At 36.4% G+C, this 144,179-nt stretch overlaps 1 protein-coding gene across 1 annotated transcript; it reads left to right on the top strand.

Moving 5' to 3' along the window:
- Positions 1–81,681: 81,681 nt before the first annotated feature.
- OPRM1 (opioid receptor mu 1) lies at positions 81,682–129,031 on the top strand. Its single transcript, XM_057310934.1, is given in 6 exon segments — positions 81,682–81,717; positions 81,719–81,821; positions 81,923–82,358; positions 124,608–124,960; positions 125,679–126,199; positions 128,987–129,031. Coding segments are annotated over 6 exon segments (1,494 nt in total).
- The last annotated feature ends 15,148 nt before the right edge of the window (positions 129,032–144,179 follow it).

Here is a 144,179-nt window from a genome sequence, read left to right as displayed (position 1 = left end):
AGTTAACATATATGTGAAAGGTATTACTATTTTCTAAAAGCACCATTTTAGAACAGTTTATTACAACCTAGTGAAATGTACATAGTTAAATATATATTTTATTTTGCTGCCTACATTTGTGTAGGAATACTTAGCTTCAATTCAGTCCTTGCTACAATGTATAATCTTGTAAAGTAGCATTTACTTCCACTTAGTCAATGGAGCTAGAATTTCTGAAATTTTTGATTGTATAATCTTCCATTTTGGCTCTATGCAAGTAGGAAAAAAACAGAAACTTTTATTCAACCCAGCAATATCCACAAATATCCACAAGAATCATAAAAAATGTACATAAGCAAATCTCTAAGCCTCAATCTGCCTTTCACCTTCCTGAGAATGACTTTTGTTTCGTTCAGAGTGCTAGACCGGAAAACATAACCTTGAATATATTCAATGTGATATCTCTCCTACTTTCAAATGAATTGTGAGCATTTTCAGTTGCCTCTTCCTGAGCCATTTTACATTTCTACGATTAATCATCTAAGCTGAGCACGATTGGCCCCACCCTCAGCTTTGATACAAAGTTCTGATTGGCCTGAAATTATCCCACTGTTACCAGATAAGGATCTGACACATAACAGAGACCTAAGGCAATCAGTGAATGACAATCCCCCTGACCTGTGGCAACTGAGAAGGAGTATGCACTCTCCCCACCTTAATTAGAGTGAAGCTCAGGACTTTTATTCAAAAGTTTATATTCTTCTGGAATCAAACAGTGTTCAGGTATAAAGCAAGGAACCACTGTAGACATTTTGCTAACATCATGGAAGCTAGGATGAGGATGATGTCAATACAGAGATGAGATCATGGCCCAGAAAATTGCAAAAAACTGGAACAACAGGGTTGTTCAAACTGAGTCTCAAGCTTTCCCAGAGAATTACATTATCGCACAAATTCCCATTCATGTTCCAAACATTTGAACTATTAGTTTTCTATTACTGCAACTGAAAACATTCTAACTGATGTAGACTATTAAGAGTTAGGCACAAAGAACTGTGCTAAGAGCAAGGGGGTGGAGGGGGGTGGAGCAGGGAGGGGCTTAACCCCTGTACTCAAAAGCCCAGAGACCACTAGGGAAAATAATATATTAAAACAATTCTTGCAATGGATCCGTCTTGTACCTAAGAACACTTCCTAAAATGCACCTAAGTTTGTTGTTGAGTTTGCCTTGATCTTAGAAAACTCACAAATAAAGTTTTTCAACCACAGAATGGATAGTGAACAGAATGAAGTAGAAGAAACACTGTAGTATCATTGTGACTTTTATTTAATAAGCAGGAGATAAGGGAAGGGAAGAGATAAATGCTTTCAGCTAAGGAGTTGATCATTCATTCATTCATTCATTCAATAAGATGCTGAAAGCAGACACATACAGCTTCCAAATAAATGTAAAATTGCTGCAAATGATAGTTTTATTGGGTAGATAAAAGAACACTTAGCCTACTCATTGAGGTGATGGAATACTTCCCAAGAAAGTGTCAGGTGAACTGGGATCTATGGAATGCACATAGCAGAACTCATCTAGCAAAGACCTGTAGCATGTTTGAGTGTTGTACCATCATTTTGCCAGAACCTTGAGGTCTGCTTACACATACATGTGTGTGTGCATTAACATGCACAAAAAAATTGTGAAGTTTTACCAAAAAATCATGCTTATTAAATTAAATTTAGATGTTCATGTGTTTTGAATTTAAGAAAACACTGCAATCTCAGTCTTCAAAGTCTCAGTCGCTGAAACTAGGTCGCTTGTGGCTGTCCCCAAACCATTATTCCTAAACCATAATTTGACCACATTTGGCTAATATTAGAATATGACAGGCTCAATATTCATATGCACATGTCTATGTGTAATGACATTTTGAGATAATTGTTGATGTTCTTTTTCAGGTCCCAATGAGACTGGGCTTGAATTATACCTTTAAGGTTTCCTTTCCAAATTACAACTTTTCACATATAGAGAGTCCCCAAAGCAGAAGCAATATAAAAGGAAATAAATTCATTCATTCCTCAAACCTTTAGAGAATAATTACCATCTCTTAATAAAGAAATTTTTCTCATTATAAAAGTAGTACATTTACATTGTAAGAATTTTAAAAATATAGAGAGCACACAAGAATATACACGCCATCCATAATTCTACCATCCAGAGATTTCAACAGTCATATTTTGCTTATTTATTAATATTTGGTTGATAAATTTCCAGTTTCTGCACCCGTCTATCTACCCGATCGTGTTGTGCGTACTATTTTGCAAACCACTTCTCTCCCACTCTCCTTGTAACTAAATATTCTTCCACAACATTAAAAAAGTCCATATGAATTAAATTATATATCCCAAATTGAAAACAACCACTAAAAAATATACTATGAGGCCATATCATTATTGTTTTGGGTTTTTTAGATGAATAAAACATTTTATTTTATCACCTAACTTAAAAACAGTATTTGGACTTAAATGTATGTCATTGAATTGCAAATTCAAAGAAGCAGCTTCAACTCTGATACACATGTATTTTATATGTGGTGACCAGGAAGTAGTAGTTGCCACTATTTTATGCTGTTAATACCAGTTCCTGTGTTAATGTTGACCTCTGCTTGTCTTTCCTTGGAAACCATCAGAGAGTTTACACTGACTAGAAATGAGGAAAATAAAGCCATAAGAATATCACTTGAAAAAGTGTCATCCTTAGGAGAACCAGCACGGATTCAACATGTCACACTGCCGATACCACTGCTGAAAACACTGCAGACTTCACTGCTATCCTACACCTGTGTCTGGGAACCAATGAAAAAGAACAACTTAAAAGTTATTCTTCAAGAAAGGACACAGACTTTTCAATAAATTATGTCAAGAATCCATTGATTATGACATTCCATGAATACTGGTAAGAAAATAGCAAAATCCAAATAATTCAAAACTCAAACACCAAATTATTACTGAAGTTTCTTAGCAAAGTTACATTTAAAATTTGTATTAAATTTTGGGGTGCCTGGGTGGCACAGTCGTTAAGCGTCTGCCTTCAGCTCAGGGCGTGATCCCAGCGTTCTGGGATCGAGTCCCACATCAGGCTCCTCCACTGGGAGCCTGCTTCTTCCTCTCCCACTCCCTCTGCTTGTGTTCCCTCTCTCGCTGTCTGTCTCTCTGTCATATAAATAAATAAAATCTTTAAAAAAAATTTTTTTTTATTAAATTTTATCTTCTCTATTCACTGCTGTAAGCCACAGAGACAGTGCTTGGCACCTAGTAAGCACTCAATAACCATTTATTGATTAAGGCTAAAAATGAATTTGGAGTTTTTTCCAGAACCTCTCCTATCTATGGCTCTGAAGATATTAATATTTTAGGAAAAATTCTTGATTACTTCACAGACTTCTTTTTTTTTCTCTATCCTTTATTTTTTTCCTTCAAACACTATGCCTGTGGGACTAGAAGCAATACACTTGAAAGCCATCAATAATCAAAGTACAGGTTTCCATACAAACCCAAAACAAAATGCTTTCATATTTTTTTCTTATGCAGAGATACAACAACAGATCCAAATTTACTTAAAAGGATAAATGCTGTTCCAATGATTATATGTTCATTTTATGTGCAAAATATATAATGAGAATTCAAAGTCTCACTTGTTTTCAGCTGCGAACTTATTTTAAGTTTTGGAATTTCTATTTTTTTTTTTTTCTTAACTATCCCAATTGCTACAGTCGTAAAAAAGTGTTTTGTTGGGGCACTTGGGTGGCTCAGTCAGTTAAGCATCTGCCTTCGGCTCAGGTCATGATCCCAGGATCCTGGGATCGAGCCCCGTGTCAGGCTCCTGTTTGTTCAGTGGGGAGCCTGCTTCTCCCTCTGCTGCTCCCCCTTCTTGTGCTTTCTCTCTGAAATAAATAAACAAAATCTTTTTTAAAAAGTGTTTTGTTATTTTTATTATTGTATTTGTTATTATTACATGATTACTTAAGAATTATATTTGGTTATCTTTAAATGCTTAATTGATATGTGTCAAATTCATCTATCGAGCAATAACCAAAAGTAAACAACATCAATTAACAAATAATATTTTAAATCCTATTTTATGACATTTATATTTGTGCTACCAAGTAACATACATATGTACAAAGGAAATGCTAGAACATTTTCATTAAAAATGACAGTTGCTTATCAAGAATTATAAAATTATCACCAGAACTTTCTGGAATCAGTCTCACTCCAGTTTGTGTCTTGGTCTATTTATTGTGTTTAAAACTGAGCTTCTGTTTTTATACCCTTGGAAAATATTTGTATGTAGAAATCAATACTTTAAATTCTCCTGGAGCACCTGTTTAAAAAGGCTTTCTCCTTGCAGTAGAATAAGCAGTAAAGTTCTGCTGGATGAATATTGAGTACCAGGAGCCGAAGAGAGCCTGTGGGTGAGTTCAGAAACAGGGTCACTCTTAGAATACTCCAGAACTATTTGTCTCTGTGGGAGGTGGTAATAAATCAAAGACACAAATAACTAATTAGAAATGGGACTGTGAATCCTGACTCACATTACCATGAATAATCAGTAATCTTTATATTTTACTTCATTTTTTTTTTTTTTTTGCCTATTATATTTCTGACAGGGTTATTTTTGAAAAATAGCATGGAAGGTTGAATTGAAAGATTTACAAGGAATGGCTTAGGAAGCTAAAGACACCCTTGATAAAAGACAAGCAAGTTGTCACAATTGCTACCTACCCAAACACCAAAATGGATATGTTATACATAACCTCAAAAAAATTTAACCAAACATTTAATAGTTTCTTAGAGCTACTTATAGAAAAATAAGACCTGCCCCTCTACAGATAATTCAGAGTAATCATACCCAGTCTTCTCACCCTTCCCTGAGTATGTCCTTCACATTCTAACATCTCGCCGATGCTTAAGATATTTTATCTGTCTGGGGGCGCCTGGGTGGCTCAGTCGTTAAGCGTCTGCCTTCAGCTCAGGGCGTGATTCCAGAGTCCTGGGATCAAGCCCCGCATTGGGCTCCTCCACTAGGATCCTGCTTCTCCCTCACCCACTCCCCCTGCCTGTGTTCCCTCTCTCGCTGTCTCTCTCTCTCTGTCAAATAAATAAATAAAATCTTTAAAAAATATATTTTATCTGTCTGGAAAATCCTTTCGTGTGTAGTCTAAAGAAACACAGCACACATGGACTTCACTGGAAGCCCACTCCCCCAGTCAGAAGTATTCTCTTCTCTCTCCCTTGGTGATTCGTGTCCTGTTTTGTTGTTCTCATTGTTTTTAAATTCCTATATAAAAGCATTGACCCCAACCCACCTTAAATAAGCCTTCTTTCTAAGCACCTACTGGCCACTGATTTCGATCCTATGAAATTCAATAAAATTATTCCCTGAACACTAAAACTGGCAGTAAGATGAGAAAATGTGAAGAAAGCTCAGGCTCCATGTAGATTAGGGAATCATGGGAGAAGGGATGCAGCGTCTTCTTAGGTTTTAAGCAACATTGGATTAAACTTTAAATCAAGCAGAAAGAGGAGATCACATAGTAATTTCAAATATATTGGAGCACAACTTCTTTATATACAAATATAAATACCTATTAGGTTAGTCTTCATGAAAAGCGGAAGACTGCTGATGTTGACTAATCTGCAGAGGAACACAAATTTAGACAACAGTTCTTGATTTTGATTCCAAAGTCCCTCTGGGAATCTAATGAAATTAAAATAAGTCTATACATGTACAAACTCTCTCTTTCTCTCTTTCACCATCTCTGTTTCTGTCTCCTTCTCTCTCTCTCTCAACACACACACACACACACACACACACACACACACACACACACCTTATCCTATAATTTCAGACAATTTACAGTCACTAAATCCCGGCCAAAACCCAGTTTTAGGCAGTGCCTTTAAACATCATGAGCCACCATGTAAAGACCACAGAGTCTCCCACTTGTTTTCTTACTCATTATTAGAAAATGACTTTGTATAATAGTGTGGTAATATCGAAAAACATTTATGAGGGTAGAGGGATTACGTGTATATAACCAAATATGACAAACAACATTTTTTAACTGACGATTCAAGAAAATAGACATTATATTCCAAAGCAAGGCGCAGAATTTATGGTAAATGTTTGGACATCTAGTTTTGAGACACAGATCTCTCACACTCCTTGAAGGTATAAAGGAATCAGGGATTAGAGATCAGAGGAGGATTTTGAAGAGCATTTCATTTTAGAGAGCTGCAGGTGTGGGATGCTTCCTTAAGTTAATGAAAGGGCTTCGCTAAGGTCATTTAGAGCTTATTATCACTCCTTTGCAATTTAGGGGTAACGTGGAGGAAGTACTCATTCTAATTTGTGCGGAAAATCTAAAAGGGTGGTTAACCATTTTAATGTTAGAATACAATAGTTGTTGTTGCAATGGACATCCAGTACTCCTAGTTCTTGTTGAGCTAATGCATAAATATTTTCTACAGATAAAACGTGAGCCACATGCAAAAAAGGGCTTGTCTTGAGACTTTTCCAACAAGACCACATCGAGAAGCAAACAGACTCCTGTAATAAGAAGCTGGAGTTTCACCTGATGCTCAGGAGTTGAGGAAGGAGGACATGATCAACAGAAAAAGAGACACATTCAGCCTCACCAAAGAAATTGCAAGGTGAGAGATATCCAACATTGGGAGAGACTCCAAAAGTCTCACAAAAACATTCATGAAAGTCAGTTTTGAACACCCGCCATATTTAAGGAGTGTCGATGTTAGAGTGCCATCAAAGCATGAGTCTCTTAGAATTCTCCCCTCCCCTTGCCTGTCTCTCTACCCACATGCTCCAACTCTGAAAGAGTCAGGTTTCTCAATAACAAAATCTTATTAAGTAACAACAAAGAAAAATAATTTTTAAGTTATAATAATAGTTATTTTATAAATAACTATTTGTAGTTATTTAACTAACTTAGTTATATTAAGCTATACTATTTTATAAATAACTATAATAATAGTTATTTTAGTTAGAAACTTCGTTTCAAAATTCCTGACTATATTACGAAAATAATACACCAAAGGGGTGCCTGGGTGGCTCAGTGGGTTAAGCAGCTGCCTTCAGCTCATGTCATGATCTCAGCGTCCTCAGATTAAGCCCCACATCAGGCGCCCTGTTCAGCCAGGAGTCTGCTCTGCCCCCCACCCCACTTCTGGGCTCTCACGCTCTCTCTCTCAAATAAACAAAGTAAAATCATTAAAAAAAAAATACGTCATGATCATTTGCAGTATAATCCAGAACTGCAAGAATAATTCAACATTTTTAAAAATCTAGCAAAGTAATATACCTCACCAATGAAAAAAGGAAGAAAAATTAAAATAGTCCTCTTATTAGGAGTCAAAATGTATTTAATGAAAATTAATACCTGTTTATGAATAAAAGCTAGAAACTAGAAATATAAGGGAGGTTATTTAACTTGATAAAACCTATAAAATCCCTTCAGAAAACATTTTGCTTATAGAAAGACTATAAAAGGTCAGAAACAAGAATAGGTTTCCGGGGTGCCTGGGTGGCTCAGTCGTTAAGCGTCTGCCTTCGGCTCAGGGTGTGATCCCGGCGTTCTGGGATCGAGTCCTACATCGGGCTCCTCCGCTGGGAGCCTGCTTCTTTCTCTCCCACTCCCCCTGCTTGTGTTCCCTCTCTCGCTGTCTGTCTCTCTGTCACATAAATAAATAAAATCTTTAAAAAAGAATAGGTTACCTCCCCATACACTTCACCTCAGAACAGAAGGTTCTGGCCAATGCGATAAGAGGGCAGGAAAAAATACCTAAGGACTGAAGATCTATTCATGTGCTCAGTAGGTCATTATTTATGTATTAAACCCAAGATAATCAAAAGAAATTACAATGAGGTTATAATCAGAGTCAGAAGTTTGCTATATGTATCAATGTGCAAAATCAAGAGCGTTCTCTATATTGTCAGCATTAAATGATGGTTACTTTTATGTATCAACTTGCCCAGGCTATACTATCCAAATATTTAATCAAACACTAATCTAGGTACTGCTGTGAAGATATTTTGTAAATCTGGTTAACATCCACGTTCAAGTAAAGGTTTCAAGTAAAGATTACCCTCAATAATATGGTGGGTCTCATTCAATCAGTTGAAGACTCTAAGAGAAGAAGCTGAGGTTTCCCTCCAAAGAAATTTTACCTCAGGACAGCAGCATTAACACCTGCCTGAGTTTCTAGCTTGCTGGCCTTCCCTATGGATTTCAGGCTTCCCAGCTTCCACAAGCATGTAAGCCAATCTCAAATAAATAAGTAAATGAGTAAGTAAATAAATAAATTCTGTTCATTCTGTTTCTCTAGAACACTTTGACTAATACAGCAAATGAGATAGAAAATGTGATACATTTTACAATGATAAGAAAATCTGTATTTTTATCTAGGAACTAACGTTATAAAAATGAGTAAGGTCGACATGAAGAAAAATTTAAACTCTCCCAAAAGACATAAAAGAAGTGATATAACATGTCAATGGGTGGGATTTCTTAATATTTTAAATGTTATTTCTTCTTAATTAATTTGTCAATGCAATTACAACTTTAATCTCAGCCAGAATTTTAGGGAAATGTGAAAAATTCATTCTAAAATGAATTTGAAAGAATAAAAGTTACAAATAGCTAAGAAAAATTTGAAAAATAATAATATGGAAAAGCCATCCGACCAGATATGAACACATATTAGAAAGCCACTGGTGTCCAATCTATACAGTTCTTGTATAAGAAATGACAAATAGGTCAACAGAATCAGGCGGGATCCCTAAACGGTCATATGAATGTGATGAAACATGGTTAGGGCATCACAAGGGAGAGCAGAAAGAACAGGTTATACATTAGATAATCGTGGGGAGAGTGGTTCAGCATAAGAAGAAAAGAATCAGAAGATTTACTGTAACATAATCTATGCAAATATAAAACATTTTAAAGGAAATTTTAGAAGCTTGTTTTGGGAGATGGAGCTGGGAAAGCATTTCTTAGACAACACTCCAAAAGCCTAATTTCCGGGGCTAATTTAAATTTATGAATAGCATGTTTAGTTAACACAGCAAGGCATTTTAGTAAGTGACTTTTATAACTTAACCCCACATAAAAATAAAAGTTGATAGAATTGTATGCAATTAATCTGTAAAAGTAGAATTAAAACTTCTGTTTTTGAAATTTGAGGACCTAAATGATCCTCAAAGCCCGGCGGTGAGCTGAGATTCAGAAATCAATGCTTTGGTGCTCAGGAACCTTCTGGATCTCACCAAACCCCTTATCCAATTTTATCCATTCTTGGGAATGACTCCGATATGACTCCCTTTCCCCTTGTCAGGACAAGTTCTAGGTGTGGAAGTAGAGGTCACATATTCTGTTTTAAATCCCTCCTCAATTTTCTAAACCTTCTCAGATGTGATGTTTCAATTAAACTGGGCCAACACAGGAGTCGACTGGGGAAATGTTCACAGGTCCTCAGAGAAGTAGCCACATATCAGCATAAAAAGAATTAGACTGATGATCAGACGACTCAGGTTCCAGAGCCATCTCTTCCATTTACCAGCCTTGTGACCTTAGAGAAGACACTCGAAGGGGTCTACATATGGGTAAGAATATGATGAATTGCTTCCAGGGTCCCTAAATAGTCCGGAGAACTATTATTCTACCATTATCCGGTGACTCCAATGTGGGAATTATAAATCATGGAAGCCCAAAGTGGAGAGTGTTTGGAAGTGTGCCCTAGGGACTTCCTCAAACTGCAATACAGGGTTAATCACCTCCTCCCTCTATAACAATAGCTAGCCCTATCCTCCACACAGGAGGAAAGTTTCTGTATCTTTTAGGGTTCTTTGGTTGTAGACAACAGGAAAAAAAATGGCTAAATGAAGCAACATAATAAAAAGAACTAATTAGAAACAAAGGCGGTAGTCATAGAGTTATGGGATTTCTTTTCCTTTGGTGCCCACGGTTCTTGGTCACACTGCTTCGAAGAATGAAGAGGTAAACCAGAAAAAGAGTGGTGGACAGCAAAGCATAGTTTATTGAGTGATAGTAGAGTTTATTGAGCAATAGAACAAAGCCCCCCAGAGAGGGAGGAAACCCGAGAAGGCTGCTACCAAAGTTTCTAAGTCTATGGATTTTTATGGGCTTGTTGGCAGGCTGTTTTAATCTGATTAACCCTTCATGCGCCTGTCACCCACTCAGGTTTTTGTCATCTCCCTAGCACCTGGGAAAGGGGGGGGGGTTCCATCCAGGGTGCTGTAAAATCCTTTTAAGGGTGGTTTCCCTCTTGTCCCTTTCTTCCAACTATCCTTTATTAATAGATTTGACAAAACAGCTGGTAAACCAGTCTTCTCAACGGACAGTAACCAGACAATATCTTGGGACAGTGAGAACAGAGACGAAGAGAGAAGGTCCCACAACACCAGATGAAGAATTCTGCACCAACTGCTTCCTCGCCTGGTTTCTCCCCTACTGGAAAGAGACGCTGATTGGCCTAGCAAAGGTGCACACTTACCCCTCTGGGCCAGGGGAGATCATGGCATCTTGACTGAAATGCTGGACCAGGCTGCTGACAAAAATAGAGGAAGTTCCTTTCCGCGAAAGGGAATCAGAACACAGCTACCAGGCAGAGGAATGCATGCTGGGCAAGCAAAAACAGCACATCTCACAACAATCAACAGAGCCCTCTGATCATAGGGACTATCACCCTCTGAACCTTTGCTCATACTGGAAGCCACTTACTGTCAGACCTAAAGAAACAGTGGGAATCATGGCTGCTCTGAGGCTCATCCTCGTCTGAAATGATCGTTTAGTCGTTTGGACTCTTCATTGTTCTTATTTTTATTTGTCTCTCTTTAAATAAAGAATCTAGGCATATACGTACTTTTTTTTTTTTTTTATGAATGACTCAAAGAAATGGTAATATGTTTAAAAAGCTTGCCTTTAGTTCCGGAATCGAGCCCCACATCGGGCCCCTCCGCTGGGAGCCTGCTTCTTCCTCTCCCACTCCCCTGCTGTGTTCCCTCTCTCGCTGGCTGTCTCTCTGTCACATAAATAAATAAAAAATCTTTTAAATAAATAAATAAATAAATTAATTAATTAATTAATAGCTTACCTTTTTCCCAGGGAAATTCAGTCTCGGTGATTTATTATCCACGGTTTTAAATAGATAGAGAATAAGAGGTTTACCTAAAAGAAAGAAAGTCATCATGGTCATGGTCGTAACAAGTAGAAAATCCCTCATAGATGTGACTCTGTTTTCTTGTGACAAAATCCTTTTCCAGAATTGAAGACCTGCCATACTGGCAAGAAACGTGATTGGAAGGATACAGAGCTATTCTGCCATTGCAATGAGAAAAGATCTGGAGGCTGCATAAGACAATTGTGCAAACTGTGCCCTAATGTGTCTCCTCTCAAATATGTACTTGGCTTTGCTGTAATAACTTGAAATTTGATTATAAGAATTACTGGATATTACACGCTGGGTTTTATTCCTGTGGTTTCTTGGGGACTTAATTCCCATTTAATTTGGGCTACTTGATTACTTTTTTTAAAATGGGACCAAAATGTGGCCATGGGATGAAGAAGATTTCATCCCATGGTCTTATCCACTGGTAAACTCTGCATCCACTTGACCCCACTGAGAATGCTGCCCGGGAAACCCCCAACCTATATCTGCTCTTCGTTCCTATGGTACTGGTGGTTTTCTTTGAAGAAGTCCATTTCACTCATACTTGAGAAATAAGGGGAAGCCCAGCCCCAGAACAGACTGTTACTGATAACCGCTATCGAAGAGCTGCTTGTACCCATGGAGGTACATCCCCACCGACCGAATCCTCTTCCTAATTTTCACACCAGTCTATGCCATTGTTAGCAATGAAGACAAAGAGGAATTAGAAAAAAATATCTAGCTTAATTAAATAGAGGATTTGAAAGTTGATTTTTCATGTGTTAATATGAAGATTCTATCTGGAGTTTAAATCTGGTCTGATTTTTAAAATACATAAGGACACATGAATAAAATATCTTATAAACACTGAGTCTTTTTGAAAGCAAATTCTACTAGCTCTGTGATCTTTGGTATATCATTTAAATGTCTTTTAGCCTGGGTTTTAACTGTAAACTACCTACCTTACCCATCTCAGAGGTCAAGTTGAAATAATGAATGTGAAAATACTAAAGCCAAAGTAAGTAAAACGGAATTATTTCTGTGATGCTAGCCTGACGTAATATAAATAACACAGACATTGTAGTTAGTAGATCTTGGTCCAGTTTAAGACTCTGTACTTAATTTTGTACTTATTTTGGTAGTTTTGATTGCAAAAACTAGCCATAAATACTACAGAAATCATTAACACAGGTTTATAGTCAGACAGAGTTTCAAGCATGGATTCTGCCACCTCATAACATTTTTTATTAGACAAGTACTTTTTCCTCTTCAAGAGTCAGTTTTCTCTCTAATGAGAATAATGTTCCCGACCAACAGAAATATTAAACTTAACCCATATACCCAAAAAAAGGAAAGAGGAAATCATAGCTGAGACATGGAAGCAAACTAAGTGTCTGTCAATAAAGGAATGGATGAAAAAGATTGGGTGTATATACGATAGAATATTACTCAGCCATAAAAAAGAATGAAATCCTGCCATTTGCAACAACATGGATAAACCTAGAGGATATTATGCTAAATGAAATAAAAAAAGACAAATACTGTGTAATTTCACTTGGATGTGGAATCTAAAACAAAACAAAACAAAAAACAAAACACCAAACCAAACGGAAACAGATTCACAGATACAGAAAATAACTATTGGTTACCAGAGTGGCAGTTGGGGGACAGGAGAAATAGATGAAGGTGATTAAGAAATAAAAACTTCCAGTTATAAAATAAATAAGTCATGGGGATATAATGGACAACATAGGGAATATAGTCAATAATGTGGTAATAACTCTCTGGTGACAGATGGTAACTAGACTTATCATAGGGATTATTTCATAATGTATAAAATACTGAGTTGCTGTGATGTGAACCTGAAACTGATAGGACACCGTATGTCAATTAAACTTCAATTTTTATGTTTTTAAAGACTTTATTTATTTGTCAGAGAGAGAAAGAGCACAAGCAGGGGGAGCGGCAGGCAGAGGGAGAAGCAGGCTCCCCGCTGAGCATGGAGCCCGATGCGGGGCTCGACCCCAGGACCCTGGGATCATGTCCTGAGCTGAAGGCAGACGCTTAACTGACCGAGCCACCCAGGCATCCCTATACTTCATTTTTTTTTTAAATAGAAGAAAGTAAAAAGGAAGAAGAAGGTAAAGCAGTGTCAGATGCAGAAGGAGCTGATAAAATTTACAAGGTGGAGAGAAAGTACACAAAAAGGTAACAGTGACTACACGTTCTAAAAAACAAAAAATAAGCAGGTGCTTTAAATGCGCATGAGAATTTTGCTCAGCATTAAAAACAAAAACAAAAGCCTCACATCTAGACAAGCTATAAAGGCGACTTTAGAAATCGAAACCAGTAAACACCATGACATTTTGCAAGGACATCAAAATGGGTCAGTATATTTTATCACCACATAGTCGGAAATAAGCCACAAGAAAATGTGTGGATGAGATGTTCCGCAGCCTACGCGACCGGCAAGATCAAGTATAAACATGTCGACGTGCTGTATTCCCAGGATCACATGCCTTTTTTTCACAGGAAGTTTCCAGTGGGCTTTTCTTGAGGCTCAGATAACATGTACTTAACCAGTTTCTAAGCTTTAGATTCCGTAACAGAGCCTGGAGATGGCACAAGAAAGCACAAGAAAAGCAAACTTTTGAAATTAAAGCCACCTGCAGTGAAATAACTGAAGTGCTTTCTCTGGTAGCTATGTTAAAATATTTATGGGGCAAGTATTTCAGAACAAAGCTGAGTAATATATGTGAGGTGCGTTCTGTGGAAAATATTTCATTTTAACTTGTCCTTTTTTTTCGAAGAAGAATTGAAGCCATAAGTCATATTCGATCCAAGTTATAAATAAATCAGCTCTGCACATTTGAGTGGAAAAGATGTATAATTTTTAAAAATAAAGCTAGACCGTATGCTAATGACAGTGGTGATGATATAGCGAGGTTATAGGAAGGACACAAATGAGGAAGTGCCCGGGTCCAGCCCCACATCCGGGCATCACGGAAACCAGAGCGTATTTGTGAAGAATCCAGGGCAATCTAGAGATGTCAGGCACGGAGGCGCATATTTTCACGCCCATGCCCACCACCAGCGTGGCTCCGTTACTGCTGGGTATTTGCTTATTTCTGACTTGTTATCACTGTCTTCTAGTACTATTCTCTTTTCTTCATCTTGACTTTTGTTTGACCCATAAATGTCCTCCCTGTGATTTTGCCTTGCCGGATAGAGCCCATGAGGCCCCGCTCTATCTCAAGGCCTCCTTCCGTCTTCAATTTCTACACCAGCAACTCTGTTTCCCAATTCACCTCCCCAGGAGAGGTGATGTGATTTTTCCTGCTCACCTTCTCACATCGGTCCACGGCGCAGATGTCTAGCTGGTCCGCAGGTCCTATGCCCACATTTTGCCCAGTCAGCTGCTAACAGGAATGTCACATGGCCTTCACAGCAGGGAATTTGGATGAGAAAGTTTCGCTTACAAGGATCATGCCCTGGTACATAATAAGAGCTCTCTCAAAGAGGATGGAAGTCTGAGTGAGTCATTTAGCATCCTGAAGCTTTCCGTGCTAATCTCACAAGATTCTTGTGGTCATCATACAAGATAATTTATGTGAAAGCCATTTGAAATTTCTAAAGTAAGTAATATATGTGATATGAATGTGCATAAATTTAATTTTTTAATCATTTAGCTCTGTGTAGTAATGATTCGCTTGTGGTCAGTCCTCAGTGATAAGGTGCTTGCCAAAGATTCTCTCAAATATGCCAATAGTCTGAGGTTAGAATTTCTTAACTTAATTCAGCTGAGACAGAAATTTCTGTGATTCTCTTCAGTACGTACTGAACTACATTTAGCTGCGGTCCTTCGCTGAACACTGCCTAGATTGAGGAGTACCCCACAGAATGCCTTTCCACAAAAGGATTAAAATCTTGTCTTGAAAATATCTTTCTAGGGTTCCAATAATCACTTATCAATTGTTGACTTCCAAAAGACACCAACTAAGGCCCTATCCTCAAGGTCTGACCATTTCAAAGGGCTGAAAAATGAAGCACAGGATGCTTTAAAATATAAAAATCAGTAACTATTGTGGGGTGTGTGTGTGTGTGTGTGAGAGAGAGAGAGAGAGAGAGAGAAAGTGTTCAGCCAAGGATACAGTCCCCCTCACTTCCCTTACCACACTCACTTCTGACAACAAAAGCAAGTCTGGAAGATTCCCATAGTTACCCTCATTTCCAATAATTCTCCAGAAGGATTCACAGAGCTCACTGAAAGCTTATGTTTACAGTGATGGTTTCTTATGGGGAAAGGAGGCAAATTAAAATCATCCAAGGGAAAGAATACATAGGGCAGAGTCCAGGACAGGTACCAAATACAGAGCTTCTGTTGTCCTCGTTCCATGAGCAAGGACATAGTACTCTCCCAGCATGACAATGTGATTGGAGTACTGTCAACCAGGGAAGCCCGCCTGATCATTGCTGTCAGGAGTTGGATCACAAACGCCGGGCACTCGATCTTCAGTTGCCACGCTCCCCCACCCAAAGAGCAGGCTGATATCTTCAGTTTCCAGTTCCTATTGGAGGCAAAACTAACACCATGTAACCCAAAGTTCCCATCATAAGACCACGTCATTAGATTGCTAGCAGTCAAAGTCTCCAGTCCAACAAAGACACTCCTAACAGGCAGGAAATTGTAAGGACTTCGAAGTTGCTTCTCAACAGAGAGGGCAAAAGCCAGACCTCTCCTTGAGGAAGATTAATTCTTCACTACATAAGTGTAATAAGTGAGATTTAACTCAATCAGAATTATAATAAAAGGACCCTTAGACAAGTGAGGGATGCATAGTGAGACTAGGACAGAATCACATGAAATTGATATGATGTATACAAAAGTACAAATATCAGCTAACATAATCTAAGAAAGGCCAACAAGGCAGGTCCTTCTGTTTGCAATCTGTCTTCCCATATATTTGTTTAGACTTTTTTTAAGGTATCATTTATATACCATAAAATTCACCCATTTTAATTATACAATTCAATAATCTTTACTAAACTTTTCTGAGCTGTGAAAACATCTTTACAATCCAGTTTTAGACCATTTCCATCACCCAAGAAAGATCCACTGTGCCAACTGTCAATCAATCCCTAGTCTTAATCCCAGCCCTAGAAAATCTCAGACCTGCTTTTTGTCTCTATAGATTTGACTGGACTGGATGTTGCATATCAAAAGTATCTTACAAAAGGAGGCTTTGCCATTGGACATCTTAACATAATGGGGTTTTTTCAATATTCATTCGTATTGTAGCATCAATCGGTGCTTTATTCCTTTTTATTGCTGAGTTTTATTCTACTGTACGAATACTCCACATTTTGCTTGTTTACTAGTGGATGGCCCTTGGGATTGTTTTCACTCCTTGCAGTTATGAATAATACTGTTATCATAGACAAGTCTTTACGTGGGCAGCTATGTACGGTACAACTATCAGGTTTTATGGTAAGTTTATGTCTAACTTTTTAAAGAAATGGTTAAGCTGTTTTCCAAAGCAGTTTTAACAGGTTATGGTCCCACCTTCTACACATCCTTGCCAACATTTATTATCGCCTGCCTCTTTCATTAAAGCCATTCTAGTGAGTAAGAAGTGACTTGTTTATTTTTCAAACTAGCTGGTGAAGGGCCATTATTATTAAGGTGTGCATCCAAGAAAATAATAAATTCAGTTAGAGACGTTCTGCCTCAGGCTTTACTCTAGAGGAGAGACCTCTCTCTGCTTATTCTTTTCATTTAAACCTTCCCTATCTTAGACCTGTTACTGACGGTTATGAATGGAGAATATAATATGCATTATTACTGCTCTTCGGACGACTGGCTAGTCTATTTATCTTCCTGGTAGCAAATACAATGTTATTTCTCTGTGAAATTGGCAATATTTACTAAAACAGATCTTAACAAAAGTGGAATGGGTAAAATACAAACAGGAATTATGGCAGGGTAGACGTAACTGAGAAACTTACACTGTGTTTAGATAAATGATCAAAAGACTTTATCATATAATGCAGAACAAATTGTAACCACTTCGTCATTTGACTGACTGGCTGCCCTGCGGATTAAACCCAAATTTATAACAACAATATTCCAGACACGATTATGTTACGTCCCACTTGCAAAAACGAACATGCCCAATAAACAGAAAAGTGCCAAGTGAGAAAAACACCAGGAAAAGGAAAAAGAATACAAAAAGGGAAGGTAGGAAAGAGATAAAATGATTATAATGTCATATTTATAGATCACGAACAAGCACTTAAATAGTTCATGTCATACAATTCAATATGTAAAATACTACCAGGGTGATACGCTTGGTAGCGAGGGGAGGGCTATTGCAGGCATGACCTTTCGGGGACTAGAGCGGCTGTGCGCAGCTATTGCTCAGGAGCCCCTGGGCCTTGGCTCCATTCTTCCCCCAACATGATGACATTGCCTTAATGATGCTAAGTGCAGAGCAAGCACCAGGACAGCCAACTATTTGTAAACATGAGGTCAATTCGGTGGTTTTCGACTGCATGCTGTCTCTTCCCCCGGGGCGTAGTGGGCAACGTCTGGAGTCATTTTTGGCTGTCACAACATCTGATGGGGTAAGGGCAAGCATGTTGCTAAACATCCTGCAATTCCCAGGACAGCCCCCCACAGCAAGAATATTCCAGTCCAAAGTCAGCAGCCCTGCCTCGAGGGGAAGCACACAGATTCCTTGTATAAATTCTGCCTGAGTCATAGTGTATGGTCCAAAACTAAAGGGCTGTGGGGCACAAAGAATCGCCCTTTTACTGAAATTGCTGGCAGTTTCACCAGCCACTGCATATATTTTTGGATCCCTAGGCCCTGCATAGTCACATTACTTTCCATCACATTTTTGTAGTCCTGGTGAGTTAAATCCTAGACATAATCGAATGTCCTCATGGGTGGAGAACAGTGAGTGTTGGTGTATGTGTGGGTGGCCTCTTCCTGACAATCAGCAGCACACCTAAAACACTGAACTATCATAAAAAATTAAAATCCACAGATGGTCTCAGAGATATTTTACATAAGTGTTTCCAGATCCTTCCTTCTTGCCTTTTCCGCAAAATTGTTTCAACAAGAGTAAAACAAACTACTTTGAGTTTTATCTCTCTGTCTCCTCACTTCTTTCAAACTTATATAATAATAATACTAACACGTCTTAAAATGCTGGTTTCAGGGAGGAAGAGGAAAAATAAAAGACACTAAAAACATAAACTGGATAAACAGCCCCGGCAAAAGTCTCTAAATAGAATATAAAAATTTATTATACAAGGAATGATTCTATTCACAGTATCGTATAACACCATTTTATGATCATTGTGAACTTCCACAAATTATTTTATATTTTTTGCTAATCCCATTTGGCAAGTCAGAGAAAGGCTCACTTTCCATTATGCAAATTAACTATTATGATTTTTAGACTCTCAGTCAGTCCATCAAGCTTCATGTAATAATGCACATGTTAGACCCATTCTGTCACAGTGGCTTTATTTTTAATAATTGCCATTTTCCTCACCCAAAACTGGGCAATGGTGTACAACATACCCCAGATTTGTCCTTCCTTGACAGGCGAGGAAAGAGAAGGGGGGCATTTATCCTGCAGTTCTTGTCAATCATTGGCCGAGGACTCTCCCAGGAGCCTTATGTCCTCAGCTCTTCCAGCCTTCCCCACAGGCAGAGGGGACTCCTTCTGCAGATACTGAGACGTGAGTTCTCAGGAGTTCTTAGGAGATCAGGACAGGGCATGTAGAGTAACTCCCAAATAACTCACCCAAATGTAGGGATGCTAAGAGAAAATGTGGATAGAGTGTAAAGGCATTCACTATTTCTTCAACTTACTTGCAGTGCTAGCTGTATTTCCTTTTCCTAAACAATAACTAATATTATATTACTTTTAGCAAAGTTATAAACCTACCCACTAAGTAAAAACAGCAGTGATGTAACTCCCCCTAATCAAGAGAGGTGAACTTGGGAGAGACAAGAGATAAGACAATTGCACTTTCCTCATCTTGCTTATCATGGAGAAAACAGAAGAAGATGATTTACCAAGATTTCTAAACATATTTGTTATCTACACTTATTACTCTTTCTTTAAAGAAAAGTGAATAGATGCCATTGGTTTTATGTTTTCTACCATGACTTCCAACCCTGCTACATTGAATGCTTTCTCATCCATTGACTACCTCTTGGGAAGATTCTATAACTTTCTGGTCACTTTTAGTTATTGAAGTCTAATCTAATTTCAATCACCAAGAACATAAACACAGTTGAAATCTTAGCTCTTCCTTTCTTACTCCTTGTTCACTTTCGAGAATAGATTTGAGTTATAACCCATGTTCTTGGAATGATGGAGGAAGATGGGATCTGTTCTTTTCTCCTGCTTTCCTTTTTTTCTGTTTAGAACTTTTTAGAGGAAGACATGCAAAAGGATAGATAGTGGCAGCGAGGTTCATCTAATATAGTTACCTGAATGCCACTGCTAGGCAGTAGACCCTGGTCTTGCTGTGGTTTGAGCTCATTCTCTGGCTGCGGATGACCTCCGTGATGGGGACAGTCCCACCTGTGGTGGTAAGTTTTTCTTAGGGCGGTGTTCACCTAGTGTTCACCCAGTCGTCTTCTGTCACCGATGCTCCATTCAGAGATAGCGACAAAGACTTCTGTCAGCTAGGACAGTGGTTCATGCCTATAATTACTTCTCTGGAAGGGACAAAACCTTGCTAGGCTTATTAGTCACCTGGGTGCATACCCTGTCATTGAATCTCTAGGTCTCATCTCATGGAACCACAGGAACTATGCACATCCTGTTTTGGACCCCTCCCGAGAACATAGAGAATTGAGATGGTTTGGGGAACTGGTTGACCCCCATCTTCTTTCCATAGTACACCACGGTCCCTTCTCACAGCATTATCACAGGCTACTACAAGAAGCCTCCCACATTTAAAATCACAAGACCATAAATGGTTTACATATGTCCCTAAATTCTAGGGAAACATCGTCAGGCTCATCCAAGCACTTGCATGCTCCCTTTTACTCCAAGGAAAACACCGGGGTGGCTGTGTAGATTCTGAAAATAAACAAATATCCAGCTTGGATGGAGATGCAAGCGTTCCTTCATTGTCAGCACCATTAATATCTAGCACCAATTTCCTTGGAGCTCCTCTCACTTCTTTAGAGACGACACAGTCTCTTGCTGTGAGCACCACTTCTCAATGTCTCTGATGATAGTGGACCTAGACTCCTCCCCCTAGTCCCCTCTCTCTACAGTCTAAGGATGAGGCATTCATTGTAGACTATTTCTACAGCCTCTTGCGAAGTTGGAAGAGAAGGATTTGCCCTCAATAGTTCTGTCTTTGGAATCTGGAGCAGAGTTTCTCAAACTTGGATGTGCATATATATCGTTTGGGAGTGTTGTTAAAATACAGATCCTGATCCGTTAAATCTGGGCTGAGGCTTCATATTCTGCATTTCTGACAAGCTGCTAGGTATGCTGATGTTGATGACTCACAACCCACACTTTGCATAGCAAGGGAAAGTACTTAGCACCTTTGGTCCCCAGCTGTGTATGCTCTAGTTCTGAATTCCAAGGGGAGATGAAGAAGGGAGGTGTATACACAAGGCAGGGAAGGACACTTTGGTTTTCTATTTAAAGTCCTTTTGTATAAATTAGAAATTTTTTGGTTTTACTTTTATAATTTTTAAAAAACACTGAAAGGTAAAGAATGCAAAAGCATAAAAATAATTTTAGAAATCATTGCCATACTTACTGGAAGGAGAATGAGTAATTATTTTTATTTTTATTTTTATGTGGTGTCTTCAATTCTGTTTTTCTGAATACAGGTCAAGAGATATGCACATCAGCTGTGGCTGAAAGCAGTTTGTGCCTTTTTCACTTAAGATATCTTTGCTTGCCAAAAATCTGTTCATGGAAAAGAAATTTCAAATGCATCGTTAGACTTTGGGGGTTGTACTATCTGACTACGTCAAATTACTTTTGGATCTTTATTTGTTAAAGACAGAAGTATAACCAGTCCACACACACCTTCAGAATATAATATTAAGAACACTAAAACTCCCACAGCCCTTCTGCCAAATAAACACTTACAATATTAGAAGAACTTCCCTAATGGGTTATTTAACCTAAGAAAAGACATCGATGCCCCAACTCTGTCAGTGCTTTGATCCGTGTTCCTGATATTCCCCATATTAACCCGTCAGGATTTTCATTCCTATCTCTTTTCCCATATGTGATTCCCCTAATACAAGGCTTTTTAAATTTGTTCTTTATGCATTTTTCCCTTTCCTCCATATTCACTGTCTAAGATGTGCTGCCGAGGATTCATGCACACAGACTTTAGCCCGATTTTTTTCTGACTTCTGATTCAGATTGGCCGAGGTTCCCTGTACACTCAGCGCCATCTCTGGTCATGAGCTGGAACTGCAAGCCAGAAAAATCCCTGCGTCATACTTGAACCCAGGGTGCTCCTGTAAGGAGGTTTGCATTTTTATTGCTGTATCTGCTGAAGATTCTGCTTAAGAATTTGGCAATAGTTTGCTGCCACACTCTCTAATCTTAGCGTAATCAGTGCCAAACTAATGCCTTTATAACCTTCTCACACCCCTGAACAAGTGGAAAGTTTTTACTGAGAACCGATTAATGTGTTTGAGGCAAGACTACATATGGTGCCAGGTGAAGACCTGAGATAACGTTTTCTTTGTCAAATATCCTCAATTATTGGGATGTTTTAGATATACTCATTTTGCAGAGTTTCAATGGATACTTACTTATGTAAATAATTGCCTCCAATTTTACTTTATTTTGTGTGTTTCAGGCACACTTTCTATATTTATAGATTTTAATTTTGTCTTATATCACGTTCAGTCTTTTTTCCACTCTTTTTCAAGGTTTGGGGTGTTTTGTTTTGTTTTGTTTTGTTTTGTTTTGTTTTTGGCATCCTCTGGGACAAAACTTGTGTGGCTAAACCATGTCTAAACATTCGAAAAATAGGCACTCCATTTTTCTATAATTAGATCAAGTGTAAACCAAATTGTGCTATTTGTAAATAATATTTAATATGTGAACAAAATGTTATCTTTTTCTATTCATCAAAATATTTTTGCTAAACTCAGGCATTTTTGTTTAAATTAAAGAGAGTCACACGTGTTCTTCTCGTTATAGTTATTTCCCTCATGTTCTGAAATCTCTAGAAGGAAAGAATGAACGCTGTAATCATAAAGAAGCAAAGTATTAATCTCTGCTCTTCTGGCTCAAAAAGGACGTTACTGAAAACCGCTGGCCAAAATAAGGAAGCATAAAATTCTGAACACTGAAAATGCCTCTGTGCTTAAATAAAGTACAAGAGAGCATGAGAGAATTTGAAAATGTAAAAATGGTTAACTATACTAAATGACTGAATGACATCGGTTATGTAGTTACATAAAAAGAATGCACTTAAAATTTGTGCATCACAGTGGAAATATGCAAAAATTAAATATTTCTTTAAAAGTTTTGTTGAGGGGCACCTGGGTGGCTCAGTCAGTTAAGGGACCAACTCTTGATTTCAGCTCAGGTCATGATCTCGGGGTCGTGAGATCAAGCCACGTCTAGCTCCGGCCCTGGGTGTGTAGCCTACCCAAGATTCTCTCTCTCCTTCTGCCCCTCTTCCACTGCTCATGCTCTGTCTCTCTCTTAAAAACAACAACAACAATAACAGCAACAAAACCCCCAACACCAAAACCAAAAAACCTAGTTTTGTTGACTCTGAATCTGATTTACCTTCATGACTCTTATCTGGCTCCTCCATTTCAGTCTAGACCACTCAAGGATAAAGATCTTCACATTTTGTCATTCCAGCAGAAAGCAAATTGCACTGTTACTCAAGATTCACTTTTGATGGTGACCGGCAAAATAATCCGAGATCTCCCTCCATTTAGGTACAATATCTTAAGCTTCCAGCTTTCAGAGTGGTTGGTTTTTCCTACAGAGCAAAACTTTCCATGCAAAAGCCAATTTACCATTTCAGAAATATGAAAGTCAAGACAGCAATAATGTTATTCTTCTGTATTGAATTACTTCTATGGGGAGAAATCCTGCCGTATGGGAATTTGTTCAAGTCTGAACTGTGGGATTTGTTTGCAGCCTGTTTCCAAGCACAGATAACTTTTGCGTACGAAGGGTCAGACCTAGGCACAAATGACAACGTTTGGTCTTTATTTTTTCATTTGATAAAACGTTTGAGCACCAATTTTGCTCTAGGCACTGTGCTACAGAATGGGTTACAGTGAGAGATGGACAGAGTCCAAACATGTAAGGGGCTCATACAGGAATACACATTATTATATGTGCATTATATATAAAACATGCATGTAAAATACATACATGTGTATAGATACATACACACACATAAATTACTGTATAATAAAACAGTGTATAGAAATTATGTAAATTTTGTAGTCATATCATTCAAAGGAGAGCCCACTATCCCATAACCTGGCTATATGGTAGGCTGACACCTTATAGTTGCCTCCCTTACGTACCTGGTTTCTCAAGTTTCTTATATCTGTTAAGCGTTATGGGATTTACGTCAGAGAGTTAGTTACTAAAATGTAGGATGCTGTAGCACTTGTTTCTGTTGTTAGATTATAACTTGCTTGCCTTGGGATCTGTATCTTCAGGGTCCTGCTGGGTAGGATAGCTTCATTTCCAAGCGAAGATGTTATTATTCAACATAACAAATCTTAATTTTTTGCCATTTAAAAAAATTTGAATTTTAAGGGGTGCCTGGGTGGCTCAGTCAGTTAAAAGTTTGCCTTAGGCTCAGGTAATGATCTCAAGGTCCTGGGATCAAGCCCCACATCAGGCTCCCAGGGAAAACTGAATGGGAAGAAATAAGAAAGGGAGACAAACCATGAGAGTCTCTTAACTGTAGGAAATAAACTGAGGGTTGCTGGAGGGGATGTGGGTGGGGGTATGGGTTAACTGGGTGATGGGCACTAAGGAGGGCACGTGATGTGATGAGTGTTATATGCAACTAATGAATAACTGAACTTTACATCTGAAACTAATGATGTACTTACTCTATGTTGGCTAATTGAATTTAAATTCAAAAAATAGAAAAAAATTAAATTAAAAAAATAAAATCTTTAAAAATTAAAAATAAAAACATCATAAACAAAATAGTAACAAATTACTTATTTGCTACTTAAATCATAGATAAATAAGTAATATCTCAAATATATTAAGTGCTTCTAATATAAGAAAGGACTGATGGCCCTGTAAAGACCAGCTACAGAAAATAATTGATAATTCATAGAAATAAGAACTGCAAATGGCTTTAACCATGTGAATAAGTATTCAACCTCAGTCATAATAAGAGAATATGCAAATTAAAACTATACCAAGAGAGCATTTTCTACATATTAACTTGGAACAAAATCAGAAAACATACTCTGTTGGCAAAACTGTGGGAAAAGAAGCAATTTCATTTATCTTTAGGGAGAATGAAACATGGAGCAATTGCTACTGAAAAAAATTTGGAAATTGCTAGCAAAATTACATAGCATTTATATTTTGACCCAGCAATCTCAGTTCCTAGAATCTATCTCACAGATATACTGGCAAAGAAAAAAAAAAAAAAAAAGCTTCTGCATAAGACTGCATTGCAGGAATATTTGTTAGAGCAATTTAAACCTACATCACATACATCAGTAGGAAGCTGATTGAATTAAATGATACTTCCACACAATGGATTACCATACAGAGAAATATCTCTAAATACTACTAGGGATCAATCTTAGGGAAATATTTTTCAGAGAAAAAAAGCAAGGTGAAGAAAAGTTGATATATATGAGTATTATTATATAATTATATAATATGCTATCATTTATCTCTTTAAAAACCCTAATGTAATTTTATATATGTGTATGCTTAATATTAAAAAAGAAAAGAAAGAAACATTTTAAAAACAGATACCTATATAAGTGGAGGAGGAATTAATTACAAGCAAGTAGAGGTGAATGCTAGATTTCTTTAAATATTGCTTGTTTCAGGCTCCAGGGTGGCTCAGTAGGTTGGGCATCTGCCTTCAGCTCAGGTCATGATCCCAGGGTCCTGGGATGGAGCCTTGCATCGGGGGTCCCTGCTTACTGGGGAAACTGCTCCTCCCTCTGCCTCTGCAGCTTCCCCTTCTCCTGCTCTCTCTCTCATTCTCTTTCTCTAAAATAAGTAAATAAAATCTTTAAAAAAGATTGAACTGAATACGGTAAGTCTCAGAGAGCCAACCAACTAGCAACACAGACAAGAGAGGTAAAAACACTGAAGAACATAGAAGGAAATCAGCAAAACCCTGATAGTTGAAAATTCCCCTGGACAGATAACCTAATTTCTTCCACAGTTAGGTTGCAAGGGGAAAAAAGCTGGAGGCAGAACCTATAGGTCATAGGCACATGAACGATTTGCACAGTTTGGACTTTAACCCAGATTCAAATAGCAAACTATAAAACATTTAAAAATTAGAAAATTTCTAAAAATGGTAACACGTGAACCAACTGGAAATTGAACACTTACTGGATATATTATAGAATTAAGAATTTTTGGGTAATTCTTTTCGATAATGTTATTGTGATTTAGTTAAAAAGAGTTTTCTTTAAGAGATGAATACTGAACAATTTACAGAAGTAATGGCTAATGTAATTGTTTCAAAATAATACAGGAGGAACAGGTATATCTGAAACATATTGACCCTGGATTAGTAGTTGAAGTTGAGTAATGGTTACATGGGGTTTCATTATACTCTTCAGTCTACATTTAAAAAAATAAAATAAAATAAGTTAGAACAATATGCCTGATAATCTTGAAGGACAAATGGAACTTAAATTAGAGGTTAAAGGAAAGTGGTTAATGGTTGAGGAATAAAAGTGTAAAAGTGTAAGTAAGCACAATTCAGGAAACAATTCATTTGTGTGGTTGTTGCTTTAAAGAGCAGAGAGAATACAAGGTTAATGGTGGGCAGAGGTTGGATCTTCAAGGATTCTGTACCCTATGAAAAAAGCTGTACTTTATTGCAAGGGGAGTGGAGAGCCATTGAAAATTGTTAAGCAGGAGAGAACATAACTGGAATTGGGTTTAGAAAGCTCAGATTGCATGGTGCACTGGGTGTTATACGCAACTAATGAATCATCGAACTTTACATCGGAAACCGGGGATGTACTGTATGGTGACTACCATAATATAATAAAAAATCATTAAAAAAAAAGTAAAAATTAAAAAAAAAAATTGAGCTACCCTATGACCCAGCCATTGCACTACTGGGTATTTACCCCAAAGGTACAGACGTAGTGAAGAGAAGGTCCATATGCACCCCAATGTTCATAGCAGCATTGTCCACAATAGCTAAATTGTGGAAGGAGCCGAGATACCCTTCAACAGATGACTGGATTAAGAAGTGGTGGTCCATATATACAATGGAATATTACTCAGCTATCAGAAAGAACAAATTCTCAACATTTGCTGCAACATGGACAGCACTGGAGGAGATAATGCTAAGTGAAATAAGTCAAGCAGAGAAAGACAATTATCATATGATTTCTCTCATCTATGGAACATAAGAACTAGGATGATCGGTAGGGGAAGAAAGGGATAAAGAAAGGGGGGGTAATCAGAAGGGGGAATGAAGCATGAGAGACTATGGACTATGAGAAACAAACTGAGGGCCTCAGAGGGGAGGGGGGTGGGGGAATGGGATAGACCGGTGATGGGTAGTAAGGAGGGCACGTATTGCATGGTGCACTGGGTGTTATACACAACTAATGAATCATCGAACTTTACATCGGAAACCGGGGATGTACTGTATGGTGACTAACATAATATAATAAAAAAACATTAAAAAAAAAAAAAAAGAAAGAAAGCTCAGGTAGCAACTGCGAGAACTGCCTGGAGTGAGGACAGACAGTGGCAGAGCAGGCTGTTAAAGTAATTCAGGAAAAAACATTAATGAAGATAAAATTGGCAGGACTTAGTGATTGGATATAAGAGATCAGAAATAAAAAGTCTAGGATGACTCTCAGATATTTGGTTTTGTTACCTGTGTGAGTGGGGATTTAATTAAATTAAAAATAAAATAGAATGAATTATTTAGGCTCTTGGAGGCTCTTGATGCATCTTGAGCTAATAAAATACCTGGGTATTACAAAACAAGAGCTATAAATCACAACTAAGAGGTCATCCTGACAACAGTGTTCACTTAATGGGGAAATCAACAGTCACAGATCGTGGTTCTTGAATCACGTGGATGATTCTTTATGTGATGGCAAACAGACATTTAAATGTTCTGAGCCCTAGTCTTGCAATTTTGACAGAGCAGATAACAATATGCCTCTCAATTATTTAGTAAAGAGACATGAAAAATTTTTAAGCTCTGGATTAACAAAATGACGTTTCTATTTCACCCAAGTAGATAGATAGAGAGGATTAAGGGTACATGTACCTTGATGAGCACCAAGTAGTGTATAGAACTGTTGAATCATTGTGCACCTGAAACTAATATAAAAAATGACATTTGTAACTGATGGCCACTTAGCAGTGTTGCCATTTAAGTACAAAGTGAATTCTACTGATTTACTATAATCTTCTGAATTGCTCTCTCTAACAGGTCATGTTTTCAATAGCTGTCTTCTGGTCTGTCCTATGGCTTAGTGTGAGAATATATTTTAAATATTAAAATTGTGATTCTAGAAGTTAAAAGTGATAGGTAAAACAGCAGAGCAGCATAGGTTCCTAAAAGGGTCTATAGCAATACGATTAGTTCCACTGTTGGGTCACTAACTTTGATAGCTCCAGAAATAGGAGAAGGGGAAGTCTACAAGATATGTGTTGAATCTACATTCAGATATTTAAAAGTTAGAGAAACAGTTCTCTGCTCCCTGGAAATTATTTGCTATGGACACACACTCACACACACATCCCACTCATAGGGAGTGATGTGAAATTATGACAAATATTTGGCTATTTTCATTTTATATAACTGTTTATTTAAATATGTAAAACGTACCGCTGAAACACTTACCCAGAAAATTTTAAGCATCAGAAAACTATTCACTAAAATTAAAAACATATGATTACAATATTTTTCAAGCTTTAAATAAAAACCTTAAGCCATTGTCTGAATTTTCTCCTTTTACAGAGGAAGGTCTGAAATTGTTTATACTGATAAGATTCTAAGAACTAAGAACAAAGAATATTTATTAAAATATGGTTGAATACTATCTTCTAGACTCAGCAAAAGATGTTCAAGTAGCCCTGGCTATCTGATAAGTGACATTTTTGTCTTGCAATCAGGATAATAGTAGCAATTACAATATAACAAGTAATATTCTGGGTTCTATGATGGTGAGAAGATAAACCTCGATTTCTGAAACTTTCTATTCTTTGACATAATTATGTATGAATTTCCCACTCTCCATTTCAAACCTTTAAAAATATAAATGCTATATATACTAAAGATTTCTTCATGGCTCGTTTTCCTCTTGTTTAAGGCCTTAAGCTCTGCATGTCAGCTATGTAGCAAGCAGCTGTTGCTAGGATGTATCTGTTTCCATAGCAATAGATGAACTCTTCAAATGCATCCAGAATTCCTCCTCTTCTTTGCTACCCCTGTATCCCTTGTCCATATGTAAATCACTGTCTGTGACAGAACTATTTGGAGTGAGAATATCCTGCATTTAACATCCATGTACATATAGTATGGTACAGTCTTGACTTTATTTTTCCTTTAAGCCCTGCATTCTTTTCCCTAGCTGTGTAGACTGTAGCAATTCCTATGACCTGGGGATTAACACTGTGCCAAATTAATAAAGATCAGAAACATTTTCTGCCAATGCACGTTACAGAAACAGCAATTAATAGGAGAAAACAACTAAGTGCTAATTGACTCTTTCCTTTCTTCTTTCTTTGGAAAAAGAAAGTTCAACTTGGAACCAAGAACATGTTACAAAAATAGCATGTGTGATCCTCCATATGGATTTCAGCCAGTCCATTTTGGACTCAGTCTCAAATTCTACATATCAGTTGAGGTTGACCCTTCAGAAGTGTGTCTGGATTCTCCAAAGTTCTCTAATTCTTGGTGTGAAGTGTCATCATAGTTTCTCTGGCTGGACTGAGGCTGTGCTCTGGATGTACATGTGATAACCCCTACTAGATCTAGAATCTTCACTACAGATCTTCCTTTCTGACGCTGTTGTTCAGGAGTTTAAAAATCAGCAGTTTCAATAACTTCACTCAACCAACTGACAGAAGTTCCTGAAGAAATATAGAAGCAATAAAGCTATAACTAGACACAGTTTATTAGGCTCCATAATCCCTGCCAACTGCTAAACAGACTGAGAAGTTCATAATATCTGAGAGAAAAAATAAAAAACAAAACCTAAGGATAAGTAGAGCTAAAACATCTCTACAAATAATATTTGGATAGACTCTTGAGAATAAACCCTTGTTTAGGGGAACACAGACATGACATTGGTTTCTTTACATAACTTGACACTTCCTGAGGATAAACAACATCGTTTCTGTTTCATGTTGTTATTTAGATGCAGGCTTTCTTTTCTGTGCAAAGAGCATTCCCACTTCACAGGGTGCCTGGGGGGTTGAGCAGCCAATTCTTGGTTTCAGCTCCAGTCATGATCTCATGGTTCTGAGATCTGCTGGTGTGAGCCTTTCACGTTCAGAGCAGAGTCTGCTTAAGACTCTATCTCCCTCTCCCTCTGCCCCTCCCCACTGCACTAAATTAATAAATAAATCTTTAAAACAACCCAAAAAACCATTCCAGCTTCTCTACCCATCTACCTTCCCTAGAAGTAGGAAGAAAGAAGCACACTGTTTAAACAATGTATTCTTGTGCTCCAATAATCTATGAGACAAGAATATATATTGATTATGTAAGTATTAAACTGATTAACAATTATTCTTTCATTATATTTTCCAATAAAAATATACTGATTTTTGTATTATGTCTCTGGTATCACTATTACCTAAAGAGAAAAAGAAATAGTAACTTTGAAAGTTATCTTCTTAATATAATTTATCTTTTATAAAATCCAGTTAGAAATACAAAATAATATTTTTAAAAGATTTAATTACTTATTTTAGAGAGAGAGAAGAGAGAGAGTGTGTGTGCATGTGAGTGGGGGAGGGGCAGAAGGAATGAAAGGGAATCTTCAAGCAGGGTCCCTGCAGAGCGTGGAGCCCCATGGCTCTATGTCACAATCTATGCGATCACGACCTGAGCTGAATCCAAGAGTCAGATGCTTAGTGGACTGAGCCACCCAGGCACCCCACAAAATGATCTTTTTATCCATTTATATAAACATATTAGCAAACAAGTTGGAAAGATGAAGCACTATGTTAGGTTAGGAAAGATTCTGTCATCTTTTTTCTTATCTATAATTTCTTCAATGTTACTTTGGTAAAGGGAAATAAAAAACAAGTTGTATTTTTAAAAAATATCCTACTACCTAATTTGTATTGTCATTTAGTAATTTCCTCAAATTTACATCAGACATACAAAAACAGAATCCTCTCCCAATTATGGATTTGACTTAAACTGTTAACAGAGAAGAGCCTAGAAAGTGACTTCTGTGTCTTCTCAGTATGATCATGAACTATGACAGATTCAAAACAGCTGCTGATTGTTTTTGCCAACATATGACATCCTGATGTCTTATGTCATGTCCATTTCTGCTTTGTCCTCGTTAGGAGAAAACAGCAGAAGATAATTTTCAATACTGATTATATCCCTCACTATGAATTCAATTAAGAAAAATGAAACTATCTCAGATAATTTGATAAATGTTATTGATAATTTTATTCTGTATTAATTTTCATATCAAATATAGAAAGAGAAAACAATGATTTAGAAATCCTGAATTCGAATGATTTTCCCAAATGTAAGGTTCCATTCATGTTCAATCACTTATTAAACAAAAGCGTAGACCCATCACACCTCAGACTTTGGCTAAGCACTTAGGTCCCAGAGATGAGTCATATATGGTCTCTACCTTCAAGGAGTTTTGCTTAGTGTTTTTGCGATAGTATTTATTACTACATTACATATATGAAATAATAATGAATATAATAAATATAAGCTTCTACCACATTTTTATTATAAGATAAACATGATATATATATAATCAAAAGGAAAGACACAAGAGTTGGTACTACAGATGATTTAGTTTCACAAAGTCTTAAAATGTTCCTCCTTATTTCTTGAAAATTGCTACAATGAAATCATAAGTATTTTATTCAAAAATGTACAATAAAGATTGATGAAAATAATGCTGAAATATCTATACAATGGATGTAATTCATCTCTAATATTATAATATAGAAGTAAGTTTTTTTCAACTTACAAAAATACTTACAAAATATATTAAGTGAATAAAAGATGATTATATCACCATCCACTTTCAAAAATACATCAAAATGATAACAATAGTTATCTCTGGGGCGCCTGGGTGGCTCAGTCCTCAAGCATCTGCCTTCTGTTCAGGGCGTGATCCCGGGGTCCTGGGATCGAGCCCCACATCAGGTTCCTCCTCTGGGAGCCTGCTTCTTCCTCTCCCACTCCCCCTGCTTGTGTTCCCTCTCTTGCTGGCTCTCTCTCTCTCTGTCAAATAAATAAATAAAATCTTTAAAATAATAGTTCTCTCTGGTGGTGGTATTACAGGTGATTTTTTTTTTGTCATTTTGCTTATTTTCTACTTTTTTATAATAAGCACATAAAAATTTCAAGTTATATAAAATTATTTTAATAAAGATGAAAAATTAGAATAAAAGAGAAAGTTTGTAAGTTTTAGAAAGCCTAAAAGTAGAAAATTACTAGAAGATAAATATGGTAAAAAGAAAGAGAAAGAGAGAGCAAGAGAGCAAGAAAGGAAAGAGGAAGGAAGGAAGGAAGGAAGGAAGGAAGGAAGGAAGGAAGGAAGGCAGGCATATCCGGGGCTCCTGCGTGGCTCAGTTGGTTAAGCATCTGCTTTCGGCTCAGGTCATGAGCACTGAAAGTGCCCACATCCCTGATGAAGGGCCCACATGCTGTAGGAGTAGGAGCATTAGATGAGTGATTTAAATAGGTAATCTTAACTCAAGTTCCCTTGCAAAGGTGAAATTCTAATGTAAAATACTTACAGCATAATTTGCTATGTGAGCTTCTAAGAAGACTGTCTCAGCGGTCCCCTATATTAGATCTTGCCAAGATTAGGGATCTTCCTCCTTCAAGTTCTCTTGCCCCCTCCAAAGACCTACTACTTAGAAATACTATACGATTTTCTCTGCAGTCTCTCTTTGTGCTGCAATGTGGCAGCAAATGGAAAATCATCCAATAATTTTTAGCGACTGAAAGCCTCAAACATGAATAGTCAGATTGCCAGAAATAGACAAAAGAATTAGAGATGCCATATAAAGAATGAAAAAAACAGCAGGACAGGACACCAAAATATGATCATTTAATCATGAGGAACAACCAGCCTGTCAAAGCTGGGCATTGAAAACCAGGGAGCAGTGAAAATGGATTTGATGTTCTGCAAATAAGCAGGCAAATAAAGGTAAAAGTTGGAATGAAATTTAATTTCTAAGTAGTCTCCTGCTAGCTGCTGGTAAATGACATAATAATCTCATTCTTCCTGAACTTTGGACTCCTAATAAATATTAGTTTCCACTTATCTCTTAAGAAAATACTAAAACAATTCATTGGCCTCAACTTGGCTGAAGTTAATTCCTTAACACAACTTCTAGTTGGAGTTGCAGATGGATGGGAGTATAGACTAATTACATAGACCTGAAACATCAAATAATTTTTTATTATGTTCAGTTCGCCAGCATATAAGCCAGCATATAACATCATAAGGTTTTGATGTAGTGGTCAATGATTCATTAGTTGTGTACAACACCCTGTGCTCATCACAACACGTACCCTCCATCAAATAATTTTTAATAAACTCTTGAGCACAGACTTATTCCTGAAATTGCAAAATCTTCTATCTCTTACATATCATTCTATTATGGAAAAGGCACAAAGATTGGGACCAGATAACCTGGGTCTGAGTCCCAACAACTCTGTTAACCAGCTGTATGACATTGCTCAAGATATATAATTTTTACAAGTTGGTTCCATCTTATGTGGAAGAAAAATAGTCTTAGAAGGAGTATTTTAATTTTATCCTTTTAAGTTAATGTGCTTACTCTCTAAAAGGTCAACTTGGAAACACAATAGTAAGTTTAAGTTTGCAATATTTAAGTATTACTTTTAAAAATTATAAGATGTATGCAAGCAAAAATTATCTGCATTAAGTCCTTAAATTGTATTTTTGAAGCACTCTCTTAAACATTCTCTTAATGTGTCTAAAGAAATGATGCAGTTTAAAGCACCGTTGTTAGCTGGCTCTGCCTATTGGCTTGACTGTCATTCTGTTATATTAATTCTATTATATTATTATGTATAATATATAAATATTATTATATTTGGCATCCTCTAATTTATCCAACAGTCCTAGTTATATTCCATATTTGTTACATGGCATTGTTTCTGAACACATACTGGGTTAGTTCTAAAAGCACATTCAGATCAATATGATATTGTAATGTTAATAATAATATAATATTGCTTCCCTCACATAAACTAGAAAATATAGCAGTACCACCTATTCATGATGTATTCTACATTTGTTCAAAGTCACTTTACACACCATAAAGCCTAAAGCATTCTTAATTTTAACTCTAGTACTTTAAAATCTATTACTGTGCACTTTGCATTATGTCATGAAAACAATGAATGACAAACCAAATATAGAGTAAACTAGATTATGGAGTTTGGAGGGAAAGAATGCAAACCAACTTAAGAAGGAAAGCTGTTTGAAAGAACTTAAACCTATATTAGCAAGATCCATGTAGATATAAAAAAATAAATTCTATTTTTTATACTTATTCCAGTTTGTTTTTAATTCTTTAAATCTATTAATTTTATTTCTTTTTTTTGTTTTCTTTTTAAATTTAAATTCAATTAGCTAACATATAATACATCATTAGTTTCAGAAGTAGAGTTCAATTAATTCATCAGTTGCATATAACACCCAATGCTCATCACATCACATGCCTTCCTTAATGCCATCACCCAGTTACCCTATCCCCCACCCACCTTCCCTCCAGCAACTGTCAGTTTGTTTCCTATAAATCTATTAACTTTATTTCTAAGAAGTCCTTAACTAGCAGAAACAAATTAGGCACAAATTCTGATACTATATATAAGTAACTAGATAAGCTTCTTTTTATAATTATGTCATTCAGAGCTCTATAATTCCCCAATTTTATTTATCTTCTAAGAAGTTTTACTGTATAAATATTACCCTAAATATAGAGATGATCTATATTTATACCAGATAAGTTCACAACTGTCTTATCTGAAGTTTTGCTGATGTAAAGGGCTTACGGGTTGCTTTTTTCCTAAGCAAGTGATATTTACTCTTCCTCAAATAAAGATTGGCAAATGGGTCAAAAGAATCTTATGTCACAGATTCACATAAAAATATGTGTTTGTCAGTCTTTAGGAATTGTCATATTAGGAGTTCTTCTGAAGAACTGGAGAGGGCTTTAAAAATAATTCATAACTGAACAATGAATGTAGCAAAGAGTTTGTGCTGTTCTTAGCTTAGACTAGGACTGCACTCCAAACTCCATCACCGATGGATGAATAGATAGATGATAAACATAGATAGATGATGATGATGATAGATAGATAGATAGATAGATAGATAGATAGATAGATATAGATAGATAGATAGATAGATAGATAGATAGATAGATAGATAGATAGATGATAGATATAGATGATAGATAAATAGATAGGCAGGAAGATAGAGCAAGCTATTACAAAGCTCTAATTTAATCCATAAAATGGGTAAGAACAATAATTGAAAGTTGGTAGAGATGTTTCTGCAGAAAGAGATTTTTATTCATTCTGAAGTAGGTAACACTGAAAGAAACTGTGAATTAGAATTTCATGTATTCTTGGGAACTATGCCTCTTTTACCCAGGAGACTTGGCTTTCCTTAAATGCTTTGTCAACTTAATTTCACTGTAAATCCTGACATGGTATGAGTTTTCCTACAGCAGAAATTGGTTAATAAAATAAATCACTGACATTTCCCTGAAATTTAATTCTCTGTGTGTCAACTTTCGTCATAACTGTAGTGAAACCTCCGATGTTGCTCAGCATTGTGTAAAACAATTACATATCATCATCCCTGGCAACTGAAAATCTTGTTGTCCAAACTTTGGAACTAAATAATTTTGGACAAATGCTTGATAAATGCTTTACTATTCAAAATTTCCCTACTCATTGTCTGAAATCCAGGATCCAAATGGATTTGAATATCAACATATCCGCTTTATATCTGATGCTACTATTGAAAGCCTCATTAACCACACTCAGGAAATAAAGAGACTTGACTATTAAGATATAGAGAGATATAGATATAGATAGATATCCACAAACAAACAGATGTAAATATCTCTGTGTTGACAGACATCACAAAGTACCCCAATGATGTATTCAGAAAGACTACAGAGAAAAGAAATTGCCAAATCTCCAACATAGTGAAGATCAAGTTCAACATATCCTGAATGACAATTATGATAGAGCAAACACAATTCCAATAACTACTTGGTTCCCATAGCACATAAAAATTCATTAAAATGATCAGCAATTTCAGTAACTTAATAATCATTGGAATACTCCATTCTAATATTTTAAAAGTGAAAAATGCCTTTTATTTTAAATTGTTTTTTGTAAAACTGTACGAATTATTTGCACTATAGAAAATATGCATTCACATATGTCTCCTATCACAAACATTCCCTGGGCTAGCTTTTCCTCCACACTTTGAGAAAATTACTCTTGATATCTCACTGCTAATGTAATGTTTGGAAACTGGTCAAAGCAAATGAATATTATTAAAATTTCTTTTATAGACCTGAAGATGATATGTCTTATCTAATGAAAAAGATGTTGTTTTACCAATGTAAAGGGTAAATTTAATTAAAAAGGCAACCTTTAAATAGTAACCAATGAGGTTGCGATGTCATATATAAAGCAATGATCACAGAAAGAAATGGAGGTTATTCAGAAGTAATTTATTAGATTTTGGACAATTGGGATTTCTTATGCTAAACTAATGCTATTGATTCCTAAATTTATTGCATTGTAACAGAAAATGTTAGTATGCTATGAGTGCTCTAGAATATACTAAGGCTTCCTTTGAGACCTAGTACTTGATTGACTTTCTTGGGAGTGTTCTGTGTGTGGTAAAAATGAATTTATATTATCTTTCTTGGATGCAGATTCTTTCTATATCTTTAAGATGAGTTCTATAAATCATTTCTAAATTTTCCGTATCTTGCACTTTTTGAGATTTACTTATTTCTCCTGTGATTGGAACTTACAATCAATCTATAAACATAGAGACAAGTTCAAAAACGTGAAATTATTTTAATAAAATTAAAATATAAGAGAATAGATTTCCATGACTGAAGTGGAGGACAAAGTTTCAAGTGTAAAACCTACATACAGTTCCAGCCATGATGGAGTAACTTACCCAATACCCTCTAAAAACAAAATATGTAAGACACCCATTTTCAGGCACTGAACGGCAAGCATTGAAAGCCTGTGATACTTGAAAGAAAGGAAACACTTGAAAGAAAGAAATGATCTCAACATTCATCTTGGCTGCTGACGTGATGGCAACTGTCAAGTTGTAGTCCAGGGAAGTAGAGTTCAAACAGGGAGTATCAGCCTCACAGAGGGGAAGAAACAGAAATCAGGTTCCAAGGAGGCTGGGGTGACTGGAATTAGGGTAGGTACTTCTCAGAAGAGCTGATTAAGAAATATCCATATTTGCAATTCTGGCCACAGAATAAGCTGTTCATACCAAAAGCAAGACAGCAAGTCAGACAAAAAACAGATCCTGGGGGTGTTGGCTGAATGAGATTCAGGAGATCACATAGTGCTGGCAGAGGTTGTAGCCCTACCAATCCAAACTGAACACCTAGATTTTCTACGAGACTTCAAAAAAAAAAAAAAACCTCTCCTTAAAAGTAGGGCTAATTTGGAGAGCAAAAAAAAAAAAAAAAAAAAACAATGTTGGATAAAAATTGATGCAGATCATTTAATAATGAGATCTCAAGGCTGAAAAAATGAATTATTTGGGTATCTGTGCAAAAATATCAAGTGACTATTACAATGAGATTATAAGAATCAGGCTAGCTTTATATTTCTGCCCAGGTGCATTCAGTTCTGGAAACAATGAGGCAAAGATTGCTCAACCTCAGCTCTACTGATGTTCTAGGTCAGGTATTTGTTATGGGAGAGCTGCCCCGTGCCTCTACCTACAAGATTCCATAGTACACTGACCTCTACCCAGAAATGACTCCAGATGCCTTATGTCTTTGCCATGGTCTGAATGCTTACGTCCTTCCAAAATTCATGTATTTAAATCCTAACCTCCAAGGTGATGGTATTATGAGGTGATCAGGTCATGAGGTTGGAGCCCTCATGATGGGGATTAATGCCTTCATAAAAGAAGCAAAAAAAAAAAAAAAAAAAAAATCCCGTGCCCCCTTCCATATGTGAAGACACAGTGAGAAAATGCCCTCTATGAACCAGAAAACAGGCCCCCCTCAGATACCAAATCTGTCAGTGTCTTGATCTTATACTCCCCAGCCTCCAGAACTGAGGTTGAGAACTATTGCTGTGAAGCTACCCAATATAAGGTATTTCGTTATAGCAGCTTGAATGGACTAAGACAATCCCTGTGGTGGAGGCTGGGGTCAAAATTGTCCTCTAGCTCAGAACTACTAAGCTAGAGTAACAAAGTACAGAGGGAAAGCATGACTAAGAGTCCTCTACTAGGATGACATACAATCCAAAAAATCCAAACAAAAGAACCCTAGAGAGTCATTCTTGAGTAACTTGAGTCATTCTTAAAAACAGAACCCAACAATAAAATGCAGGTAACCAAGGGATAGGAGGACATGTCATAGACAAGTCTGATGGTTTATGATTACTGACTGTATTCTAAGAATAAGGAATAAATCTGAGCAACCATGGAATATGTGATCACAGAAGATAAAAACTATAAATTGGGGAAAAGCTAAAATAACACCTTAATAAGTAAAAGCTGAGATAGAAACAGAAAATAAATTGACAAATGTATGCAATTTCCTCATATTTCTTAAAGGAAATTCAACAGTCACTTCTTGTAATGGATAAATCAAGGATGAATGGTGTAAGCCAATGAGATAAACCTATTAAAACAGAAGAAATGAAATCCGTTAAGGGAAGAGGGCAGAAGTACAATTGTGTTGATTTTCTCATCTTTCAAAATAGGACATTAATAGATTCACCTACAGTGGTTATACAAAAAGATCAAGGCTTAGGTTTATAGATACAAAGATACCTGATAGAAGACTAAAAACAGACAACGAACCTTAAAAACATAGTCACATATGAACTCATACGTTCACTCTGCCTGCCACAAAGAAAACTAAATAGAAAAAGGAAATCCAACTAGCAAAAGAAAGAGTATAGAAAACATTTTAAATAGAAAAATAAGATGAGATTTAACACGTAATACTAATTATCCCAGTTTTATCAGGAATTTGAAATGGAGGATAAACTCACCTACTGAAACAAAGATCCCTACCCGATGGCATAAGCTAAAACAAGCTGTGCATTTTGTACAAATGACACAATAAAAACAAAGTGTCTCAGATTACAGGTAAAAGGGTAAAATGTTAAGTCAAGCAAGTAATAACAAAAAGAATATTGAAATTTCAACAATAATAATAAGGTTGAATTTTTGGTAGTTAGGTAATAAGTAGATGTAGATAGGAAATAAAAATGGGTTTGTTCTCTGAAATAAAAAGTTTCAAACATTAAAATAAATAAATAAATAATAATAATAATAGCAATAATAATATTGAATTCACAGCAGATAATGTTACCCAAATCAAAGAGGGACACTGCATTTATAAATTAATTAAGATAGGGAGATTTGACATCTTTACAATACTAAGTCTTAAAAAGCAAGATGTCATAAAATATATTTAAACTTCTTTTAGCATTCTTAATAGAGTGTTTGTCTTTTTTGTATTACAAAGAAGAAAACTGGATTTTTTAATTACACAAATCTTTTGGTACGGCAATCCGACATTGGATTCTGTCTTACAGAAATCAATCTCCTTTATGTGAGGATTTGTACGTAACGTAGTCTACCATGTGCGAGCCAAATGCACATGGATCCACAAGTGGATGGCTGCATAAACTATGGCATCACCAGCTAGAAGCTACAAAGAACCACTAAAATCAATGCGTTGTGGAAAATCTACCAGGGGCTGCCCCCTAAGCTACAGATTTATATATAGTGGATAGTTCTTAAACACACACACAACACAATACCCATATTCTATACAATGTTTGTTTCTGTTTGATTAATCATAGAGTAACTTGTGGAATATATAGACCAACTGTTAATAGTGCTTATTTCTGGTAGAGAGATTTTACAGGTTTGGTAAAAAGATTTTAACTTTTTCTGAAAAAGTCTCTTAATTCTTTGATTTTTTTTTTTTTTTTGTATAAAGCAAGTGTTACGTTGGCAACTTAAAATTTAAAGTCTTAAGACCTCAAAAAGCAAAATAAGAAAAAAACTGTTTCCTGAAAGATCTATGTATTCGTTAGTATGAACGTAGAGACACGTAGTGTTATTCAAGATTAGGAAGTGGTAACTTGCTGCTGCAGTTCTGTATGGGTGTTTTTCTGTCTTCCAGGTTAGGCTGGGCAAATTTTGTGTGTGAAGAACCAGATTGTAAACACCTTATGCTTGGCAAGCCATATGGAGTCTGTCACAACTACTCAACTCTGCGGTCTGAAAGCAGCCAGAGGCACCAAGTAAACAAATGACAGTGGCCATGTTCTAGTCTACTTCACTGGTGGACACCAAAAGCTAAGTTTCACATAATTTTTATGTGCCACAAAACATTCTTCTTTTGGTATTTTTTCTACTATTTAAAAATGTAAAGATCATTTTTAGCTCATGGGCTGCCCCCAGTTGAGCTCTGGATAATAGTTTCCAACCCTTGTATGGAGGACAAGTGGAAGTGGAAATCTACCTACTGGAATTGGGTCCTGTTGCCCAAGCCAATGCCTTTGGGACCCAGGAGAGCTGGTACAGAACTTACACAAGATTGGAGGATATCCCTCCTACATGATATCTCCCCATGTTCTTTCTGGATGAAATACACTTGATTACTTTATCAGCTCTAATTCTATACTTAGCTTCTTTGTTTGCCAGAAAAAAAAAATAAAATAAGCTCCAACCCTAAGAGAGAGAATGCATTAGGCTATGCTATCTCTCACTGTGTGGAATTGTGAAAATGACTTTCTCCAAACAACTACACCCAGAAAATGGAAGTTGTAATGGATTAGAAGAGAGGAGGAAGCCCCCTTTTAGATAATAGATCACCCCTGACAAAGGCTGTATGGGCTGTAGGGTGAGTGCTGCCTGCAAGGAGAGACAGTGGGTGAGATACAGGGCAAGAGAGGTGGTGTGATCACTTGGCCGTAGAAGCAAATAAGATCAAACAACATATTCAATTGTTTGCCTCAGACTGCATCCTGATTTTACCAGTAAGATTAAAACTGAAGAAAACAAAGCTACTTGAGGAGAGGAAAGGTAAAAGGCAAAAATAATTTCGACTTTTAATTTCGACTTGCCTATAATTTTACTAGGTCATCTATCTCTTTTTATTTTCTTAAAAATTAAAATTCTTTTTTTTAATGTTTTTTATTATATTATGTTAGTCACCATACAGTACATCCCTGGTTTTTGATGTAAAGTTCGATGATTCATTAGTTGCGTATAACACCCAGTGCACCATGCAACACGTGCCCTCCTTACTACCCATCACCGGTCTATCCCATTCCCCCGCCCCCCTCCCCTCTGAAGCCCTCAGTTTGTTTCTCAGAGTCCACAGTCTCTCATGCTTCATTCAAAAATTATAATTCTTAATATGGTTTAGAAATAAGCCCCATTCATTTTTCAATCTATTTTTTAATTTAATATTTTGGTGAGTTTGGGAGGTTAAGCTAGGCTTATGCTAAGGGAACAAATAACCTTCAGTGATCAGTGGACTCACACATAAATGTTAAGATTTGCTTCAGGTCATTGGATTTGGGGACAGCTGCTTTATTACTCCACATAGTTCTACATTGCAAATGTTGCTAGTTACCACAGAAGGTAAAAAGGAAAGAAACAAGTTCACATCAGAAGTGATACATGTCATTTTTGTTCACATGACAGCATATAGTTCTAGTCACTTGTTCATACCTAACCCTGAGAAAGATGGGAAATGCACTCTACCAAATGCCAGGAATATTGGTGAGAACTAGTAATGTCTACCGTGCCTGGATTTTTCCCTTATCAATAATATAAGCCAATTTTTTCTTTTCATTCCAGTTTGAATTTATACCATACTTTAGTTAAGTACTTCCCTAAATTATTCACACTGTGGCACACAAGAAAAATATTTCTGTGGTAAAATGGGGTGAATACCAGAGATTTGGTCATACTAGTGACATCTGTATGGTTCTTGGTGAAAAAAAATGTTACTTTTTATATTAGCTAATAATTAGAAAAACAATGTGTTCAGTCATGTATTGTATGATGAATTTCTATAAAACATTCAAATTATAGCTTTTCAAAAATGTAACTGAGAAACTTGAACTGTTTCTGTAAACATGTCTTTTTAATATCAGATCTTATACTTGAAATGGTAAGATGAAGCTCCTGGTCAAGGCTTTTACATGATGATATATTCAAGTTTTTTGTGTGATTATCAATAAAACTTTGTTTATAATAAGTTTGCAGAAAAAGTAAAATTACCACAGTGGAAATTATATTTGAAGATCCCAACGGCTCTTCTTTTTCTTTAACTGTCAAATTAGTTTTGAAATTGCTTATGGAAATGGGGATGAATTCTGAAAACCAATTCAACATTGTCAACTAAACTATCTCAAATTACTGATGTAGGTTTAATTTGTAGAATGTCCATGCATTGTTAGAACAATATTCTATAGCTAGCATAAACATCATAAAAGAGATCTATCAACCACAAAGGATAAAAGTATCTGAAATATGTAAAAACAAAAATTCAGAGATTGGGGCAAGTGCACCCACCAGGAGCCCCTGCCTACCTCCATACATCAACCTGGGACTGTATGCATGAACCTCTGGGTGCTGGAGACAACACCCCGCCTGACAGCATACAAAACCCTTATTCGCAGCTGACCGCGAAAGGAGTTATCAAGGTGGTTGACACTGACCAGGGTGTGGCAGTGAAGTCTTTAGTGCCCATCACCTGCAGAAAACTTGGGTGTATCACAGTCCTGCTCCAAGGAGCTCTGGGGGGGCTCCTTTTGGCTAAGACAAAAACTCCTTGCTAAGACTAGCAGAGGGATGTGGTTGGCTAAGCTCCATATTGCTGGACTCTCTGCCTCTTTTCACAATATTCGGGACACTAATTAACTAGACCCAAATAAGAGGTCATAATGACATTCGCTCAATTTAACACAAGAGAAAACTGGGGCACAGAAAGATCAAATGTCTTATGCACAGAAACACAGAGTGCTAAGTGGGGAGTTAGGATTTGAAACCAGGGAATTTGCTCCATAGTTGCCACTCCAAGCATTACAGATGGACATTGATTTTCTCAAGGGGAAACAAAAATGGCACAGTGGCAAACAGTGGATATGTTGTATTGATATTAACCATCTCCAGTGTGCGACCTGCTGATCTACAGATCAGAAACACCTGCAGATTTGCACTAATATAATGGCCTTTTGCAATTCATCATGACTCTGGCTTTTCCTTACTTAACCGAATGAGCTTAGAACTAGTTTGCCTGCAAGTTTAACATGTTAGAATGTAGGATGAAAACTGTGATGATTATAGTTGAAATTAGTACAGTACTTTTAAATTTTTTGGTGTTTTAAGACGGTATTAATTATATCAATAAAATTGTGGGGTTTTTTTCGGATGAAACAAGTAGAATTGCCAGAATTGATCATACATTAAATTAGAGCTTAAGTAGATACATTATTTAGCAACACAATTTCCCTATTCTCTTGTAACAATACAAAAAGTTGTACACTGAGGAAATCACAAATTACTTAAAGTAATACCATTCTGAAGATGATTATTCAAGCATACTCTCAGTTTATTGTCTTATACAAAATTTGACTAGCTAATAGGACTATTATTGTAGATTTCTATAAAGAATAAAATTGCCAAAAAAAGAATATAATTACGTTATTATAGCTAAACCGACAGATTTAAATTAGTAAAAATAAATCTGGTTAACTTTCCTGACACTTAGATCTTTAGAAATCAGAAAATTCATATGGCATTATCTTTCACACTGCAACAGATTTAATGACATTTTAATTTTAATTGAAAATCCCAAGACTGGGGTACCCGGGTGTCTCAGTCAGTTGAACGTCTGACTCTTGGTTTTGGCTCAGGCCATGATCTCAGAGTCTTGATATCGAGCTCCCAGTCGGGCTCCCGTGCTCAGCGGGGAGTTGGCTTGAGACTCTCTCTGTCCTGTCCCTCTGTCCCTCCCCCCACTCATTCTCTCTCTCTAGAATAAATTAACAAATCTTTAAAAAAAAAACTAAGAGAATATTACATAGGCTAAGCATAGATTGAGCTTCAACAAGTTGTAGCAACAAAGTATATTACAAATAATATTATTCTTGCCTTGTCCAATTTGTTCATTTTTGATATGATTTAGCTGCATGGATTACAATTTGAAGGAAATAGAAAATAGTTTAGGTTATTTTGCTGTGTTTTCTGGAAGGTTATTTTATTCTTTTGGACTTCAGGTGCATGGAATGGGAACCACCAGTCATTTTGTGGCATGCTCTAATGCTTGCTTCTTGTAGTTTTCCTTTTAAATGTATTTCCATGTGCTTTAATTTTCCTTGCTTTTATCCCTTTGTATATCATCCCTAATATCATCTCATCTTCCCCCAACCCATCATGTCACCGTAAATTATGTGACCACAACTTATAGAATATTGTGGGGCTATTCACCTCTTTGTGTCACTTCACAATTTTCATCGAAAATACTTCTGACTCCTCCATCCTGCTTCCTGTAGATAGAGAAGGGTTTATTGTATTTTTGTGGGTTTTTTTTTTTTCACTGTGGCAAAGTATTCCACAGTGACATTTCCCTTTCCAGTCCCTACTGATGGTCATATAGATTGTTTCCCACTCTGACTTTACCAGCAATACTGGACAATTGCTTCATGGATATGTACAGAGATTTTTCTCAGAAGTACATCTCAAGGAACAGAGTTAATGAGTGGTGACATATGTACATAATACAGATCGCTCTGCAGAATAGTTAAACCTATTTATATTTCAGAAGCAGGAAGAGATTTAGTTTTCCACACTGATACCTGACCTTAATTTTGATGGCAAAAGATTTGCATGTCATTATTGCTTTTTAATTTGATAATTTTCCTCACTATTGAGATTGAATAATCTTCACTTTTTAGGTATTCATGTTTCTTTCTGTGAATGTAATTGATCAATTACATATTTTCTTGGCTAATTAGAGATTTTCCTGTCTTATTCTGTCTAAACTGAAAGAATTTCTTATATATTTAAGCTTTCTTATAAATATTAAGAACTTTTTTAGTTGTATGTGGTATCAGAATCATTTCCAAGCCTGTGACCTGTTAATTTCATCCATGCTATTTGTGTGACAGAAATCTTTCCTTGTGTTGTATTCAAAACCCACAAATTTTGCCTCTATGCTTTACTTTTATTTTATTTTTTGATGTTTTGTTGCAGTCAAGGATCTATAAAGGGCACAAATTTTGAGTGTACAGTTTGACAAATGTTTATGGACATCTATATACGTATAAACCCTTGTAAATGCCACTCAGATCAAGATATAAAAATTTCTAGCACCCCAGAAGCTTCCTTTGTGTCTTTTCCCAGGCCAAATACACTCTTCCCCCTAACCCCCCACACCCAGACAGCAACCACTCTACAACCAGACATTAGTTTTGTTTGTTCTTCAACTTCATATAAATGGAATCATAGATTATGTACCCTTGCTGTCTAGTTTTCTTCACTCAATATTATGACAGTGAGATTTATGCCTGTTGTTGCAGCTAACAGTGGTTCTAGTTTGTAGCTGTGTGTTTCTTTGTTGAATAAATATACCAAATTGTATCTATCCATTCTACTATTGATAGGCATTTGGGCTGTTTCCAGTTTGGGACTGTAATGAATAAGCTGTTACATATTGTACAAAGCATTTCACAAACACATTTTACACATATGTCTTTGAGTGGATTTATATACTCGTCTCTCTTGAATGTATTTATATAACACACATGTAAGTATATATAAAATTTTCAGGTCCAGGGTTGTGTATCTATTTATTAGGAATAGTTATTGCAGATTTAGTTTCCCAAGTAAATTGTCCCAATTTACACTCCAAATTGCTGGACAGCTCTAATTGCACCACACCATTGCCAAGATTTTGTATTGTTGGTCTGCTTCATTATAGGCATTCTCATGAGTGTGTAGCAGAATCATATTTGTGCTTATTCTCTTTTTTTCTCAATATTTAACTTCATTTCTCTGGCTTCTTTATCAATCGTTTAGAGGAGAACATGGCCCGAAGTACCACAATTCTAAAGTTATTGCCTATAGACTGTCAGTATGGATGATTCGATTTCCTGCTCCAGAACGTTATTTAAGAAAAGTTTCTAACCACATATAATAGTCTTTATCAACATTATTTTCAGCATTTCTGTGCATATAAAATTGCTTCATTTTAATGTACTAGTTGATGAATTATATTACCAGATTTGCAGTGCTGAAACTTTGTTATATAACTAGAATAAAATGCAATTTATTATGCTGTTAACGTGTTGCTCCATTCTTTTTGCTTAGAGTTCTGTTTACTTAGAATGTTTCTATCCATATTCTTTTGAGATCTTGGCTTCCTGATCTACTTGAATGTGCTGTATTTGGGGGGCATTAATATGAAGGCTATGTTTGCTTCATAGAATAAATTGGAAATTGTTTCTTTTTCTCTCCTCTGGGACTGGCCGAATAATTACAAGCAAGGTAGAATTCTCTTTGCCTCTCTGTAGCCGGGTACTTTTTTCAGAAAGTAACACTGTGACAAGCAATCCCCATTTCTTCTGTGGCATTTGGCTTCTGTTTTCTTAAAGGCAATGAAGTAAACTGGCTGAAAGCGTGGACTCTGAGGCCAAGCCCATGGTTTAGAATCTTGGTTCTATCCATTACAAGCTGTGTGACCTTAAACAAATCTCTTGTCCTTCTGTGCCTCTATAGCTTCATTGGAGAATAGGAATGCTAGAAAGTTCTGATAGTGCCTACCTCATAAGGTTGTGAATATTAAAATAATTAGATATGTAAAACTCCTAGAACAGTGTGCAGCATAAAATAAACAGCAGTCAGTACTATTATTTCAACACGTCTAGGGGCAATTTGGGCAATTTACATGCTTGTAGAAAATGTATTCTATCAAATTAAAATGCATAATATGGACAGAACCATTTCTTTTACATCCTTAATTTTTTAACTTTTATTATTTCCTCCTTATCATTTTTTATTCTATTGATGTATTCCTCTCTTTTCCTTGATTGGTTTTGCTAAGAAGTTTATGGTCTTATTTCTTTTTCCCCAAAGAACCAGCACAAGATTTATTCATTATTTCTAATAATTTTTGTTTTCTTATTTATTATTTCCTGCTTTCATTTTTATTTGCATCTTCCTTTGGTTTCCTTCGGTTAATTTTATTTTTTCTAAGTTCTTATGTTGAGTTTTTAATCTTTTCCTTTCATTTTTCTTGATTATTTAGTTACAGTTATTTTATTCCATTTCTATGTCAAAGATTCAGATATGTAGTGTTATTATTTTTCTTTTTCAGATATTTTGCAATTTTGGTATAAATTTCCTCTGTTATCAAATAATTCTTTATGAAAAGTTTTTATTTGTTGATTTTGTTTCTCTGCTCTTTCAATTTTTTTAAATAAATATTGCCTTATCTTCCAGGTCTCTTATGAATAAATTAATTTTTATCGAATTTTGATCAGAGTGTTCAAATGTCATCTCCTACTCTGTAACTTGTTTTTCTACTTCTTCTAGTGATGACTTTTCATAAACAGAGTTCCTAAATTTAATTTAGGGAAATTAGTCAAATGTTTTACTTATTATTATCACTTTATAAGTATTATTATTTTTATTTTTACTACTCAAAGTTCATACAGGTTCAGCCTACATTTTTTCTAAAGCTTTCATTTTGCTTTTTACATTTAATGCTTTAATCTGCTGAAATCCATTTTTGTATATGGTATGAGATCTAACTTCAGTTTTCCTTATTTCTAGTCTATTTCCACAACTGTCTATTCAATTTTCCCTCTTCTACAATTCTACTTCTTATATCTATTGTGTCCATATGATTTGTCAGCTTATTTCTCATTAAGTCCAATGCCACGTACCTAACTACTGTATCTTTATAAAGGTTTTGTGATCAGTTTTTTTTTCCTACAACCATCTTTAGAAATACCTTGTCAAATTCCATTCACATATTCTATTGAAATTTTAACCCCTTTGAAATTTTGATTTGAATTGTATTCAACTGATAGATCAACCTGGGAAAAATCAACATTGTTTTAACCTAAGCCACAATACACTTCTCCATCTCTCCATTTATTTTCTTGACAATGTTGCAGAAAATGGTTACATTTTTTCCATACAAGATTCACATACCCTTTGCTAGACTTAAATCTAGGTAATTCATATGTTAGTTTCAAATGGCATTTTATTTTACCAACTTAATTTCTGGTATGTAGAAATTCAATGAGTTTTTATACATTGACACTTTATTCAGCTATGTTAATGAAATCTCATTTCTTCAACAATTTGAAAGTATAATTTTTGAGGTTTATATGTAAATAATAGAACATCTATGAATAATTACGTTTTTTGTTTCTTCCTTTTTAATCTTCATATCTTTTGTTTTATTTTCTTGTCTTACAGTAGTAATAGTAATCTTGTATTATTCCTGTATTATTCCTAAAACAATTTTTTAAAGTATTTTACCATTCAGAATGTTTGCTTTTGGTTTATGTCAGATGAGTTTGTCAGATAAAGGAAGACTTATTTTCTATTTTGATAAGAATTTTTATCATGAGTGGATGTTGAATTTCATCAAAGGTTTTTCATACATGTATTAGTATAGTCATATGTCTTTTTCCTTTTAATATGTTAATGTGGTAGAAGATATTTCTGAACACTTATGCCTTCCTGGGATAAATTCAACTTGTGATGATACGTTCTTTTTCTGTTATAGATTTTTTTTTAAGGTTTTATCTATTCATTTGACAGAGAGAGAGAAAGAGAGAGAGCACAAGCAGGGGGAGCAGCAGTTGGAGAGGGAGAAGCAGACACCCTGCTGAGCGTGGGGCTCTATCCCAGGACCCTGAGATCATAACCTGAGCCCAAAGCACACACTTAACTGACTGAGCCACCCAGATGCCCCTCTGTTATAGATTTTGTTCACTAACATTTTGCTTGGGAATTTTGCATCTTTATTGAATGAGACAGTCCTAAAATTTGTCTGATGTGGACAACAAGTTTCTATTGAATTCAATGTATGAATTAAGAGTTTTCTCTTTTTCTGTGTTTTTAGAATAGTTTGTATACGATTGCAATACTCTATTCCTTAAGAATTTATTAGAATCAGCCTGTAAAGCTGTCTGGCTCAACTGTTACCCTTGGGGGAAAAAGTTTTAGCTACAGAGTTAATTTCATGTATTCAGGATTTCTATTTATTTTTAATAAATTATATAGTAAATTACATTTCTGTCCATTTTACCCACTTAATCTTACTTTATTTGCCCAATATTTTCTTGCTAAAATTTTACAAATATTTTTTAATTTTTTTTCCAAAGAATTAACTATAGGTTGTGATTCCTTATGTCATCTTTGGTTCTGTTTTATTAATTTCTACCACAACCTTTTTATACCTTTCTTCCATCTTTTAAAAATTGTGTTCTGATATATAGATATGAAAATTATATATTTATGTATAATTTCTACCACAACCTTTTTATACCTTTCTTCCATCTTTTAAAAATTGTGTTCTGATATATAGATATGAAAATTATATATTTATGTATAAACATAATCTATATATATAATTATATATAGATTATATATGCACACGTAACACTCTCAGCAAATTTTGATTACATGATACAGTATTATCAACTATTCTATGTTATACATTCAATCCTCAGACTTTATTCATCTTATAGTGGAAGTTGCTTTGTTCTTTTTCTAACTTCTTAGGTTGGCTGCCTTGCTTACTCATTTTTAACCTGTGTGTGACTTGCTTTTTTTCACTGATGGTTTTCAAAATTTTTCTCTTTACCTTTTGTTTTCTGCAGTTTCACCACAAATTCTGTAAGCATACATTTCTCAGTGTTTATCCAGATTGGTAGATGTTTCGCTTTCTTAAAAATCTATGGATTTATTTCTTTAATTTATAATATTCTCAGACATTATCTCCTCAAGTAGTTCCTTTGCTCCACTTTTTTCTGTCCTCTTTTTCTGGAAGTCCTCTTAATACAGGTTAAGTCTTCTCATCCTTTCCTCTTTATATCCTAAACTTTCTCATATTTTTTCATCTCTTTCTCTCTCTGGGATGCATTCTAGTTAATGACTTCAAGCAGTACCTTCCAGAACATTCGTTCTGTGCTGTATCTAATCTGCATCCTTCGAGTTACCTCAACACTTCCTATTTCTAAAAGTTTTATTGGCTTATCTTTCAATCAGTCCATTTTTTTCTATTGTTTTGTTTGTTTGTTTGTTTTCATGCCACCGTTCATTTCTTTAAACATTTCATCCACAGCTATGTTGTCTTTTCTGTTTCAGGGCTACTTACCCCAGGAGGTCCTATCTGAGTTCTCCTGTTGTGACAGTTCAATAATTTCTGGAGTCACAATTTTTTTCTGTCAGTGGTCAGGAGATGGTTTACAGCTGACTCAGAGCATCCAGTGTTGCAAATCAATTGTCAATTGCCAGACTAGAACTTTTTCTCTCCCTATTGACTTTTGTAAGATTTTTATATCTTTAGAGGCAATAAATGTTATCAGAATATGTGTAGACATTTTCATTTTTCGTCATTCCTACCAGGAATTTGATTAGTCCTTTCAATCTATAGATTCAACTCTGTCCTTATCTCAGAGATCTTTTTTTTTTTCTCTTTTTAATCAGTACATATCCTTTATCTGTTCTTTTCTTTCCTTTTTAAATTATTCGCATGTTAGATTCCTGGACCTATCAACCAAATCTTTCATCTTTTCCTCATAATTGTTATCTCCTTGTCTTTACTCTGAATTTTGAGATAATTCATGCCCTTTAACTTCAAAGGCTTTTAATTCAGGTTTCAACAGTGACAATATGTTCCTTCAACTCATCTACTAAATGGATTTATTTGGGAAAGTGTGTAGGTAGTTTCTAACTCCAGAAACATTCTTCTGTGTAATAAATTTATATCTCCTTAAAAGCTGGTTTGGGGGAGTCCCCAAAATTTTTCATCTGCCCATAAAATCAATTCTATTATACTAAATGTCCTATTTGTCTTTACTGATAATCGTTTTCACAGCTATTGGATCCCCTTAGATGAGATGAATTATTCTTTCCCCAGTCATCACAGATGGTGAAATGCAAAGTGGCTGTAATATAGACCTAGGTGTGCTTCCTGCCAGTGTATCTGGAAGAATCTCTCTTCTCAGAATCTTGAACTCTTCTGGCCTCAAGGACAGAAATGACTGATTCCTTCCTCTGCTCCTTCTGACTCACTGGATGATTGGGAAACTAAGCTCCCTGAAGGTAAGTGCTGCTCAGTCTGCTACTTTCCAAAGTTTTGCCAGAACTCCAGACAAAGCGTCAAAAACTCTGCACAGTCTGCCTGCATGGACCCCAAGAGAGCCCAAGGGTAATTACCTACAGGCCTATCACTGCTGTATTTTTGCCTTCTTTTCAACTACTTTGTCCCTCACTTAGGTTTTATGGGAAAGAGAGGAATATTTTGAGAGCTGAAGTTACTCAACCACCTAAATGGTATTTTTTTTCCCACAGAAGCAAGTTAGTTGTTAGTGTTATTGTTGTTCTTTCTCTGTCGAAGATTTCCCGTGGCTCTCGGGATTAGAATTATTTTAACGTCTCTGTCCTCTGCATACTGCTTCTCTGAGCACCTCAAGCTAGGGCTATTACAATTGCCACCATTTAGTAGTTGTTGTCCTTATGGTTTTCTTAAAATTAAATCACTTTAGCTCTCCAAATCTCTTAGGAGATTTCTATTTATTTTTTTGTGGCAGACAGAATAGGATTAGAACCACACTCCTCACGTCTTCTGAAAAAAATACATATATAAGAAAGAGAAAAATATTTTCCCCTTACTACATACATCGTCATGGATCTAAACTAGCAGTTTTTTGTTCTCAGAGTCTTTGTCCTATGTCTCTGAACTCTAAGCATCCTGGAATATCTCTTCCTGCCAATGAAAGCTTTCCTATTACTGTCACATCATGCCTGAGCTCCTCATCCATGTCCAACATCAGTAGATCAGAAAAATGCCCAAAAGTACATCCATTCTACATATCAGTTAGGGGAAAGGTGAAACTTTCCATGACAATTAAATGCAAGTTAATATCAGGTGGATTTTTTTCATAGATAAGGAAATGCAAACTAGGGGTCTTTAACATTTCTTAATTCAGCAATAGTTATAATTCTAATAGTTATAATTCTAATTCCCAGTATTTATGTTGAGAGCCCAGACTATCCTATTCTAATTCATCTTTGCAAAGACAGGCATCCTCAGGCACCCTCTAGGCTTTTCCCTCTAGTGCACGGGAAGTATATGCACTCAGCTATCTCACCTTGAAGTCTTTACAATAATTGGTGTATGGCCATGCCTTGCTACCCCGACTTATTATATGCCCAAATAACTTCTTACTGTGCTGTGGTCTGAGTTTAACCTCAGCCTGTGAACGTTCACCAGTCTCATTTCCAAAAGTTCAATTATTTGGACTAGGTTGTTTCTCTAGAGACACAGAGCTGGGAAAATTCTGGGTGCTATCACTCTTACTTCAAAAGCTAATTCTCATTCCACAGAATGAAATATTTATCCCCTAGGGGAGCTAAGGAAGCTAAAGAGCATGTTTCAATCATCCGCCTATTATCACTTCTGAATGCTTCCACTGCTTATTCCATTAGATAATTCAGTGACTCAAAGCCAGATGTTTTTATCCCCAAGTGAAAAGTCCTACATTTGGTCTAAAATTACAAATCTACTGCAGTGCAGAAAATGACATTCTGAAATTGGCCGAAGGGTTTTATTTAACATCAGAACACTTAGAGCATTTCTGAACTAGCACCAAAAATTTATCTTTTATAAATATATTCTCTGTATCAGTACGTGTTTCATGACATATCAATACTTATGGTCTGGCCGGTAAGACTTTGTTTTCATACATGTCTGGTTTTACCTAAGTTATGGCTTAAAAATTGATTGCCATGATTTTTCTTTTTTGGTATTGAGGAAGACAAATCACATTTCTCTCTTACTTCTCCATGGGTTCCATCACTAGTACCCCCTCTTTATTCCCTCTACAATGTTGGATAATTCTATTTTTTTTTAAATACAATAACTGGTCTTTTTTTAAAATTTAGACAGGCTCCGCTACCATTTTTTTTTTACTTACCACTTGAATAATTGAATGATTATTTCCTAAAAATTGGTGATATATATATATCATATATAAATATAATATCATATATAAATATACCAGTCTCCCCCCTATATATAAAGACATAAAATCTCCAGGCTTTTCTGGACACCACTAATCTATGGAATTCAGGAGTATAAGATCTTCCTGTAGTTCTGTGGTTCCTTGTCAATAAGTAAGTATTATGTATAAAGTATAAATAAGTATATGCCAGGAAAAAAAAAGAAAAAAGAATACCTTTGTGGATGGATAATGAAAATGTGTTCGCAGAGAATGCTGGCGCAGCAAGACAGAATGATATCACACCGACAGTAATTCATAGTTAGCCAAAAAAACAAGGTACCACCCTGAGGCCAGCTGAATGGCTTCAAAAGCTCAGTAGATGCAGAGCAAATACATTTTCTACCTACAGAATGGAATTACATCCTTTGAAATAACTCTGCCACGTGGTGTTGCTAAAACTTCCACAACGACAAGCAAAGGCACTTCAGCAATCCCCCTGCCTGTGCAGAGTCCAGTAGGGTGTCCTGACCAATCTCACACCTCCTGAGTCTGTCCCCAGCAGATATGGAATTTGTGGTGTCTCCCTCAGCCCGCATGCGTAAGCTCGAAGGCAACCTTAATTCAGAATAATTTCAACAACTTTCGGGCAAAACAGCAGAATATGTGACAACAGGGCAGAGGGTCAGGATCAGATCACTCTTTTGTGGAGAAGCAAAAACTCAGAACTTCCAATATGCTTCCCAATGTCTACAGCGTTAACTCTACTAAGACGACTATTTCACAATATTTTCTTTCTCCCCCAAACACCAACATCGTCTCCTCAAAACGTCATTCTCGCAGGAAAATCAGAAGTGCTCAGCAGATAACTTCCTCATCCTCCTCCACCAAGTCCACCCAAATCAAACACCTGTTCTTTAACCCATGTCCCTGGTATTCATGCGACTGCTTACAGGACAGTTCTACTTATGCCTCGTAGTTCTACTAATGTGATATCTAAAAGCTAAACTTCTACTCGCCCCTCTTAAATAGACTTTTCTCTAAATGTTTCCACTCCAGTTGCTCCAGCCAGTAAACATAAAATATCTTGATTCTTCTCCTTATCTCACACCCACCAGCAGCCCATCAACAAATCCTGTTATCTCTGACTTCAATCTCTTCCTACCTCCTGAAATGTTAGTTCAAGGCCATATCATCTCTCACCCGGACAACTGACTAACCCTATAACTGTTCTGGCTGGATTTTTTGTTTGTTTGTTTGTTTTTGGTTTGTTTTGTGGTTTTTTTGTTTTTGTTTTTGCCTTGCCACATCCACATTCGGATTATCTATTGTTGTGTAACATTCTCAAAGCATAGGGACTTGAAAACAACAATAGGGTTATTGTTTTTCATGATTCTGTTTGTTGACTGGGATCAGCTGAGCAATTATTTGTTTGATCTCAGTTGATGTCATTAACACAGGGGCTGTTGCATAGTGGTTAGGATACTGAAGAACCTGGGTGTCTCTCTCTCTCTCTCCTTTGTAGTCTCAGGGCTTGTCTTCTCCATGTGATCTCTCCAGTAGAGTAACCAGCCTTCTTACATGGTAGCCAAAGGCTCCCAAAATGAGTGCAAGTCCTCTTAAAACCTAGACCTGGAATTGGTACAGCATCACTTCTGTAACATTTTGTTGGTTAACATAACTCAAAGACCAACCCAGATTCATTGTGGTGGAAAGGACTACACACACGCAATGTTATATATGTACTATTTGTTCTGCTTCTCTGGAGAACCCTGACTAATACAATGATGCATATTTTGCATATCGGGCATCCTTTTAGCTTTAATATACTTTCCTACTATTAATGTCTCTTTTATTGATTTCTCTTAGATAGTTTCATTTCAATATTTCTTGGGAAAGAGAAAAGTAGTTCTTAACAGCCACAGGCCAGTCCATAGCTAGGCCGTGGTGTTCTCCTATGGCACATAATTTCAGAGAACATCAATATCAGCGAAGGCCAATCTGTGATTCAATGGATCAAAACAAAGACAAGACCATAATCATGTCTGAATACAGACAAAAATATTAACATCGTCCAAATCACAAAAATGTCTGCACATCCCCCTATCCTGGCTGATAGGAATGACTTCAATTTTAACCTTAGTCTACTCTTCTCTCCCTGTTGATAAGATGTATTAAGACAGAATTACCTTGACTCTCTGGCAGCATCCAATCCAGAACAAAGTTTGCTTCCTTGATCCTCTTCAAATTGATAAACCAAGCCCAAATCTTATTTTACAAAGTTGTTTCTAAAACTCTTTTACCGAAATGACTCATGGTTGATGGCACGGATTTACCCTTGCTGAAACAAGCAGTAAACCCAAGTTGCTCAACTACGGTTGTATTTCTGATAGTCTTTGACTAAAGAGCTTTAGCAATCTTAACTTGTTATATGTGTAATCAGTGGCCTTAAATGATTTCTGGGTCAAATCAAGGTAGCAGGCAATACTTAAACAATAGGAGCATAAAATGTGAAATTTTACAAGACCAATAATAGTTTTGTATTCTAAGTAATTCTCAGTGCTATGCCTACTGATTTCAATGTTTATTTTGGTATCTTATGGTTACAAACCAATATCAAGATCAAAAGCACTCGGCAAATTGCTGTCTGGAAGTTATTAAATTAATCCCAAGTAGCTATATTGTTTCCTTTTCCTGAAAAAAACTGTAAGCTTGTAATCATTATAATTCTAGGTCCTATGAGTATTGTGTAGCAATCAAACACTTATTAACTGCCACTGTTAATGCAGCCATCAAAAAAAAATGTAGAATGTATAAATTTCAATTGAATTTAGGAGATAATGGGATGACACAGTTAAAAACTCCAATGATGAACAAAAAAAAGAGAGAGAGAGAGAAAAGAAAAAGGCCAAACATATTGAGGCACAGAAAAGAAGCATAAAAAGAAAAGAGAAAACAGAACAAACATAAATCCAAATGTATTAAAAAAAAAAAAAAGTAAGGTTCTCCTGTAAGGCAAAAAGAGTAATAGAGACTTAACTAACATTCCCATTGAAACAATCAAAAACAGGATGAGATACAGAAAACAAAAACCTTCAAGACATTGGACTATGGCAACAAAGGACAGTGAACCCTGAGAAACAAATGATGTAAACCCCACAATTGTTCCAAATTACTGTCTTGGGAGAGCTCCCAGTCCACTGCCACAGGAAGGGGGAACACGGGCAGAGAATGTGAATTGTGAGATAGAACTAATAGTCCAAACAGCTAGATGTCATCCAGCAGAATCCTGGAGAGGAAAGGGCTGCACAGGAAAAAAGATCCTGACATCTGCAGAAGATCCCTCTTGAGTAGTCAACATAGCACCCAACAGTGCATGTGTGTGAAGAAGGTATTGCAAGGCGGAGGAAAGAACCACCCAAAAGGATTAGAGGGCCCATTTCTACCAGCCAAGTGGAAAAACATCTTATTTTATGAGGCATTGGGTAGAATATTCAGAAGGTCCTCTAATCTACTAGTTAAAAACCCCACAAAGGTATGTGGGTCAGGACAGGAAATGATCTCACTGCAATTTAGCTTCTCAAAAATCAGCCTTTGTTTTACTAATTTTCTCTATGGTTTTTCTGTTTTCTGTTTCATTGATATCTTCTCTGACCTGTATTATTTCCTTTCTTTTGCTTGCTTTGGGATTAATTTATTCTTTTTTTTCTAATATTCTGAAGTGCAAGCTGAGGCCATTGATTTGAGACCCTTTTTTTTTTTCTCGTTTAAGACGTTAGTGCTATCAATTTCCCTTTAAGTATTGCTTTATCTGCATCACACAAATTTTAACGAGTTGTGTTTTCATTTTTATTCACTTCAAAATACTATTTAATTTCCCTTTTAAGTTCTTTGTCCTATGGGTTACTTGCAAGATCTCCAAGAATCCAGAAATATTTATCTTTATTACTGCTTTCTAATTTAATTCCACCGAGAACATACTTTTCATGACTCGAATCTTTGAAAATTTATTGAGACTCATTTTATGTGCTAGAACATGATTCTACCTTGTTAAATGTTCCATGTGTAATTAAAAGATTATGCATCCCCCCCTTTTATGGGAGGAGGGAATGTTCTGTAAATGTCAATTAGTTCAAATTGGTTGCAAGTATTATTCAAGTTCTACATATCCTTACTGGTTTTCTGTCTACCTGTTCTATTAATATTAAAAGTAGATAATGACAGGATGCCTAGGTGGCTCAGCCTGCCTTCAGCTCATGTCATGATCCCAGGTCCCTTGGATCAAGCCTCACATTAGGATCCCTGCTCCAGGGGGAGCCCGCTTCTCTCTCTGTCCCTTCCCCAGCTGATGCATGCTCTCGCTCTCTCTCTCTCAAATAAATGAATAAAATCTTTTTTTAAAAAAAGAGTAGATGATGGACTATTTATAATTGTGGGCTTGTCTATTTTTCTTTGCAGTTCTTTCATGTTTGTCAGTTTTTGCTTGAGTCTCTACTATTAAATGCATAAATAATTAGGATTATTAAGACTTCTTCATGAATTGACCCCTTTATCATCATGAAATGGCTCTCTATATTGCTGGTAATATTTATTCTGAAATCTACGTTTTCTGATATTAATGTAGCCACCCCAGATTTCTTTTGATTACTGTTATCATGGTATATTTTTCCATCATTTTCCTTTAAATTTATTTGTCATTTTTTAAATATTTCTTTATACTTTTCCTTATTCTCCTTATTTGGAGATTCCATTGCTCGAAGTTTTTCTACAGCTCTTTGATATTATCCTCATTTTTATTCATTCTTAACTCTTTTTATTTCATTATGAGTATTCTTTATTGCTATATCTGCCAGTTCACTGATTTCTTTCTTCTGCAATATCTAACCTACTGTTAATCTCATCCAGGGTATTTATCATCTTAGACATTATATTTTTCATCCTAAGAAGTTTAACAAGGAGGTATATACATTTTCCCCCAGCTTCTTGAAGAGGTGGATTCTGATTACAATAACTGCTTTAACATCCTTATCTACTAATTCTGTCATGTGCATCATTTCCGTTAATTTTTAGTTTAACTGCTCATTAAGGGTTATATTTTCCTCCTTCTTTGGCACACCTGGTAACAATTTCTATTATTTGCCAGCATTATGACTCTTACCTTGTATGTTGGATGCTTTCGTATTTCTATAAATATTCTTTACCTTTATTCTGGGATAGAGATAAGTTTTTTGGTATGATTCTTTCAGGTCTTGCTTTTAAACTTTGCTAGGCAAGACCAAAGCAGTATTTTGTGTATGGTGCATTTTCCCACTCCTGCAATAAAAGCCTTTTGAGGACTTGTTTTTGATATCCCATCAATTAAGAGGTTTTTTATTCCAGCTGGTGGGGGACTATTTTCAGCCCTAGTTCAAGTACTATTAACTCTAATCCTTTCAGGTGGTTCTTTCTTTAGTCTCAGTTCCCTCACATACATGTACTTATCATGTCCCTATACAAGAAGACTTGAGAAAGAACTCTATAGGCCTCTCTAACTGCAGCTGTTTCTTCTCTAGTACTCTCCCCTGTCAACGTAAGCCATGCTTGGCCTCCATGAACTCGAGCCCCCTCTTCTCAGTTGAAGGAATGAGCAGGTTCTATACGGGTTTTTAGCTCCCTGTATTATAGTCATTAAACTTCCTTCAAGCAAGAATTTGGGACAATGTTCAAGTTCACCTTGTTTTTTTCCTACTTCCCAGGCATCACTGTCCTTTGTTGTCTGATGTCCAATATCTTAAAGACCACTTTCATAGATATTTCATATATTTTTACTTATTTGAGAGGTTAAGGCTAGCTCCTTTTATTGCATTTCCACTGGAAGCAAAAGTCCCAGAACCGAAGATTTAAAATTACGAAGTACTGATCCCAAATAAAAATAGACTCCAAGTTTAATATAGTGTACCCTGAATCCTCCCAGGGATATAATTATTTGTAAAAGAAAATGGATGATTATTAAGAATGGTAAGAACTGACATTACTTTAATATTTTTCATTTCATACACAATAAAGGGAAGAAGATAGATTTTGCCCATTGAAGACTTTTATTTTCTCAACTGCTATGACCTATTAATTTTCCCATCAGCTACTTCAAAGGAAGAACATTTCACCAAATTCAGTGACTGCCTAGCTGTCATTCAGTGTGGACACTGTTTTTGTTTTGTTTTAGTTTTTGGTTTTTGTTTTGAATTGTTTTGGTTTTGGTTTTGGTTTCAGTTTTGGTTTTTTGAGTTTTTTTTGCATTGAGAACAATGCAGAGAATCACTCTGGGAATAATTTGGGGAAGACTATGAATAGTGCTTAGTTGTGTTTCCCTTTTACTGCTGCTTTTATGGGCTTTGTATTGTAGTTGGGTTGAAGTTCACAGAAGTTTTAATAAATGAAAACCCAGGGAATTCATAAATCATGTCCCAAACTCTACAACTGTAACTGTTCTTTATTTTGCTCTGCTCCAAGGAATGCTGACACACACCCGTTTCGCAAAGAAATATTGCGCTCTATTTAACTTACGTGTTTATTTAGGAAATATTTGTTGAAAGGCTACTACATCAAAACATTGTGTGAGACACTAAGATTATAATATCTGAAACAAAAAATAGTCTTTTTACTAGCAGAGTATATAATCCAGTGAAGAAATGGATACCACAAGTAAACAAGTATTTAAACACAAGTAAACAAGAATTTAAACACATGTCGTACTAGGTGAGGTGAAGGAAATTAACAAGGGACTACGCTGCAGGAAAAAAAAAAGGATCAATTTTTATAATTTAGAAAACTCCTAAGACAGTAAGTTATAAAATGACCCACCGAATGAAAGCAATCAATCACAGGAATAGCACAAAAAAGAGCGGACATAGAGATATGTTTGTGCTGAAATATTAAGAAAGGAAAGAGGAACTTAGTGTGTTCAAAGATATGAAATAAAGCCACCGTGGTTGAAGTGTAGCAAAGGAGAGAGTGGAACCAGATGAGGTTGAAAGAGAAGCAGAAGCCATACCATACAGGGTCCTACATGCAATAGTCATTGAAGAGTTTAAAGCACAGGGACAGCAGAATCATCCTTATGTTTCTGAAAGACCACTCTAACTTCCATATGTATAATACATCAGAGGAAGGTAAGACTGGAAAAGAAAATATCAAGTAAGAGACTAATGTAGGAGTCCAGATAAGAATGATAGTGAAATATACTGAGGTGGTGGAGATGCAGTGAGTGGGCGACTATATGTTTGAACAGAGAGTTTGTGTATGGATAGGCATGGAGATGGGGGACAAGTTTCTGGTTTGAGCAACTAAGTGAACAACAATGTCCAATCATTGAGATGGTAAAAGACTAAATGAGGAAAAGGTTGGGAGGTAAAAGCAATTCAACTTGGGGCACATTAAGTTTGGAATGCACATTAAGTTATCAAAATAGAGATGTTAAGTAGCCAGCTGAATAAATAATTTATGGGAGGAATTTGAAATGGAAATATTATTTTGGTAGTTGTTAAAATTTAGATTATATTTAAAGGCATGGAACTGGATAAACTCACCTAAGGAAAGAACTTGGTCAGGAGAACCTAGGACTGACCTCAAGTGTGATAGTTCATATTATACGTCAACTTGACTGGATCACAGAATGACCAGATATCTGGTTAAACATTATTTCTGGGTGCGTCTGTGAGGATATTTTCAGAAGACATTAGCATTTGCATTGGTAGACTGAGTAAAGCGCACTGCCCTTCCCACTGCAGGTGCGCGCCAGCCAATCCACTAAGGACCTGAAGAGAAGAAAAAGGAGGAAAGAAGTATCTTTTCTCTCTCTCCCTCCCTCCCTCCCTCCCTCCCTCTCTCTCTCTCTCTCTCTCTCTCTCTCCTGACTATTGAACTAGAGCATTACCTTTTTCCTGTCCTCAGCACTGCTGGCTCTCAGGCCTTCAAATCATGCCACTGGTCTTCCTGGGTTTCCAGCTTGCAGATGAAAGGTCATGAGGCTTATCAACTTCCATAATCAATTGATCCAAGACATTTTAGATAGGTAGATAGATAGATAGATAGATAGATAGATAGATAGATAGATTCTGTTTCTCTGGAGAACCCTGATCAATATACACCAAGGAACTCTAACACCTAGATTTCACACAAAGGAAGAAGAGTATCAAACAGGAAGGGAGAGGACAGTGTGATATCATAAAAGCCGAAAGAGAAAAGTATTTTAAGAAAGATAATGTGAGTAGTTTGTGGAAAGACATGTGTCAATTAGTTCTAAAACTCAATAGCACTCTTGTGAAGAACAGTTTTTGTGAAGCATTAGAAGTGACAGCCAGATTTAACAGGTTAAAAAGAGGTAGGAAGTGAAGAAGTAGAGACAGCATGTGTGACAAATAACTTGGGAAAATAGTTTTGAAAGAAATCAATGACGTGCAGTGATAGAGGGAGACATGACATCAAGAGATTTGTATATATATATACATATATATGTTTCCTCACTTTCCTCACTAAAAGAGACCCTGAATATTTGCCATGGTACCAATTTGAAGCATATATAAATAAGTTAGGGAAAGAAATCAGTGTTATCTAGCATCATCAAGGAAGAAACGCTGCATAGTCATTCACAGTACTGAAAGATACGTGGAAATCCATTCTATCAATATTTGTACAAATCAACCTATTGCAAAAGCACAATTTTACAGAACAACTGTCTAATCAAAAATAATTCTTTTTCTATTTAACAAGAAGAAATGGTTTTTGGTGCAAATTCTTGTAAAATTGCAGTAAGTCATGTGACACGTTACTATGAAAGTTCTCTTTCTCTATGTAAAACTAAGCATTATCATTAAAAATGAAAAAAAAGCACTAAGCACAACCAGAGCAAAGATAGAGGATTCGACCTCAGATTTAACTTCCAGGTGTGATTTTCCTGTAATTTTACAGCAAAAGGAGCCAAACTCACAGGATATTTTCAAGAAATAGGAGAATTCTTTAGTTCTTCTCCCAATGTTTGGTGAGATATGGAGGGGTGAAAATAGATAAATAAGCATAGGTGGGTGAAGGAATGAGGAGAACAGCTGGTTGCAAGGGAACAGTCAAGAAATTAGTCTTATTATTTACTATGAAAACATACAAAGTTTACATGAAAGGACTATTTTTTTAATTGTATAGTTTCCACCCAAGTAAAGACTCCAAGCATATTCCATTTGTTCTTTCTGAACACAATGAGGTTGACCTTATTATTTTAATTTTACAGATAAGGAAACTAAGGTTTATGGAAGTAAAACATCTTACCCAAGGACACACAACTGGTAAGTACCAGAGCCAGGGTGTAACTCCAGCTTGTCCAACTCCAGAGCCAATGCCTCCAAAGCTGTAGCATCATGCTCAACAGTAGAGGGAAACAGGACTGTAGGCTGGGAATCTGGCTGCCTCCGTTTGATACTTAAATCAACCCCAACCCCATACTGGGCAGGTTGTTTCTTCTACTCGATCTCAGTTTTCTCATTTATAAAAGTGAGATAATATTTACTTCATAGCATTGCCATGAGACTTAAATTAATTAAACAGACCTTGGACAATGGATTTTGATAAATGATAGGCATTAGTATAGGAACAGTTCTCTCTTTGGTAAAGTTACCCCTTTAATGGAATTCTTAGTGACTTCAGTGAGCAAAGATGGTTCCCAGTCAAATCACCCTAAACCACTTTTAATCTTATATCAGAACACAGGCAACTAGAATTTTAATTTCAAAATACAGATATAATTGTCTTTGTCTCCTCATTGCTTATGTACCTGCTTGTTGTTCAAGCTTTCACCACCCCAGCACCCCAATAAGTCTCCGTTTGTCTGAGAAGTACAGCAACTAAATCTATCAGCTCCAAAGCTGGGAAGGCTTCCAGGATCATTTGGAGAGTACTCCACAGAGCTTAGGGAAGTGTGATCTGTCATAGTATTGTAAGCTTGCACTAAGTCTGCATTCTAAAAACTCACTGGGAAAAGCGAAAGCAAACAAGATGGACCAGCTGGGTTGGAAGGGCCTCTCCATTCAGTGTGCGGTAATGATTTTGCCTACATTAATTGCGTCTTTCTCTTATGAACAGAAGAATTCAGTCAAGTAGATGTGGCAAAACTGAGTTGCTCTAAAATAACAGAAAAGGACTCCTATCTTTTATATAATTGCAACTCCTTGTTCTTGTAGTTTGTTAGATGCAATAAATGTTATTCTATGAGAAGGACCAGCTCTTGCATCCCATCAAAATCTTTCTCGGAAACCTGGAGCATAGAACTCTGATATCCTCTCATATTGTGGCAGAAAAGCAGCAGTACAAGGCACATTACTGAAATAACATGGTACAGGGGAGATAGGGCTGATTTGTTTTGTTGTAGAACCTTTTCCACTGAATTTGCTGGAAAAGCAAAGTAAGGGCTACTTAAGACTCATCTTTTGAATATTGTGCATTCTGCCTTGTCCCTGTGATGGAAGAGCAGACAAATGAGGGACAGCAAACACAAAAAGAGTAATTAACAATTTTGAGAGTTAAATGAAAAGGCATGTATGTGTGCATATCTGTGTTTTTCCAGAATGGCTATGGAATAAGTAATATTTATGCTGAAGTATGGCTTTATGCAAGTCATTTTAGAGTTCCTGTGGTTACTTCTTAGTTTTATTATACATCTAGAAGCTTGGAAAGCAGAGGGAAGGGAATATAGGCTCCTAGCTATGGAATTCAATATTCAGAAAAATCAGCTAAAAGCAGAAGAGAAGAGACAAAAGCTTCAACAGATGAGAAGTTTCATGAAAGCGTTGTTTTTCAACATAAATATTAACTACCTCATGACTGTGTCCTTATCTGTGTGCATGTCTTTGTACATTCACTCGTGGTTGCACACAGAAAGAATTTAAGGGCAAGCAATTTAAATTGAAATGATAAGTATGTTTCAATTATCTGGATGCTACAAGAAAAAGTAAAAACTATTCTGACCACAATAAGTTTTCCATTTCAATCATGTGTAGACTATTTTAGAACATTTAGGACATTTTTCTTTTAAAAAAAAATCTTTGGCAGCTGTTGGAATGGAGAACAAAATAGGTCCCATTTATTTCTTTCACAGATGGACTCCTAATACAGATGGTGCTATTAAAATTATGTTACAGCAATGTTTACAGAGAAGTGGTATTTAAATTCAAATATGAGGAAAAAAGTCCACTCAGAACCAAAAAGAGTGATGCTTTGAGAGCCACGATGAGACGACCTTCCAAGTAACTTAAGCAATACTTTATCCACAAAATAATTTGTCGCATTTCCAATTCCAGTTGTAAAAACTTAAATATCACCTTAAATTCTTTTCCTTGTGCCTTTAGGTCTCTGTCTTAAGGACTCAGCTGAAAGAGAGAAATAATTATATCTTTAGCACTTATGTGATGGGATCAATTCAATAATACCAATGGAACTGATTATCTATAATCATTGTTTCAACAAACGACAATATAGGCTAAATAATAAAAATATAACAAGATGAAATTTTTATAAAGGTGGCTTTGAATATTTGATGAATTTCTGAAATATTCGCAAGTAAAACTCAACAGAAATAAACATTTGTCTTCTAATTGCTGTCATGATGGAAACTTTCCATAACATGTTATTATTGAATTGTACTACTCAGAGAGAAGCAATAGGTAATTCAACAGCCTTTGGTCTAGATTATCAATGGCTACATCTCTTTTCTTCCTCTAAGAGGAGCTCTGTAAACTTAAGCTGAAAATACTAATTTGTGAAGTCCCCACTATTGGCCCAACAGTGGCATTTATGATGACATCTGGTTTCCCAAGTCCTTCCTGGGTATCATACCGCCAAAGGGTTGAAGTGGCAAATAATGCCACGTTCTAGCACCTGAAAGCCTAGACTAGAGTTTCACATTAAAAGCAGAATTTGGGTCAAGATTGCTCTATGTTCTTAATTACATTTCAATCAATTAACAACATTTTCTCTAACTTTAAACTTATTAATTCTCAACAATGTTCTAAAATTTAAAAAGTTCATGAAATATTTTCCAAAAATAAATGAAATATGAGGGAATTTGCTTAGTAATATTTATTGCTCACTATCCTTAATCAGTTAGACTTGCAAAAGAGGGGAGAATTTCAAGTGGGTGTTAACCTGGAGCCTTATTTTGATTTCTGCCTTTTAAATCAGCCAATAATCCAGAGAAAACAAGAACAATGAAAGTGGTTTTGTGTTGAGTACAAACCAGTTGCAGTCAGGACATTTTCAAAGAATAATGCACAAAATTCTAAGAAGAGTTAAAGGCAGCTATATGCATTTAATTTAAATCACCAGTATAAGTGTGTTTAGGAATATAATTAGTTTAGGAAACGCTATTAGCAATGTCATTCAAGTGCCTGAAATAATTAATGTATGTTAGCAAAACTTATGGAAATAATTTGTGAACTTGCTCATCTAACAAATGTTTATGGAGAATCTACTCCAGAAAAATTCCCTATCTTCATGGAAGTAGTATTGAATGGTAGAAAACAATAAACACAAAAGTAGCATATAATCAGTTGATCCTTGAAAACATGGGTTTGAACTGCATGGATCCACTTATACGCACATTTTTTTCAATAAATACAGTACAGAATTGTAAATGTATTTTCTCTTCCTTGAGATTTTCTTAATACCATTTTGTTTTCTCTGGTTTACTTTACTGTAAGAATATAATAATTTACTGTAACAATGTATAATACATACAGCATACAAAATATGTGTTAATCAACTATTTATTTATCAAGAAGGTTTCCAACCAAAGAGTAGGCTTTTGGTAGTTAAGTTTTGGGGAATCAAAGCTATGTGTAGATTTTCAAATGTGTGGGTGTCAACACTCTTAACCCTGTCATTGTTCAAAGGTCCACTGTAATTGGTTGGATAAGTGATAAGTGCTAAAGAAAGGTCACTGCTATGAAGTAGAATAAAGTGGCGATGATGTGTCTATTAGTTAACTATTACTACAAAATTGTGCCATTCAGCAGTAAGTGTTTATTGGACATGCATCAGCTATGCTGATCTCAGCTGTGGTTGGCTGACTCTAGGATGCTCAATGTCAGTCTTGACCAAGGTGATTGGGGCAACTCAGCTCTAATTGATGTATCTCAACCTCCAGCAGGCTAGACTGAGCAGGTTCTCAGGGCGCTGTAAGAGGTGTGGGAGAACATATGGAAACAGCCAAGGCTTCCTGAGACTTAGACTTAAAACTGGCACAGTCACTTCTAATTCATTCTACTGGCCACAGAAAGTCATATTGTTGAACCTAAGCTCAAAGAACTGTATATGTCACCCCACCCACTGGGAGAAAAAACTGGAGAGTTAATAGTAAGAGTTATAGACACAGGGAGGGGTAAAAAAATGGGGCCAATGTTACATCAACCACACTGTATAGGCTACTTAAAAAGAGTGATCAGGAAAGGGGTTGTTGATCTATTAGATACAATTGATTAGACACCTTAAAGAGACAAAGGGGTGAGCCACTGGGATATGCAGGAGAAATAAGTTCAAAGACTATGAGGCAATATGGAGGAGATGAGGGGACAGAAGTAGAAGATGAGGCTACATAGGTGGTGGAAGGAGGCAAATAGAGGCACAGATCTTATAGGGCCTTGTAAGCCTTTGAAAGTATGTTTATTTTTTTCTAAGTAAGAGGAAGAGCCATTTGAAGATTATGAGATGAAGTGAAACAAACTTTATATTTGAGGGAACTACAAATGACAGAATGCTGGGCAGGCTAAAAATTGCCGTGAAAATTGAAAAATTGAGAGCCACAGACATACAACAATAAGAGGAATGGGTAAATTCTACATATGGATTCATATATACAAAACTATATACGGTAGTGCCACATTACCCACAGGGTTATGTTCTAAGATCCCCAGTGGATGCCTGAAACCACGGATAGTACCGAATCTTATATATACTGTATTTTTTCCTATACATACATACCTATGATAAAGTTTATTTTATAAATTAGGCACAGTACAAGATTAATGACAACTAATAATAAAATAGAACAATTATATTAATATACTATAATAAAAGTGATGTGAATGTGATCTCTCTCTCAAAATATCTTACTGTACTGTACTCACCCTTCTTCTCCTTGTGATGATAGGAGAGGATAATATGCCCACATGATGAGATAAAGTGAAGGAGATGACATAGGTGTTGTGAGGTAGCATTAGGTTACCACTGACCTTCTGACAATATCTCAGAAGGAGAATCATCTGCTTCCAGACCTTGGTTGACCATAGGTGACTGAAACCACAGTAAAAGAAACTGCAAATAAGGAGGGACTGCTGTATATGATACCTTAAAGGAAATCTAATGGCTATTCAAAGTAAGGTGATTTGCAACTTGTTTATGCTGAATTTAGAATATAGCCCAACTAAGCAGAGACTTTAGACTTCAATATGGGCTATGGTCTTGGATTTATTATTTAGAGGCTCATTGAGCGCAGATATTCTTTACTTTATGTATTATATTTATTTCTGAAAAGTTTTCTGGGGCTTTGAATTTTAAACTGAAGTAATTTCCCAATGGTTATTATTTAAAATATGCAACCCCAAGCAAAAATGAATTGAAATCCCCTAAAATAAAAAAATTACCATAAATAATAAAGTAGCAGGTATAAAAAGTTAATATACAGAAATGTGTGTGTGTGTGTGTGTGTGTGTGTGTGTGTGTAACCAAATAGAAGATATAATGGGAAAAAACACATGTAACAGCTAAAAATGATAAAAATAACATAAGATACCTAGGCCAAATTTAAACAGGAAATATCTGCACCTCTATGATGAAGACTTTAAAACACTCTTACATGACACAAAAGTAAAAGTAAGCAAATCAGAAAATAGACCATGTACTTAAGAAGAATCAACATGATAAATAGATAAATTTTCCCTCAGGTAATTCAGAAATTTCATACAATACCACTTGAAAAATATCAGGCTTTTTTTCTTTTCCAGAACTGGACAAGTTAACTATAAATTTCATTTAAGAAAACAAACAAGCAAAAATATTGAAACAGAACCGGGGAAGTGGCTAGTCCTACCAGTTATTAAAATACACCGTAAAGCTTCATAACAGTGTGGAAACTGTTGCATTAAAAAGACAGAGAGACTAATGGAATGGAATAAAATATTCAGAATAAACTCATTTACATATACACACATAAAATACAGAATACAATAAGGAAGTGGCATCTCAAGTCTGAGGGGAAACACGAACTGTTTAGTAAATGAAATTATGATAACTGGATAGTCATATAAAAAAGATAAAAATTAAATCCGTTCCTTACATCATAAATGACAATAAATTCCAAAAATATCGAAAAGTAGACGTAAAAAATAAAACAGTTCTAGAAGTCAGCATGGTTAAATTCCACTATAATCTGGGAAACTTTGCCTACCTACTGCTCAAATTCCAGAATATAGGGAAACGTGGATAAATTTGAATACATAAAATAAAAAGATACTTTTTGCATGGCAAAAGGCAAATGAAATACTGGGAAAAAATACTAACTGAAGCGTTAATATCCCTAATAGATAAACTACTCCTAAAATAAAGAAGAAAAAGATTAACCACCTCAATTATTTTTTTTTACTTTTTATAAGACTTTGTTTTAATTCTGCTGCAGCTAACATCCAGTGTTGTAATAGTTTCAGGTGTACAATATAGTACACCTGATGACCCTATTTTTTGCTCAGCTCAATCTCGGGGTTGTGAGACCGAGCCCTGCCTCGGCCTCTGAGCTGGGTGTGGAGCCTGCTTGGGATTCTCTTTCTGCTTCTCCCCCTAACCCCAGTCTCTTAAAATTAATTAATTAATTAATTAAAACCTCAATTGTTAATAAATGTACAAGGAAATAAAAATATGGTTGAGCTTTATTCTCTTAATGGCTATGATCTCATTTATATAATCAAAGGCACACATCCTAATATACCTCTAATTTGGTTCCTCATTGGACTACCAATATGGTTTATCACAACGTTAACTTGTTTTTTTCTTAGCACTTATTATTATCTGACTAATCATAAATTAGTCATAGACTAATTTGTTCTCTCCCTCTCCCTCTCCAACTGCCCCCCACCCTTCTACACTTCCTCCCTCTAGAATGTAAGCTCCGTTAACACAGGGACTTGTTCATTCTTTTATCCTAGTATCTGGTTCCAGGGCCTGGCATATACAAGTTGACAATAAATATTTATAAATAAATGAATGTGTAAATGTTATAGCCAAAAACCTACCCAAGATTTGATATGGTTGTAGTGTGTTTGACCATGTGTATAAACCCAGGTGTTTATGATGCACAGCATAATCTCTAGGCTTTTAATGACATTGGGGTACATGAGATCAACAGCAGAATGTAGTGCATGAAGAGAAGAGCCTCTGGAGTCTTCACTTCACCTTCTCACAGAGCCTACTTTACTCACTTGTGTAGAAAGCTTCATGATAGTACCTATCTCATAAGGTTATTCCAGTTAAAGCATCTACCACTGTGCCTGGCATATAGTAGGCTCCCAGGAAATGTCTTATTCATGCTCATATGCTGTGAGAAGGGATTAAGAAAGAAGACTGAAGAAATTTGCCCTCTAACATCTAACTTCCTCAAGTCTCTGTTCTACTATTTTCCATACAGGTGATCATTGTTAAGTTGTTGAAATAATTTGAGCTTCAGTTTCTGAGTTAGTAAAATGAAATGATTTCTACTCAAGCTCCATTTCCAGGTTGTTTTGAGAATCAAATCAGACAATTTAAATGGAATTGCCATGCTGTGTCCTTTGCCATCTACCCATTTAGTCAAATAAGTCAACTGCTCAGTCAATGTTTATGATCTCAGTTCATATTTATGATCTCATCCCATCTGAAAAGTACTGAATTATGCAGAATGCTTTAGCTGTTCATGGCACTGCCCAAGAAAACCACACAAAGATTCAATAGGGTCTTCTGACTTTTGCTTAACATTTGGCTGCTAGCACCCACATGTAAACATGGAAGAGATTTTTTTCATAAAGAACACATCTCTGGTTCAAAGTTCTTTCTCATTTTCCATTTTCCCCCAGCAATTCCCTTTCCCATCTCTTCTACTTGTGCTCATCAAAAATACGGGAGTCCAAAACCTATTATAGTTCTGGGAAATAATAAAAGTAGACTAAGGTCACTTATTGCCCCAGGAGAAAGCATTAGATTTCTCTTTGAGGTACACTGTCATTCTCTCACCCACACTTCAGGCCCAGGAATGAGTACTCAAGTCCTGAAAATACTACTATGCTCAGACCTATGATAATCTTTCTTTTTGTGTTTTGTACATCCTTGGAAAAAGAAACCATTTTCTATTTGGGTGCAAGATCTCCCCTTCTTGGATCCATCATTAAGCTGTTTTCCCAAGCACTCTACTCCCACCCCATTAATACCTCTTTCCTCTTTCTGAACACAGAGTTTCTCCCCTACAAACTTTTTTTTTTTCATTCTATTGCCACTTTTCTAACAATGTGACCATCTCATTTTGTCCAGCTTATAGCCTCCCCTCCTTTTTGTACAGGTCTCTATATCCCTTCCATGGGCCTTCACCGAGCTCAAATATAGTTTCATACATTAAAAAAAAATTCCCCTTTATGCTTTGATCTTTCCTTAAAATATTTAATATACATAAGACTAACACTTTCTAAGGTAGTATACATTCAACATGACAGAAAATTAAATTTAAAAAAAAAAAAACTAAGCACTCTAGAACATAAGTGAGAGTACTTTTTCGTATGGTCATTTTATAACATTATACTTCTAGAAAAGCTTCCTGTTTCAAGAACTAATCTTGACGTTGCCTTCAAAAAATGTATAAACCAAATATTTTAAAAATCCATCTCCATACTCTAAGGCTGACTCTCTTATCTTGTTTTAAACCCAAAATAAAATGATGAAATCAGAATACGTGAACTTGGCTCTAAATGACATTTTTATTATGTTAGAAAATCAATCTTAACCTCAAAGAAAGAAGACTCTAACATTTGCAGCTATTCCAAAGGACACATTAATAATTATAAAGAAGCACAGTTCCAGGTGAGATTTTCTATCCAAATGAGATGGACTATCATTGATAATTCTGAAGGCTCCTATCAGGGAAAGTTTGAAGAGACAAATTCCCATTTATATTTATATTCAGAAATGTTCCTTTAAACATTCAGAGTATACCTGACATATTGTACCCTTCTCAGAGTTTCCTCGTGCTATCCAGGTATGTGTTTACACTTAAGAAGATATATTAACATATATACAAGGGAGTGTAAATCCTGGGTTTTGCTCTTGAGGTTCTTTAAACTTGTTTAAGGAAATAAGTTGACAGGTACTATGGGGACATTAGGATTTTAGAAATTTTCATTTATGCTGAAAAAAATTATAAAAATTCAAAATAGGACTATGCCTGTTTCCTTTAAGAATTAAAAATTTTAATAAGAGTGTGTTATCAAGTATGAGCTTGGAAGTGTTAGTTTGCCTGAATCAAAAATCTTACTGACTGCCTGGAATCTTTCAAGAGTAGTGCAGTGAAAAGTAAAATTATAAGCTAAAAATCAAAGGAAAATAGTGTTAATCAGAGATATGTACTCAGCTTTCCCCTCACAAATTTGTTTTTAGTAAAGAAAATTCTGGGATATTTTCCTTGTAGGACTTGGGACGTACAGGGAGATTGGACAAGATGTTTGGGTGATAGACATTGTCTTACCTCAAATTTTGTGCAATCTATTCATGGAAAGGGAGGAAAATTATATGAAGATCAGAAACAACCAGAATTAAAAACAGCTTTAAAAATATATGCATTGCTTTCATTGTTCCTGTAGAAAAGGGATCACAGAAAAGACAAAAAAAATAAGGAAAAATTATATTAACATCTCTCTGAACCTGCAAGTGGACACGGGTGAAGGCTAGAATATGTAATCCAAGGTAATGGTCAGAAATTACAACCACAGGGGCGCCTGGGTGGCACAGCGGTTAAGCGTCTGCCTTCGGCTCAGAGCGTGATCCCGGCGTTATGGGATCGAGCCCCACGTCAGGCTCCTCCGCTATAAGCCTGCTTCTTCCTCTCCCACTCCCCCTGCTTGTGTTCCATCTCTCGCTGGCTGTCTCTATCTCTGTCGAATAAATAAATAAAATCTCAAAAAAAAAAAAAAGAAATTACAACCACAAAGAATCCAAGTGTTACTTAATGGTGGAGTTATCATAGAAGTTTGTCTTAACTTTATATTAAAAACAATAAGAAAAAAGAAATTAAAGAAAAATCTATGGTAGTTTAATCCCATCAAAAGCTCTGTGACAGTTTATATCTCTTTAAACCCTATCTCAAAAACACAGTGCCTTAATGTTAATATAAAAATATTGCATTTAGACAATTTTACTTTGTTTTACTAAAGGTGCTTAAGGGGGAATTGACCGATCAGTTGGGCACAAATGCATTAAGTTCTGAGACACTCTGCTCCATATGTCTAGAATGCATCTAACCATTGGGTCTTCACCACTTTCCTGCTAATCAGTGTTACAGGATGTTTACTGAAGATTTGTGGTATTCCATCAATGTGCCAGTCCACATGGTCAAATGGGGTCAAAACAGTGCCTTACAGTCAGTCAACAAATACTTACTAAACACTTCCTGTGTTCCAGAGAAGACAATGATGAAAATACAGAGACAAGAAAGAGTATGGCAAGTACAAGGAACTATAAGTTGTTCAGTATTCACAGGGAGCGAATTGCAAACTGTGAGTACCCCAGAGATGAAGCTAAAAGGGCTTATCCTGAAGGACTGTATATAATAGGAAATTCAACTTTATCTTATCAACACTGGGAAGCCAACAAACAAGATCAGTAGCAGCACAGTCAGGTTTCCACTTTTAACATCTCCTTTTGGCAACGCTGTGTAAGGCATAGAGAGAAAGAGAGAACAGTTAAGAATTTACTATTTAACTCTATAGAAGTAATAAAAGCCTGAATTAGAAGACTGATAGCAATAATGAGAGGAAATTTAACAGGTAGAATCAGCAATCACAGAAACTGAATAAGGGGATAAAAAAAATAGTGGGAGCAGTCTATGTATTTATTTAACAAATATTTATAGCATGTTTACATGTGCAAAGACTCTTGTAAGTGCTCTTATTAACAACAACTGAAACAATACCCATAAAAGCCATAATGGGAACTCAATTTTGCAGATGAAAACACTGGCTATCAGTAGATTAAGTATGCTGATCATAGTCGCATGGCTTGTTTGCAGTTAAAATGGGATTTTACCAATGAATGGGGCACTAGGGTTCACACTCCTAACCACCACATGCTGCCCATCTAGAAATGCTAGGATGGCTGCCAGGTTTCTCAGTTGGGAGACTCAGGGGATGGTGACACCATCAAGAGAAGTATGTTTGGATTGGATGGTGAAAATACTTTGGACATGTGGCATTTCCGGTACCCATGAGTTGTTCAAGTGGAAATGTCTACCAAACATTAGAATCTGAATTTAGATAAAGACAGAGCTGGAGATATAAATTGATTCGGTCCATCAGCATATAGGTTAAAATCAAGAGTGGTTTGATATTACTTTGGAAAAGCATGTTGAGAAGGTTAGTAGAGGGAATGCTGAAAAACATCAATATTTAAGGAGCAAGTAAAGGAGGAAGGAACAATTAAAATAAACAAAAAGGATGTGATGTGATGAGCACTGGGTGCTGTATGCAACTGATGAATTGTTGAACACCACATCTGAAACTAGTGATGTACTATGTGTTGGCTAATTGAATTTAAAATAAATTAAAAAATAAAATAAAATAAAATAAAATAAAATAAAATAAAATAAAATAAATGAAAAGGTATGATCAGAGTGATAGGATAATCAAGAAATAGAGTTGAGGAGAGACACTAAGGAGGATCAGAGAAATCCTGTAAGACTGAAAATGCCAGGAGGTTAGCATTATGAAAGTCCCTAATGTCCTTGGAAATGAAGGCCAGATTTTTAAGTGTGGAGGAGTAAATGAGGCTGTGAGAAAAGAGAGGAAATATTAAGGGCAGGGCTTGGGTTAGAGATATAAACATGAATAAAGTGCCATTTTAATGAGAATGGAATGGCTTGATTTTATTAACACAAAGTAAAAGAGTCTTTTGTACAAAGGCAGATGTGAAATGGTTTGAATGCAAAATTAACACTCTAGGAAAAGGCTGCCACCATCACTTTCTATGTGATCTGTGGAGCATGGAATTTCAAGGACGGGAAAGATGGGGAAATGAATTAAGAAAGAGGAAATATAGAGTAGTGTATAGATAAGAATACAGGTTAATAAAGTTGGTTTCGGTGAATCGTTAAAGGCTATGGTACAAAGGAATGATTTGCTCAAGGAATGATTTTAAGAAGATTTATATGGCACTGACACAGATGTCCAGTAGATTGATAGGAAACAAAAGCAGAAACCAGGAAATATTTATAAAAGTCTAAACCAGTGGTTCTGAACGTGTGGTCTAGGGATTCCTGGGGGTCTCTAAGACTCCTTCAAGGGATCCATGAGGTCAAAACTGTTTCCATAATAACCCTAGAAAGTTATACAGCTTTTTCACTGTGTTGAAATTTGCATCAATAGTACCAAAGAAATGATGGGTTGAAACTGCTAGCACCTTAGTAGGAATCAAGGCAGTGACACAAAACTGTGTCACAGTATTTTTCAGAAACACACATTCACAGAAAAGAAAGAAAAAGTTTCACTTTTAAAATGTCATTGACAGATCAGTAAAAATAATTAATTTTATTAAATCTTGACCCTTGAGTACATGTCTTTCTGATGTTCTGAATGATGAAACGGGAAGTGCACAAAAAGTGCTTCTGCTGCTTACCACAGTAGGATGGCCATCTCCAGGAAAAGCATTTCTGTGATGGGGGGTGAACTGAACTTTTCCATGGACCACTATTAGACTTAAAATATGACTGAAATATAAACTGCATGTATTCAGAGTTGAATGTTTGGCAAATACTTTCCTAAAAATGAAGGAAATGAGCCTGTCACTTCAAGGAAAACTGAAGATATTTCTTACCAATGATAAAATCCAGTCTTTCAAGTAAAATTGGAAATTAGAAACATTTGTCTTCTATTGCAGCTTGACAACATCCCAACATCTGAAGAAATTTCCTATAATACCAGTGGTGACATTAACAAACGTGATTTTTTTTATATTATATAGTGAACTGTTACAGCATTTGGAAAATTGACATAATCCAGTAAACCAACATTTTCCAAATGATCCAGTTATGTGAATCTGTACAGCAGATTCATTCAAAATGGAAGATAAATCAATGGATTTTAATGTAACAGAACACATGAAAAAAAATCACTACTTCAATTTCCACATTCCAACTAACCTTTAAGTAACCTGCACTTGTTAAGTTTGGGTTTAGTATCAAAGAAAAATAACCACAATTATCAGGAAAGGCCACTGAAATACCATTCCCCTTTCTAACCACATATTTGTGTAAGGCTATATTTTCTTCATATCCTTCAACCAAACAACATATTGCAACTGATTGCATGAAGAAACAGATATGAGAATCCATATGTCTTTTTCTAAACCAGATATTAAAAATAAACCCATAAGGTAAAACAATGTCACTCTTCTCACTAAATATTTTCTTACTTTGGAAAATATAGTGATTTTTTTTCTGCTAAAAAAAATGTTTACCTATAATAAGTTTACTGTTGTTATTTTGAATGAATTGGTAAATACTTTGAAATTTTTTGTCTGAATTTTTAATGTTATAAATTGTGATAAAGAATTACCTACATAAACAAAAGTTTCTGTGAATCATCAATAATTTTTAAATGCGTAGAGCCTTGAGACCAAAAAATCTGACAGCGTTTTGTCTAACTATAAAGTGATAAAAGACTATATTAATAGAATAATGGCAGTCCTCCGTAACTGGAAATCGAAGAGAAAGACTCAAACAGAAATGAGGATCCAGATTTTAAGAAAGATATTTAGGTCTATGACTCACTTCAACTAGCTGCTTTTATGAATTATTCAAGAGAGTTAACAGAGTTGGACTCATAGATAACATCTTCAGGTCCTTAAAGGAATCAGGCCCTTTAAGGTCAGTTTTGTGCTATTAAATACACTGTAATATTTCCTATAATTCGTCTTGCTAATCTTCAAGCCACATACAACAAGATATAAAAATCCAAAAGGTGAAGGATAAATACTTTCACATAATGGAACATTACCCAGTAAAAAAGAATGAAACCTTGTCATTAGTGACAAGGTGGGTGGACCTAGAGGGTCTTATGCTACATGAAAAAAGTTGGAGATAGACAAATACTGCATGATTTCACTTATATGAGGAACCTGAAAAACAAAACAAATGAACAAACAAACTGCTGGTTGCCAGAGGGAGGAGGGGGGACAGGCAAAATTGGTGTAAGGGAGTAGGAGGTACAGGCTTCCAGTTATAAAGTAAATGAGTCATGGGGATGAAAGGTACAACATAAGGTTTATAGTCAATGGTACTGTAATAGTGTTGTGTGGTGACAGGTGGTAGCTACACTTGTGAGCACAGATACAGAGTTGTTGAATCCCTATGTTGCACACCTCAAACTACTGCAGCATTGTGTGTCAACTATATTTCAATTAAAAAAAGTTTACAGGAAAGCACTCCCCACAACCCTAATAAAGAATTATCCAACCCCCTCAAAATGTGGGTCACTATGTGGTACACCTAAAACTAATATAACAGTGCACGTCAATTACAATTCAATAAATAAATAACTTTTTAATGTTTTAAATAAATAAAGTCCGGGATTTTTGTCCACTCTATCCCAGACATCTCTCTCTTAGGTTTATCAAGTTGAGGTAGTTGTGAAATTATTTTTTCTTTTTTGTTTTATTTTTACCATATAAATAAACAAACCTGTTCCATTTTACTGAATGTTTATGCAACAATACAGAGATCAAGGATAATATTGCATCATAATGCATTTAAATTCTCTTTAGTTACACACATTTAGATGTCAGATAGCATAGAAAATATCAGTCAATAAACACATTAAGTGTCTTCTAATGAAACCTTAGATATTGCATTTTTCTTGAACTTCAATCCACTGTAATAGTTTTATGCATTGTATTTATGTCTGTATTCTTCATTAATAGCTGTTAATCTTGGGTTCCGTTAACAGTCAGTCTCCAAAAAATCAGGACTAAGCTATTAAAATATGTGTGGGATAATGGCAATTATATGAATAACTAAAGCTAATATATTTTGAAACATATAGCTTTTAACCTTGTCTAGAATCCATTCTATTACTAAACGCATTGCTTTGAAGCAAATTTTTGTATGAAAAATGTTTTATGACAGGGGTTTGATATCAATGTTAAATCTTGACTGATAGATCCGTTTTTCTTCAAATAAAAAAACCTAATCTAATCAAGAAATACTGACAAAAAAACAAACATTCCTATTATACAGATAACACACCAAGGCTTAAGGAAATTAAAGATTATGTGGTTAGAATCCATGTTATATAAAATAATTAGGCATGTAATAAATTGACTTACATATTTACATTTCACCTCCTTTTACAGGAGACCTGAGATTTCACAGCAGACTTAAGACCCCTCTGGTAGAAACATTACAATTAGGAGAAAAAGAGAACACCCAATAGGCAACTAAGATATAATGGAAGCTGAAATTTTGTACTATCTATTAAGTGATAGCAATTTTTTATTTCTATAACAGCTTTTTCCTGGGTTTCTCAAGGCTGTCCTACAATATTTGAAAGAGAAATTAAGTTTGTCCTGCATTTTCTCAAATTTTATATTGAATAGATAGGAGATACTGAGATGTAGATGTTACTATAATTTAAGGAAAGACTTGCATTGATGTCCAGAAAATCCTGCATTCAAAATAGACATAATAATTTCCTTAATGAAACTTGTGAAAGAATAATAGAAAAGGAAAATATCAAATTTCAGTTAAACATATGTAGTTGAAGCCCAGAGTTCAAATACCTACTCCATAGAATAATTATACATTTACAAAATAGAATGAAAAACAAATGATGTTTCTAGAGAAAGACAACAGGAATTTGTACTCTGTGACAGTAATTCTAAGAGAAAAGTCCCATGGCCAGTCCATATGTCTGTTCATTTAAGTTCTGGCTAGTTGACAGAATATCCTGAATTTAAAAGGACAAATGTTATTATACTCATAAAAGTGTTTTGTTTTTAAGTTGTACCGTTTAAAACTCACCCAGATTATTTTATTTTATTTTTTATAATAATATTTTTATTATATTATGTTAGTCACCATACAGTACATCCCTGGTTTTTGATGTAAAGTTCCATGATTCATTAGTTGCGTATAACACCCAGCACACCATGCGATATGTGCCCTCCTTATTACCCATCACCAGCCTCTCCCATTCCCCCACTCCTCTCCCCTCTGAAGCCCTCAGTTTGTTTCTCAGAGTCCATAGTCTCTCATGCTTCATTCCCCCTTCTGATTACCCCCCCTTTCTTTATCCCTTTCTTCTCCTACCAATCTTCCTACTTCTTATGTTCCATAGATGAGTGAAACCATATAATTGTCTTTCTCTGCTTGAATTATTTCACTTAGCATTATCTCCTCCAGTGCCAGATTATTTTAAAAGATATTATTGTCTTACTCAGTTTGGGCTGCTATAACAAAAATACCATAAACCGAGTGGTTTAAAAGCAAGAGAAATTTATTTCTCACTGTTCTGGAAGCTGGAATTCCAAATTAAGGGTGCCAGCATGGTCAGGTTCTGATAAGGGTGTTCTTCCAGGCTGCAAACAGCCAAACTGCTCTTTTGGGTTGTACCTTCACATGGTGAAAAGAGAGCTAGAGAATTTTCTGGAGTTTCTTTTATAAAGGCAATAGTCCCATTTCCGAAGCCTCCACTCTCATGACCTAATTGCTTCTCAAAGACCCTATCTCCTAATACCACCACATTGGGTGTTAGGATTTTAACATCTGAATTTTGGAGGGACACAAGCATTCAGTCCATAACATTTATGAAACATATGCTAATTATATTTCAATTAAATTAACATATTATATATGTACATATACTATATATTTAATACATAGAGAAGGAAAGAGTCCACTATGTATTAAATACTACATAATGAACAGGCCTGCCCTCAGGAATCATATTTTACAGTATATAAAGCTGGGAGGGTAAATAAAATATATAAAGTCAGAAGCAGGCATACAAAAGATGACAGAATCACAATTCCAAAAGATTTTGTTAGATGCGAATCATGAACTAGATCTAACAAGATGTAATTTAAAAATTAAAAATGTTTGTTGTACTCAGAACTCTCTAAACAACTACAAATTTATAGGAGAACAAAAACATAACTTACAAGGTATAAGAAGTCAGCTCCTGTGTTCAAAAACAATTGTATCTATCTTTTAAAACTCCAACACCTGACCAAAGTAGATCTTTAATAAGTATTTATTGAACTCATTTGGATCATGTTTAGAGAATGTTGTCAATACTAAACCTCAAGGGTGTCAAGAAAGCAATGTGACATCAAAAAAAAAAATGTTAATGGGACCTTCCAATACCTATATTGGTAGAAAGAAAAGTTTATAATCTTGCTGTTTTTATTGGTCAAGCCAAACTTAGGGTACTGTTTCTAGCTTTGGAGCTGTACCTTAAGAACAGACATACAAAAAAAAAAAATAGAATAGACATACAAACTGCAAGGTGAATAGAAAAAAGGAAAGGCTACTGAAAAAAACCAAAACTACCTTTTATAAGAACAGCCAAAAGAAGCTAATATTTAACTTTAGAAGAGGCTAGTTATTTTCAAATATATGAAAGAGTAATAATAAGCTATCATTTATTAAATAACTACTATTGTATATTTCATTTAATCCTGCTAGCAGACCTATGAGGTATTATTAACCTTTTTTTTTACTGATAAGAAAACTGTCACTCAGTGAGATAAAGTAACATATTCAAACTCACACAGCTAGAAAGTTATAAAACCAAAATTCACAAAATGATTCAAGCCCAAGGCCAGGGCTTATTACATTGTGTTTGTCTTTCACACGAAGTAAGCTTAAACTGGTTCTATGTGTCCTCAAGAGACTAATGCCAGGCAGATTTCAGCTCAATGTGTGTGAATTGATAAACTAGTTCACATGAGAATACGTGGCAAGGTATTTTTACTAGTCCTTAGGAGATCTCTATGAACTTTTATTGCTGAAATTATACCCTTTGGTGTAAAAGGATAAAAATAATACTGAACATTGGCAAAGTAACCTATGATTAATGGAGTTTACCTATGAGTTATCTGTTTTCAAGATAATGGTAAAATAATACTGGAATTAAATGTTTTTTGCAAGCTCCCTAACCCACTCCTCTCCCTGTTCCCCAAGAGTGTTGCTTTCTACAACGAATTGGGGATACCTAACACCAATGCTTATTTTTAGAAGATATAAACATACACAAATACACACATAGAGTTACAAGATTTACTTCAGAATTAGTGTTAATTTGCCAAAAAACAAACAAATAAACAACAACAAAAACATCTTACCCACAGTTGATTTACAAATTTATCTCTAAAATAGAAGTATTTGGGGTCTTGGAAGTTAGATATCAAATTTTAAAATGTATCAATATTCCTCAACCTTGTGTGGGCCACTCCAGTTCCTATGTTTATGAAATTCCTCCTGGAATCTCTACACTAGAAAACAGACTGAAATAATGCAAATGTTTGATTTTGACAACTTTCTCCTGAGAAGCACATGTCCATGTAGGAAGTCTGGCAATGAAAGGGATAATAAATAATTCTAAACGGATCTTTGAGATTTAAGATGTGGAGGATCACCATTATACTTCTTTGGCTTTCCTGGATGCCACAACCCCCTGATTGCTGTAACAAGTTCTTGTGCCTAGTCGCCACCAGGATAGAAATCAGATGTAACTAGAACTTCTACTTTAAGAGAAATTAGGGGAATATGGAGTGAAAGGAATAGGTTTCCTACACAAAAGTTTGTTTCTCACTTCTTTTTCAGAGAAAGGACCACTTTTGCTTCAGACAGGTTTGAAGGGTTGAAATCTCATTTAGTGATGTAAAAAACACGGTTACTTTTGTGTGGACTTGCAGGACGGAGGCAAGAAAGACTAAAGAAAAGGAGTTTGTGTACCCTGTCCCGAATGATTTCAGCAGACTGGAGGGCTGGAGGAGCGTTGGGGTGTAAGGATTGTCCGGGTTGCACCAGGCCAATGTCTTTCCTTTCATATTATACAGAGAAAACGGAGCTGGGAAAATAGACTGATGTCAGCCCCCTTTCTTATGCTTTAGTGCTGCCGAGAACTAACTCTGTCTCCCCCGCCCCTTCCTTCCAACTCCCTTCCCCTTTCTGCCCCTCCTTAGATGTGTTTGCACGGACGAGTGCCGAATGGGGAGACAGACCAACTCGTTGCATCGCTTTGCGCAAAATCCACCCCTTCTCTCTCCTCCCTCCCCTCCAGCCTCCGGATCCCGCATAGCCCTCGCTCCCCTCCCCACAGCGGTGTGGGGCTGAGGATGTGTCTCTACTACTAAGGCGGAAGGGGTCTACAAGCAGTGGATAATGTCAGATGCCCAGCTCTCCCCTTCTACCTGACGCTCCTCTCTGGCTGCACCAGGGTTGGTCTCTGTAAGAAAAAGCAGGAACTGTGGCAGCGGCGAGAGGAAGCGGCTGAGACGCGTGGAACCTGAAAAAGTCTGGGTGCTCGGGGTTACCTCATAGCTAGGTCCCAGCCAGCCGTCAGCACCATGGACAGCAGCACCGTCCATACCAACGCCAGCAATTGCACTGATCCCTATACGCACTCTTCAAGTTGCTCCCCAGCACCTAGCCCCGGTTCCTGGGTCAACTTCTCCCACCTAGATGGCAACCTGTCCGACCCATGCGGTCCGAACCGCACCGAGCTGGGCGGGAGCGACAGCTCGTGCCCTCCGACCGGCAGTCCTTCCATGATCACGGCCATCACCATCATGGCCCTCTACTCCATCGTGTGCGTGGTGGGTCTCTTCGGAAACTTCCTGGTCATGTATGTCATTGTCAGGTAAGGAAGGCGCCAGGGCTCCGACGGAGACTTCAGCAGCTAATAGGGGTATAAAGGGACACCTGACCCTCCCAGGCAGTGTTTGGCGGGAGGATGAGAGAAGGGAGGTAAACAAGGGAGAATAAGGGGGCGACAGTGAATAGAGTGGTTATTGTGAGTGCAAAAATCCACTTTTCTATTTTCCCCCTCCACTGTTAAAGAAAGAATCAAAAATTTCAGAAACAGAGAAGTTGCCTTGGTAGAAGATGTAAAGATCTGGGAGGAAAAAAAAAGATATGCTCTGTCTTAGAGCTCACTTACACTGAGCCAAGAGGGCTCTTGGGCACAGAATCCCACAGTCCCTTCCACAGGAGCTGTGGAAACAGTAATTTGTGAATAATGGAAGAGGAATTCTAGTTAGGTTTCCTGATGAGGGGGCCAATGTCCTTCTCAGTTCTTTTCAGACATGAACCTTGGCAACTTTCCTATCCCTGCTGGTTTCCCTGTACTTTGCTGCACCACAGCCACCCCCCCCCCAATTTCTTGTCACACTTGTCCTTACCCCACCGTTCCTTCCATCCTGAGGCCACACTCAGTGAGAAAGTTTTTCTGGTGTCTCTCTACAGTAAATAGTGTTGCTTTGTAGTAACAAACGTGACATTTGTGTTGCCTAGACCATTTTGCAGTTGGCAGCTGCCAGATCTGCTAGGGGAGTCACAAACTGAATTGGGAACAGGTAGTGTGATTCAGGAGAAATGCAGGGCATGACTGTTTTCCAAATCCTCTGAAAGTGGGAACCAAATAGAAGTGACCAAAAGTAGCATTAATTCTGGGTTATAAACTAGTATACAGTAAGTTACAGTGGTTGCTCTGGGAGGAAAAAGTGTCTTTATCAGTGAAATTATTTCAAAAGTGTTTGTGGCCCATTTTCTGTATACCTAGTGCTCCACGTTTACTTGGCAAAGAGTGTGCAAGCTTTCAATATTAATTGACATTAATGTAGACTGTGTTAGTATTGGTGTGCATATTCAAGTCCTACATGCTAATAATGGAATGCTATATACTCATTTTTGTTAAAGTAGATAAATATTTTAACACTTCAAAATGGTTTCTAATTTGGGATTTTCTTCCTACTAGAGGTTATATGTATGTAGTGGACATGGCATTTTCATACTTAGTTACAATATTTACTTCATCTACTCAGCAAGTACTGCAGGTTTTCATGGAGTTCCTTAATCATTTAACAATCATTTTTCCTATTATGCTTTCATGATCAAGGTATGTGAGTTGCTTGTAATCAATTATTTCTTGTATGTCTGATTTCCTTAATTAATGATTGTTAAAGAATAAAACTAATTTCTCTAATATTTTGATGAGGAATAAGACAAGTAGTGTCTCTGAGAAAAGAGCACCATCTATTGAGAAGAAGGCTAACAACAGAAGGGAAAATGCAGGAAGGAAATCAATGGAAGAATTTATTTTTTAAAACATTTACTGCGTATAATCTAATACAAAGGCTCATATCAAAGATAAAAACCGAGTCTCACTTATAGTTATGATAATAAAAATCATAATTAAAGGCCTGCCTTATGAAGAGAAAATACGTTTCTCATTTGTCCTAAGAAAATTCATAGAATCATAAGCTGATAAGGCTAGAAGGGAATCTAGGGTTTATCTATGCCAGATGCATAAACTGAGGCACAGAAAATACTAATGATTTCTTCAAGGACAGATAGTTCATTAGTTCAATAACACTGTATTAGTTCAATATAGTATCTATCTTAGCCAATATAATTTTCTTGTTATTGGAGTGGCAAATCATGATTTGAGTTAACTCAACTAAAATATTGACAGAGTAGATTTAATTAGCAGTAATAATGTGGAAATAATAAAATACCCCAAATTTATGTCTGGAATCCTGGAGAATAAATGATGAAGAGAAATTACCGAAGTGTCTAGAAATCCTGCTGTCTGAAACATAATCCTTTATTCCCTTTTATTGCTTCTTTTGGTGTTTTCCTTCCTTATTTTTCTCCCCTCTAGCTTATTCTTTTCTACAAAGAGAGAGCCAATAAAGCTTAGCAACTGGCTGTGAAATAAGAAGATTTGTATTATTTCAGTGTTTAAGAGAATGCTGGTTCATTGAGTTTATTTTAAAGGCATTACCTCTGACCTCTTGATGACTTGGAGGATAGTGACATTGTATCTTAGTGAGAACATGATACTATGCTTTACTTCTCTGTACTGAAAGTTTGAACAAAATGCAGTATGATTTGAAAGATCACCCCAAACATCCACCTATCGCAAGTTGGGTGTTTAATTCCATAGTCAGGTAAACCTCTGGGAATATGACTGCAAAACAGAAAAATGGACAGTTTAGTGACCAATGAATTGATGAAGAAAGCATTTGGGGATTGAAAAAAATATGTTTATTTAGCTTAGAATATTTAACTGGACTGTCTCCAGGCAGTGGTGTTTTCACTACAAATGATAGTTCAGAGATATTATTGCCCCTGTTAAAAAGATGACTATAATGTTACATCCATTAAATTATTGAGATGAAATTCTCACTTCCTGCTATTATTTAAAATTCAACCAATGCTTTTGAATGGTCAAGTGCAGTTAATGGTCAAGTTACAGTCTTCTACTCAGATTAAGGTGATATTAGAACATTTTAATACATCAAATGAATTATGAGTCTTAGATGACTATAGCAACCAAAACAACAACAAAAGTAACTGGTAATACAGATGCCATGATGAATACTTCTCTGCTCTGTGTCTCAACTGCATCATCATCATGCCTTCATCAATAACATTATTAAACAGTATAACTTAAGTAGGAATCTTATGCAGTGCTATTCTGAGGATCATAAGAGAGGAAAAGAGATACCATCGTATGATCTAAAGATTTAAAATCTAGATGTTAAATGATAAAAATGTTATAACTATTCACCACATGCAAACTTTTTTGGTTTTAAAGAAAAAATTACTTGCAAGATAATAATATAAAAATTACCACTGATTCTAAAGAATTAGAGATAAAATATTATAAAATGTAGCGATTATTTAAAATGTGATGATACTTTATTATTGTCAAAAATGTTTTCTAGGGCCACCTGACTGGCTCAGTCAGTGGAGCACACATCTCTTAATCTGGGGGTTGCGAGTTCAAGCCCCAGGTTAAATGTAGAGGTTACTTAAAAATCAAATCTTTAAAAGAAAAAGACCGTATTTTTTTTTTAATTAACCAAAATAGTACACAAAGTTATAGCCACCAAGAATGTTTAACTTTCTGAGAACACTTGACCCAAGTATAGAATTAACCATAAATATAAAAACTGATATTGTCCCACGTGGATTTATTTTGTGAGATTTTTTTTTCAAAAAGATTTGTCCATATAATCATGTAATGGCCTATGCACACACTGTTTTAAAAAAGTAGAGGGTTGGAAACTGTTAGATCTTTATGAGCTGTATAAACCATCCTTCCCACTAAATTTCCAATGAAGAGTGCCAAATGATATTGCCTTCATTTTTCAGATTATTTCTTAATTCAACTAGATGAATTCTCAATATGACTAGTTATTAGAGCAGAGCATTTAAATATATGCAAGATTTTATTATCATTTTTCTTTCACTAAAAAGTATTTCTCATTTTAAAACACTTGTTCTATACACTAAATATTTGATTCAGGTTTAAACTACAAAGTGATCAGTCATGCCTGATTGGAACAGAAGTACAAGCTTTTTTACTTCATATGTAAGTTGCTGGGGAAATAAGGAATAACAATATTTCATCTAAGGTTATATATGTTGTATTTACAAATACAACATATATAAATACATATATAAATACAATATATATTACTTCTACAAATACATATATACATATGAATTAATTTCAATGCATATGTCCCTGAATGTGATCATTAGTAATTTTTATAAAATAAAAAAGAGTTATTTATTTAGAAAGCTCAAATACTAATAAAGCTCACTTTGTTTTTTTAAAACTATAAAATACCCAGTTAAACAATGGATTTAAAGGGGAAATAATCCTACTAAATAAAAGCTGTCCTTGACATAATGGTTTACATGAAAACATAAGAATTTAATTATATTCCTTTCACTTAACATTGGAGAGCTTCTAGTATCATCTATTACAATTTCAACTTTAACTGCTATTTCCCATACAGGTGTTAATTCTATCAGAACAGTCTTCTTCAGAGTGTCCCAAAAGCAAAAGTTGTTTTTCATTTCCTCTATTGTAAGCTGTGTCTGTCATTTGCATAGCGTTATCACTGAGTTTTTTTCCTTCTCTCCGCTCTTTCTTGAAAGAATGAGCTATCTTATATTTTATAAAATACTTCCAACATAAAGAAATGTATATAGAGTAATAGGAGATTCTTCACCTTTAAAAATTATATATAATTATAATAATTATATATACTTCAAGTAATATATATTATATATTATACGTAATATCCATTATTTATATACATTATATAATATATACATAATTATATACATAATATAACATATATGCATAATATATACAATTTAATATATATACAAAATGTATTACATAATAATACATGATTATATAGACATAATGTTGTGTAATTTATAAATTATATTACAAAAAATAATATATATATATATAAGAAGCTTCCTGTTATTTTATAATTGGCTACAGCATGTTGGCACAGTAAAATCCAACTAATAAACAGGGCTTTACATATTCATAGAATATAAGTTTTTCTTAATAATTAAAATTTCTTAAGAAAAATTTGAATAAGTAACCCAAATAAGAACAATGAAGAGAGTTCATGAGTGAAGATTTTTCTTTTATTTGTTTTCCTGCCTCAGGATTCAGGAAACTATTTATTTTAGTACATTTTTTGCTTTATGGACAGGGAGTAGACAACAGTCTTGTATAGCGTTCAGATTACTTCTTGAGCTCAAGGTGATGGTGGCAGTAGGTTCTCTGATATGTAAAAGAAATAAAGCCTCCTGTGCCGTCTAACAAATTATCAGAAGACAAAAACTACCACTCCCTTCTCCACTGATTCCAAGTTGTATAGTAACTATAAGAGTTCTTATAATAACTAGGCTCAAGAAAATTTCAGGATCCTCAAAGTGAACTGAAACTACAGGTACAAGAAATGTCATATACAAGAAACATCATATAATGAGTTTGTTCTAGCATCTCCTTTCCCTTAACCATCTGTTCCTGCTTCAGGCCACTTTCTTTCTTTCCCCACCAATTCTTCAGGCTGAGGGTCCTTGAACCAAGATAGACATTTAGAATGGAAAGGTCACTTGGAAAAAAATTTTTGCTTTAGCTCAGAACCCCAAGTGTCAATTGTGGCTCAACTTCAAATTGTTCTATGTCTCATTCTCCTCATCTGTAAAATGTGAGAATTAAACTAAAAATCTTGGAGTCCCTTCCAGTACTAAGAATTCCTATGGCAACTTCAAGGACTATTTCTCCATAATTTTTGTAGCTATACTATTTAGAGAAAAAAGTAATGATTGACCAAATCAAATAACCTTGGTTTCAATTCCATCTCACCCCCTTGAATTCTATATAAGCTCAAATGGATTCTGTCAGAGAGAAAAAGCCGAGCTGCAAGTTTTGCGGTGGTCAGTTAATACAATGAGCCAAACTGAAAACAACAGTCAAGACTTTATTCACTTATTGTGAAAGTATAAGCAAGGCCTGAGACAGGAAAAAGGTGTCAGCTCCCCAGTGTTCCATTTTTCCCCACAGAAAAGCACCAGGTGACATGTATGAGTATAGATGTGGCAGAGGGGGAAAGAGCATTGTCATCTTGCTGTACAGGGAGCCCCAAACAAACATGTTTTATGGACCTGGGGGCCAGGGAGAGGGAAAGAAGAAGGACTAGGAATAGGAAAGTATGAAGTCAAAGAGGAGAGGAGTTTCTTCAAGAACTCCTGATATGGAGGTCACAACTGAAACACCCGGAAATAGCCTTGTGAAGAGCTCCTCAATAAGGAGGCTCCAAATGGAGGCTGTTGGACTAGCAATACTTAGACATCTAAGAGCATGGTTGTTGAGGTGGAGGAGAGGCATGAGTCCTAGATCACAACTCCCTCCAGATTATGTACCGAGTCTGTTGTGAGGAGGGTAGCTTCTCCCCATGACCCCGCCAGGTAAACCTTTGTAATTGCCTATGGTTAAGCCTCAAAGATCACACATAGGATTTTGCCTGAACTCAGACCTCTCAGATTCAGCTTAAACCCTGACACCTCTCTCCTCTCCTCACTTATCTTCCCCTCTCTTCTCTGTCTTTCTCTCTCTCCCCCTCTAACACCCTCTATCTCCCTTTTCCCCTCCCTCTTTCTCATTCTCTTTTTAATTCATGTAAAGATTGCTTTAATATTTGCTTTCAGAAATTAATTATATTCTAGATGTTGCATTCTAAAGTACGGTGGATAGGGCTTTGACACATGATGGAAACCTGGATGGGTTTGAATGAGAGAGACATTATTCTGTTCTGGATATAAGCTTCTGCCCAGGCAAGAATATTGTCAAGTACTGTTGTATGTTTTTTATTAATTCAATCATGTGTTATCTTATTAGTTACATATAAGTAGATGTCTTAAAGTGATTCAAATGGCAATCACACTAAAAATTATTCTTTATAATTTAAATTAATGTATAAATAAATTACACCGGGGGCACCTAAGTGACCCAGTCAGTTAAATGTCCAACTCTTGGTTTGGGTTCAGGTCATGATCTCAGGGTCATCGGATCCAGCCCCGCATCAGGCTCCTTGCTAAGTGTGGAGTCTGCTTGAGATTCCCTCTCCCTCTCCTTCTGCCCCTCCCACTGATGTGCTCTCTCGCCCTCTCTAAAATAAATAAATAAATCTTATTAAAAATAAATAAATTAAACTAACCTGACACATTCACTGACTCCAAATACACTACCTATTAATTTTTTCTATAGGTTTTTCTTTACTTTTTCTATTTTCCCCTATCATCTACTTTTTTCTAATAAAATGCTTCTTATTCTTTAAGTCTCAACTTAAATCCATGTCTCTTTGCAGCCTACCCCATAGTATTTCTACAACCAAGTTCCCTGCAGCTTAACCCATGATAAAGGCTCTGACTGAAAAATCTGGGCATTTTATTTATTTGTGGTTCTGTTTAAAGGCATCTAGTTAATGTATATTGTTGATTCATTAGCATTGAATGTATGGTCAACAGTATTATGACTAATGCCTGCATGAAGCTAATCTAAGATACCTACTTTCTCCACTAAACACATCACTACCATCTTGTACTTAGAAACACCTGACAGCCTTCAGCCCTCTGTTTGAGGTCCATTTTTAAACACTGAGATCACCAACAAAAAACACAAAAATGCTAAAATGTGTCTCTAAATAAGGGGGTTCCCCTTTCTCCACATCCTCGCCAACATCTGTCATTTCCTGACTTGTTAATTTTAGTCATTCTGACTGGTGTGAGATGGTATCTCATTGTGGTTTCGATTTGTATTTCCCTGATGCCAAGTGATGTTTAGCATTTTTTCACATCTCCGTTGGCCATTTGTATGTCTTTTTTGAAGAAATGTCTGTTTATGTTTTCTGCCCATTTCACAACTGGATTATTTGTTCTTCAGGTCTTGAGTTTGATAAGTTCTTTATAGATTTTGGATACTAGCCCTTTATCTGATAAGACATTTGCAAATATTTCTCCCATTCAGTAGGTTGTCTTTTGGTTTTGTCAACTGTTTCCTTTGCTGTGCAAAAGCTTGTTATCTTGATGAAGTCCCAACAGTTCATTTTTGCTTTTGATTCCCTTGCCTTTGAAGACGTGTTACACTGCTAGTGGGAATGCACGTTGGTAGAGTCACTCTGGAAAACAGTATGGAGGTTCTTCAAAAAGTAAAAAAAAGAGCTATCCTATGACCCAGCAATTGCACTGCTAGGCATTTAGCCAAAGGATACAGACGTAATGATCTGAAGGGGCACCTGCACCCCAATGTTTATAGAAGCAATGTCCACAATAGCTATGGAAAGAGCCCAGATGTCCATTGACGATGAATGGATAAAGATGTCTTATATATACAATGGAATATTATTCAGCCATCAAAAAGGATGAAATCTTAACATTTGCAATGACATGGATGGAACTAGAGGATATTATGCTAAGTGAAATAAGTCAATCAGAGAAAGATAATTGTCATACGATTTCATGCATATGTGGAATTTAAGAAACAAAACAAATGATCACAGGGGAAGGGAGGGGAAAATAAAATAAGAAAATCAGAGTGGGAGAAAAACCATGAGACTTTTTATAGGAAACAAACTGAGGGTTGCTGAGGGGAGGTGGGGGGAATGGGGCAACTGGGTGATGGGCATTAAGGTGGACATGTGATGTAATGATAACTGGGTGTTATATGCAACTGACGAATCACTGAACTCTACCTCTGAAAGTAATAATACACTATATGTTAATTAATTCCATTTAAATTTTAAAAAATAATTTTAAAAAATGTGTCACTATATAGGCCTCATAAAGGAGACGTTTATAGTCTGAGAGCTGAAATGGGAAGGCAAAGTGTTGCTTTGACCTCAGCTGAGAACTTGCCCATCAGAGCAACCCAAAATTTTTTGTCACTCTGTACAGATCTGCAAATGACCACAAAGCTCATAAGTATAGATTTTTAGGGTTAAAATAAAGTTTAGCATGCAAGGTTGTTTGCAAATACAGAATCCATTAATAATGAGGATTGACTGCATATGCAAATGTTTTCCAAGGAGGTATTTTAAAAACATGGCTGAAGAAAAATCAGAAAGTATGTTCCATATTAAATATAAAGACAATCTCATAACATGAAGACAAGTTTTATGTTTTTATTATCATTTATCATAATCAAAGGGAATAGCTTGAAAACAAAATGGATTCCCATATGAATCAACCATCATTCTGTCACTAGATACCTAGGTTGGCACAACTAATTTAAAAATATACATGATGCATAAGGGTCCCTTTTCTCTGTAACCATGCCAGCATTTGTTATTTCTTGACTTTTTTGATAATGGTCATCCTAACAGGTATGAAGTGGTATCTCATTGTGGTTTTAATTTGCATTTCCCTAATGACTAATTATATTGAACATTTTTCCATGTACCTGTTGGCGCATTTGTATATATTCTTTGGAAAAATGTCTATTCAGGTCCTGCACCCATTTTTTAATCAGGTTATTTGTTTTCTTGTTATTGAGTTATATGAGTTCTCTTATATACTTTGACTATTAACATTTTATCATATATGTGGCTTGCAAATACTTTTCCCACTCCATAGGTCATCTTTTCACTTTGTTGATGGTTTATTTGTTGTGCAGAAGGTTTCTTAGTTTGATGTGGTCCCATTTGTTTATTTTTGATTTTGTTGCCTGTGCTTTTTGTGTCATATCCAAAAAATCATTACCAAGACCAATGTCAAGGAAACTTGTTCCTATGTTGTCTTCTAGGTGTTTCATGGTTCTGGTCTTACATACAAGTCTTAAGTCTATTTTGAGTTAATTTTTGAGAGTGGTGTAAGATATGGGTCCAGTCTCATTCTTTTACAAGTCAACATACAATTATTACAGCACCATTTATTGAAGAGACCGTCTTTTCACCATTGACTATTCTTGGCTCCTTTGTCAAATATTAGTTGACCATATATGTTTGGGTTTATTTCTGGGCTCTTGATTCTGTTTTATTGGTCTATTTGTCTGTTTTTATGCCAGCTCCATACTGTTTTGATGATGATGGCTTTATAATATAGCTTGAAATCAGGAAATGTGATATCGCCTGTTTTGTTCTTTCTCAAGATTCCTTTGGCTATTCAGGGTCTTTTGTGGTGTCATACAAATTTTAGAAGTGTTTTTTGTACATCTATAAAAATGCCTTTGGGATCTTGATAGGGACTGCATTGAATTTATAGATGGCTTTTGGTAATATTGACATTTTAACAATATTAATACATCCAATCCATGAATATGGGGTACCTTTCCATTTGTTTGTGTCCTCTGATTTCTTTCATCAATATCTTGTAGTTTTCAGAGTACAGAGACCTTTTATCTCCTTAGTTAAATTTATTCCTAAGAATTTTATTGTTTTAGATGCAATCATATATGGAATTGTTTTCTTAATTTCTCTTTCTGATTGTTTGTTATTCATGTATAGAAGTGCAGCAGATTTCTGTATATTGATACTGTATCATGCAACTTTACTGAATTCAGTTATTAATTCTAACGGTTTTTTGGTGGAGCTTTTAGGGTTTTATATATTTAGTGTCATGTCATCTGCAAATAGTGACAGTTTTACTTCTTCCTTTCCAATTTGGATTTTTTAAATTTCTTTTTTGTTGCCTAATTGCTGTGGCTAGGACTTCCAATACTATGTTGAATAAAATGACAAGAATGGGCACCCTTTTCTTAATACTTATCTTAGAGAAACCTTTCAGTTTTTCACTATTGAGTATTATGTTAGCTTTGGGCTTATCATTTATGGCCTTTATTATATTGAGGTACATTCTCTCTATATCCACTTTGTTGAGAGTTTTTATCATAAATGGATGTTGAAATTTGTCAGGTGTTTTTTCTGCATCTATTGAAATGGTCACATGATTTTTATCCTTCGTTTTTGTTAATGTGGTGTGTGTATCACACTGATTATTTGCAGATGTTGAACAATTTCTGCATTCCTAAAATAGATCCCCCTTGATCATGGTGCACGATCCTTTTAAAGTGTTGTTAAATTCAGCTTGCTAATAATTTGTTGAGAATTTTTGCATATGTTCATCAGGAATATTGGCCTGCAATTTTCTTTTTCTATGATTTTATTGTCTGGTTTTGGTATCAGGGTAATGCTGGTCTCATAAAATAAGTTTGGAAGCATTCCCTTCTCTTCAGTTTTTTGGAAAAGAAGGATAAGTATTAAATATTCTTTGAATGTTTGGTAGAATTCGCCAGTGAAGACTTTGGTCTGGACTTTTGTTTGTTGGGAGATTTTGATTAATGGTTTGATCTCCTTGCTAGTAATCACTCTGTTCAGATTTTCTATTTCATCATTAGTCAGTTTTGGTAGGCTGCATGTTTTTAGGAATTCATCTATTTCTTCTAGGTTGTGGAATGTATTGGCTAAAATTATTCAGAGTCCTCTTTTATGGGGCAAGTCTCTCCCCCATGTGTTCTGTTTTTAATACTATATTTTTCATCTTTTATTTTGCATATCCCTTAATTAATTATTATAGTAATAGTTAATTTTACTACTTTTTTCTATTAACTTTCATGTTAGCATTGTAAGTGGTTAATCCACTACCTTTACTATATATTTGCATTTACCAGTGAGATTTTTACTTTCATATGTTTTCTTGTTACTAATTAGTGCATTTTCTTTTCAGCTTAAAAAAATATCTTTGACATTTCTTGCAAGGTCAGTCTAGTGTTGATAAACTCCTTTAGTTTTTGTTTATCTGGAAAACTCTTTATATCTCCTTCAGTTCTGAATGATACCCTTGCTGGGTAGAATATTCTTGGTTGGAAGCTTTTTCTCATCAGCACTTTGAATATATCATGCCACTCTCTTCTGGACTGCAAGGTTTCTACTGAAAAATTAACTGATAGTCTTATGGGGGTTCCCTTGTATGTAACAAGTTGTTTTTCCCTTGAAGCTGTTATATCTCTTTGTATTTAATGTTTGCCCTTATAATTATAATGTGTCTTAGTGTGATCTCTTTGGGTTCATCTTATTTGAAACTCTCTTTGCTTCCTGGACCTCAGTGTCTATTTCCTTCACGAGAGAACTGTTCAGCCACTATTTCTTTAAAAAGCTTTTCTACCTCTTTCTCTCTCTTCTCCATCTGGGACCTCTGTATGCAGATATTATTTATCTTGATATTGTCCCATGGGTCCTTTAAACTATTTTCACTTTGTTTAATTCTGTTTTCTTTCATTCCTCTGATTGGGTGATCTTCCAGGTTGCTGATCCATTCTTCTTTTTCATCTAGTCTGCTGTTGCACTGCTCCAGTTTATTTTTCAATTCAGCAATAGTATTCTTCAGCTCTATGACTTTTGTTTGGTACCTTGTTATGTTTTCTATCTCTTTGTTTAAGTTTTCACTGTGTTCATCCATTCTTCTCCTGAGTTCAATGAACATTTTTATGACCATTACTTTGAACTTTTTATCAGGTAGATAATCTATCTTTATTTCATTAAGGTATTTTTCTAAGATTTTGTCTTATGGTTTCATTTGGAACATATTCTTCTGTGTCCTCATTTTGCTCAATTCTGTTTCTACTTATTAGATGAATAAATGCTGCCTTCCAGTCTTGAAACAGTGGCCTTGTATAGGGGATGAACCTTATCATTCAACTTTGCCCTAGGTTTTGGTTATTTCTCAGACCTCTTTGATTATCTAAGTAGTCTGATTTGCTTTTGATCTGTCCCAGTTGTTGACATTGTGCCAAGTCTGTCAGTGTTCCAAAGGGATGGATCTCAGACAGTGCCTAATTTCAGGTTAATGGATCATCAGATCAGACAGCAACTTTAAAGATATACATATATATCTATATATAGATAGATATAGATAGATTTAGATAGATATAGAGATATAGATAGATTTAGATAGATATAGATATATAGATAGATTTAGATAGATACAGATATATCTATATCTATCTAAATCTATCTATATCTCTATATCTCTATCTATATCTCTATATCTCTATCTGTCTATATCTATCTATATCTATATCTATATATCTATATATCTATATATCTATATATCTATATATCTATATATATCTATATATCTATATATCTATATATATCTATATCTATATATATCTATCTATATATCTATATATATCTATATATATCTATCTATATCTATATCTATATCTATATATACATATATCTTTTGAGTCTGTGATCATAAATCCTATTGACTTCTAGACCAGGAGATCTGGAGGTGTCCGTCAGCAACATTTTTGAAAAATGTGGCTTTAGTCATGTGTATAAACTTATTTCTGGAATGCATCAATGAGCTGTGGTAAAGCCAAGGGAGGGCTCTAATATGGTATCTCCCTGCCCACACTCCCTGGGAACACCTCTATAGCATATGGACGTATGACAAATCTGAAGCCTGCCCCTGAGGCTGAAGCTCCAGGACAAAAAAGTAGGCTTTTTTCTCATGGAGACTGAGGATATGTGTCAGTCTGCTGTTCACGCATTACCTTAGAGATGGTAGCCTGTCAAGGACTGTCTCTCTGATTATTTTAGACCCATAAGGCACAGAAACACAATCCTTGCTGGCCACCAGAGCCAGGCACTCAAGGGGCCTTCCCTATGTGGGTTGTGCATACCCATCATCTGTGGAGCAGCAGGCTGTGGTTGTGACACATGGGGACTGGGGCAGGGCAGCCCACCGCCAAGGTGCAATGTGAGGTACTTGACTGCCCAGCTGTGGTGCATGAGGGCAGGACACTCAACAACTATGGCTGTGGTGTGAGGGGATGGGGCACTGCCCCTGGAGCTAACGGGCCAGAAGGCAGGTGTGATAAATGGTACCCACAAGCCCCAGCACCAATAAGGCAGAAGGTGAATGCAAAAGCGGCACCTGCCAGCACTTCCATACCCAGACAGAGTCCCAGAATGTTCTTGCCTGTGGAAGGTGCTTTAAGGTTAATTAACAAGTCTTCTCATATGGTTTAGTCGCCTTTCAGATTATTGCTTTTGTACTGGGTCCCCGTGTGAGTGGATCTGTGCTGAGCCCTTTTAGAGTGGATTTTCTGTCCCTATACCCTATGGTTTAAGCAAGCCCTGGTCGCTTTTAAGGCCAAACTCTTTCAGAGCTAATCTGTCTGGTGCAGTTCCCAAGGGTGGAGGTGCCTGATATGGGACAAAAACCCCTCACTCCTGAGGGACAAGCTCTGTATTATGAAATCCCTCCTTGGGGTGCCTGGGTGGCTCAGTCAGTTAAGTGACTGCCTTAAGCTCAGGTCATGATCCCAGGGTGCTGGGATGGAGTGCCACATTGGGCTTCCTGCTCAGCAGGGAGTCTGCTTCTCCCTCTTCCTCTGTCCACCCCTCCCTCTGCTTGTGTGCTCACACATTCTCTGACAAAATAAATAAATAAAATATTTTTTAAAAAAAAGAAAAGAAAAAAAAAGAAATCTCTCCACATGTGGGGTTGGGGTTTCTTGCAAGACCATGTCTGCCTCTCCTACCCATCTTGATGTGGCCTTTTTAACTTTTGTCATGAAGACACTGTTCAGCTAGCTTCCAGGTCCTTTTCAGAAGGAATTGCCCCATATATAGCTGTGGGTTTGTTGTGTTTGTGAGAGAAGGTGAGTTCAAGATCCTCCTATGCCACTATCTTGAGCTCTTCTCCCCCCAGATAATCGGCAATATTCATTACCACCTTTAGCCAGTGATTAGGGAATAAGTGCTTAGAAAATAGCATTGCTGAAAAGTTTCCCTCAATTGGACATGCTTTATGGTTATCTTAAATCGGTGCAATTTTCTAGGCTTTCTCACAGTATTTTCATCTTCAACTATTTGAAGCTTTCAGGAAAAATTGAAACTGTCATCTGCAAATTCATATTAACTTCTTAGCAAATACAAAATCTGCCCTCAAAGACACCTATGCCTGCACAGCAGCCACTCTGCACCCACCTCCATGCACCCAGATGGTGACTGGCAGCTTCATTTCATTCAACCTCTCATTATGCCCTTTCAAGCACAAAAGCTCATTGCTTGGATTTTTTTTTTCTTTCCAATTTATGTAACTTGCTCATTTAAAAAAAAAATCTTTTTCTGCAGTTCTCAAAGTTTGCTTTGAGAAATATTATCCCTTGTGTTTTAGTATTCAGACTGGCTAGCTGGATTAAAAGGAGAACCAGTTAGGCCGACGCATTCTGTGGTGTTTGTAATCCCGTAGTTTCTTGTCCATGGTTTTACTCATTGATTTTCTAAGGATTCACTGAAATCTCTTTTCTGCCTGGCTCCGCCTCTTTAACTCAGTCTCTATCTGTCTCCAAATGGCTGCTACTTTGAAGAGTTGTGCTCAGAGAAAACTTTCTGGCATGTACAGGAATTCTTTAGCTCATCCAGATAGCCACTGGGTATAAGTTTGCAAGGGGAGCAAAGTTGAGGAGAGATTTAACTGGGTGATAGACAGTCCAGCTAAGCAATTCTGTAGATCCCAGAATCACATACGTGAGAATTAGATCTATATTCTATCAAGGAACCCAGAGAGGTTAAAATAAATAATAAAATTTTAGTTTCATTCCAATTAGCTCTTGGAACATCAGAACTATTGAATAAATCCTTGCAATATGCTCAGACACATAGAAAGAGACCTCCCAGATCATGCATTCCAGTGGTGCTCAATCTTGGTTTGCACATCAGAATCACCTGGTAAGTCTTAAAAAAAAAAAAATGGAAGCCCATCTCCAACCAAGTTTAAGGTTAATTAAATCAGAATTTCTGGGGGCAGTTTTGGACATAGGCAGGAAGGCCTTTTAATGTTCAGCCGAGATTAAGAGGCACAAACACCATTCATTTTATGGATGAGAAAACTGAAGCTTGTTTGTCAAGGTTTAAGAGGTTTATACATATGTCTTCTCTGAACTTTAAGAAGCTGTTTATAGAGTAAGTAGTAAATTAAATTACTTCTCAGAAAAGCTAAAGCTCGGGATGTTTCCAAAATTTCCCAAAAATTGACCAATTGGCTCTCTTCATAATAGGCATATGGTGGAGTGGACAGAGTGCTGAACCTGGAACGAGAAGAACTGTGTTTGAATCCCTGCCTCTTGCTAGTTAACATTGTCACTCAATCTCCCTAAATCTCATTAGTTAATCTTTACTAAAGAAATAATAACCATAATCAATCTCACATGGATTTTAGGTCCAAATTACACGAGATATATGAAAGTGATATATGAATAACAAAACTCCTTGCTTTTATAATTTGCTCCCCTCCTACTGTGAATTCATCTTCCTTCCCACTAGGCTCACACCATGAGCATGTGGGATCTGAACACTCAGCCAGTGCTTTGTTTTCTCATAAGTCAAATATATTACCCATTATAATATTTTGAAATACAGTTTATTGTTTTGGAATCACAATTTCTGCAGACGCAAAGCAGGGCATTGCATGGGTGTCACTATTGTCATTCTTCCCTTCATTCGAGTCAACTTCTTCCCAACACTGGATCATTCCAAGATCATCTTGTTGACCACCATGATGATTCTAAGAGAATTCTAAAAACAGAGAAGTGCAGTTTACTTGGTTCCTTATTGATAAGCCTTTTTATACATATAAAATACATATAAAAATTTGCAAACCAATTGTTTTAGGGAGCAAATAGCTATTTGTTACTTAAATGTTTCACATTTAAATTGATATTACAGTCAAAGCATCTAAAGCAGAATTTAAGTCAAAATGCTGATTGCATGTGATGAAACTCCTTTTTAGCCATCAGCGTTGTTTATTTGAATTAGAAGAAATAACTTATAATAACGGTGTTCTCAAACACTAGCTTTGGAAATGTAGGCATTTAAAATTCCATCTCTGGGAAGAGAGTCCTAGCTTTTTTTATGAGTCTGACTCACTAATCACAGTAAAATTGGTCAAAAAGGTGGAGCTCTTCATGATGGATGCAGTAATGATGATACAGTGAGTCTGTGTGTCTGTCTATTCCTAACACCTACCTAATGGATTTTTTCAGAACTTGCAAAGCCATGTCTGTAAATGTCCTAAGGGTAATGAATTGTATAAATAAGCAACCACGCTGTAGAAAAATAACATCCATGGAACTTAGTGTCCCTGAGAATTAAGACTATTCCAAGTATAAAAACTGTGGGGAACAAGGAGATCAATGAAAGGGAAGGCCTTCTGAGCATTTTTCCACTGAAACAGTGGGTTCAGTGCCAATGAGAGATTGAGCATTTTGAGGGGGAGTATTAAATGTTAATTAAAAAATGCTGCCAGCAGTATAACCTGAACATCAGAACCTGATTGTGCCTGCCAAGAACAAGGGAAATTACTATAGACATTATAATTTCATACTTATCCAGCCCCCATTGCCTATGAAAAGGCAACCACATGAGTTGAATAAAATTAAGTATGAATGTGCTTCTGATGATGCTGGTGAACCAAGGCCACCCAAATAAGAGGTCCTGTTAAAATCAGGCAGCATAAATTGAGATCCCACAGTCTTTCCTTCTAAAACAAAAGAAAGCTTATTTAACTTCTTTGTAAAATAAATAAAACATATATCTAAATAAAAAATATTATACCTTACAATTTTAAAGGACCCTAATTTTTTCATTATATTGACTAATTTGAATTTCATAAATTTTTTGTGACCATAGACAGGGAAAAAAATTGTTAACTGGACTAATACTAAAGAGGATGAAAGTGAGGCTCATGGGTTTATTTGCTACGCTTGTTGGATACTAACCACGTACAAAGCACTCTCCCAGGGACTCTAGATATATCAGTGAGAAAATTGATATAGTCCTCTCTGTCCCTAAAAGTACAGTCTAGTGGAGAAGAAAATCAAACCATTTCATCAGTTGATAAATGCCAAGGATAGAACTATAACCACTAACCTATATTTTTCAACCACACTATCAGGCAAACACTATTCCCAAGCTTTTTAACAATCAGTTAGTATAGTTCTTTCTCTATTACCAAGCCCAGCAATGGGTTAACTCCTGATTTAAGTGTTTATTCACTTTTCCAAAATTTTTAAAGGCATTATTTATGTCTCAGAGACAAGATAAAGAAAAGTGAGTGGACAGGTCCCTGGTTAATTTAAGAAAACAATGAAAGAGAATCCTATCAGCCATAACTTACAAGTATTTCTCAAAGAAGTTATTGTAAACATTTTACAAATAATACAGATATTGCAATGGAATAGTAGAGTCCTAAATGAATAGGATACAGAGGAAGAAAAACCCCAAGAATCATTGCTTTAGGAGATTCATTACAGTCACTGTACTGTAACCCTGACCAGTCTTCTGAATACCTTGTAACATGAACACAGGCAGCAGAAAGCTCAACCTGGAAGTCAGACAGCAAATTTCTATTATCTAAAATTACTATCCTTTTGGTGGAATTTAGGATATAAGTTTAAAAGGAAAAATTGATGCCATCCTTTGAAAAGGATTATTTCTCTGAACAAAGGAGATACTTCCTGCATAAAAATAAATATGTCACATTTCCATGAAAGACATTACTACATGAATCAATGCCACAACACATATATTAAAACACATGAACCACACCAATGATCATTTCCACAAGAGCATTATTTTCTCAACAATTTAGAAACTCAAAATAATCCATGAACATATGAATTAACATGTCATCTACACACCCTTGCTTTGATTGCCTTTTAAAATATATTTTATATAAAATTATATGGCTTCTGCTCCACCAAAAAGTTTAATTCTAGTACAGTGATAGATACCATGCTTTGGTGTAACTGAGATGTTTTGTTCAACAGTTGTTTGAAGTTAAGCTGATATGTAAAACATACTGATCAGCACTCTAGCTAACATACATGAGGTCAGGCATTTAATGAACCAAAATATTCTGGGGAGAGATAATTGGTCAAAGATTATAGCTGTGTTTTTTAGAATAATCATAGGTCAGGATGCAACCTTAGCATACATGAGAAACATGCTACAAATACTGTTGGTACAAGCAAAATAAAAATAACACTTTTATGAACATTTACCAGTGTCTTGTTGGAGAATAGTATCGGCCTCAATAAACTTGAAACCCACCAGAAACATATCCATCCTTGTAGCTAACATTTGTTGAAAGTTACTACACATTAGATTCCATATTAGCAATCCTTAAATACACCATTCTTTAAAAATTGTCATCATTACATGAACCACCTAAAAAAGGTGTTAATTATATTCCGAGTTTTACAGAAGAGAAAAATAGAACTCAGAAAACATAAGTAAGAAGCCCAAGTTTGTCCAGTTACTAAAGGATAGAACTAAGATTTGAATCAAGATATACGTGACCCTGAAATTTAACTTTCAAAACTGTTATGTTTAATTCCATCAAGGCAAGATTTTCAAGCCAGTTATGGAGGCTTCATCAGGGCTGATTAGATTTTTATCTTATCTTCTACATCATACCTCCAAGAACATTCCTTAACTGACAACCTGTTCATGATTTTCCCTTTGTTGCTAGGCTGTGCCCCCACTGACATGGAAATGAAGCAAAGAGAAAACTCGTGTCCTTACAGGGTCTAAATCCGGAGTTTCTCCTTAATATTGGACTGTGACACTTTGAAGTGGACGTATGCCTTTGGACCAACTGGATCTGTCTAATTGGGTCTACCTTTCAGCTGAAAGGTAGACTGATTAGTTCTAATTAATAGAAACCATTATTTGTGAAACTTTCAATTACAAAAATTCAGTTGTGATCCATAGCTACTGTCTAATTTGGACAGATCCCCAATAGCATGTTTTTATGCTGTGACAAATGGATGCCAATAATTCATATCAACACACTGATCAGGGGAGAGTTTGTATGCCAGACTCAGTGCTGACAGCTATAGATCAAGTTTGGCTTTTGAATCTGTTATCTAGCCAAACACCATGCCATTTTTATATTTCTATTTACATCAGTGATCCCTTCGTACATTTCTGGAAAGAGGAAATTTCCAATTTGGAAAATGTAAGCTTCTTGAGGATTTGACTGTATATTTTTTTCACTCTTTTATCCTGAAGCCAAAAGAGTAAGAAATGGTCATAGGACATAGGGTTGCTGAAATATTTCAGTATATTGAATTGATTACACTGTTATATTAATGCTAGATTAATTTTAACCCTCTGAGTTTAAGTGCCCCCTATCTGGTTTGTGAAAATAATAACTTTTGTATTATCACTTCTCTGAGAGTTAATGATTGAAATAAACTTAGAATTCCTAAAATTAAAATTCTATTCTAAAATTCTATTGTTTAATTTAGAAGCAAATATATATCCCAGGGTTGTTTTCCACATTCAAGTAGAGAACCCAAGTCCGTAGAGTCTGCGTTTTCCTTCTTCCAACTCACTGTCCCAAGGAGTCCAAATGGGATAAGGGCCGTAAGGAGATATTAGTGAATGAGAAAAACTGAATCTGGAAGAATTAATTCTAAAAGAATCTGAGAAGAATTTCTGCAAGGAAAGATAGGCCTTTATTCAGGAGTCACCTAATTAAATATTCAAAGAAAAGCATCCTATTTCATGCCTTTATCTTCCTGGTGAGCAAAACATCAGATGGACAGGCTAGAGGCAAGCTAGCTGGAATTACTCCAGATAAAAGTAGCAAGGCATCTTGGTGTTACTTCAGACAGCCTAAATAGAGTCAATAGAAATCTTCCCTTCTCACTTGTGGCTCTTACCTGTGACACTTTTTTTTTTCTTCTCAAATGGCTTATGGGGCCATTTATGAAAAATATGGAAACCTAGCCTTTTCAACTCCTATGCCAAATTCTTTCCATACATTCTACTCCAGTTCATTCCACATGCCATGCCTTGAAAACAGATTGGGTAGAGACTGTGGACTCTGGGAAACAAACTGAGGGCTTCAGAGGGGAGAAGGGTGGAGGATTGGGATAGGCTGGTGATGGGTATTAAGGAGGGCACATATTGCATGGTGCACTGGGTGTTATACGCAAGTAATGAGTCACAGAATATTGCATCAAAAACTGGGGATGTACTCTATGGTGACTAATATAACAAAATAAAAATTATTTAAAAAAAGAAAAAAAGAAAACAGATTGGGTAATATGAAATATCCCAAGAGATTATGAGTAAATGGAATTCTGCTTCTTGCATAAACATGATAGACCAAAAACTGACAAACATTAGGAGAATTACCAGTGGTGAGATGTTTCTCCCCCTGAAAAGCCAATGGACTACACCTCTCCAGGAGAAGAAAGATGAGGTGACAATACCCATAATAACAAGGGAAAATGAGAGTGGGGTTCTTCCCCAGAAAATGGAAAGAAATAAATTATAAGATAACGTATGGCTAAGAAATCCAGATTCATCTTACTGATGAATCCACACAATGGACTAACCATTTCACAGACATTTAAAAATATGAAGCTTAGGTCAAGAAAAAGAAGTCCTAGTTCACACAGCAGAAAATAAACTGGCAATAAAATTTTGATAATTACTATCAGTAAAGTGAATAGTAAAATTTGCCAATTTAAATGTATTTAACAGCATTTCTGGAAAACAGATACATGATAGAATAATTGGAAGAACAAGATTTACTTTTATTTCTAGAAAACAGATAGTAGATTGGCTTATTTGGGGCCATCCCTCTACTACTCTCTTCCTACCACCATCAGATACACAATCCTCCACAGCATGGACTAGGCATATGACTCCAAGAAGCAAATTTGATATTTTCATGGATATTCCCAGGTAATAAAACATATTTTGAATAATTGCAGCTTTCCTGACACTAAATGAAGGTTAGGTTCTCCTCTCAACATTGCCACGTCACCCCTACCTTGCCATAATATCTAACATACTATTTTGAAATCAATCAGTTCTCATCTCTTACCAGACTAAGGATCCCTTCAAAGCAGGAGGGTCATGTCTCAGTTGATAACCATTGCTTACCACAAAACCATTGCTTACCACAAAAATTAAAAGGTGTTAAATAAATGTATGTTTGACTTAGTATTGACACTTAGAGGATTTTATGGTAAAAAAAAGTAATTATGAAAATATAGTAAGAACAATATGATCCTTTCAATAGCTGCAGAAAAGGCATTTGACAAAGTACAGCATCCATTCTTGATAAAAAGCCTCAACAAAGTAGGGACAGAGGGAACATACCTCAATATCATAAAAGACATATATGAAAAACATACAGCTAATATCATTCTCAATGGGGAAAAACTGAGCTCTATGGTCAAGAAAAAGACAGGGATGCCCATTCTCACCATTTTTATTTAACATAGTACTGGAAGTCCTAGCCTCAGCAATCAGACAACACAAATAAATAAAAGGCATCCAAATCAGCAAGGAAGAAGTAAAACTTCAACTATTCACCGATGACATGGTACTCTATGTTGAAAACTCAAAGGACTCCATCAAAAAATTGCTAGAACTGATACATGAATTCAGTAAAATAGCAGGATACAAAACCAATGTACAGAAATCTGTGGCATTTCTATACAGCAATAATGAAGCAGCAGAAAGAGATATCAAGGAATCAGTCCCATGTAAAATTGCACCAAAAACCATAAGATACCTAGGAATAAACCTAATCAAAGACGTAAAAGATCTGTACTCTGAAAACTATAGAACACTTATGAAAGAAGTCGAAGAGGACACAAAGAAATGGAAAGGCATTCCATGCTCATGAACTGGAAGAACAAGTATTGTTAAAATGTCTATACTACCCAAAGCAATCTACACACTTAATGCAATCCTTATCAAAATACCAAAGCATTTTTCACAAAGCTAAAACAAACAATTCTAAAATGTGTATGGAACCACAAAAGACCTCAAATAGCCAAAGAAATCTTGGAGGAGGGGGAAAGCAAAGCTGAAGGCATCACAATTCCAGACTTCAAGTTACATTACAAAGCTGTAGTGATCAAAACCTTATGGTACTGGGACAGAAACAGACAGATAGATCAGTGGAACAGAATAGAAAACCCAATATGGTCAACTACTCATTGACAAAGCAGGAAAGAATATTTAATGAAAAAAAGACTGTTTCTCCAACAAACGGTGTTGAAAAAACTGAACAGCAACATATGAAAGAATGGAACGGGCTGACTTTCTAATACCATACACAACAATAAATTCAAAATGGATGAAAGACCTAAATGTTAGACAGGAAACCATCAAAATCCTAGAGGAGAACACAGGCAGTAACCTCTTCGACATTGGCTATAGCAACTTCTTACTAGATATGAGACTGGAAGCAAGGAAAACAAAAGCAAAAATAAACTGTTGGGATTTCGTCAAGATAAAAAGCCTCAGCACAGTGAAGGAGACAATCAACAAAACTAAAAGGCAAGCTTCAGAATGGGAGAAGATATTTGCAAATGATATATCTGATAAAAGGTTAGTATACAAAAGCCATAAAGAACTGATCATACTTAACACCCAAAAACCAAATAATCCAGTGAAGAAATGGGCAGAAGACATTAAAAGACATTTTTCCAAAGAAGACATACAGATAGCTAACAGACATATGAAAAAATGCTCAACATCACTCATCATCAGGGACATACAAATCAAAACTACAATGAGATAGCACCTCACACCTGTCAGAATGGCTAAAATGAACAACAGACGTTGGCTAGGATGCAGAGAACGGGGAACCCTCTTGCAGTGTTGGTGAGAATGCAAACTGGTGCAGCCACTGTAGAAAACAGTATGGAGGTTCCTCGAAAAGTTAAAAATAGAATTACCCTACTATCCAGCAATTGCACTACTAAGTATTTACCCAAAGGATACAAGAAAAAAGAGACACATGCACCCCAATGTTTATAGCAGCATTATCAACAATAACCAATTACGGAAAGAGCTCAAATGTCCATCTACTGTTGAGTGAATAAAGAAGATGTGGGATACACACACACACACACACACACACACACACACACACACACAAAATGGAGCATTATTTAGCCATCGAAAAGAATGAAATCTTGCCACTTGCAATGAATGACATAGATAGAACTAAAGTGTATTATGCCAAGCAAAATAAGTCAGTCAGAGAAAGGCAAATACTATATGACTTCACTCGTATGTGGAATTTAAGAAATGAAACTGATGAACATAGAGGAAGGGAAAAAAAGAGGCAAACCATAAAATAGACTCTTGACTATAGAGAACGAACTGAAGCTTGCTGGAGGGGAGGTAGGTGGAGGATTGGTTAAATGGGTGTTGGGTATTAAAGAGGTCTGTTGTTGTAATGAGCACTGAGTGTTGTACGTAAGTGATGAATCTCAAAATTCTACTTCTGAAACTAATATTACACTATATGTTAACAAACTGGAATTTAAATAAAAGCTTGAAATAAAAAAATACATATAACATACAAAAATAAATAAATAAATAATATTTTTGTAAAAAAAATATAAATGTTTCTTATGAAAATTAAAGACATGCCTATAATTCTTCGGATGTTCTATTTCATAACAAAAGGTCCCCTATAGTTTTTATATTAAGCTAAAGGAAATGTGAAGTGTATAACTTTGATCACAAAATTAAACTATTAAATATAATAAAATGTTACAAGAGTTTGTCTCTACATGTTAAGCTTATGATGTTTGGTATTTCACTTTTATATTCTTCATGTTTTTTATAATGGTATACAATCTTATAATGAAGAAGAACACAATAATATGAAAATAAAAGGGGACAAAAGTTTTTTAAAGTAATAGATGATCTTAAAAAGGAATAAGATATTCATTAGAGGGCTCTTTACCCAAAATATAAGTTGAGATCATGATTATGAGCTGATCATCCCCATGACCAGCATCCCAGGTCATTAAGTGATAAAGAATGTATAATTCTTGGATGGAAAACAGTCTTCATAAGTAGACTACTTTACATAAGTGAAGATCTAGAGAGAAACTAATTGTATTACCTTTATTTCTCATTCATTCGGTCCTGAAAGATTTCGGACAGCTATTTTTGCAGGAATTAATTGAATGCCAAAATATTTAGATAACGGCAGGTTCTATGACACATTAGAAGAGGTAGACAGGGAATGCCCATCAACAGTTTTGACAAATGGAATTTGAAATTGAGTCTTTGTGTATCTTAATTAGATCTCTCTGTTGCAAAACTCAGGAGCAATGAGAACATTTCTATTTCAACTCACTACACAGTATCTTGATACACGATTCTCTCCAACATGCTGTGCTGTTGTTAAACACTGGTTAATAGTTCTTTCCACAGGACACACACACACACACACAACCACATGCAAAACATCTAAATTATACAGGTATTTTGTTCGCATAGCAACAAAATACCTTGGTATTTCAAATGTATAATGCTACACGTTTGTTCTGGATGCTGCTCCAAACCTCTGTTCCCTTTAAAATGGGGACAATAACCATAGTTGCTTCAGCTACCAGTAAGACTTTTGTGAGCATTAGTCTACACAATGTATGTAGAAGTGTTTGTAAACCTCAGTGCACTTTTTAAAAGTTAGTATTTGTTATATAGACAGCTTATATTGCATGGTTTGTGTTGTAGCAGTGCCATGTAATAGTGAAGAGTGTAAAGCATAAGAGATGTGGATTTAAATTCTGCCTCTGCCGCTGTTATTCCTGAGCAAGCCATTTAACTTCCGTGAACCCCAGTTTATTCCTCTACAAAAAGAAGTGACAATATGCAATCCATAAGTCTGTTAGGAAGACTGAGCAAGAAAATCCAAGTAAACTGCTTACAGCCGTGCCCCCTTACCTGCGGCTTCGCTTTCCAGACCTGCAGTTACCAGTCCTCTCAAGGAAAATGACCCTTCTTCTAAAACTAGCATCTGAAGGTCAATAGACTAATGCTGTGTCACAACGTCTATCTTCATTCCCCTCACATCATCTCATCACATGGGCATTTTATCATCTCACATCATCACAAGAAGGCTGAGCACAGTACAATAAGACATTTTGGTGGAAACAGAGACCACATTCACATAACTTTTATTACAGTATATTGATATAATTTCTCTATTTTATAATAGAGAAATAGATATAAATTCTCTATTTTATTATTAGTTATTGTGGTTAGCCTCTTATCTTATTGTACCTAATTTAGGAATTAGTTTTATCATAGGTATAGATGTATAAGAAAGAACATAGTATACACAGGGTTTGATCCTGTGTATCCATAATTTCAGGCATCCTTGGGAATGTAGTCCACACGGATAAGGGGGACTACTGTATAGCAATGCCTGGCACAAAGAGACAGTACACCACAGGAATTTTAGTTCCTGTTTAGTGATTTAAGATGGGATTCAAGGAAACAGAGGTCTATCTGGACAGGGTGTTGTCTCAAAGCAAGAGTAATCTGATGTATGACTGTCAATGATTTTTTTTATCTAGGACACAGAAAAAACAAAGTAGGGCTGGAGTCATCATTGAAGAAGAAGCAGCGGTCACTTAATATTAACCAGGAGAGGGGAGATGTTTGGCATTTTTATGGTTGTGGGTGATTTGGGTTTTATCTCTGTTCAGACATAGTTATAGAGTCAACTTGGTTTCGTCTTGTTGCATCACGGCCAAGAAGAGTTCTCCTATGATGTTAATATTCTATAGAATTATGTTCCACAGAAAAATACCACAGCCAGGCTGTTAGAAACTAGGCTAGCTCCCTGAAAGCTGGCAGGGGCTTTTCCCCTCATATTCCTCTACCTCCCTACCATTACATGCCATCCCCTGCTCTCCTCTGGTGATAGAGGAGAGATAATGGGGATCAATGTGAGTGATAAGATGACATCAGACGAGAAGGTATGATTTGTTTCTATTAAGGTAGAGAGGATTCCTTAAGAATACGAGATGAACAGGAATGTCGTATTTAAAGAGATATATAGATGCAGGTATTTGAGTCAGGAGAATTCATTATGTTGCTTGGGCAAGCAGACAGTAGAGTCGAGATTGAGTGTGGTCCCTATACTCCAGAAGCTTACAGACCAAAAGACAAAACAGCTAATTCCAATATAATCACCACATAGGTTGCACGGCACTAAGATTTCATACGCAAGCATGCAAAAAGTTGAAATTTATTCTCAGATTCATTAATAGTACAAGATTTGCCTTTATTGAATACTCAAGGACTTGTTGAGAGTAAATACCATACAATGTTTCATTTTCAGATCGACTGAAAACAAGCACAGCACTCCACTCACAGCCTCCAAACTCTAGAACAACTTTTAGAAATTATTTTTTCAGTTTTATTTATTTAAATAATCTCTACACCCAACATGGGGCTCAAACTCATGACCTGGAGATCAAGAGTCACATGCTCTTCTGACTGAGCCAGCCAGACACCCCAGAAATTATTTTTTAAATAGCATAAATTAGAAAAATAAATCAATGAGCAGACACATGTAAATTTATGAAAATTATAGAGAAATTCTTGGTAAGTAATGTGGGTGTTTATAGGAGTCTATTAAATGCCACACCTACTTTCCTTGTCAGTGTTTGAACCAACTGAGAGATGAGATGAAATGGAGAAAAAAAACCAGCTTTATTAGGATGAATCCTTTGCTGGTAGGTGTGACTTAGATATGCAGTATTAACTGTTTCCTAATTCTAAATCCAGAATGAAATACACTCATCCACCTATTCATAGTCCTGGACCACCGGTGACCTCCTCATTTGGAAATCAGCCCCTTTAAAATATAGAACGTGAAGTAGTTGGATATAACCTGTGTTTCCTTTGAGCATCGGAGTCTCAAAAAGAGATAGGAGAAGGGTTAAAGGTATACATATTCTTTACCCTGTTCCAACTTGTCACCCTAAACATGTAAACTAGGTATGTCACTCTTCCTCCTTTTGAAAGGAGTGAATGATGCAGCAGATGAGATTGAATGCTAGAGTCATTGATGACTCTACTCATGAAATATGAATTCAGAAGAAAAAAGATTCTTTTACATAAGACAAACTGAACCATGAACGAATATCTGGAACAGAGAACAGACAATCTAAGCCTCGGGTTGTGGAGGACACAGCACAGGGAATTTCATAACAGACTGGATTTCCACAGAGCTGGCAGCCATGTTAGTTGACCTTTGTGTGTTTTCCAGTCTACAGACTAGACAGAAGCAACATTCTCCATTTTAAAACTGATGCAGTGTTTGGGGCAGACATACTAGGCTGTACCTGAGAGACCAGAAATGCTCTAAAAATTAGAAGGTGGCCACCAATGGACTATGTCTACTCAAGCCCACCCCGCCATCATTTCTTATAGAAAACTATGGTGGACAAGGCTCAGGAGCAGATTCTAACCTCTGCTGCCAGTCAGGCTGCACAGCACAGGTGTGAACAGTCTGCCAAGGAATATTAATTTCAAGGATCATCTCAAAATCAATAGTCATCATGTTGTTAATAGAATGACTATGCCATAAAAGAGATGATGTCTGGGGGGGAATACAACAAGCTAAAGAATTGACACTTGAAGAAACAATGAAAAAGCAATCACACAAGGACTTTAAGATATATTTAGTATCTTCAGGAGGAGGAAAAAGAGTATTGTGCCCATGAAACAAGAAGAAGCAATTAGGAAATAAGAAATGGTTATTAATAAAAAAGGATGGCAATGAAGGTCCCAAACAACCTGGGCTCAATCCTGGCCCCAGCAATTTCTAGTCAGAAGCCCTGAAGGCAATTTATTTAGCCACTGTTTGTCTTAGTTTTTGCATCTGTATAATGGAGATAATCATAATACCTACCTATTTATTTAGTGTTTGTAAAACACTCAGAGCAATAGCTGACACTTAAGTGTCTGTGAAATATAGAAATAAATTTGAAATCCTGAGAATAATGGCCATAATTTTTAGCATTCAAGACTCTATGGGTGACCTGAAAAACAGAATGAAGGGAGGCTAAGAGTGTATCAGTGAGCTGGAAGAATAGTAAATGGGATAGGAGTAGAGAGTGGAAAAGCAAATAAGGTGCAAAAGGGAAGACAAAATAGCTCAGATGACTCTATTAGAAGCAGAGAACAGAGGGAATGGCAGAGAGGCAGTATCTGAAGAAGAGCCCCAAATTTCCCAGGACTAAAGAAAGTGATAAGACTTTAAACTGGAAGGGTTCTCTGAATGCCAAGCACAATAAATTTTTAAAAAGAAATTCTCACATTTTAATGAGGCTCAAAAACATAAAAGATAGAGGTAAAATTGCAAAAAAAGAGAGAAGAAAATAATATGATGTAAGGGAATAAAATCAGTCCTCATCAACACCGTGGGAGTAAAGAAAAAGATGAATGGAGAAGCATTTACAAGGTGAGCAAAACCCACTTTGAATGACAAACCAAACTAGATACTTTAGAGGTTACACCCTCTACGTACACTATAAGCATGTTATTTACAGATGTTGAAGTAAGCACCAAAATAATCTGTTTCAAGTACTAAAATTGATCACATTCAGGAATGAGACACAATATGAGAAACTGACATCTTTCATCACCAGGATGAAATTATGTGCAGGGGTTTCTTTGAAAAAGGTTAAGGGTATTTTTTAAGTAATCAAATAAAATAAGCACTTTTGAGTGCCTACTATGAGCTTGGTGGAAGAGTACTAAGACTCAGACCCTGACTCGGGAACTTTTTGTTTTTTGGGGGGAGGGAACCAGAGCAGTGAACAGACCAGGGGGCATCCCAGTTCTGTCACTCACTGGCTTTACAAACTTGGGTAAGACTGCTGATTCCTGAGCCTTAGTTTGCTCATCTGTAAAATGGGAATGATAAAGTGCCTGTCCCATCAATTTTGTAAACAACTTATTCCATAACAGGCATGTAGCCAATATTAATAAACGTTATTCTTCTTGTGTATGAGATGTTTGGAAGGATATTGGCCAAAACGGCGAAATCCCCTCTCTTCAGGGGCTAGAGTTTCAGTTTATTTTTTATTCTATTCTTCACACTTTCTTGTATTATTTGATTTATTTTTACATTAAGCATGCACCATTTTTTAATTTAAAAATGCATTCAAAAAGTTTCTTAAATTATTAAAAGGAAATTTTAGAGACAAATTTTAATGGTTTCTGAAATAGAATAAAAGAGGCCTTTGTGAAAAATGTGCACACGCACACACACACACAAACACACACACACACACACACACACACACCCCATAAGGTAAATTAAAATTTGATCCTTCTAAGGGACCAAAAAAACCACACACACAAATAACATAAAATAAAGAGCAGTAGTCTGCGAGGAAATATTTGCAATATATATTTTTAACCTCTAAGAAATCAATATGAAAAAGATAACCCAACAAAAATGGGCAAAAAATGAAAACATATTAATGGAATAGGCAATACAACTCACTGAGAAATACATGAATTATTTTCAACCTCTAGAATAATCAGTAAAGTCATAACTAAAATGATAATGATATAGTATATATCACTCATAAGACTGTTTTTTAACACAAAATATGGGGAAAGTGTAGGAACCAGAAACTGTCATGTTACAGGTGGGAGTACAGCCCTCTTTCCACATGATTAGGGAGATCTCTCTAAACAGAAAACACGCATCATCCATGGCCCAGCATTGCCGGCCCAGAGGAAGACTTGCACATGAGCATAAGGGACAGACACGAAATCCATGCGGTCTTGTCAATATTGAAGAAGTCAACAACACAAATGCCAATCAACTAAAAGGATATGTAAAATGAGGATATATAAAATACTGCTAGAGAGCAGTTAAAAAGAATGAATTAGGTCTCAGGTATTAAAATGGAGAGTCTTCAAAATCATATTGCTGATTGAAAAACTAAAGAAACTCAAAAATGCTGCAGACAGCATGGTACTTCTTGAGTTAAGGAAATAATACAGCACTGCACATTTTCTAAGAGTTTTGTTTATATGTTTATGCATATAATTATTGTAAAAGCTGTGTAATAGACCAAAACTGTAAGACTGTGTGTGTATGCGCTTGGGAAAAAGACAGCCATTTGATACTGGAGTTGGGAATTCAACGGTCTTTAGTTTTATCTGGGACTTGTGTATAACTTGTGTTACCATAGAGGATTTTGAATGAATTTAAAGACTGAAGAGAAAAAAAAGACAAGTTTGATGTAATAACTATTTTGAAAGAAAGACATGTGCCACGGAAGATAGCAGAAATGCACAACTGCATGCAAACCAGATTAACTGGAGGAGGAAAAGCAGGAGAAAGAAGAAAGGAGGAGGAAGAGGAAGAGAAAGAGAAGGAAGCAGAAAAACAAGAGAAAGAGTGAGGACAAGAGGAGTACATAGTAGTAGTGGAAACAGCATCACAGTAGTAGTCATTATGGGAAGAGTCTAGATCACACCATGGGAAGGACAAGAGGCATTGTGAAGGATGGTGTTTGAATTGGGCTTACTGGTGATATTTTATTCTAGCTTGATTTTAACCTCATCTTCCATAGTCACACCCTACCATGATTCATCAACAACTCCAAAATCTCCCCTTTAGGGATCCCAACTCCTTTCAGACTCATACCTTCTAATTCAGACCCTGAATCTGGTACTCCCTCAAAACTGAGTGTTCCCATCCATCATTCTAACCACTTGTTTTGCAAACTACAAATCTCAAGTGAGTGCCCACCACTGCCAAGCAAATGTTTCTTTGATGAATTTACTTTCCTGCTCTCCTCTCTGCCAGATCTCCCATCTTGCTCCCCTCTCTTGCTCCATCAACTTTGTTCATTGATGCCCCAGACTTTTACTTCATTCATTCATTTAACGAATATTTATTGCGTGCCTACACAGTAGAAGTGAAGACAGTGAACATGGATTTTTTTCCCTAGAAGCTTGATGAAACAAAAAACAGAAATGGAAACCACAAAATGGAAAATGAGGCCAAGAGAAGGATTTCATGGGGAAAATATAAGCATGCAAAAAAGTCTTCAATGAGTCTGCAGACCTTTTCTGTATCTGTCTCCCTACTTTTAGTCTTGCTGCTAGTAATAATCAAGAAGGGACCCGACATTCATGTGTGCTGTGAATCCTATTTCCTTTCAGTTTCTCAAGGACATTGCTCCCATGAGTATCCCTTACTTCCCCGATTCATCAAATTTTCATCACTACATGATTCCATACTACACGCACGTTTTCTGGTACATCAGATTAAGTTTTTTAAAAAATCCTTTCTTGAAATCACACTCCCTGTATTCTGCATAGCACAATATCGCAAAAGCATTCTACATCCTCCTCCCAACTCGCTCCCCATTTGCTTTTTAACTCTTTTGGGGGGCGGAGATTTTTAGCTCTTATCTACATATCTTCCAGCCCCACCACTCCATGGTACTTGTCAAGACCATTTATAATGTGTATTTTGCTAAAACCAACTAACATACCTCTGTCCTCATTTTACTTAATCTCTGCAGTATTCGGTGAATTTGACCACTACAGACTCCATAACAGTTTTCCTTTCTTGGTTTCTTTCACCCTAGCTCTGGGTTTCTTCTTTAAATCCTGGCTATTCCTTAGTTCTCCATCTTTATCAGGGCTTTAACCTGAGCCATTTTCTCTCCCCTGTGAAGACTTTTTTCTCAAGTGGTCTTCCATGGCCCCAGGCTTATATACTATACAAATGTTAACCTCTCCCAAATTCACAGTTCCTGTGTGTCTTCTCTCCTAGACTTCAGACTCCAACTACCTATTTCATTTCTTCACCAGATATCTAATAGGCATTTGGCAAAACAATAAACTAAAATACTATCTAATGCATATATTCCCTTTCAATAATTCCTTTTTAATCCTGCAGCTCTTTTTTATTTAAAACCAAACTATGGGGCTGAGCTTTATTTTCCAAAAAAAGAGGAGGCTATGAAAGAACCCAGAGTGGATGGAAAAAATAAGGTCTTGACTGTAAGTTCCATTATAGAGTTTTGAAAGCCCTAGCTTTAAAATGCAAGACTAGGTAGACAAAAAATACAAATGTTTTGAATGAATTCTAAAAGTTTGGGCTTGATTATGGAAAGCTCAGCCTAAAGGACTGGGAGAATAGAGTTTATATAATAAACCATAGGTTAGGACAGAAAGCTAGCAAAAATTGCAATTTTCCTGCAACACAAAGAGGAGAGAGAACTTTCTGGGCTAGAGCAAGTCCATTTGAAGGATAGGAAAAAGAGAACAGGGAGGTCAACTCTTTATTTGGGGCCCTGCCTTTATCACTTACGTACCTCGCTACCTTACTCCAGGGGCCAACCCTTTAGGAGGATATAAATCACAAATCTGTGAACCCAAAACAGTAAGAGATTTGACCTCACTCCTGGTTAGAATTCTGGAATAAGATGCCTCATAGAGCATCCCATGGTACCATCGGATAGTGATGGTGAAGTAAAATGGTGACAGGGCAGAGCAAGGCAGAGAGAGGAAATGAGATGGTTTTGCATTATATGGAGGAGATCCAAGAATGGGATGTAGGAGATTATTTAAATTGACAACTACTGTGCCATCCAGAGGCACCCCTGCCGGACTCAATAAATAAGCCTTCCAGTTAACTTGTGTGGTAGAAAGCCCAGGGCAGAAACCAGAGAGATCACGGGATTGAATCTCAGGAAGTACCCTGTGAGTGGAAGTTGAGACGTAGGCGGGGATGGCCTCAGAATATGTGAGGCAGAGCTCACAGCTCATATGCTTTGGAACTTTAAGACACTGATTTTTTAAAATTAAATTAAAAATTAATTTAGAAATTAAATTTAAATTAATTGAACTAAATTGGATTGAGTTGAAATTAATTAGAAATTAAAGCAAATAATTAGGTTGAAAAATCATTAAAAATACAAATTTTTAAAAGCTGATAAATACCACAAACATCACAAAATCCATAATAATACTATTTTTATTAGTTAATTCCCTGCCATACTTTTGTAAAACTTTCCTAAATTTTAGGCTGTATAGTTTTTGAATGCCTTATTATTTGATACCATTTTGCATTATCATTTTCCTATGGAAAAGAAGAAAACTAATTTAATTTTCCTCTAACATAGCCAATCAAAATTTATTTATTTTTATTGATTCTTTGGAAAAACTTCTTTCCCTTATAGATTGATAGTGGCATTGTACAAAATTATAAATTGTCAAATTTAGGGAAATACATATAAAATTTCTTATATGAGCTATAAGATTTATCAGAAAAGCATTTATCAAATAAGTAAGATGTGATCCAATATGTTAGGACGTATGAAATATGCAATTTCACATATAAACGTGCTAATGACTGTAGGACTGCTACAAATTCATGCTTTCAAAATAAAGAATCTGATAAACTCTATTTCAAACAGTTATCAAGAGTTTTATTATTCCTGAGTAATTGCATTTTATACTATATAATCAAATACAGTCATGATAAGAAAGAACTATTTTGATTGGATATTTATAAAAGTCAAACCCCCCACTTACAAAAAAAGTATGTCTGGTGATTAAAGGACTTGTGCCCACATTCTGGCTCTGACATTTTAAACCTCATTTCCTTCCCACTCACACTCTGATGCATCCTGTGTAACACATTCATATCCTCTCCTTTCCCTTTACCTCCTTCCTTCTCTGTCCTTTTCTGAAACGTTGTCCTTCTCTGGCTTAACACTGTTCACATTTTGCATCTTGCCACAAGGTGATCTCATCCTCTTGCATGATTGGAATTACCATCCAGAGGCTGATGACTTATAAATGAATTGCTCTAGCTGACATTCAAATATAATCATTTTTCCTTGTCCCACAACATAATAAGCTCAAAATCAAACTATCAATACCAAATCTCCTTTCCCTGTATTCCTTCCCTGTTAGATAATGGTATTACCACCCTCTCCATTCTTCCATACTAGAATTTGGGATTCATATTATACCCGTCCTCCTTTATTCCTTATTTCTTTAAAGTAATTAAGTCTTGTTGATCCTTCTTCCTAATCACCTCAATTCTCCATATGTTACATCTTTTTAAATGATGTTACTGATTATTTTGTGGTTGTTGATTGTGTGATGGTGGTGGTAGTGGTGATTAAGGAGTAAGAAAGAATAACTACATGTGGGGAAATATTGCATTTGAGAAGCCAATAGCAGGCGCAGGTATTCAAAAGAGAGTTGGAAAGGTAGTCAGAGCCCTTGAGAGAGAGGTTGTGGATCAACTATGTAGAACTGATAAAGGATTGTGAGAAAGTAAAGCAAAGAATATCTACTCAGCTATTCTTTTAAAAAAAAAAACTAATGAATTGTTGAACACTACATCAAAAACTAATGATGTACTATATGTTGGCTAATTGAACATACTAAAATAAATTAAATAAATAAATAAATGAAAAAATAAATAAATAAATATAAACTCTGATTCTGTTGCAACATTCAATATAACGATAAAATGTCTCAAGATTTCCAAGATGTTCCAGCATGACCATTTTTGAGAAGAAGATTAAAAAGCTTTGCATACCTACCATGTTTTAGCTAGATAGTAGGCGGAGTATTTCTGGGGCAAACTACTTTGCAATGTTATCAGCAACACACTCCCAGAAATGTACATGGCCCACATTACAGTACAGAAGGCACATTGTACTTTCAGGTGAAGCCTAAAGAAGAAGGGAAACAATCTCAAACATTTGTACATCTCTCCATTCTTTGGGCCCTTTTACCATAAAACCAGGTGATCAAACAACATGGTTTGGAAAGCCCCTTTCAGTACCTAATTATCATTACATGACCTTTTTGACCAAAGTTCTTTTTAATTTGACAAAGAATTGATAGAAAAAAAGGAATACTCCCTCTTGATTTTTACTTTAAAAACTGCTGGTTCCCTAAAAAACGTTTGGCTTATCTTACCACAATAAAATAAAATAACCTAAATCCTTCATTCTATATTTAATTCCATTCAACAAGCATTTATTGGTGCCCATCTTCTGCTGAGTTCTGTGCTGAATGGAGACATTTTCTCTATTTTTATTTCTTTTAACTTTCCTATTTGTGATATCTTTCATATTTCACTGATAGTGAGTGATTATATGCACATCATCACCAAAAGTATAAATGAAGCCTTATATTTGTTGTATTAAGTATAATAGCTAATAATTTTACAGGCAGAGCATGTCTTCTAAAAATTTATAATCTGTAGCATATGCTTGAGTTTCTTCAGAAAGCAATGTTCTAATACTGATGTTGATAGAATTGTTTTATCATATTTTGAAGTCGTGTTCTTTTTTGTTATTGTTGTTCCTTCATTATTAATCAAGTACCTGGGGACATACCATTATTTGAAATTAATGGTAATGTACATTTGATTACTTTTTAAGTACAAAACTTACAGATTCTAAAATAGAAGACATCTCTTTTTCTCCTAGAGTTTCCAAATTTGAAATCTAAGATATTTCTAAGTTCTAAAAACCAGTTCTTTAAAATAAAAGCAAAACATTGTTATTTATGAACCAAAAGCTCTAGCTCTGAGGTAAATGTTCTCATGCTGTTTTGTAAGTCAGTTCGTCTATTTGCAAGATTTTCCTGCAAACAAAAATCTAAAGCTAAAGACAAGAATATTTCAACCAGTTATAATGGTTAAATACATCAGAGGATTTAGCATAGTAATATTTTTCTATGATACTAAATATTATTTATCACAGAATTTGGCATCAGTAGGCAAAACATAATTTTTTCCATATAAACTTCTGATGAAATAAATGCTATTCATGTTCTGAAGTAAAATTTTCAGAAATGAAATAAAGCAGGAAATAAGCACTTCCAAAAAGCACAATTCAAAAAAAAAAAAAAATGATTAAGCAAAGTCTCTTGGCCATAATGGAAGTCTCTCACTTTTTCCTCTGACCAGAGGAGTGGTGTATGGGCATGTAGCCATGTTCTCACTCCATCCTCCACCTCAGTTCCATTTCCAAAAGGAGAACTTAAAGAACCTTACAAAAATGCATACAATAAAATAAGAGAAATAAAGATGAAAGTAGGCAAAGAATAGGCAACAGAGAATGAAATGATGAGATCAGCAGTAGAGTTGATACGGTAGAAATGTATTCGATTTTAATGTTCTTAGGATTCTACACAATTATGAAGAGGAAACACGGATTTTACTTTGATTTTTTCCAAGCCACAAATGCAAAAATATAATCACTTATTCATTTCACATTTTCTATTTAAAAGGTTAATCCATTCAATCTACTTCAAGAAAGCAGATTTTTCCCTTGCTCTGTTTGAGAGATATTTTTCTCATGAATTGTCTTTAATGGGAGATGGGAGAGAATGAAAAATGAAGAAGGTGTAGATAAAGAGAAAGTAACACCCAAAAAGTCCCTGATGGTCATCACATTCTGGTGACACAGAGATGGAAAGAGCCAATTAACCTCTGGAAGGAGGTGTCTCTTTGTTTAATTTCCTATAAGCCTCTCTCTGTCTTCTTTTTTGAGCCAAACTAGCAGGCAATAGTCTTTCTTGTCCACAGGACTCAGAGGTCTGAGGTTACTACTCTCTCCTTTTTTTAGCATAAGCTTATTAGAAATTTGGTCATTGACCACATAAAGCGACTTTGAAATAAATATAAGTGAAATATTTTAAAACATTTTATAGCAAAATGAGAAATCGCCTGTTCCCTCTTTCCCTAAACTAGTGGAGAACATAACAAAAAATAACAAATTAGTATATGGTCTCTCTATGTTAATGAGAGTATTATCATAGGCTTTGGCTTTGGTTCTTATTTTAGATCTCAATCTCTCTCTCTCTCTCTCTCTCTCTCTCTCTCTCTCTCTCTTTCTCTCTCTCTCTCTCACACACACACACACACACACACATGCTTGCCTGAAATATCAGAATGAAATGGACAATAAATGAGGAATTTAAGTAGGTAGTCATATAACCACTTTGCTCACCTAATTAATACTTTATTTTCTCTATTGAAAGCATGGATTTCTTTATGTGAGGTTGTATAGACATAAAAGCCAGGGCAGGTGGAAGAAAAGTATCTTTCCAAGCACAGTGCTGGAAAGGGCTCATTGAATCCTTACTGGATCAGATAACTTTCTACTTCACTGGGATTAGCAAACAGGAAAAAAGAGAGAAAAACTCCATTTGGTAAAAACATGAAAGAGCAGAAAATTAGTCCAAAAAGAGGTGAAAGTCTTCTGCACATCCCAATTGGCGCTGTAGTGAATTCCTAGAGAAATTAGTGGAGCAATGTGTAGGGGATGACATGGTACAAAACTGACAAGCTGGATTCTAGAATATGTTCTTCCTCTTTTCAAGCTTCCTTGGTCATTATTTTGCTGGCCAGAGACAAGGCCATCACAATACAAAAATTAACTCAAAATAAAACAATAACAAAAGGATTGCAAAGCCCATTGGGTATACACAAGTAATTTATTCAGTATGGCTTCATTCAACATATGTTGGTCAAAATCAATGATGTTTTGGCAAGTAGTAATAATTGCAAAAATGACACCAAGAATGGGTCTGAAAATAAATAAGAATTTTTTTATAACCACAAAGAGAAGAAGGGCATTTACAAATAAAAAGCATATATGAAACCTGGGAGAATATTTGAGCTACCAGTTAAATGGGTTTCATAATGTCTCTTCCCCAACACAGCATCTGGAAGCTCCCTAAAATGGGTCAAACGCTGAAGGTCCTGAGAATATAATTTTTCAAAAATAATAATTGCATGGTAATATATTTGGATTTATATAGCAAATAAGCTACTCAATCACCTGGAACAGGTTTTTTAAAATACATACTAGGAAAATTTCAATGGGAATAACTTTTTTAAAAAATAGCTTGAGCCTCTACCTCGAGGAAAAGCCCCCATTCAGTGGGCACAGTAAAACCAGCCAAGGTCAGAAAGGCCCTCTGAGTCCAGGAGAGACATTCCAAGGATATGTCATATATCCCTCCATGTCACTTGCCCATTTTGTCACCAAACTCATTCATGGAACAGTAAGAAGGAATAGGTACAAAGGATGGAAAGAGGCTTGTATGTTAATATCTAGGGGCTCTACTTAGGTCCACTCAGGTAAACTGAGCACAAGGACGATCCTTCCTTTAACTCACCTCTTTGTCATGTTTGCTAACACTGCTTTGTATACTCCTATAACTTATAGTGTGACTCCGATTGTTCGTGTAACTTTTCTGAGGCAACATTCATACCACTGCATCAGAACAGAACAGAATGAAAAACTCGTGTTTGCTGGACTGCATGACCCCTTTTCTGATCAGACTGTCCCATAGATTACGTTGGAGGCGACTGGAATTCTCAAACCTTTGGTCTTGTATAATTCTCTTACACACATTTAGGAAATTGCTAAACCCTCTTTTATATGCTGCCGTGACTCAAAGTGTGAGTAATTGGGGTAAGAACACTGGCTATCTTTAGAGAAAGGATCTTTGGATAAATTGAGAAAAGTCAAACAGCTTTGTTCCTGTAAAATACCAGTTGAAACAGCTTTTGTAGATAATCAATTTTCCTCTTGTCATGTAGGACCCTAACCTAATTTTGTTTCACAAATATCTCGTTCTGGGGGAGAAAAATTTTTTTAACTGAAATAAACATACATCAATAAATATCTAGTGCCACGATGAGCCCAAAGAAAAGGTTAGAGGTATTCTGAGTCATAAAACTGACAGTAAAGAACCTGATTATTTAACATAATACGTTCTTAAAGATAAGATGTGAAATGTAAGGTCAGCTGGGTGGGAAAGTGACTAATGAGTTGAACATGCTTTTGTATCATGCAGGTCTATTATCACTGGTGTAGCAAATAAGAGTTGGGTTTTTTTCCTTCTTTGTGGGAGAAATTTATTTTTATAAATATCAAAATTTTTTAAACTTCTTGAGCATCCAGGTCAGTTATTCTAAAATCCTTAAAGTCATAGTTTTAATTTTGCTTTTATTTGTCTGTTGTTGGACTTTGGAGGATCTTGTCTGAATCACTTTTTTTCGTTTGCCACAATTAGAGTCTTCACTAACATCAAATTGGTTTACCTCCTCAAGTTAAATGGATTTATCTACCTTTTCCTTTTTAAATCTTTTAAAGAAATAAAACTTCAAAAGCAATTCAAAAAACCCCAGATCTGACTTTCGGGCATTAATGCAACTTCTGTGATTTTGACAGACAAGATGGGGTATCAGAATTTTAGAGCTCAAATAAACAATTGGAGTCTGTTGACCCTGAGAGAGTTCATAAAATTCTCCATTATAACTGCAGCTTCCTGGTGCTTATTGAAACCAAGCAAACTTTCTTGAATACTGAATTAAGGCCCTAAAAAATGAGTCCATAATAATATTGCCTCCAACCAACAGCCATCTTGGGCTAAATGAGTTAGCTTCTTAATTTCATGTAACTGAAAAACACAGGCTAAAGTTTAAAGTGAATTGATTGCACCCTGTAAACAAAAAGTCCAAGGCTTCAGGTAGATAGTCCTCTCTTGCTCTCTCAAATCCACATCCTCTGTATCGGATGCACTTTCAGACAGGCTTTTCCAACAACCTTACATTCTCTCCAGTTAAATTATCTAAAAATAGTTTACCCTTTCTCCAGAAGTCTCCCCCAAATCTTATTGGCTCTGGTTGAAACATGAGACCATCCCTCAACATTCATCATGGCCCCAATCACTTTACACTTTACATTTTGATACCTTGAACTAGTAACAGAGCCCACTACAAAGCCTACAGCCTAAAAGTGGAAAAGGAATGGTTTTCCAGAATGAAATTGAATACTGTTCCTAACATTAAGGTAATGTGGAATGCCAAATACATCTGACAAGTGGACAATACATTAGCAAGATATTTCTACCATCATATGTAATTTATTAGTGTTGTCCACTTGTCATCACTTGTCCACCTGCTCATCACTTCTAAGTTCTAATTTCTGTGGCCTTGAAAACATACAATACTCCCAGATACTCACACAAAGGAAAGAAAAACATATTTTCATGCAAAGACTTAATTAATGTTCATAACAGCCAACTTTCAGTATCCAAAAACAAGCTGCAACTCAATTCCCATTAATAGATGAATGGATAAACAAGTCTGGCATATCCACACAATGATATCCATATCCATACTCAGTAATAATAATAATAATATCCATACTTAGTAAGAAAAAAGAATGAATTATTGATACATGCAACAAGATGTGGATGAATCTCAAAATATTATGCAGAGTGAAAGAAGCTAAACAGAAAGAATACTACTGAATGATTCTATTTACATACAATTCTAGAATATGAACACTAACCTATAATGACAGAAAGCAGATCAAGACGAGTGATTGCCTAGGGCCGGGGGTCAAGGCAGGAAAGGGAAGATGAAAGATTAAGGAGCTGCACAAGGAACTCTGAGGGTGATGGATACGTTCATTATCTTGATCAAGAGTTGGCATTTTTTGCTGTAAAGGGCAAGAAAGTAAATATTTTAGGCATTGCAGGCCATATGGTCTCTATCACAGCTACTCAACTCTGCCACTGCATCATCAAAACAGCTATCGATAAGAAGTAATTAAATGAATGTGAGTGTGTTCCAACCAAACAGACAGCAGCCCAACCAAGTCCGCAGGCTGCAGTTTGCCAATTCCTGATCTTGATTAAGATGGTTGTTTTGCAAGTGTGTACATATGTCAAAACTTATCAAATTGTACACTTTAATTATATGCCATTTATTGTATGTCAATTATGCCTCGATAAAGCTATTAAAAAATAAAAACAAAACAAACAGACTTAGCTGCCTCATCATGGATTGGATAAAGTTCATCCTTCTTACAAGGGCATACAAATCCCTCCATGAACTGGCCTCCGTAGTCCTACGCAATCAGATTTACTGTCATTCTCTGGTGCGATTTTACCTTTTGGCAGTGCCAAAACACACACATCATACCATTTCAACTCTATGCCTTTATTTAGGTATTCTATCTAGAATAAGCTACTCTTACCAATATGAGATTAAACTTGCACATTTGCAATTCCAGGATACCATTCTTCTTCCCTTATCTTACCCCTTCATTCCTTCTTTGTGCCACCATAATAGCGTGTGCGTGTGTGTGTGTGTACACAGATATGTTTATACATACATATAAACATACTTGCACTATTACATTAATATATATACATACACATTTTTGCGTGATTATACTTTCCATATTATTAACTATATACATCTGAAATTTTTTTTTACATATTTAGAGTTAAAGTTAATTATTGTTCATTTTATATTCATTTCATGAATATCAGTGGACTTGGATATATGACTGAGCACTCCCTGTGTCTATTACATCTATCACAGTGTCTGGCACATTAAAAAAAGACTTAATAAATCAGTATGGCAGCTGCTATTATGGCCATCTTACAGACTGTAAAACTGGTTGGTAGAGAAACCATTTAGCTCACAGACACGTGATTATGAATAGCCAATCTAGTATCAGAAAAGAGTTCTTCCATATCTAATCTTAAGTGCTTTCCACTAACCCTTGTAGTATTTTTTATTATTGGAATCTTATATATATTTCACACTGGTCTTTTTCTGACTTTGCCACCATTCCTCCTTCACCTTCTAGATACACCAAAATGAAGACTGCCACCAACATCTACATTTTCAACCTCGCTCTAGCAGATGCCTTAGCAACCAGTACCCTCCCCTTCCAGAGTGTCAATTACCTAATGGGCACATGGCCATTTGGAACCATCCTCTGCAAGATCGTAATCTCCATAGATTACTATAATATGTTCACCAGCATCTTTACCCTCTGTACCATGAGTGTCGATCGCTACATCGCAGTCTGCCATCCCGTCAAGGCCCTGGATTTCCGTACTCCCCGCAATGCCAAAATTGTCAATGTCTGCAACTGGATCCTCTCTTCGGCCATTGGTTTGCCTGTAATGTTCATGGCAACAACAAAGTACAGGCATGGTAAGGGCAGGCCTGAGGGACGAAGGGTTTATAGATTGACATGCTGGTGAAGTCATGAGTGGTCCAACTTCTTAGTCAAATTGTAATTTTGGTGATTTTTTTCTAGCAAAATGCCTTTGAATGCTTTGTAATAGGAATTTTCCCGCAAGTTTTAAGCACACTAAACATTTTAAAGAGAATATAATCTATTGTTTCCTGGTTTCTCTGCATTGACTTCATCAAAATGATGGGAAAATAAGAATATAGCTCCTACAAGAGTGATTAGAACTTAAACCCCAAAAAACATTAAGTTGTTTAAAAATTTCAAGTGGCTGCCAATATGACAAATTTATTTTTCTAGTCCTCGTATGAGAATGGTCAACCACGCATCAAAAAGTAGAATGAAAATATCCATTAGCTAGAACTGCCTATAGACTTTGGACAGTTATTGTATTTTTTATGTCAACATATACTCCATAGAGGATCTAGCTCACAGTGAAAGGTTCCACAATTGTTGACTGAATGAAAGCTGACTGTGACCAAAATGGACAAAAAATGAGATATTTAGGGGGAAAAAAATCTAAAAATAACTCTCCCTGAAAATCAGCAGAGAGCTGTTTCTCCCTCAATTTCTTTAAATCTTCCCTTATTGGCTTCTCTTAATGTCTTTAAGTTAGTTCTGGTCAAAGCTATAATTAGATGTTGCTGCTAATTCTTCCTTATAATTATTGTTTTCCAGGTTCCATAGATTGTACACTCACATTCTCTCACCCAACCTGGTACTGGGAAAACCTGCTGAAAATCTGTGTTTTCATCTTTGCCTTCATTATGCCCGTCCTCATCATTACGGTGTGTTATGGACTGATGATCTTACGCCTCAAGAGTGTCCGTATGCTCTCTGGCTCCAAAGAAAAGGATAGGAATCTGCGAAGAATCACCAGGATGGTGCTGGTGGTGGTGGCTGTGTTCATTGTCTGCTGGACCCCCATTCACATTTATGTCATTATTAAAGCCTTGATTACAATCCCAGAAACTACATTCCAGACCGTTTCCTGGCACTTCTGCATTGCTCTGGGTTACACAAACAGCTGCCTGAACCCAGTCCTTTACGCATTTCTGGATGAAAACTTCAAACGATGCTTCAGAGAGTTCTGTATCCCAACTTCCTCCACCATTGAGCAACAAAACTCCACTAGAATCCGTCAGAACACTAGAGACCACCCCTCCACGGCCAATACAGTGGATAGGACTAACCATCAGGTATGCAGCTTCTAGAATCGGGTACACTTACTGGGGGTTACATAAAAATTATAGAGTTTGTACTAATCCAAATTTCTAATCCATTAGAAGTGAATCAGTAACTAAGGGATGGCGGTTCCCCCCCATGAGGACTGAGGGAGGAGAAGAGCAAATTATGGTGTATATTATATAAACAGCTCTATGTATTTGTATGTATTTATTTAGCTACAGAGATACACCAACTAGAAATCCATAAAGCTGCTAAAAGTCAGTATCTTCACAGCTGTTGCTTCTATGCAAAATTAATGATGTTAGCACATTGTGGAAGTGTTGCTGTTCTAGAATTCTTCTCATTTCCCCCAGTGTTTATGTTTCATGCATATCATTCCAATATGCCTGTCGCTTCTCAAAAGTCAACCCTGTTCTGGTTCTGTAGTTAAAGAGAAAGGGTCATCACTTCACTCACTGTGGTGATGGGTGCCAGATGTTCCCAGCAAATCAGTGCCACAGCAAAGGAGAAAAGAGAAAAGAAAGAAAGAAAGAAAGAAAGAAAGAAAGAAAGAAAGAAAGAAAGAGAGAGAGAAAGAGAGAGAGAGAGAGAGAGAGAGAAAGAAAGAGAGAGAGAGAGAAAGAAAGAAAGAAAGAAAGAAAGAAAGAAAGAAAGAAAGAAAGAAAACAGCCAGCCCTAACTTTTCCAGCCATTGCTTTGTCAATTTTTATACCTGAACTCTAGAGGAAACATCAAACATATTACTTATTAGAACGACCTTACTTTTTTAACAGTCATTATACCAGTCCGGGTTAATATGGTGAGGAGTGACTATTTTTTGGAAGATAGATTGCTATGCGCAGAGTACAGAGGGCAGCCTGCATGGACGAGTCAAGATTTATACACAGTACTAGAATCGCATGAGAATCAGAAAAGAGAAAAATTTGTCTCTAAGTTAACATGACCTTGATAAGCCACATGTGCAAAATTTGGAATCTGACCTAGAAGGTAAATCAAACATACCACTTAACTCTTAATATTAATTTAAATAAGTAAATTTTCAAATAATAGGGTCAGCATCCAAAAATCGCAGCCTCCATAATTTTATAACACAGAACTGAAATTCGAACTCCCAGTGAAGTAAATCCTTCAGTCAGAACCTGGTCGGAAGCCAGGACTGTGAGAACAGATGCCTCCATAAAAAAGACGAGGAAGTCTAATTGAGGAGGCAGACGGAAAGCCTTACAGTACAGAGCGGCTGCTTCCTCTTCATTTTCTTTTCCCCAGGCCCCACTCTGTCTCCCCCACCACCACTACCGGCCCCAGCCCAGACCCACCCAGGCTCACCCTTTCCTACTGACCACAGGCCTAGCTTAAGGAGGCCCACGTGGTCTGCCATAGGGGGCGCTAATGCTCACACCTCTGATATTAAATAATGCTGAAAGGAACGCTGGCACTTGGGCCCTCCAGGCCGTAGAAGGTAATGATGGCCGACCCACTACCAACCAAGGGGAAATTACTAATTTACTTTGTGTCACTTCTAATTCCATTTCAGACTGAGTAAAAGACAGAAATCTTTTTCTCCTCTGCTTCTTTTCGCTATGTTTTTTTCACATCAAGAACTCTAAACCTGCTTCCTCTACGACCCAGCTCTCCCTCTCAGCTGCTACCAAAAGCTTGTGGGTAACTTAAAGAGGGTAGGGATTCAGATAGATTTTCCCTGACCTGAGGATAATATATTGCAGAATGCAATTTAAAACTCCCAATCCTAAACCAAGGTTAACACATTTTGCCTTGGAACAAAGTACCTCCGTTGGCGCCCAGGGATGGAGCACGCTATAAGGTATTGATTCTTGCTCTGTCGGGAGCTGCCCCACCTTCCCTCTCTTGCAGGCGTGCTGGGGTGGGGCTGTGGGTAGCCTTACGCTGGGCCACTTCCCCAGGGCCTCTTGTCACCTCTGCTTCTCCCAGTGCCCTTCCCTCACCTGCTCTCCTGAAAACACAGCTCCCAACCTGCCTGGCAGAGAGCTTCTCCTGAGTTCCGTCTGATTGTCCTTCAGTTGCCCCGACCCTGCTCTTGACTCCCGTCCAGACCCAGCATTTTCACATTAGTGTGGTTCCTGCATAGCCAGAGAGAGGAGAAAGGAAGCTAATTGAGGAAGCTCTGTTCTAAGTAACTAAAAGGTTTGCTTTAGAAATACATCCAATTAGGGCTTATCTTCATTGCAGCCTCTATGAAGCAACATCAGTGTCAGATAACAGCAGAAACACATTAGCCCTGGAATTGGCTGCTTTCCCAAAATGCCCAGCTGGGAGGGCTGGACAGAGAAGAGCGGCTGCCAGGAAAAGAGGAAAAGACACGTTTGAAAATTAAGATAAATCCAAGATCTGTTTCACTCATCTCCACTGATGTGTCATTGTTAGAATCGAGGCGGTTACACACAGACATCTGGAACCATACATAAGCCTTTGGTGATAGTTTCAATAATATATTAAAATAATGAAATTATTTGAAGGAAAAATCGGAGACTTTATGGCCGTGTCTATAGAATATAGTTGGTTAGTCAGACAAATTCAGAATCTGTCAGACAGGTTTTGGGGTTTTTTGTTTGTTCGTTTGTGTTTTTGTTTTGACGCCAGGAGCCATTATGTTGCGAAGCAAAACTAATTGGATTTGCATGAACTTTTTGACTGCTTGTTTGGAGTTGGTGCTGTCGTACATGTTTATGTCCCACCTACGTATTTGTATTTTCTCCAAGACATAGATTTTACTCTATATGTCATGTTTCAAGCGCATTAGTCAACTTCATATTCTGCAGATCAGAGATCCAATATCAAACCTTCCCAGGGTGTCTGTATTCTGACAACTGTACACTGAGACCATGTCCCTACAGCGCAAAATGAAGAGTTGGATGTTATCAAGGTAATTTGATAAGCCGTATGAGAAAATTCTGTGTCCCAAATAAACTTTGCATCATATTTACATAGTTAAGGGCTACTCGGTCAGCTTTTGCTACATAACAAATCAGTCCAATACATAGTGGCTTAAAGCAACCATTTATGTAGTTCGTGCTTCTGTGGATCAGTAGTTTGAGTGGGGCTGGGCTAGAATGTTCTTCCGGTCTTAGCTGGGTGCACGCAAGGGGCGGCGGCAGCTGGCAGAACTGACGTCAGCTAGCTGATCTGGGATGAGCCCTGCAAGAGTGTCAAGCTCCAATGGGTCCTCATCTTCCAGCACGTTAGCCCCCGCTGACCTCATGGTGGTCCCAAGTCCTAGGTTCAATAGGGGGCAAACAGACCTTACCTCTTGATGATAGGAGCTACAGTTACATGGCAAAGGGGTGTGGATATAGGGAGGGAAATCTTTGTGGCCCCTTTGGCCAACTACCTACAGTAGGCCCATGCTGCCCTGGACAGGCATAACTTCCTGAGGGCATGAACCAAATTTGCCTTGCTCCTTCTTCTTCCTCCAGCAGCTACCTAAAACAGTGTCTGACACATTTAAAAAGTACTCCAAAAATATCTGTTGAATGAATGAATGATCAGAAGGCTCATGATATTTCAGAAGATATGGAGGGCGGTAAGAATGACCCCTTTCCTAGGCAACTGATTGACAACCTCAATGCTTACATGACACTCTGATGTTATTCCAGGCTCACCCTTCAGTAACTGGAAAATATTCACAGGAGGGTTTCTTCATTTTCTTTTCTCTAATCGTCTGATCAAAATTTCTACTTTCCGAAGAAAAAATTGTTACATTTGTGCTTGTCTTTTAATTTTATTTTTCACAAGTGCTATTGATGAGCCGACCAAGAGCTGGATTCAGTGTCCTAAAGGGGTCTTGCCTTGGCTATGTATAAAAAAATAAAAATAAAAGATGTCCTCATGTCCTTTTGTGCGTTCCAGGGCTCAGCCTCCTGCTCCAGGTGCAGGACTCCATGCTTGATTTATGTTCAGCACATTGTCTTTATGGCTTCTAGATTTTTATTAAGTAGACTTAGGCATAGACATTCATTTTCCATCTGCTCTCTGTGCAATTTAATTTCTCTGTTATGTGTACCACACAACCATTGTGACTGGACTTTACCTTGCTTCACAGCACTTCCCCATTTGTGCAGATCAGTTCAGATCAGCTCAGACCTGAGATGCTGGCCACGCCAACCTGCCTTCACTGCTTGGTTTCCCACCCTGATTGCATTCCATAATGCATTTTCTGTTGTGATATCTGGACTATGTCCTTTAATGTTTATATGGGAAAAGAAACAACTCTATTAGACCAGTTGGATTATTATTTAAGAGTTTGTATTAACCATAACCATCATAATAATGCTATCTTACATTTGTATCACAGCATACAGATTAAAAAGTGCTTTTGTGGGCACTATCACCTTGGCTTCCTACAACAGCCCTGATGGGTAAACATGAAAAACTAAATGCTCAGGGAGGCTCAATGATTATAAAGATAAAACCACCAGTAAATGGCAGAACCCAGACAAACATCTGGGCTTCTAATATTAATCCAAAGCTTTTGTCTGCTTTCCTACACAATGCCACTTTGTGCTCAAATATTATTACGTGGTCTCAGCCAGAGATTCTCAAACCTTATTATGAGTATAAGTTCTGAGAAACTCCTCTAAGAAATTCTGGTTCACTGAGTCAAGGTCAAGGTAGGGTCCAAGTATCTGCATTTTGAATAAAACATGAAACTGAAAACTGATTTAAATTGTAACTTTATCCAAATGCTATTAAAGTTACTGTTTTGTCTAACCTGGCTACCATTTTAGTCAAGCTGATTAGTAAGAATTTTTTCACCAAATGAGTCTTGTGTTTAGCAAAATAATGTAGCTATAATTGGACAAAGACTTCACTTTCTATCAGTGAGTCTTATAGGATATAGTGATATAACATTGATAAAGCTAATATTATGGTACTTCCTGCCAACTTCTTCTCATTAATATGACAAGCCCAGCCCTAAGCCCTCCGGTTACCATTTTTAAAGCATTTTCCTAACATTTTAATCCAGGTAGCATGTCAAGAAATCAGGAGATGCTTTGCAATCGTATTAACTACAAAGCTATATTATCCCCAGCTAAACTAAAAGCAGAAGCCTAGTTTTTTAAATCAACCACATCACTCTCAAAAACTAGACCTTGATTTTTTTTTATAAAACATCTGTGGAGAGATAATTCGAGAAGGAAAAGCATTTCAATTCCATCACAAAAGGCCCAAATGAGAATAGCTCACAAAATTACAGAGCTTGACCACATTAGTGCATATTTTGTGAATAAAACCAAATGGCTATTCTTTCCATTATGGGATTTAAAAAGAAAATGGATCCAGTTACGAGTGTGTGTGCGCATGCATGTCTGGGCGCATGCGCATGATTTTGGTACGCCTCTTTACGTATGTGTAGCGCAAGAATGTATTTAGATTTAAAACGAATAATATCTTTAATAAATAAGAATGTCATGTTTCTATAACTTGGCCATAATCCGGGAGGAGAAAATATTGTTTAATTGAAAATATGTTTATTCGCAGAAAATATTTGGCTTTAAGACTGTTAGAAATAACACTGACTGGACCAGTTTGTGTCCAGTATCTCTTGTTTAGTCCTATGAGGGATGGATCATTATCTCTACAGTTGAGGAAACCAATGTGTACAGAATTCGCCTGCCCGAAGTTATAGTTACGAAAAGAACTGAGGAATGAATGCAGTTGAATTTTGTTTTAATCTATGTGCCCTACTGCTCCACCAGTCTGGTTGTCATTCTTCTCAGAACTAAATTGTAGTATTTACATACTAGCGATTCAAATGCCATAAGGTCTTTATGTAGGCTTGTTTAGATATATTCATAGCTATCTGTGTGTCTGTGTATAAAGATAAACAACCAAATAGATTAATGAATAGCTTGGGGAATTAGAAATTTAACAATGAGGATTTCGGTTATCATTATATGAGTTCAAATTATTTGAACTAAAATCTTTTGCCATCATAAAGGTCGTATTGATTCTCACTGAATGATACCATTTGCTTTTCCACAAGTTAGAATTTTTCATTCATGTCAGAGAGGATCACTTAGTATTTTCATAAATCACTTTTATCCTGCTAGAGAAGGCAGCTTGGTGGGCGGTGGTGCCAGAGGAGACCAGGACGGGGAGTCAGGTGAATGTTCCAGTGGTCATGCTTTGCCTGTCCAACTTGTGATGGAACAAATCCCTTCATTTTATGCTATCTCAGTTTTCTCAACTCGTGCATAAGACGGTTGAACCAGAAGATTATTCTGTATATCAGAACCATACAGTGAACCTTGATGCATGAATTAGCTAGCGTTCTTCCTGAATGAATACTCTCATCTTTCAGGGAGGTTAAGTTTTAAAGATTAGATTAACTAATATAATTACTGCAGCATTTTCCTGGGCTTGTTGTTTCAATTGATGTAACAAACTGATAAAACACGGCAACATATTTATCTTTAAAAAACTAAATTTAAATGAGATGTTACTTATTTGGCTGACCTCAAGTGATGAATTGCTATTTCATAATCATTTATCATGGAAAATTTAGTGTTTTGAACCATGTCAATCTTTAGTTGTTATCTATATTTATAGCTTGGGAGCTAAATATGAAAGGTGGAAATTTTGCTCTCTTAACTTTCTACAACACATTTATTCTTCCTTCTACCTCTATGAATTTGAAATGCAGTTACATAGTATTTTTTTGCTTTTGCATTTTTTTTCTTCACACCAACAAACTGAATGAAGATGACCTATCACAAACCAGTCATTAACTTTGGAATGTCATTCTGATTGTTGTATCTTTTGGTAGGTTGCAATAAATATTTGCAAATTGTGACAATTTTACAAATGACAAAATTATTTTGGGGATTACATTATAAGAACTGCAAGTTTCTAGAATAAAACATGTCTTAATTTTTCTTTTCTAATTATTATTTCCATGGAAATCAAGGGGTCACAACTTTTGTTGTCCTTCTCCCTTTACACTAAGGAATTTCTTACTTATATAATGGATTTCCTGGCATTGAAATGAGTAGAAAGTGGATAAGAGGAGGCTACTAACAGGATTTATTTTGAATGCTAAATAATTGTAATGGTACTTTTTCAAAACATGAATGGTTTTCATGATACATATCCAGAAGATTATAATGGCAGCTCTCAAGATGTCATATGAGTTTGATCTTCTGCATTACCAGTGATGTATGCTGAAGGAGTGAATACCCATAAATATTATTTTACTAACCATACCTGGGTGGGAGGTGAGTTTAAATATAATTTAATATTTATGGTTTTATTGCTTGTGAATCAAAGAAGATGAACTACTTTTTCTTTCCATAACAACTGAACTTACTAGGAACACATGCAAATAAATAACTAACCTGATACCCTTAAATAAATATAAGCTGAAAGTTTCATCGTGATTTAAACTAATGGCTCTCTCAGTCCACGAATGAATACAGAGAAAAATAATTAATGTCATTTGTCTATAAAGCATTGTATTTATAAGGAAAGAAGGAAGGAAGAATGGAAGAAAGGGAGGGAGAGAGAGAAAAAGAGTACATTTCGTGTTTGAAATCAGCCATATTCTTCCTACTATTTTGTTTTCCACACAGATACCAGGAATCCCAGGGATACCAGAAATCTAGGAAATCTATTGAGCCCTACCTAGTTGTTTCCCCTTTTTTCTACCCACGTTATCAAATCTTCATAAAGGTCAAAAGAGATAAAGATAGAGTTGATCCAGAATCCCAGAATGGTATGCCTAAGTCCCTTAAGGCATAACAAATGCATAGATTTTTCTTATTGTGATATTTACCTCTAAGACATCTGATACAAAAGCAAAAAAGTAAAGGCTATGGAAAATGCCATTGAGAAATAAGAAAATTTTACTCAAGAAAAGCCAAATTATTTTTTTAAAAAAAAACTTAAAAAATGCAGTGAATAGGGAATGTAGAAGGGAATGTGGTCACTATATATTTGACAATACGATTACTTATTTAGTCCATCCTATAATTTACCAATTTAGCAAGAATATTTCACTCTTACCGTTCTTTCTTCTTCTCTATCATGTTGCCAAATTGTCTTTATCGTCAAAAATCCCCAAGCAAAATTGTACATGGATTCATTCAAATTCAAAACATCAACTTAAAAAATGTTTTCTTGGAGATACTCTTGGGAAATAGAAGAGATACATGTCACTCCTAGAACCTTACCATGCTGCAGATAGATGGAGGCTTGCAGTATGGCTACTATGTGCTTTAACAACTGAGAATTTTTCTGGTTATTTCAGAAATGCAGTGGGACAAGTAGACTCTCAAATGACTACATATAAGTAAATATCAACACCTAAATCCCATTAATGCAATTGGATTTATCAAGCATATGCAAAAGATTCACAGGTCTTAGGGGATTGGAACTGGAAAAATAACACTGGAGATCATCCAATCCAAACTGCCTTATCCTACAAATGAGGAGTATAGTCCAGATATGTACTTTTTAAATTTTGTGATTTTTTTTCCTAAATATAAAAGATGATAGTGAGAATCTTTTCAAATAGAGTTTAGGAGAACTTTTATGACTAAAGAAAAAGTCAGGTAATTATGTATTATACATACTCTGGTATATGTAAATTTATTTAAAAATTTCAGCCGGTAAGGGACATTTTATAATTAGATAAGAATAGCAAATATAATATAAGATCCTGAAAGTTTAGGTGGTGCATTTATTTATCCAGAGTCTATCACTGACCAGCTGAATGCTCCTGGCTAAGTTTCTGGAACTCTCCAGTTCCATTGGCTGCATCTGTGAGAATGGTGATAATTGTAGTAGTTAGCACTTAGTTTAGACTTCAATGTGATGTATCCTAGTCCACATACTTTGCCAGGCAACTGGCTAGCATTATTATTCCAAGCCACTCAATGAGGCTTTACACTTTTCATCTCCTTCTTCTCTTTTCCCCAAGAAACTGAATTACAGCTCTTGTAAAGAAAATTTAAAAGGAATAAAATAATGGTACCAAAAGGAATCATAAGGTTGTTCTTGACAAGGGTTCTCAGCTTGGCACTGGTGACATTTTGAGCCAGCTAATTCTTGTTGTGGGGGAATGTGCATTGCAATGTTTAGCAACGTGCCTGTCCTCTTTCCATTAGATGCAAGCAGTACCCACCCACCCCTAGTTGTGCCAGCTAAAATGTCTCTAGACATTGCCAAATGTCCCCTGGGGTGGGGTGGCAGGGGTATAGCGAGGAGAGGGGAGAATGAGTTGAGAACCATTGATCTAACCTGACAACTGCATTTAATTCATGAAGAAATTAGTTGTGATGTCTTTAAAGTACTGCCCCAAAATAGGAGCTAGACCCCAGGTGTCCTGAGAGACACCACACTAATTTCGCAAAAGAAAGCTTCCTTCTGCACTAAGATTGCAAAGATTAAGACTCAGTATTAATGGAAGACAAGAGGAAAGCACGCTTCTTCAATCTTTATTTTATTTAAAGCTTCTTTTTCTGAGAAAAGTTCTTCAGTCTCAAACATTATTAAGAAAGAATTAAAGGCCAGTAAGGGTGAAGATATTGTTAAAAGATAATGGGAGGCTCAGAATGAGGTCAAGTCTCCTGGATATTGTGAAACATTAAGAGAACTTGTAAATGAAACACAATTATGAAACATAAATCATAACCTCAGAAGCAAAGAAGAATGGGAGACATTCCTGGAAAACTGGGGGTTGGGGGGAAACAGAGTCACAGTTTAAATGGCAACTTTGCAGCAACTAAAAACCTCACTGAACACTTAGCTTTGCACTAATTATTTTTAGGACCTAGAACAAATTATTAAAATATATTTTGAAAGCATTTAGAAAAGAAGCAATAACCTCTGGGAGGCAAGATAAGCTCTCTAAGAATCTTGATTTCTTAGAGGACAGGGAAATCAAGTAAACACAGTATCGATGGTGTTTTTTGCAAGAGATTTGACCAGCTCTTGCAGTTTTTAATAATGCTATAGTATGTTGAATTATGATCTGAATATAATGGTATAATGAGATAGGCTTATAAGCTTTGAAAGATTCCCATCTTAGGAGTCCCAATCAATGGAGGAATGCTGAATAACCTGAATGATAGGGTAAGGGAACAAACATAGTAGAAGAGTAAGCAAAGCTACAGCTACAGTAGTCACTAGAGAAAAAATTTAGTCCAGAAATCCACCTATAGACACACAGAATGTGAGTGATAGCAGATATGGAAAAAAAAAAGTCATAGATTTTATTTCATGGATCAACAATACGGTATAGGCCATCTCAAATATTGCAATGATAGATAATCATATCAACAGAAGACCTATCAGCCTAAGACATGTTCGCTTTAATACACCACATTCTTCAGGAATGAAATAAGCAAACTGGAACGTGTTCAGAGATGAGCAACTAAGAAGGTGAAAGAAGTTAAAATTCTTCAATATGACAAATGGTTGAAGTAACTGCACGTAGTTACCTGAGAAATAGAAGACTCAGAGAGGACAAGATAGTTCTCTTCATATACTTGAAAGGATGTGAAGAGGGAATTGGACTTCTTCAGTACAATTCCACTAGTTAAAGCCAACAGGTGGAAGCTACAGGGAAAAGGATTGTAATCCAACCAAAGAAAAACTTTTCTAAGCCTTGAAATACAAGGACTTCCTTGTCGCTGGAGGTCTTGCATGTTCAAGCATCAGCATTTTGCCTCCATGAAAGGGAATGTGGCCAGAATTCGGGTGTAAAGATTTGATGTTTAAGGAATCAGAGCAAATGACTTTCTATAAGATTTTACAGCATACTGCTACAGTGAAATATTAATATGCAGTCCGTGAGAAAATAACTCTTTAAACAAATTTTCAGAAATGCTGCTTATCATATTTTGGTCATGGGGACTGATAATCTATATTAACATTGTAAAGGCTTTGAAAAGTCTGTGTGTGTGTGTGTGTGTGTGTGTGTGTGTGTGTGTGTGTGTGCGCGCGCGTGGGTATGCCGCATTTAGTTTTACATATATGTTTGCATTTTGTTTTTTAAGCTGAAGTTCTCAAACATATCTGAACACAGACCCAATGTTTCAAAGGATGCCTGGTAGCAACAGAATGAAGTTTTCACCAAGCAGTTTCAAAGCCCACTGTAGACCATAAGTGCCAGTTAGGCACAATTATTTTCAAAAGCCAATGTCTTACTAGAATAAATGGCAACATCCGTTTGTCCCAGCTATTAACCAGGATTCAGAAATTGATCATTGATCTCTTAGTCTCACTCATTTAAAATACATGGCCTAAATACAAGCAAGAGACTGAAACTTGTTTCTGCTTGTTATTGAACAGGTTGTGTTTTGTTTGGGTTTTCACTTTTGTTTTGCTCTGTTTTGAAATTTGCCGCTTTTTGGCTACAGTCCTAAAGGGGGACAATGTCTATGTAGCTTTGGGATGTGTTTTCACTCATTTAAACTACACATTACTAGGAATAAGTCTCATAATTGGCACATTTTTCTGTTTTGAATAAAGCATCTTTGAGGAAAATAGGTTTCTTTTAAAAATCATCTATACTCAACAGTGAGATGCATGCCAAAAAAGTTGAATAATTATGATCTTTCTTGTGAAAGAACACAAGCCTGGAAACTAGGGAGCCTGGGTTCCAGTGCCAGGCTGACGATAACCAGCTATGTGAGCTCCGCATCCCACACCAGTGGCTGCAGAGGACATCTTCCCAAGTAGGACATTTCTGGACTCTTTCAACTGCCAACAAAGTGGGGTTTGACTAATCACCCCATTCAGACTCTGGGGACTAGCTTCTCCTAGTGAACAACAAAAGTAGCCACGAAAGCTTCCTTTTGTGAGAGAAAAGACTTATTATATTGAACAAAATAAACACACATTAAGAGTAGGAGGAAGCATATGGCACAGAAAGTCCGTATCCTTTGAACTACCAGATTACGTCACCTCTCCTTGAATTCTCCTGAAGTTTGACCCCTTGTCATACTCTAGATTCCAATATGTCTACTCAGACAAAGGAGCTTAGAAAAAAGGGATGGATTCTGTATCATTGAGGTAAATGGTGAGTTTTGTCTATTAAGCATCAGCTCTCAGTTTTTTGTGTGGCTTTGTTTTTATGATTCTGTAGTAAGGAAATTTTGAAGCCTATTGCTGGCTAAAACTCTGATCAGCTTCAAAAGTACCCAACTCTGTTACTGGCTTCAGTTGCAACTTTGGATGGCATCACAAATAGGAAAGAGAAAAACAGAAGTGGAAAAAAGTGGCTGCAAAAAGCAAAAATAAGGATATTGATCTATCTTTCCTCAACCAATACTCAAGCCTGTCCCTTCATCTTTCAAGACCTCCGTTTCCTTCCATAGAATGATGACACTGGTTTAAAAAAAAAAAATCTTTTAAATTCCCTTCAGGGGTAGGAAACACACTCCAGTCATTGTGTGGTTAGAGATTAAAGGTGCCTCAAATAAACTTCACTTTGAATCTAAAAGCTTTTCAAAACTTTATTGTTCAAAACAGGCTAAAAAATAGCCCAAGGGGATTTGCTAGTTGATTTCCTGAAAAAAAATAACAGTTCCAAAAGCTGTTGACAACGTTGGAGAACTGAAGGTGGATTAAAATAGTGTATCGAGGTCAAACGTCAAATTTACTGAAATGTGTAATGATGCCGTGGTCACGTCAGGACAGAAGCTCAGACTTAGGAAATGGCAGGGAGTTACAGGTTTCTAAAGGAGGTATCTCGGCAAGCAAGCAGGTTTGGCACTGCTCCATGGGTACCAAAAATACACCATGTGACTCAATGGACCAGAGAAAACAATGTACTACTCATGGCACTGCAGACTGCAGGAGCAGCGGCACGGGAGCCCTGGTTCCCCATCCCTGTGTCCCATGGTGCAACGCAATGGGCCCAGACTGTCACTATGCACACAGAGGATTGCAGCCAACTGAGGAGCCCAGAGCTAGGGGTTCAGCACCTTTTGTAGCAAGTGGTAAGCAAACCAATCCTCTGTCCTAGGAGCAAGCAATTCCAAAATGGTCGTGCCGTGGTCCTCCTGAGGTCAGGCAGCAAAGGTTCTTGACTATGTGACCATGGGAAGAACTCAGAGTCAGAAGATAGGCCTTGTCATACAGTTGAGTCAGCAATGTGTAGGGATGCTTGGAGGACTGTCTTTCCCAATAATTCACCTGTCAGCTCAACATATTTTTGGCTGAACTCAATTTTCATATGCCACCCCATAGCAATTTGGATTAAACATACTGATGGGGGCTAGAACCAAATCTGTCCTATTTATTTCAATCAATAGTTGATTAGACTTATTATCCATAGAATCCCATCCCAGGATGAGGACAATCTATAGTATTAACCTCAGCCATGCACCCCAGGATCTATGTTCAACTGAACAAGTCCTAGAGAGGGCTAATAGGTCTTATTACCAATAACCATTTAGCTTTCTTTCTTATAGTATGCATGAATTGTACCACCATACTATTGATATTAATTCAAACGCAGCAAATTAATTCAATCACATCAACAAGAATATAGCCTAAATCCCAACAATGATCCATTTACAATCAGAGAGTTTAGCCTGATCTGTTGATCTTTTATGGCTTGTTACATTTCATTGGCTATGGTAGCTAAAGGATAGGTTCCTGACTATCTCTACAGTGTGGAATCTGATGGCGGGGGACGATTTTCACACTGCTACACAAAAACAGGAATCCACGTATCCCTCAGGTCAGACAGCATTGGACAGCCCTCTTTATCTGGGGGCCTAACAAAGGGAATGCAATCCAAGGAATGGTGTCATTGCCAAAAATTGCAGGGGACAAAGAAGAATTAACCAGCAGCCTCCAAACATGCCCAGTAGAGAGATATCCTGTGGCCCATTCTCTCCACATACAAACATATAACTGACGGGACAGGTTACTTTAGTTCAGAATTTGTCAATAAATTTTATTTGGATCACCATTACGTTAATTTGGATAATCCGTATGGGCAAGGTCATCAAGTAGTTATAACGTTGATAGCCATACATGGCATAACCGAAGAACACTCAGGTGTCAGGAGAAGCATATGAATTGGTATGAGCCTAAAACAAGATCACGTGTATCTGTACATTTGTACATGGGCAAAGGGCTTCACATTTAGGAATTTTCTTTGATAACATCGGACACAATAGAGTAACTCAGGGCCAGCCAAGCCCTTATGAGTTTTCTTGAGTCAGAGATCTTCTTGTCTCAATGAACCATGTGATTATTTTGCCAGGTTGTAGAGCTAGAACTTAGACACAAAGAGAGGGTTCATTATTTCCCTCTCCCAGCACCTCTAGTGTTTAAGGAGTTCTTTCCCCAACTGAAGTAGGTAATGGTACCAAGGAGGCATGAAGGGGCTCTCCTCATGGAGGCTGCCTCCCTCTATGGAGCTTGAAAGCACCTTGGGACTGGGGTGTTGGAACAACCTCCAGGATCATGGGAGGCTTAGGTCCTCAGTCAAATTCGGCAGATTTTCTGATTAACTTTCAGACTCAACAAATGCATACATTGATAAGGTACATATTATTTCCAATACCTGAACGGTGCAACTGTGAGACGGCCTTTCTGGTGGTAGAGCGCCATAGTTCTTATCTCTTTACTGTCTGTAGGATCCACTTTTGAGTTGTAGCCCACATTGCTCCCAAAATTTTGACTTGGGTGGCTGGTTCCTGTATTTTATCAGAATTAACAAGCTTTCCTGGGCCTTCATATGAGTTCGTATCTGCTAACTTCATTAGGGCTTATCATGATAATATCATCAATGTAGTAGGACCATGTCACCAACAAAAAAAGAGATTTGTTCCGTATATCAACCTACCTATTGGTGGCAAATATCCTGAGAGTTCAGGTATGACCACTGCAGCACAGTGTGTTCTGGAGGCTCAGCCAGGTGAAGGATCTGGATCTTCCAGGGGCTAAAGAAGTTGAGAAAAAGACAGGATAGCATACCAGGCGCCATCATGGGCAATTGCTTCAGTCATAGTCACAATTACTGGAATAGCCAGATTGTAGGAGCAACAACTGAATTCACTTGGCAATTATCCTGCATGAGCCTCCAGATTGCCTTAGATTTTTTAGCCACACAGAACTATTATACTAAGATACTGTGTTTGTCATATGTACTATTACATTTAAACTATGATTTCCTTTTCTTCTCCTGGAATTCTAAATTGTTTCTTTTATAGACCATGGAAGGGGAACTGAAGTGGAGGTGTGATCTGTTGTACATGCATCTCCCTCATCACCCACCTACAAGAGGCTCTACCATACCAGGAACATCTCCCATACCAGGACATTATGAGCCTACACAGAACAAGCCTGTAAATTATCAATACCAATTACACGTTCAGTCTTGGGAGCAACAAAAGTGGTGCATAATGAGGGTCCAAACAGTCACTTCCTTTCCCATTTTATTCTGTTTCAAATCTGGCTAATTGAATGTGTAGTCCTCGCCTCTCAAGAGAACCTAGCATGTTAGTCATTCAGGTACAGATATCCAAAAAAATAAATAAATACATAAGTAAATAACTTTATATTCCCCCCTTCTTACCTTTCTCCCCCACCCCATTCTGCCCTTCTAAGGGTATGAGGCCTCTGATCCCTGCTGGAAATGAAAATACCCTACTTCATCCTTTATCCTTAAAGGTTTTCAAGTCATGATACAGAAATGCGGGTCAGGCAGTAGAGGTTCTGGGGGAGAAACTTACTCTAAGGCAGCCACGTGGCTTCCTAGTTCCTCAATCAATGGAGATTGGTCTCCACAAAGGAATCTGGTCCTACAGGAGCACACAGAGTTTTCTTTGTATGAACTACTAACTGCCCCCTTGGGGCCCATTGTAGCCTTATATGTGGACTGCATTTCTTTGGTGATTATCCCATCAGCCTGTACTTTGGGATCCCCCATGTTAAGAGGCATATCCCATTGCCTGACAGTTTAGAGGACATTGGCTGTTCCCATCCTGGCCTTTGTCTTAGACAGCCTGCTTTAGAGAGTGCTCTCTTTATCCTGGGCATCTAATGCCCAAAGTCAGCCAGCTTTCAGCACAGGGTCTCCCACCAAAAAAAGTGGTCGAATTCTCCACCTTGCAGGGAGGGGGGGTAATCTTAAAAGTGAACCAGTCATTCTCTGGATGTGGGATCATAATCAGGCTATCATTCTGTTCAGGATAGAACAAGTCTAGAGTAGCCTCAGCCTTTGAGTAGCTTTCTCCATAGGGTTTCGTGGGATTTTATTGGCCTCAAGAAAATCTCCCTGGTTTGGTCATAATGTGACCATTGAAACAGAAATACACAATAGCAAACCTCATTGTGGGGCATGATTCTGTCCCAGTTAAATGATCTAAACACTGGCTTAAAGTATGGGGTCTCCTGTAAGATGGTATAAGTGCTTTGTTCACTAAGAGCATGAGCTCCCTACTCCTTCATCAGCCACATGTCTGACAGTCCCTCGGCCTGTTGGTCAAAGCACTCCTGGATATCCCTCTTTTCCCTCTCACTGTGGGTCTATATCTTAATATTCATTATAATGCTCACTGTAGAGGGCGTTTGTCCTCTAGTTGTTTCTAGTCCTTTTTTTCCTTTTATTTTATTTTTATTTTTTTAATTTTTATTATGTTATGTTAGTCACCATACAGTACATCATTAGTTTTTGATGTAGTGTTCCATGATTCATTGTTTGCGTATAACACCCAGTGCTCCATGCAATACGTGCCCTCCTTAATACCCATCACTGGCCTATCCCAATCCCCCACCCCCTCCCCTCTGAAGTGCTCAGTTTGTTTCCCAGAGTCCATAGTCTCTCGTGGTTCATTCCCCCTTCTGTTTACACCCCCCCCCCCACCGCCTTCATTCTAGTCTTGACTTAAAACTGGTGAAGTTGTGCTTTCCTCCCTGGTGGGGCTCAGAGCGCTCTCTTAGCCTCCTAGTCCAAGCAACAACCATGGCACCATTTGGGCAATTGGTTAGACTTGATCCCTCACCATTCAGCCCCACCCATTGACTTAAGTCACATTCATCAACAGGGAGGACAGGAGTGGACAACTTACTCCATCTTTCTGTACCACTTTTGCCAGAACATTTGCTACCTGGTCCCAAGGAGTTTCTTCATATTCTCGAACCCAGTCCATGAGCCCTTGCCTTTTCTCTTCCAAAAAAGTCATTGTCTATCTTCACAAACTGCTCATGGTGCCAGTTTGGGAAGAACCTCTTAGAAGGTGGAGAGAAGTAACCAGATTCCAAAGGAGTTGACCGAGCAAGCAAGCAAGTTGTCTTGCCACAACTCTTCAGGTGCCAAAAGTAGACTGAAGTCAGTTTAGTACTCACAGCACAGCAACTGCAGAAACTTTAGCACAGCAGTGCCTCTTCTGCCCCCAAATCCCACAGGGCAGCATGATGGGACCAGATGGTGGCTGCACACACAATGGGTTGTGTCACAGTTAAGGAACCCAGCGCTAAAGTCTCAGCCCCTTTGGGGGCAAGTGATAAACCAACCTCCCTAGGAACAGGCACTTCACACAGTGATCAATGCTGTGGTCACCTTGGCCCACCTAATTGCCTATGTGAGCACCTGCAGAAACTGTTCCAGGCCAGAGAACAGTCAAGCCTTGCAGTTTGGCACAGTCAGCAAGGATGTGCAGGAAACCCAGGGCCCATGGTAGACTACCTCTCCAAAGTGGTGCTTCTGATCTTTCTATTCCTTATTCTTAGGAAATATATTGAAATATGTAGTGATAAAAGTCAACTGAGTATCAAACAGTTCTGTGAGATAATGTGTGTGTGTGTGTGTGTGTGTGTGTGTGTGTGTGTGTGTAGAAGAAGAGAGAAAAAAAGAATAGAAAGCAAATGATAAAACAAATGGGATAAAATGTTAATAGCAGGTGAGTCTGGGAAAAGTGTACACAAGTGTTCTTTATGCTATTCTCATTCTTGCACTTTTCCTGAAGTGTGAAAATTACCAAAATAAAA

This window comes from Ursus arctos, unplaced genomic scaffold (assembly GCF_023065955.2).
Source record: "Ursus arctos isolate Adak ecotype North America unplaced genomic scaffold, UrsArc2.0 scaffold_13, whole genome shotgun sequence".
In the NCBI taxonomy this organism is placed as follows: Eukaryota; Metazoa; Chordata; class Mammalia; order Carnivora; family Ursidae; genus Ursus; species Ursus arctos.
Note: the sequence above shows the minus strand (reverse complement) of the source record. Positions and strands in the feature narration are given on the sequence as shown.